Source organism: Crassostrea angulata, chromosome 7, assembly GCF_025612915.1.
Source record: "Crassostrea angulata isolate pt1a10 chromosome 7, ASM2561291v2, whole genome shotgun sequence".
Lineage (NCBI taxonomy): Eukaryota > Metazoa > Mollusca > Bivalvia > Ostreida > Ostreidae > Magallana > Magallana angulata.
This window is the reverse complement of record NC_069117.1, coordinates 51,274,030-51,395,925: the sequence shown is the minus strand read 5'-3', so window position 1 is coordinate 51,395,925 and position 121,896 is coordinate 51,274,030. Positions and strand designations below refer to the sequence as shown.

Genomic DNA, 121,896 nt, shown 5'->3' with positions numbered 1-121,896 from the left:
GAAAGAATCTACGGAGATTTTGCATTGCAACATACATGAAAAGTACCCGGATGATAACGTTGCGAGATATGCCGAGTGACTTCCGAATGGAGGAAAGATATCGACTTTTCTTATAATAAATCTCCGTAAGAAATCTGTTTTCGTTCCTGATTTTTCCAAATGAAAAATGATAACGTGTCAATGAAGATATCTTGGATAGTTTATTTTCCATAAATTTCGATTGTACTTCTTTCACATGTGTGTGGGTGTTTTACTTTTTTTTTTTTTTATCAAAATCGTCTAAATGTGACAGAAACAACAGTTACTTGGGACAGACAGTGAGGATTTTTTTCATTTTGATATGAGAATAGGTCTACGACTGACTCTCAAATTTTGGTTGATCATTAGAAATGCATTCATAAAGCATTGTAAACAATAAAAATAGAAAATAAAATTTGATCAAAATCGTGACCATGCCCCTTTAAGATCAAGTCATCAACTGACTTCATTAAAATGTTGCTGACTTCATAACTTGAAAAGGTTTCAGGAATTAACCAACCATAGAACAACATTGTTTAGAATCGCTAATTTTCCACTTAGTCCATCAATCTATTACAGGAAGCAACAACAACACGAGGTTTACTCTTAAATAGAGACCGAACCAAGGTCGTTTGTCATGGCATTTATATGCAAGTAAACCCATTTAAAATTTCTTTGAAAAAGCAATCCATATGACGAAGCATGTCCCATTAGTTGTTATATTGATCGGAATATAAAGACTTCAAAGTCTGGCTAAAACATGTTTATTTACTTGAAATCTACAGGAACATTTACATTTTCAACCTTCAAGCTCTACAGTGGGTTAATCTGAAAGAGAGTTCATAAGTTTGATAAAACATTTGTAAGTTAACATACGTGTACATTTTAAATCAATTTTCACTTGCATTTTTAAAAGATTCGGTATATATTTTCAATGCTAGAATTATAAATTTAAGAAGCTATACCAAACTATACATTAATAAACAAAAATCCAAATATTTAAGATATGAAATTTTAAAACTTTCCTTTATCTTAATAAATACAGAGCTCTTCGTCTAAAGAAGATTAATAAAGTCTAGAACGATCATCCAGCCTCCTTAAGTGTGCATAACACAGACTTACCAATCAAAGCCATGGTAGCCAGGTTGTGGTGGAGACCCGTGTGGGGGTACCCGGGGTGGATGTAGGCCAACTGTAGTCCCCCGAATGACGGGCCTGGCCGGAACAGGGAGTAGTAGGAGGGAATCCGTCCAGGCGATCCTCCCGAAACGGTCGAGAGACTGCCGCCGTGGTTGACCGGGACAGAGGCAGGGGCGCCCGGAGATCCACCCCCGGAGACGACAACGGGAACTGGAGCTGCCCCACCGGACAGGGAAAGCCTGGCCTTCAGTTTGATTGCATCAGATACTGAGCCATCTGACAGAAGTAGATGATATACGATATAGTCATAGCAAATCCAGACTCTCTCTCTCTCTCTCTCTCTCTCTCTCTCTCTCTCTCTCTCTCTCTCTCTCTCTCTCTCTGGTTTTTACCTGCCATTTTATAGAGCTGTTCTGCTGGGATCCCGGGTACACCTTCGAATGCACGCTGTTCAAACGGGGACAGGGAGAAGAAATCGCTCCCCAACAGACAGGCGACGCCTACAATAAACACACAAGGATTTAATTTTGTCCTGGGGTCTTGTCTACCTCTTCATTTAACTTGCACTCCTTTTGTTTAAATCCGAAAATTTTCGACAAACAAAAATAAAATCGTAAACGGATACATTGCAGATACGCATATGACAAAGAAGAGTTTTCAGATCAAGGTCTTAGAGGAATATTCTTATGAATAAGTAAATATAACTTTTTCATAAATAAGTTAATATATAATATAGACAACTCACTTGCAGCATTTAGTATTAGTACTATGGCTCTCCACATTATTTTGAGGTCTTCTCACCAGTGCTGGATGGCCAGTTAGAACGATTTTTCAATAACTATGTTATTTTTGAAATTAGAAAAACAGGAAGAAATGTCTTTTTTGATAAATCGAGTCATAAAACGAACAACCCTCAAAGTCCTGAACAAGTGATACTTGTCATAACGATCGCTTTAGATCACCCGCCTCATTTCTCCCAGATGATGTGACAACAAATTATTCATTAACTTATAACTCCTTGGGGTCTTTCGGACGGACTTTCAAACAATTCGTGATTTGTCAACACTGAACTTACGTGTAATATGACATATAATTCAAAGCCAATCATCAAAAACGGAAAAATTACACGAATGTAATACACAATATTAAAAATGGTTGGAATTTTACCAGAAAGGGGGAGGGCCATTCCACTAAGTTGTCTCAGTATATTGAGAGAATCTTCTTGAAACGGAATAGAGGGTGCATGTCATTTGTCCAATTTTACTGTGTATCATTCTATAATTTTTTGTGTGTGATAGATTTGCTTTCCTTGATATTTCTGGACAGCATATATTTTTTTTATCAGAAAGTTAAGACCCGATCATTTAATGAAATAGTTATGGTATAAAATATAAAAAAAGACAAAACGTTTAGCCTCGATACTTCGAACTAATATGAGCCTATATATAAAAATACACACGTTTTATAATGGAATAAGCTACCCAATAGGCAGAAACAACGACGAAAATGTACACGACCTCGTTTTGACAAGATTTATACCCCCTCCCCTTTTATACATCAATTTAAGAAGAAAGTCAAGAGTGAAATTTGCAACAACAAAAAAGTGTAAAAATGATTTTGATTTCAAAAAGGTTGTTTATCTAGTTTTTTAGGGAAAAAATAATTAAATGTTCATTGATTTATTTTTAGATTTTTTGGAATTTTTGTAAATTGTATTGAGAATTAAAATAGCCAAACAAATGGATGCAAAAACCCATACTTGTACTTTGTTAGGACTTTGTGTATCACCATTGTTCACTTCAATAAAAGTGGGAAAAAAACCCACTTTAAAATTCAAAGTGTTTAAGGATTTACTTATATCACCTAAAACATTATTAATTACATAAATTACATACATTTAAGCCGGAAATATTAACAGTTTTCACAAAATCTGGAAACTTCTTGAATCTAAAATACTGTGTCAATCAAGTAGCAATGACTGAAAAATTGGCCAGCTTTTATTTTTATTGAGGACACAATACAATTTTTTTTGTAAAATATGAAATGATCACGTATAACTACATGTGTCGAAGGCGGATAGGACCGAGTAATCGGGACCCAAAATTTGGATACGTGTAACTTTTAAACATTTTAGTTTTTTTCTAAACATAATATTCATCCTTTTCTACTGACTTTTTATTTTCAGAACAGTCTTGTCAACATTTAGTTATATTTTTCACTTCCCAAGAGAATATTATAGAAAGAAGAGAGATTCTTCGTATTCTGTTCATCATATACACAGGATGACCTATGATTTCAAGTGGTAAATTGTGTCTGTTGCAAACAAAGTTATAGAGTAAATAAAACATTAAAGTTATTTTTATGACAAATTATACTTATGAAAAAATAGAACAAAGTTGAAATCCAGAGAAAAGAAGACAGAATTACTGTTTTAAGAAATAAATTGTCTAAATAAGTAGCATAATAAAGTGTAGAACACGTCGTTACATAAATAGTCTACTGGTGCAAAAAATAAAGTTATTTAACGATGTTTTTCTTATTTAGATTTAATTGAGATTTTATGCTTCAAGCACTCATTAACAGTAATTAATGCTCATACATCTGGGAACGGCTTTCGTTCGTTATTATACAACCGGAGGAGTAGCATCCTGAGCTTTACAAGTTTGGTTTATTGCCTGATGAACGTCATTAATAATTTCATTAGAACGCAATAATGTGTTCTGTTAAGATGTGCTTTAGTAAAACACAATGTTTTTGGAAAACTTGTCATAAGATTTGAATTACTTCTTTTTATATGACAATCTCATATTCTCCTATTTTCTACTTCTTACATTTTGTTTTGGTAATAAACTGATAAAGTTCTGGTTTATGCATAGATGGAAAGCAACTCAAGAGTATAGAAAGTTAATACATGTAAGTTTCGCATGTAATTTAACAGTTCAATGTTTATTTAATCTTGTAATGACCGTCAGATGTGTTCTTTTTGAATGCTGTTATTGTTTGTTTTTGTGATTGTCTTTTTTTTTAGGGGGGGGGGGTGTTTTGTTTGTTTGGTTGTGTTTTATATGCGGATCATGTAGAGCGGAGCGGATCAGAAACCCTTGACTTGAGAAGATGTATGCGGATATGCAACTGGTTTTAAAGGGGCATGGTCACGATTTTGGTCAAAAATTAATTTTTCGATTTTGATGTTTACAATGCTTCAGTAAGTCATTTTTAATAGGCAACCAAAATTTGAGTGTCATTTGATGAGTTATTAGCGAGTTACAGAGCTTACAATTCTTCGCTATGTAAACAAAGCGTTTGTTTACATTTCGAATGTTGAAGTGAAAATTCCAGTTTTGGACCTAAAATAAATGTGTTAATCGTTAGGAACCGTTTATTTATGCTTTAAATGAATAATAAGATAGACGAACAAGCTTTAAAAAGATTTTTTACTGGTATATTGAACCTATGTAAACAAAAACAGGGCACGAGCCTTGTTTACATGACGAAGAATTGTGAGCCCTGTATCTTGCTTAAAACTCAACGACTGGCACCCAAATTTCATTTAATCATTAGAAATGCATTCCTAAAGCATTGCAAATAATAAAAACAGAAAAATAAAATTTGACCAAAATCGTGACCATGCCCCTTTAATATTAGATTGAACTCTTTTTGGTATTCAAATAAAATCCTGAAATATTCTGAATTTTTTCCCAACAGGATATGACTCAACATAGGCAATAATCCACGCATTAATTTCAGACTTAAGTGTTAATATTACTTTTAAATTTCAGATTAAAGCTGCGGCCTTTAAATAATTTTCCGTTGCGGACATAGGCTTGGTCCTTGGCATTTCGCGCCCAGTCTCCATTTGAGAATGGTCTGATTAAGAGATCCACATCTAAAATGATCGTTCGTATTAACGTAGTAATGATATTAAAAATGTGAAGAAAAAAAGAAACGATTTCTTTTTCTTCATCTGTTATGATATGCATGTAAATAATTTTCTCTGTATATGAAAACAATATTTTACGTTTAGTTGCTTTTCTTAAACACTTATGCATGTGTATATTTAGTGTTTGTAAATCTGACTTGTTTGATTTTTTTTTTTAGGGAATGGAAAATTGAGATAGCAGGTTGAATTATACATAACAAGGATTGTACAAAGGAAAGAAAAAATAAAAAAAACAAAACAAAAAACAACTTGTTTAGCTTGTTGAACCTAAAACATTTATGACTGTCCTTCAGTTAAAACCGCAACATGTTTAGTGCTGATGTCTTTTGAGCTTACAATTGCACCACTAAATACGTGTGATAATTATGAGGACAAAAATAGTAATATTATCATTAAGCAATTTCAAAACATGTACTTTAAATACACAAAATGTTATTGTCATTACTATTTATTACTCAAATGCTCAGGTACATGTACTATCAAAAAGAATTCAGACACCTGCTAATATATGTCATAATGGTGTAAATGTGGGTAAAAATAGATCCATCACTTTGTTAATTGAACACAGGGCATGTCTCCAAACATTAATCTGTGCTAATTAAACTCGGCATGGCGTGCTTAATCAGGGATTGCATCAGTTTTAGCTTGTAAGTGATTATTCACAATTAAAATTTTCACGACTTTCGACAAGAAATTTTAAGTTTTATTTTACTCCGTGATTTACAGTAATTGAGTGACAACGCCATTATCACGAATTCCTCGCGATCGTGAAACTGTACGTTTGTGTCATTTTTGTGAGCGCCTAAATTAGCGAATACAATAAAAACACATATATCTGTCAAAAGAAAGTTTGAAGAGAAAATGAAGTCGTTTAAATTTAATTTTGTATTAGTCCATTCTGACCGTTTGATATGACATTTTATTTGAACTTAAATTACCTGATACACGTGCACCCTTCATACCTGTGACCCCGTGGTTGTGACAGAGTAACGTCATACAAGATCTCTATAGACGTACGGTATATTCCGGGTAGACCCTTGTTCATTAATTGATATCGTAAAAAGCAGTGAACAATACAAATGGCCATGGCGTATAAAGGTCAGGCAATCATTATGCTAATCTGATCATTAATATTTAAAAATAACTTCTCTAATATATTATTTTCTAGAAATATCATCCCATTTACAGAGGGACTAAATACACCTCCAACAGTTGTTTTCACCTGCATACATTAAAGCAATGATCCCACAATTTTTGCTTACTAGACTCACTTCTCTTGAAACAGACCCCACACCCATGTACCAAAGTTCAAAGTTTGTCTATATCATGTGTATATTAAGCGTCTCCCTCAGAAGTTGCATGCTTTACAGGAGCAGAAACAAATCAATTTCATAAAGCTGCAATAAGAATGGGATTAAAAAGATATCCTTGATCCAACAAACATGCCTCCTACGTTTCAGTAATAAATTTCACGTTTGTCAATGAACATGGTGTTATAAACTGCAAATGCCCAGCTTACAAATTCCAGGATGCACGTTAGCACATGATGGATAAGATGCTAGCAGACTAATTGGAGATCTATTAAGAAATGAATAGCAATATTAAAAGGTTCATCACGAAATGAAGCTGGTTGGTCACGTGATCAAATTTTCTCTAAACCCCAAAACCCCAAATAGCACTATATTCATTTTTTTTTTTAAAAAGGATTGTTTGCTTATGCGTACAGTGTATACTCTATTATGATTCGAAAAAAGAACTAAAGAATCTAGGAAAAATAAATACTTAGTAATGTAATCTTCACTAGACTTGGACATAATATTCTATTCGGATTGAAATTTATTCAGATGTAACATTAATAACACCCGTGCTCCTCTCTGGGGAGATGACTCCAATAGTTTTGAAGAATAGTGCATAAGAGTGTCCATAAGAAATCTCATCGTTTCTGATTTATCTTTAATCAGAAAGTATTCCTAATATCGTATTTCTATATGTATATCTACTTTACTTGTTACAAAGATTAACATGTTTTTGAAATGGTATCATTGTACATATCCTTAAAGAGGCATGGTCACGATTTTGGTCAAATTCTATTTTCTGTTTTTATTATACTATGCTTTAGGAATGTATTTCTAATGATCATATGAGTCAGTTATAGAACTATAAGCAAGATAAATGGCATACGATTCTTCGTCATGTAACAAGGAGGTTCGTGCCCTGTTTTTGTTAACATATGTTCAATTTACCAGTAAAAATCTTATTCAAGCTGTTTGGATATCTTCTTATTAATTTTAAGCACTAATAAACAGTTCTTAAAGTTTAACACATTCATTTTAGTTTTAAACTCAAATTTTCACTTCAACATTCAAATTTAAACAAGAGTTTTGTTTAAATAACAAAGAATAGTAAACTCAGTAACTCGCTTATAACTCAACGAAAGACCCTCAAATTTTGATTGTCTTTTAAAAATGCCTTACTGAAGCATTGTAAACATCAAATTCGGAAAAATTATTTTTGACCAAAATCGTGACCATGCCCCTTTAACAATTAAATATTGTTTTGTTATAACTACATCGTGGACAGTGTTTTAAGTTTTTAAAAGGTAAACGTGCACTGTCCTCTTGTCAACAAGACCCTACAATGAAATATGTTCAAACCAAAATAAAAGGATCTTTTCTTGGTTTAAGGTTTATGGTTTAAGGTTAATGTTGTTGCACAATGGCGACGAACGACGCTGGATCTTTCTTTTGTGGAAATAAATTGTATGAGAACTGGAACTAAGATCCCAAAAGTGAAAGTTCTACATGAGACATCAACATCATAGACAGTTAATTCGATGAAGACACCGAGCGAGTTCTAAAGACCTTTGCATGCGATTGTTCAATTCCTGTAAAAAGTTCTAGAAAAGACATGAAACAAACGAGCAAACAACGTTTAAATACTCTTATCTTACTGAACTACATAAAGTTTTTGAAGTGTCTACACCTACTTGTATGGGTTTTGACGTTTAATTGATTTGTGCACTCACGCCATTTCATTTTGCAACGTCTGTACTTAAGTCTCCAGTACTGTAGTTATCAGTATCTACTGGTTTCTGTAGTACAATAATTCGAATGATAAGAAAACCATATTTACAAACCTTTACAACCATCACAACGACAACGACAAAATTTAATGGAAAAGTGTAAAACTATTTATGAAAATATAAATATAGAACCCGAAAAGCAAAAGAAAAAAATTTTCTTGAAATGAAATATAAAATATTATTTCAGTGATACAAATTATTAAATATATGTAAATTAAACGCTGTCTAACAGGGTCATAATTTATCAGATGACGTCATAGCGATCACCACAACTGAAATCAGATGACAGGGTCATAATGAGAAAGAAATTAGAACAATTAAACATAGATGCATTTGACTGTTTGTTTCAGCAATTAATCGCGCCGCCATCACGTTTATGTTAATGACCTGTTCATCTTTTTAACGGAGCGCTGTGCCGTTCGTTGACAAGTGGTATTGTAGGGTAGGAAGAGAAAAGATCACATTACTTTGTGTCACGGGGACCTAACGAATTTTGAAATCATGAAGAGGATATTTTGTTTTCTAGCTTTAATCCATGTAACATGTAAGTTTTTTTTACTTATTTATTTTTCATTATCAAATGATATTTGAAAAGTTATAAATTTAACAAATGTATTTTATTGCCAATTTTTAAAATCATTTTGAAGAGACATTGTTTGACGTTTCATTTCATTGCTTTAAAGTGCTTAAATATTGATGTTCAGAAGATATTAGTTAAAATTTATTGTCATAATCATTTTATTTTTCTAACAGTACAAACCAATCATGACTGTATGTCAAGCAACAATTTGAATGCAAACAGAATTTGCCACACAAAAAATCAACTTAGTTATAAAAAATTCTACATTTTTCTATCTAAAGAGTCATTTTAAAGAAACAATAAGGATCGATTACCCCCAGTGTTTGAGAAAAGCAATATATCATATATATAATTATTTTCAAAAAATAGATCTATATGATAACGATTAGAACTTCAATTTCCTTAAAAGCAAAAAATAATTTTTCTCTTTTTTCCAAATTAACCAAGCAGAAACTTTGAAACAATAAGGATATACTGCGTTGTTTTCATGATAACACTAAAGGGAAAATTCATTTAATGTATCCCTGCAAACGCTTAAATCTGCTTCATTAAATATAGCGTAAACTCATTAGAAGTCTGTGATGTGACATAAGGAAATCCAACAATGTAGACTAGAATTAATGGCTATGTCATAACAAACTCTCTTTTTCTGTAAGGAGAGAACAAAAGTGAACAGTAAATTTAACTCATTAAATTTGAATTAATGCAGAACTTCCAGATCATCACTGCGCGCCAAATTGTCAAATCAAACGTGATTTAGAGAGAGCTAACGATAGCCATTAACATATATAGCAAATCTGATGCTCATTACCACTACTGAAATGTAAATTTTGCGATTCGGCGATTATATGAAAAAGTAATTAGTGCTCTGCTTTTTTTTGCTATTATCAAAATCTCTCATTTTGAAAAAAAAATTTAATTGGCACCTTGCAATCTGTATATAGGCATTTGATATGAAAATTCAAGCGCCTCGCCGATAAGAACGACCATGGTCACAAGTCGCCTTTGCGTCGCGCGCACGCTCTGAATCCTTTCTTGTGACATTTCCGATATCTTTTTCAGATATAAATTGCCAGAGTCTTAGTCATATGCCAGATCAAATTAATTTAAAACGTGGAAAACACGACCATCGAACACATTCTAACCTCGGATTAGGGCCCACTTTTAGTATGAAAGACATCATAAGCAACAGAGGATCAAATGTATATTTTCCATCCACAAACAACAAATCCAAAACAAGTGATCCACAAAGACAAGAGCAAATGACCTCTTATTCTCAACAATTTTCAGGTGCACAAGGACAAGGTGTAAGACAAAAGCTTCAGCAGGCTCCAGCTGCTACATTTGTTGGCTTCAAACATAAGGCTAAAGAGGTTGCTTCACCTCCCGTTGGTAAGTCAAGAATTGTTCAGGAAAGCGCGCATAGCACCACTCCTGAGTCATCTCTCAAAACTAAAATTGTAAAAGCTATTCAAGTTGGTGAACTTTCTCCAAACGCAGCTCCAGCTCCTAGCAAACCTGAGCCAAGTCAAGAAATCTCTGGGGTAGCGCCAACAGTCAATAACCCGCCACCAGTACCAGTGCAAAAAGCTGCTCCTGCAGCTGCCCCTTCCCCGTCTCAGCCTGAAACCCTTATCAACGCCCAGCCAATGGTTCCTGCAGCCCCGAATACCAACGGCCAAGCAGCCAATAGTGCCGCAACATCAGGGGCAGGAACTCTGGCCAAAGCTGATTTCTCTCAATGGTTTGGTAACAATGTTCCTGAGCAGTTCTCACAAATGACCCCTGAACAAATGTACATGATGTCAGAACAGGGCGCAGCGGCGATGCTGGCCCAGGGATTACTCGGGGCTGCTGCATTCGGTCAGAATCTGCCGCCACCCCAACCAGCAGCCGCCGCCGCAAACAATCTCGTCGCTAACAATCCAAACGCTCCCACCAATCCTGCGGTTCCTAGCAGCGCCAATTCCTGGATGTCTGGTAACGCAATGACCGCCATGGATCCTCTCAGTCAGTTGAAGCAGATGAGAAACCAAATGGTTCAACTTAGAGTCAACCAGAAAATTGCAGAAGCCATGAACCCTCGTGAAGCAGGCATAGGTAAAACCCATCAACTGATAGAGTTAGAATTTTGCACATACGTTTGTCTACTAGTATTATGAAACAATGCTATGGACTTCTAAACTGATATTTGCGTTTAATTACTTTTAGATGTTAACCCCCTCCAAAAACCAATCGTTTGTAAGGGCATTGTGCCGCCAGCACCAGGGAATGAAACAGTACAACAAATGTTGGCCGACGGAGGCAAAGCCTCAATGGTAGCAATGACTTTAGGATTAGGTAAGTTTTCACAGTACTCAAAGCAGAGCTAAAGTGAAGAAAATTTTTGACGAATATACAATCGCAGTTCTTACATTGCAATTTTATTTGAAAAAATTAAACACTTATTAATTAAATTAGTTCCAATTTGAATTATTTAACTATTTGATTCGTTGTGTATTCCAGAGTTGTCGGTGATGGAGGGCGCCGTTCTGTGCCACAACAAACTAGCCGAGTTCCAGGCGTGCGACATCACCCCTAGCCGTCTGAAGCGACCCTGCCAGCCTAATATTCCCAACGCCTGCCCCGTCGGTCAGGTCTGTAACCTCTACTCAGGAGAGTTCAGCGCCATGTGCTGTCCGAAAACAGTCAGGGAGGCTGTCATGTTGGGTAAGGATGCTCACATTTAAAATTTGGATTCAATAAAACATTGGAGGTTTCATTATCTCCAGTTATAGACCACATATCATAAAGTTAAAACATCGTTATGTGTTTTTCAAAAATTAAACATTTCTCATTCTTCTTTTAGATATGATGGCTTAAGAAAACACAGTTCAATTGAGACTTTCGTGATTTCAAGACTTTGATTCTGCCGTGAGCGGACATCCCTTGCGTATACCGAAGCTATGCGTGATGCTTCCGGGCCAAACCCCTGTATAGTTATAGTATAATGCATGATGTGTTCCTGTGTTACTTGAGAAATGACAATTGATGTGAAAACCAGGAAATTATTTATACCTTTACATGTTTCACTTGTTTTTATACTGCGAATATCAGTTTTAAAGACATCGATTACTAATGTGTGCATCTTTGTTGTTGTTTCTAATTCATATCACTCCAGTTTATATGTTTTAATGAATTAATAAAAGAGTAAACATTGATTATTAGGTAAAAGTATTAATTTTCTGTATTTAGAACATATGGACCCCTCATTACTAACGCTCATTTTACAATTTAATATCAGATGCACTTTGATTAATAAATAAGCAATACACATGGTTCCGTTAGCATGGAAACATAGGCTAAAGATTATAATTTCTTATCTAATGTGAGGACAAATTATAAGAGATCACAACAGTTTGATCTACTCACAATAAAATTTGCAGAACCTTTAATAAAAAAGGTGAGTAATGACTGTTCTATGTCCTACTTTGGTTACAAAATGATTTTTCAAAGCCAATTACTGAGTATTCAGATTTTTTACTTAAACGATTTTTTTTCGTTCATTTTAATAGTTCTGCAACAACAAAAAATGAATATTCAAAATAAAGTTCGTGGTTAAGGTAACAAAACAAGGGGGGGGGGGGGGGGCAGAACAATGACTCGACGCAATTTTTGTTCTACGATAATGCCTCAAATTGTTTTGTATAGAAGATTTACAGCAGATCTAGACTGAAAAATGACAATTCAAGTATAAATAGCATTTTGTAACCGTTTTCATATCTCAATCAATTCGAGAAATATTAAATTAATTGAAAATTAAATATTTGTTTCCTTCTCTGTTGTTTTTATTTTCATTCAACTTTTGTATAACAGCTCAAAGATTTTCACTATTTCATTCATCGAATATGGATAGTTTTTTATCAACGTGATTTAGCTTTTAACATTTTTTCCCTCAACCTAGGTTGGATGACCTTGAATGATTAAATGAACAAGAGTTGTCGTAAAAATAATTTGTTTCGCTTCTTTAATCTTTGTATTTCACGAAAAGTTTTCTATTTTTGTCATTTTGGCGCCAGTGACATTGGAGCATTTTGTTGTATCATCCAGCGTATTGCAGGAATTTATGGTAATAGTATGCATATATAATTATGTTTCTTGTTAAAATTCAGCTTTAAGGGAATAAAACTTGTTAATTTGAAATATACACATTACAAGATAAGACAAGTAGTCTACGGAAGTGAATTTTTGAAAAGGTAAGGACGTCACATCATCCGGAGTCAAATTATGGCTGTTCTGTAACACCAGCTGAACAACGAAAGTAAACAAACTGCAAAAAAGTTTATATATTTCCACAAGCCAAAGTTAGATGTAAAATAGAGATTGATACAATTTTGTGTACTGGTTTAGTTTTGGTATTTTATTTTTGTGACCGGGGTTTTTGTTTTGTAAGAGTTGGATGGGAGATTCTTTTTCGTATGTATTACTGTGTGTATACAAAACCATGTGGTAGATTATTGGGTTTGGGGAATGCGAATTGTCGTCCATGCATAATATTTTCCCTGCCTTGCTTGTCAATGTTGTTTTACATCCTTTCAGACCATATCTTCCATGCAAAGACTTTAAAAAACTTTGAAAAAAGTTTTTAAAAAAATCGACATCGACCAAATCTTATTACCTGTAAAGTTTGTCAATCTGCTTCTTGGCTGTTCATAAGTATATGGTATCTAATCTAACAATTCCAGGGGCGGATCAACGAGGGCTGGATCGTCAAAAGCCATTTCCAGACTATAATGATATCATTTATACACAGAGTTCTGTAAATATAGGGAAATATTCAAATTTCGAAGCTGAAGTATTTGGTTTTTATATCACAGAGTAATAGTTTATGGCCAAAAATATCATCTCTAAAAGTCAAAGGCATATCTGAAGGGCAATTTGTAGACAGACAGCCTCCTAAATTGGATTAAATATGGAGCCTCACTAATGGATTTTAAATTGTAATTTATTGTCATTTGAAGCATGCACCAGGTAACTTAATTTTACTTTTATTTAAAAAATGGATATGAAACAAAAATTCATCATTACATAATTATAATGGATAATAAACCATCCGAGATATATCGAAGATATACATGTATGTGTACACGTAACTAATGGTGCGTGCTTTGTGTCTCTGGATTGCGAAACATAAATTGCTATCTTGCAGCAATAAACTTTTCCCGTTTGTACTTTAAGAATAACTTTTTTTAAAGATTCAAATTGGTGTTTTGGTATTTAAGGTGTGATTTTTTGCTGTCAAATCGTCCTTTAGATAAAATATTTATCTCATCTTTTCATTCTACATGTCGTAAATTTTGCTAGTTACAAATTAATCTTTTTACAAAGTAATGTATTTTAGATCAACAAATGCATAATGCATTATTTATAAATTGCAATACGTACTGAAAATATTTGTCAGACAAGCTCTATCGTCATCAAACCAAGCTCATAAATATGGTAGTCAACCACACAAAGCCGTTTAAGTGTTAGATGAAAATTAGTACATTATTTACCGCATAAATTTCATAAACCAACGAACTATAATAACAATTGTGTGGTGTGTAGTTCTTATAAAACATTTACATGTACATTTATAATCATGTTCAAGGAATATGAAATGGTAATTCGGTGATTTTTATTATAGCAATAAGTATAAATTTTTACTTATTTACGTGCATTTTGAAGGAACATTTAACATCTCCTCAGTTTGGAATTCAGTTACTAGTTAGAGGATTGTACAAAGACCTTTACTTTGGTTTTGGAAGCAATAATTGATTAGTACTTAAACGCTACATGGTTGCAGCTTTTTTTTTTAATGAAAAGGGGAAATGGGCGTGGTGGTAAACCTACGGCTAATACAAATACAGTACATGCAGGGAGAGTGGATGATTAACAGTTGGCCCTCTATTATGCCAAGTTTACTTTCACTAGTTACAATTTAAAGTTAAAACCACCAGTCTGTTAAATTGAATGAATTTTACTTGAATACTAAAGTCAACAATTCTTCTTAATTTGCAGGAACAAACCTTCAATTGAGCTCGATTTAGGACTGAGCGTGCCCTATGCAACGATGAAAAATGGTTGTTCTTAAAATCTATCTCCCATCTTGAGAAATTATCTAGATCCGCGCCATTATCCGTGTCAATGACTCAATGCTATGCAAACTGCTACAAAATACATGAGATGCGGACGACAACTCTATGAGGCAAAAGCGTTAGGGTTATTGCCCGGGCCGTCTATTAATTTCAACGAAATGCATGCATGGAGATTAATCTATGCTTTACCACTTGTCTGTCCATAGTGATTCAACAGTTGGCTGAATTCAAAAAGCATTTCTACGTTGTCAACCAAGAGAGTGTCGCCAATCAGTTATATTTCTACAGTTCTTCTGTTTGACTTACACTCAAATATCTATTCAACGTCGATGAAATATTTGTTTTGAATTGAAGTGGTTCAGAATTCACGTGGTATTTGTACAGTGTTGTCTGTTTTTGACAGAATAGAAACTTAAAACAAATAAATATGCAATTGTTGTAGGACGTTAAATCTGTTCGGTCGTCACTTCTGATATTTGTTTTGATTGTTGTCAATTTGGTGTTATTTTGTTGTTATTTTTGAGTAAAGTAATGATTATTGTACAAACGTATATTATGAATATTTAAACGTGTTTTTGGGTTAGACATATATAAGCACCTGATGCCAGGGCCGGAGAGCTTTCTCATGAATCGATCTACCTGAGGAAACAGGACGAACGCCGCATCACCGGCCTTTGATTCCTTTATGGCAGGTTTAAGTCTCCCAAATGATTAATCCTAATTAATGAATAATTGATACCTGACAAGCTGGGGAAGTCAGGTATGGTCAATCGACTTATTCATCAGATTCTTCAATATCCAATATCAATCGTGCAAGCTTCTCGACACTCGATCAAAATCCAGATAACTGCTTCTTATATTGATTTAAAATCATGAAAACCCAGTAAATAGTTTAATTTTTACATTTGCATGAAGACATTGGAAACAATCTTTAAAACATCTTAACGATTTATATCTGCATGTTGCCCACATTTTGTTTGCAGCAGCGATAGAACATCAGTTTTAAGTAAGAATTGTTTTAAAAATTGATTATGGGTTTAGTGTTGGAGCTTCAGTCTTTACAAGGCCACAAACTGAAATACAATCCGCGGCATGTACACGGGTCAACCACCTGTCTACAGCCTCTGAAGATTCCCGCTGCACCTGAAGCGGCACTCGTAACATAGGTCGATAGATTTAAAAGCGTTCAAAGTCGTGGAAACGATTTATATATACGTAATAAGCACCCTTGAACGATTTTCAGGATATATTTGTAGCTCTTCAAATGTAATTGAAATACAGCCCCCCTTTTTCGACAATTCAGCATTTGTAGGATTTTCACCAAGAGACCAGTATGTCCACCTTCCTTAATTCATTCCCATTACCAAGTGGTCCTATCTGAGTCCTTAAGCTGTCATCTTTCGGAATGAATGAGGACACCGCCTTTAGCAAGTGCCCCAATTGGCACAGAGATTGGTTCTCTGTTGTGAGAACAACGACAGCCTTTCCGTCATTTTGACAACACCGGCTTCTTGTTGCACACTAACCGGAAAAGGACAAGGTGATCATGAGACACCCAATAAGGAGACCTCCAAAACTTATAGATTGTAATTACATTATTAATTAAATCTTAATAGATGGTTTCTTAATCAGGGCTGCTACAAAGCTATATAAACACTTATAGAGGCATTGTGCTACTACATGTATTACATTCTGCTGTTTTTGAACCAATTGCAAGTATGCGATTTGTACGATTTGTTCCCTTGAGTTCGATGCAGTATTGAAAGTAAGTTTTTATTAGGTCGCTTTTTTTTCTTCGAGTGAAAACTGTTTTTCCATCCATATCCACAACATGATAGTAAAACTGAGGACTCGGTGGTTGAAGCGGACCAGAATCAAAATGAGGACCAATTGAATGAGTCCTCCTCCTCCTGAATGTGTAAATTCAGACCTTCAGACATTTTAGACATTTCTATACATTCACTGAAAACGAATGCTAGTTATTATACTCATGCCCATAGTACTGTAGTGTAAACGCATTGTATTATTGTATGTGTATATTGTTATGCATGACCTCTGACCCTGGTCCACCCCAGCCTTACCTGGTCCAACCTACTGGAGCTCCAGTTCCGATTCTGCTGTATACCACACTACACCTGTTTACCTTGTTTTCCTTGTATATTGTGATTATTGTCTGTTGTCTGTCGCATATTGTCAGGTAAGACACCAGATATTTGTACTATATGTTTTGTAGTTTCTCGGCTACACAACAGTATTGATAATTGTATTTTGTCAGTTCCGGTTTAACCTTATACAAGTTTGGCTCCGGCAATTGTTGCGACGTTGGCTCGTGACTCTTGTGGTCTCTCGAAACGATGACGTCAGTCGTAAACAAAATCCATGCATTAATTAAAGTTTTAATGTACATGTATCCAATATGGATAACAGAGTTCTTACTGGTTCATAGGTCTAATGTACTCAGTTATTCTGTGATAATATTGTGTTGTTATTGTTTTTCTGTTGTTATTGTTGTTGTTTTTATTCTTTGTTTTTGTTTTGTACCGATTACTTACATGTACCGATGTTCGTTATAGAAAGGTGTGCGCTTTATGTGTTACGGTGTTCATGCTATTCAAAATATCGAACATTATTAAAAGTAACAAAAATAATTGATGAATAATTCATACACTTATCAGAAAATAAAATTTCATACTTTCACAAAAAAAACTTTAAAAGGTTTGATAAAGAAGGATTTTGAGTCCATTCTTTAACATTAAAAAAAATATATTCTTTGACCAAAAAGGGCTTTAGGCACATTCATACACTATTTAACTAGTGTGAGGAAAGACTCGATCATTCAAAAATGTATTTCAATGAAAGGAATATGATTTGAAGAGAAAAATTCAGTTGAATGTTTCTTTGATCAAAAACAGCTTTAGGCTCATTCATACACTATTTAACTGGTACTAGGAAGTGATCTCAAGCTTAAGACTCGATCATTCAAAATTTCAACGAAAGGGAGATGTTATGTTTTGAGGAGAAAAATTCAGCTGAACGTTTAGATTTAATGAAATTGTTTCCTGAAGTACTTTCAAAATTACATCATTACATTACAGAATTTATTTTATTATTTTTTACAAAATAAAACATTTGCCCACGTGATGCATCACTCTTTAAAGTACAACCATCAATTTTTTTTAACCGATAAGGTTCGCGTGGTTGACATTTCCATTTCTTGTGTTAATCATGAAACTACAGCCTCCAGTCGCTGCTTAATGTTTCAATATTCAAGCAAAATTCAAGTAAAACTACAATTTATAGGTATTTGACTGATTATTTTATTCAGAGTTAATATAAATACCGTGAAAAAACTTCATGTGCCTTAAGTAATTGGCTCAGCAGGAGTGAAATATTTGCATAAACTGTTGCCAACGGTTCATCCAGGCATTCTACGGATAAAACACGGTGTAAAATGATGTTGGAGAGTATTCAGATTGCTGGGGGTTTTAGTGTTTAAGTACAGTGCAACTATGATAAAGCCAGTTTATATTTATAATGTTTAATCTTAATATCTTGCATAAACTTCATTTTAAATACTTGTATGCATAAAGGACCAGAACATCCGCTAAAACATATTTATCCCGACTTCAATCATGCCGATGCATCTTAATGTTTATACCTTAAAAATACATAGATGGAAAGTTTTGGCAATGTTGACAAAATATTAAATTTCATCGGCTTATATTTACTGGTAAACGACATATGGCTCCTCCTCATCAATAAATGTAACATGAAGGCATATTGATTTCTTGATTTGACTTCTTTTTTCTTGACATCAAAATACACTGATCCTCTGTTTCGATGATATTGCTATTTTTTAAAAGTTCATTATTTTCTTGAGTAATCAAATATTATATTATAATTAAGATTACAATAAGTATTACAATAAGTATAAGTCCATGTAATTACATTGCTTGCTGTCTGATGTTCTAAATGTGCACAAGTGTCAAATTTACACAAGTGTCAAATTTACACGTGTCTATATTTGTTTTACACAAGTGTCAAATTTACACATGTCTATATTTGTTTCGGGAATTGTATGAAAAATATTTTTACTTTTGTCCTAGCGGCTTATCAACTAGAATATTGATGTGCGAGTCCTGCAGAGAAACCCACCCACAGGACGATCTCTATTGTCCTTCACAAAATCAAAACGTTGGTCATATTGACCATTTGATAAGAAAAAGAAATGAATTTGTTATATGCAGTAGTTTATGTACAAGAGCATAATGACGTCATAAAGGCCGTAAAGAAGAAATGGAAAAATGGAAATGGGCTAGAAACTTTGTACACACATTTACATGTTAACATATACACACAGTACGACGTAGCAACCCCCCCCCCCCCCCCAATTCATTATCCCATGAATTGTAGATTTGTTGGGGTGACTTTTAATAAAAACAGTTTAAAAAGTGTTTTTTATATATCATTTTATAAGTAAACATGTTAGTACATTGTTCTTAATTCTTATATGTCTGTAAACTCATCAATAATGACTTCAGATTGAGTGGCAATTAAAACCTCCTGTTTGGTTTTCTAATTACTCCTAAGATTTAAAAGGGAAGGTAGTTGCTGATATGCATATACACCGGACGGTGCTTCGACCATCGACATTATAGGTGTATAACCCTGTAACTGAATTTTTCATCGATCTTTACGGTATGAAGTCTCTTTAAACTCCCCCAATAGAACGCCTTGCCGATCCACTGTTTGAACGTCGTGGCGAAATACAGGCTCTTGAAACCCGTGACTTTAAAATCGGTCCCTTTTCTGAAGGAATAAACACTGAACGGTACGTAATTTATCCATACAATCTTAATTTGCATTTGGTAGAAATTTCTTTGACAATTTCGAGAGAATATACCTTTCATTTGATTTTTGCTTTCTTGTATTGGTATGAACCGTTAAGTAAACCTTTGTTTTTGGTCATTTTCCTCAACAGGAAACTTTTTTATATTTTTAAACGTAAAAAAATGTCGTATCACGTTATGAATACGCATCGCAAGGGTTTTCGTCTTTATAACACTGTAATAATAGCACGAGTAAAGTTTAAGACATTTTGACTATCATTTATTATTTTTCATCATTTGATGAATGGTCTCAAATGGAACGGTATTCAGAAAATAATAATGTTAACGTTTGAATGTGTGTTTTTGACTTCTTGGGCGATCGGGTAAACATTACATTAGCTAGCATGTGACGTTGAAGATAAATAATTGCTTTTCCTTTAAATTCCAAGTTTTGATTTAAAGTTAAACCTTTAACTAGGTTTAATTTGATCGCTAGATGATAGGTTATTCGACAAACAATGTTCTAGAGAAAATCGTGTGTTAACTGAATGGGTTGAAAACAAAGAAGAAAAAAGGCTTTGAGAACAACAAAATGGTACCAACCCCTTCATGGTTATCTTTGGTCTCAAATTTCAAATATGCACGTACTACCTTTGAATAGAACAAATACTCTTAAGATCTCTCCGTTTCATATTAGCGAACATAGAATTTTTTTTAACTTCCTTTAAACCAGCAACAAAAATAACGCGAAAAGTGATGAGATTTCCCTTTAACATGTACCGAGTGAATTTGTACATGGTTCAGCGGTGAAATTGAATTGTGGCCATACTGTTCCGGGCTATGATCGATATTTTACTCTTAAGCCATTTTTCCAGTCTTCATATTCATGAAATCAATATTAGAGAATTGATTATGACTCTGTTACAATATCCGGAATTAATAAAGAAGGTCCTTTATTGATGCATGTATGGAATTTGTTTTTATAGGTTAAAAACTCTCATGAATTTTCTATGTAGCAATAATTTAAAAACTGAATATTTTGTTTTCATTTCAGTAAAATTACGCGCTCCTATCTCTTTTTATATATTTTTCTGAAATGTCAACATTTAACAGTTTATTTTACTTTTAAAATCAAACTTTAAGCAGCGTTAAACAATGAAAATATTGCCCTGTTTTTATTTCAGGAACTAAACAGCCATTGTTTTTTAGGAAACCGAATCAATGCTTTTTGTTATGGTTATGAAACGCCTAGCTGCGGGTATGTAGCTCCCGGTCTGAAAAAATTCGGATTGACGACCTGGGCTGCATTTTACAAAAGAACTTACGACAAAGTCGTAATTCTTTTCAGTCTCATGGAACGGTCTTTAATGAACAAAATTTATATCAAACCATTTATTTACAACTATTTTGATTTTCATACTTGTATTTTACAGATATTACAATAAAACATTGATTAGTTTGTGTTTAAAAAACATTCATTAATTTGTCGTAAGTCGTAAGTTCTTTTGTGAAACGCAGCCCTGGCTCTCCGGTCTGTCAATATATTTTTTCCCGGAGAGCTACAGTTCTGCAGCTATTCAATTTACTATTGAAATCGGACGTTCATCCGAATTTTCTTCAGACCGGGAGCTACAGGCCTGCAGCTATGAAACCCGAATAGATTGCAACTACCCCCTCCCCCCCCCCCCCCCTCATTTGCAGCTTATATCACCTGGATTCTCGCCGTTTCATACCTTAATCGGGTTCTAGGTGTCGTATACGTATACTTAATTATCACAATATGTACACTGAGGGTACTTAATAGTACCAACATATTGAATATTGAGAATATTGAATTAATTATAAATTATTATGTTAGCCATGTAGTTCATGTTTACTGTATAGAATTACCTGGATAGCAATATCACCCTGTGTAAAAGGATATCTTAACAGTACAAGGAGTCAAAAAACCGACAGAAAATAGATTTATGGTTTATAGGCAGCCTTTCAGCTGTACAGTACTTGCAATCAAGCTTGCACACACTTTGGAACTCATCTTCTCTGTTTTATTTCATTTATGTGGATGTTTATTTATTTTAGAGGTAATCGTGTTGAAAAAAATGGACACCTGAACGTGATATGTTGTTTATTTTACTTTCTAGAATACACATTAAACATTTGCACTGACTATCCAATAAATCATGTACATGGGGAAAAAAATGTCTGAAATTCATTGCGAAAAGACCAAAGTTAGCTATCGCAATTAGAAGCTTTTAAAACTTGCTTGTGAAATTCAATCTTTTTGTCGACCCATAATTATCATTTTAAATCCTGTCTACTGGTGTTATGTTCTTAAATTTCGTTTTTGTAAAAAGATAATGTTTAAAATTTTCAGCATATTTCCAATTATTTTTTTAAGTCCAAAACATGTGAAAGTTAAATAAATCTTCATTGCATACCCTTGAATGAAACTATTATACAAAATGTGTTAATCGAGGGACTTTTAACATTCTACTGAAGGATTCTTATTTATATATATTTCTAAAACTTTTGTCTAATTTTTGGGTCGCAGGGAAGTTCAAATGAATAGAATTGGCCTTCCGAAGAAAACGTCAGCGTTAGAGGAATATTATTTTACTTCGTGTATTGAAAGTGAGAAGTGGGCAAACATTGAAATAGGATTGCGAAGTTGGAATGGGTTTTAATCGTGCGCCATAAACATAGACAACTGAATGCCGTGTTTTAAGTTAGAGTCGAGGATCCCCTTACACACCGTTCTATTTGTTCCAGATCGGGGTCCTGGTGTTTGATCTAATCTTTAAAGCAGTTGAGAATCCTCAAATGTTGAGGTATTGGTCACCGAATGTGCATTTGTCCCTGATTTATAACTCTAAAGTATCAATTGGCCGATTAATTCGTGTGGAATTCAGATTGCAACTTGGTGTGCTGCAAGTTATACCTGTCATGTTTAAAAAATTATGAGGATAAAGAAGGGGCGGAGAAAGCGAATCGACAAAGTCCCCTTTTAATCTTTAAAATTATACTTAACATGATCTAATTAGATAAGCTTACTAAAAACAAAGCTTACTTGTTCGTTGATTAATATTTCTTTGTTTTCGTTTGAAAATCTGGCGTCATTGTGATCATGAACATTCTTGACGAATAAAATTATCACTGAATAGGATATTAATTCTGCATTTGGTGATTTGATGAAAAAAATATTTTATGTTTATTTCGAGATACATGTATCTGTGCTACATGTACCTTCGAATTCAACATACTGGAACGATTTAATTATTCGACTTTTCTTCTATCGTGGCAAGTGAAATTCATTTCACATTTTTGTTCCGGTTTAATCATATAAAACAAAAACCTTAAATAGAGTTTCGGATAAATTAAAACAAAAAGTTTTGAAAACGTGCTTTTGTATTTTTTTTTCATTACAAAGAAACTAACCATGGTTTCTCCAATTATCAAAGATATGTTGTAGAATAACGTTCTTTCTAAGATAAAGTCGCGAGGCATTAAATAGTCGTTTCTTATCCAAGTAAATTACTATGATGACCCCCCCCCCCCCTTTGTTCTGTCTTAACCCCACCATAACACGACTAAGTCGTCTTACATTATAACAATATCGGCAAGCCGGGACGATTATGTTGATATTCAACTAAATTTTATAGTCATGCAAATCATTTATTTTGACATGAAACTTAGTTTTATGGACAAAATTAATGTGCATGACAGCATGTCATTATAGACAATAAACGCGTGACCCGGATAATGTTAAAAAAATGAAAAAATGAATATAAGAAAAATCAATCAACGATTATCAACAAAAATTTTGCCATTTGAAAACTATTTTTGTTTAATTTGATAATTTTTATATACATCTTTGGCTATCCTGAAGTACAGTAAAAAAAAAATTCGTTTATATATTAAAAAATGATATTAGATTAATGATAAAAGGTTGAAAAAGATCGAATTTAGATCCGTTTATTACATGCAGTTTGATTGGGTAACATTATACTCATGTGCATTGCTAATGAGATATATCCTGTGTTATTTGAATTCATTTCTCATTTTCTTTAAATAGGGTGCGCTGACACGACAAAGAAGAAAGCCATGGGTTGTTTAGTAGGGTTAGGGAGGATATTGATAGTCATTATCAACATCATATTTCTGGTAAGTTTTTTTTTAGAGAGAGAGAAAGAGAGAGAGAGGGGGTAGTTCTGTAAGATGTTCATTAACCTGGCCCCATTCTTACTTTCAAAGAAATTCTTATGCGTCAATAATGAGAGTGCTTGTAACTCAACCTATGGTATTAATTCAAACTAGACTTTCTCAATCTATAGTCTTGTTTATCATTCATTGTGTGATTTATTATAATTAGTTCATCGCTATTTAGAAAAATACTGGAAGATTGTCCTGGGTTCTATAGTATTTGATTGCCAGTAATGATGACACCCCCCCCCCTTTTTTTTTTTACCAAAACAGTACGTCACTGAGTTCATATGTATACAATGTGCAGTTGTATATACATGTCATACCGCTCATCGGAGAGTTTTGACACCGCGGTTTCTTGTACCTTGAAAACCGATTACTTATGACAATTTCTAACGTTTATTCTTACCAAACTGACTACAAGTCCAAAAAAAGGATATTGGTCGATTTTGGTGTTCAGTATTGTAGCACTTTATTAAAATTTTTTTAAAAAAACCCTGCATGAAACATGTCTTATTGAACTTGGATACAAAAGCATAATGAATTTTACTCAATATATAAGCAGTTTTAATTAAGATTTTGACGTGACACCAGCTGTGAGCCAATGTTCAAAATTAAAAGTTTCCTGTGTAAGCGCTAGAACACTTATCCCAGTCACACATCTCCGTGCGTGTACACAAAGGCGATTGTTCTGCTTACAGCATAAATACTCTTACCAGAATATTGTTGCGAGTAATTTTGTTTTCTTTATGATACACAATACAACTTTCTGAGTGGTTATCACCCCCAACTTTTTAAAAAATTACAGTAATTAACATGGAACTGCAGATTTTATTATCATGTCCTTATTTAGAAGCTTTTTTTAGTACCAAATTAGTGTAAATAAACGTGCATACGTATGTACGCAAAAACATTAAACCATACCAAAAATACTTTACATTTATCACGTTAAGAATATTATTGCTGAAGAACCAACTGTTTGAATCAGTAATCACATGAAGATACCTTCCAGTGTGTCACACGAAGAACACACTGTATAATGCGAAAGATGACCAATTGTTATGCCTTTCCAGATACTTGGTTTAGTGTTCTTTGCCCTGGGACTCGTCTGTCTCGTGGGAGAGTCTATGCTGAAACCTTACTACCAGAGTGTACTGGATACACTCAAAGCTCAGCTCGAGTCCAACAACTTTGGTACCATTGACCTCTCGTCCTTCAACATCAGCGCCCTGATCGGGGGCCTGGGCTACTTCTTCGTGGGTCTGGGCCTCTTCCTGCTGATCATCACCATTCTGGGTTGTTGCGGGGCCTGTTGTAAGGTCAAGTACATGCTGATCACGTATGCTGTCATCGTCATCGTCATTCTCGCCGGAGAAATCGTCTTCATGGGGATTCTGTATGGGTCACCAGACACGGTATGAACAACTGAGAAATTTTATTTGATTTAGTTTAAAATACTGGACGCTCAACAATCCACCTTGAAAAATTAAATTATGAGTTTTAGCTATATATGTATATATGTAGTAAAGGGAAAAAATTGAAAACTTTTTTAGGTTAAATTTTGAATATTTCCTTATATCTTTTTTCAGATGTTTGTGTTAGGGATATTAATTAAGTATAAAAATGGCCACGGCTATTAACCTTTCTTAAAGCTCACAATACCATCGGTCGATTATAAGGAGTTTAACGAAAAACAAACTTTCACCAACTAGCTATTAACGAGACGGTTTGATAAAAATTGCATTACCAAATATACATTGTCTTGTCTACAGATAAAGGACGAGATGAAGGGCCCTCTAAAGGCATCTATTCAAAGTGATTACATGGGATTTAATGGCACCAACATTGTTAGTCTAGGCTGGAATTTCGCTCACAGACAGGTAAAAATCAAAACGCACACACACAGGTAAAAAATTAAAACGAACATAAACAGGGTAAACTCAAAACACACACAGACAGGTAAAAAGCAAAACGCAGACAGACAAGTAAAAAAATCAAAACACACAAAGACAGATAAAATATCAAACGCATGCAGACAAGTAAGAATCAAATGCACACAGGTAAAAATCAATCGCACGCAGACAGGTAAAAGTCTAAATGCAGATAAACAATTAAGGTAAACTCAAAACGCACGCAGACAGGTAAAAAAAAAACCCACACACAGACAGGTAAAAAAATATAAAAGCGTACATAGACATGTAAAAATCAAATGCACACACACATAAAACTCAGAACGCACACAGACAGGCAAAAATCATAACGCACACAGACAGGCAAAAATCAAAACGCACACAGACAGGCAAAATCATAACGCACACAGGCAGGCAAAAATCATAACGCACACAGACAGGCAGCGTACATAGACATGTAAAAATAAAACGCACACACACATAAAACTCAGAACGCACACAGACAGGCAAAAATCATAACGCACACAGACAGGCAAAAATCAAAACGCACACAGACAGGCAAAATCATAACGCACACAGGCAGGCAAAAATCATAACGCACACAGACAGGCAAAATCATAACGCACACAGACAGGCAAAATCATAACGCACACAGACAGGCAAGAATCATAACGCACACAGACAGGCAAAATCATAACGCACACAGGCAGGCAAAAATCATAACGCACACAGACAGGCAAAAATCATAACGCACACAGACAGGCAAAATCATAACGCACACAGACAGGCAAAAATCATAACGCACACAGACATAAAACTCAGAACGCACACAGACAGGCAAAATCATAACGCACACAGACAGGCAAAAATCATAACGCACACAGACATAAAAATCATAACGCACACAGACAGGCAAAATCATAACGCACACAGACAGGCAAAAATCATAACGCACACAGACATAAAAATCATAACGCACACAGACAGGCAAAATCATAACGCACACAGACAGGCAAAAATCATAACGCACACAGAAAAAAAAACCACGGCTCGTTGTTCAGCGAGGAGATTAGACCAAAACAAAAAATACAAACAAATGAACTACCTTAAAACTTTTTCTGCGTTTGCATATAAATGACATTTCAAGATGAATGATATCATAAAAATGACTTAAGATTAGTACAATGTACAAAGAACGATGTGTGAAATATAAATATTAAGCATAGTTACTTATGATAATCATCACTTTAGTTATCTATTTCGCTAAAATTCTATGATACAATCAACGGTAAATATGAAAATATAACTTTTTGTTCAATTCTTTGTTCAATACTGCCTATTAGTATAAATACTTTTTTGGGAGTTGATTTTAATCAACTCTCCTATGCAGTTACTCTGACAAACCGAAAGTGAAACAGTGTTTGGACCAAAGCACAAATCATCGCCGCTGACAAAAATTAGTTCTTTTATATTTATAAATACCTTGAAAAAAGTCAGATTTTAAATGGTACGAACAATTTAGATATTTTTTGTAGTTGTATGTATTCTTACGCTAGTGTTCATTATAGTCACGTTCAACTCGACGCTCGGCTGTCTCAGTAAATCTCCGACGAGCATAGAGTCTATCTTGCTTGTCGGAGATTAACGGCGAGAGCCGAGCGTTTGGTTGAACGAGACGAGAGTTTAACATTGCTTGGATCCATAAATTTTCTAGAAATATTTCTATCACTAATACATAGTTTGATTGAATTTATTCTATCTTTAAATATTACTTAACATGATTCATACGGGGTTTTATCAACATTCTTGTGTCGAAAAAGTCCGAAAATTCATATTATAAAAATGTGCATAATTCAAATACAGATTAGAAACTACCTGTACTTGTCATGCAAAATAACATATCTTTGATTTTAAAATGAATAACCATCGATGAAATCAACTCCCGTCAGTTCTTCGGTACTTTGATTTCAAACCGATCTGTCAAATTCATATCTATTAATGAATTTTATTACGATCGAAACAATGTGCTGAATTACCAGTTCGTATTGGGGTACTTTTTCCTTCAAATCTGAATGTTTCATTAGCGTCCGTACAGAATTGACAAATAATAAAAAATATACCACCTAACGAAAATACATGGTCAGTCACCTGAAGTTTTTAAAATCTTTCTAAGGTCGCCGCAGTGCAAATAGACGAGCTATTGAACCTTTGAAGAGAAACATAGGTAAACAGAAATAAAATACAGGTGCTTGAAAATGAATATCAATTCAAATATTTATTCTCTAGACGAGTTTAGCATACGATGATTTCGTTCAAACTTGTTTGAAGGCAATTTCTTGGCCTATTACCCCCATCCCCCAAAAAGATCAATTTTGGTACTGCAGGTCATGGGTGGTGAAAATTAGAATAGTTAAAATTATCACCTTCTCATCATGTCTCAACTCACCCTCTTTTATAACACGCACTGTGTTTTACTATCATACATATATACTATTAAATTGTTACTTAATATTGCTGCAGGGAAAAAAACCAATTCATGAACCGAAAACCTATCGCTTTGAAATCCTCCTTTACTCGAAAGTTAACACATTTAGACATTTCTTTTTTGCTTTTACTTATGGTTTTATCATTATTTGCTTGGTAGTTTTCGTGCTGTGGAGTAGACAGTTACAACGATTTCACGGGCGGAGTCAAATGGAACACAAACTACGGTGGCGGGCTGAAGGCCCCGATCACGTGCTGTATCACAATACCTGACTCAGGCACGCCTACCTGTGCCGAGACACCCTCTGACATATACACAAAGGTAAGGTTTATGTCTTATACAGTATCGTATCTCAAAGGTTTAACTGCATCCGCTGATAAAGAACTGTACACCCCTTGTAACGGCACAGCAGAAAAATCTCGCATATCCAGACTACCTATGTACGTATAAAGATTATTTCATTAATGTTTTAACACCCCCCCCCCCCCCCCCCCCGATTACGGTATCTTATTCGTCACTGTTATTATTACAAGGACAGGTTCTTAGGTTTTATCGCAGTAAGATATTCTTCTTTTGAACTAATGGGTCGATGATTATAAAAAATTCTTTGAATATTTTAATTAATCATTTAAAACATTGATCTCTGTTTCATTTGCGCTAAACGGGCATGTAATTTTTTTTCTTTGCAATGATGTTTTTGATGAATTTTCCTTTTTGTTACATGAGTGTTTTGATGAATATATTTAATGTATTTTCTGGTGGATTTATTACAGGGTTGCTATGATAAATTCTTTATTGATGCTTAGGAGTACTCTGATGGTTTCTATAGAGGTTATACGGAGCATAGAGTGTAGATAAATTTCTCTATTTAATTAAAAAGGGGTTCTATGTTGAATTTATAGTGGTACACTGATACTTATATTGTTATACGTGATTTCTGGTGAGTCTCGATATATGATGTTATACACGTGTTTTATGGCTATTTCTATTCGGTACTGTAGGGTTGTTTTGATTACTGTCTTTATATGTTGTGATAGGGGTGCTTTGATGGCTTTCTCTATTAGATGTAATAATGAATTTCTCTATTTTATTTCAGATTATAGAGGCGCTTAAATGTATTTTTCTTATGTTGTAGCGATGTCTTCATAACTTTCTTTCTTTGATATCATAGACTTGTTTCATATACCTCCTCTTTTTGTTGGTGATGGGATTCTTTGATAGGTTTCTCTATACAATGTTGTAGGGGTTCTCTGATTAATTTCTCTATACAATGTTGTAGGGGTTCTATGAAAGATTTCTCTATACAATGTTGTAGGGGTTCTATGATAGCTTTCTCTATTCAATGTTGTAGGGGTTCTATGATAGATTTCTCTATACAATGTTGTAGGGGTTCTATGATAGATTTCTCTATTCAATGTTGTAGGGGTTCTATGATAGATTTCTCTATTCAATGTTGTAGGGGTTCTCTGATTAATTTCTCTATACAGTGTTGTAGGGGTTCTATGATAGCTTTCTCTATTCAATGTTGTAGGGGTTCTATGATAGATTTCTCTATTCAATGTTGTAGGGGTTCTATGATAGATTTCTCTATTCAATGTTGTAGGGGTTCTCTGATTAATTTCTCTATACAATGTTGTAGGGGTTCTATGATAGATTTCTCTATTCAATGTTGGATAGCTCTCTCTATTCAATGTTGTAGGGGTTCTATGATAGATTTCTCTATTCAATGTTGTAAGGGTTCTCTGATTAATTTCTCTATACAATGTTGTAGGGGTTCTATGATAGATTTCTCTATTCAATGTTGTAGGGGTTCTCTGATTAATTTCTCTATACAATGTTGTAGGGGTTCTATGATAGATTTCTCTATTCAATGTTGTAGGGGTTCTATGATAGCTTTCTCTATTCAATGTTGTAGGGGTTCTATGATATATTTCTCTATTCAATGTTGTAGGGGTTCTATGATAGCTTTCTCTATTCAATTTTGAAGGGGTTCTATGATAGATTTCTCAATTCAATGTTGTAGGGGTTCTATGAAAGCTTTCTCTATTCAATGTTGTAGGTATTCTCTGATTAATTTCTCTATACAATGTTGAAGGGGTTCTATGATAGATTTCTCTATACAATGTTGTAGGGTTCTCTGATCTGATAAATTTCTCTATACATTGTAGTAGGGGTTCTCTGATAGCTTTCTCTATTCAATATTGTAGTGGTTCTATGATAAATTTCTCTATACATTGTTGTAGGGGTTCTCTGATCTGATAATTTTCTCTATACATTGTTGTAGGGGTTCTCTGATAAATTTCTCTATACATTGTTGCAGGGGGTATCTGATAACTTTCTCTACCCTATGCTGTAGGGATTCTCTAATGAATTTCTCTGTACTATATTGTGCTCTGATTGTATGATGTTGTAGGGGTGCTCTGATTTTTTTACAGGATGTGGTACGGTTGCTATGATCATTCTTTTTTATATGACGTTGTAGGGCTGCTCTTTTACATGATGTTGTATGAGCGCTCAAATTATTTTTTAACATGATGTTGAAGGGGTGCTCTTATTATTTTTTTACATGATGTTGTAGGGGGGCTCTTATTATTTTTTACATGATGTTGTAGAGGTATTCTGATATTTTTACATGATGTTGAAGGGGTGCTCTTATTATTTTTTACATGATGTTGTATTGGGGCTCTTATTATTTTTTTACATGATGTTGTAGGGGTGCTCTGATTATTTTTTACATGATGTTGTAGAGGTATTCTGATATTTTTACATGATGTTGGAGGAGGGCTCTTATAATCTTTTATATGACGGTGTAGGGGTGCTTTGACGACTTTCTATTTTCAATGCTGTAGGGGTGCATTGATGAATTTCTGTTTTCAATGTTGTAGGGGTGCTTTGATGAAGTCTACAACATGTTGCTGGGTAACGTGTCCCTGGTGGCTGGCTCCATCGCTGGATGCGGTTGCTTTCAGGTAATCACCTTCTCTCCCCCCTCCTTCGACTTTTTCAAATGTTTTAACATAATCATTTAAACTATGTAAGAGTTACTGTCATAATAGTTTTGAAAGGCTGTCTTATACTCAGCTCGCTAAATTTCAAAATGCTAGCGCTCTAGAAGTGTTATCTTGCTTAAGACGTTATCTTTTGCTTATAATTTATTGCATCTATTTATAAATCTAAAGCCAAAAAAAATTACTATATGTATTTAAGTTATTTTTATAAATTAAAGCATTTTTAACGAAGCTGTTATACTTTAAAATATAAAAAAGCGGAATTTTGTGCAAAACTTTTAAATTTGAGGACTACAGGGCCCAAATAACGAATTTCAAACATGTAGTGTTGATGGTAACCAAATGACCTCAGAAACAAAGATAATAATTATAACCATCATCCATGAGAGACACCGCCAGACTTATCCATATTTTCTAACATCAATCCGAGTCTATGATACATGTATACAATAAATAATACCCGAATTCAAGAGTTATTGAACCTTGCTCAGGAGTGAATGACTTATTAAAACGATTCATTCAACATATTAAATAACTGGGGTTTCTTTTGCAGCTTGTTTTGATCATCTTTGCATTGATAATTTTCTGCGACGCCCGACAATCATCAAAAGTCAATCCGAAACAGTAGTAAGTATATGCGTTTGATACAGGTTTTAATAAATCTTGATTGTCACCTTGAAGAAAGAAATTAGGAAATGAAGCAATAGTAATTCGTTATTTAAAAAATACAAAGGGGAGGGGGGGGGTGGTTGACAGAAAGCAATTTAACAATTGAACGTGAAAAAGGTGTAGACTCTTTTCTTACTATAAGTTTATGGTTGTTCTTTGAACTTGACTGAAAAGTAGACCAACGAATTCAGGAGTCTGTAAGAAGTTGCTTTATATTGAAAACGCAGCATTTTAAACAAACCTGCACATTTACATGTTGTGTATTCAAAACCAACGGAAAACTCTATAAAGAAGTCAGCTAGAAGCATTGAATTCTTGTGAATTTCCCCGATCACGAACAATGGTCACGTTTGTTCGGTAAACAATAACTCAAGTAATACTGAACTTGGCTCTTGTTTGAGGGAGAACTTGATAGGCTTCCAATCGATCAGAAATATCTAACTGTTTGAACAAAGTCGTGTAAAATTTAGACGGTAATTCTAATGTGGCTGTTAAAATTTTATGATTTTTCCCTGAAATTTGAAGTAAGAAAATCTATACTATTATCTCGACACTCATCAAGATAATAGCATATACAAGATCAATTGCATCTCATTAAAACGCATCAAATTTATTTAAGGTACTAGTCTCCGCCTAGAAAGCAAGATGACTCTTACAATTAAAATATGCTGAAATCGTGCTCAATTACTCACAATGCGGGTACTAAAAAATTTTATCACAGAGAGTGTTACCTCAAATTGCTACAATTCATGTATCCTCGATATTTCCAGTGAGCGGAACGGGTAAGGCGTGAACATCATGGACATTTAGGGTCTTACATACTTAAGTCTGAGAACTCTGTCAAAATATCTTTTTTATATTAAAAATAGATGGTGATTTTCTCTTCTTTTGCTTTTTGGTTTTGAATAAAGACTTTCTGCATAATTTATTTTTTTATAGACTCTTGTTGGTAACGGCCCTTTCGAAATTATGAACTCTCATTCTCTCTCTCTCTCTCTCTCTCTCTCTCTCTCTCTCTCTCTCTCTCTGTTTACTTTTCAATTTTATCGGCACTTTTCTTATCTTATAAAAAAATCTTTGCTTACATATCAAAAAATCTTGAAAAATTATAAACATAAAAAAGCACATTACGTGATGAAATTCTCCCTCGAAAAATTGTTCCGCATTCGACGGTCGCAAATATAATATGCTTGTAGATTTAACAACACCAAACTTTCGTATGCGTATCAATTTTACAGCTGTATACTCTATAGTTATTAATTTACAAGATCTAATCAGATATATGCTTTCACCCCTTCTTTGTCGGGTGTTAAAAACTATCATATTAACGATTGATTTTGACCAAACACAATTTTTGAATTCAGGTTAACTTTTAGAGGCATTATCCATTGTTAAAAGTTTGGATAACTGGAGAGCCATGTTTGATCTTAAAGAATCTGTCATATTCATTGCACAAAATAAGAATTTATTTTGGATTTAGTACACATTCTGTCAAAGAGAAACAAATTTGTTTTGTTAATTGTTTTTTTTTCGAGGGTGAACTAACTTTAGACTTAAAAAAAGCTTCCTTTTTATTTCCCTATCTTTCTTTAGAGATTTTGAATAGTCTTCTTTATTCTTCGTTATTACTGCAAGTATTTGAAATATGTAAAAACTTTTAACAATGCTGGCGTGTGCCAAGGTTATGAACTTTGAACTGTTCTATTTCTTTTGCAAAGAGATGATATTTCACAACTTGTATTCTAATAACTTCTCAGTTATTAAAACCAGAAGACACAGCTTTAAAATACAGAAAAGTTTGTTCTATTTTTAAAAGAAGACACTGGATTTTTTCTAGATTTTTAGATGGGTTTTAATTTTTATCACTGCTAAATAATTATAATCAAAATTGCCCAATTTTCAAGAACGAATCATGTTTCAGTTCCCTAATTCATAAAAATCATAAGATTTTCTGATAAACGCATTAGGGGTATTTGACTTTGCAACCACTAAGTTTACTGGAATACGGTATTATAAAATTGGTTCTAACTAATTCTGTTGTTTGTATTTTACAGGACTTTCAACAATCCCCCGCCACCAACTCCCTCAGCACCATCCTAAAACATACGCAACTTTATAAACACAAAACGCAAAACTCACAGGATGCAACTCAGCGCGTTTAGTCAACAGAATGTTAACTGAAAGGACTGGAATGGTTACTGAATAACACAACAACAGTCAGCTTTCAGTCACATTTCTGTCATATTTCAGTTGACTAAATTGTAGAGTTTCATCATGTGACTGGAATATACTAGTCACGAAGTAACCACAATAAACAAGACAGTTTCCGTCCATTTATTTATTATTAAAGTAAAAAAAAAATTCAACGATTTGGATAACCATACAGAGGGAATTTATTTTCAGGAAAACTATAGAGAATTACAGAGACTTCTGTGTTTGTTTGTGACTGTACTGTTATTATACTATTTTGATATATATTTGCCAGTCATTTATCGTCTGCTGAGCAGAAATTGTTGTATCCTGTTGAATTATTATGTTTGCATCTTTTGACCATTATCTTGTATTTATTTTTGGTAACATGAATAATGAGGGTCCAATGATCTGAAAATGTTAATCTGTTTATGCAATAAATTGTTTTTTTTACAGTCTGGCTTCTGTTAGTGTCGTAGCAAAGATAATGCTGTGCATCTGCCTGGAGCAGAGATCACATCTAAATGTCAGTTGAAAAAAATGTATGTAGCCTTAGTTTCTGTTTGTTGCTTTTCGATATTTTAAATACCAAATGCCCTGGAGTTTTCAGAGAACAATTACCACTACGTCTAAAATTAATGTATTTGATATCTGACCTTCAAATATCACCCAAATCCAATTATTACTAGATGATTTTGGTCTCGACATTTTATTGAAAAAACAATTATAAAGTATTGTAATAAATTTAAATTACTGAGAACTTTACACCATTTTCTACGTCTCTAATAGTGTATTATTAACCACATTTAGAGGACTATTTGTATATTTTCAATATGATTTTGAGACCGAGGAGTGTTTTCTAAAGTAGTTTGGACGACCCTGAGCAAATGGTTAATGCTAAACAGGTTCAATTTCGGGGTGACGTGCAATTATTTGACCAAAAATTACAAACTACTCCTAATTTGATGCTAACGAAGCAGAGTGCGGTACAAATTGATGTTACTTTAAATTAAAATAATAAAATTTAATATGACTAAGCATAATGACATCAAATCTTTTCCGGTTGAAAGAAACGAACAATAATTCAATTTAACAGTGTCATTCCTATGTATAAGTTGTTGAATAAAACATCCCTTGGCTAGCGAAGACGGTTGGAATGTATTTTCGCCAATATCGTACGATTTTCTATTTTAAAAATGCCTACGTGAACAGATACTTTATTTCTGTAAATACACGTATTGGTAATTCAAATTGCATGCAAACAAATCAAACTCTTAAATTTTAAAATAACTCCAATATGATTCATAACCTAAATATCAGCGAAGATACTGCAGTTGATAGTTTTCAAAAGATCCGGAATCTTTCATTGTACGCCACACTGCCTTACTAGATAAATCGTTTTTACATCGCTTCTAATCAAGCGATTAGCATCAAATTATTCAAAGCGCGGGACATCTGATACAGTATTAAAATGGACGACCCAAGCAGTATTTAGAATGGAAAAAAATCAAACATAAATGATTTTTTTTAATGAATAGTAATAATGTTTGAATATTCATTTATCCAAATCGATCAGAATACATTCCAAATATGCTGACTACAAAGAGAGCGTTTTTTTTATTCATCCCTTAGTTGCTACATGTATAATGACAACCACTCAACTACCACAAATCATTAATAATAATTAAGTCAGCATAATGAAGAGCTATATCAACCAGAAGTTAATCCATTACGACTCCTTTCTGATTCATCGAATTTTGGCGATTGTGCATATCTGAAGACGAATTCGATTAAAGTTTCACAATCTCATTGACATGCAAAGTATTGAGAGCTGATTGTTTCAAATTCAATTTAAGAAGTTGATCTTGGCCTTCTGACATCTTTGTTAAGCTAGCGGATAAATTCAACAAATTCACCGATAGTGTTTCTGTTTCTGATACAATACTAGACGACGTATTAGCTAGGTCAGCGAAGACAATAGCATTCAAATACATCTCCGCTTCAACGTTCTATTTAGCGAAGACACTTTTTTCGAAATAGTTCCGCTTACGTGACGTCAGGTCCGGAACAAAAGGAATATGACTGTTTTTCTAGATGAACCTGTCCGTTTAATTTTCGTAAATATTACATACCTTTCTGATTTGTCTGACGACAAAGCTCTGTTTGCCTGGTTGACCTTTCTACACTGGTATATATGTTTTCAGCTTTATTGAATTCATTCACTGTCACTTCAGATTCTCATTTCGTAAACAAACGCCACCTCTTTCATCAACGAGGGGGGTGGGGGTGGGGTTGCCAAACTCGAAGTTCTCTTCTGAAGAGTCAAAGTTTTCCGATAAATATGCTACCGATTGGTGCAAGGTGCCTCGATTTCTCGACCACTCCTGCGTTTTCCTCCATCATGAATGTGACATTTTGAATCGTTCAAATTTTGGAATGAAGAGGATTCGTCTGCATGAAAAAATGACAATAAGAAACCGTCAACCATCTCTAAAATCCATAAAACAAAATACAAATTCAGAGCAGACCTAAAAAAGATAGAGGTAGGATCAGGTGCCTGGAAAAAGTGAGCATCCTCTGCTCACGGGTCACACCCGTTTTGCTCTTTGTCGTAATCGGGGTGGGGGGGGGGCGGAAAAGTCCGTAGACAATTAGGTGATTAATAATAGACTAACAATTAGTTTGAAAAACGTCAGTCAGCATGCGACCCAGTGGAAGATTGTATTTGCTAACAATGTCGTTGTATCGACCATAGAACTTACGAATAGATGACTTCAAACGAGACTGTTGATAGTCCTGTTTTATCAACTTTTTTGTCAGTAGCTTGCCTCGACTTAGAAAATGTTCATACGAAGAGCATGCCCTTGCGAATCGAATTAACCGAGAGACAAAAACACAATATGCAGGGTATATTGCTACATAAATAAGGAAAGTTGACGATAGAAAAATTGAAGTCATCGCGTTTATCATAAAGTATTGTTGTTAGATTACCATCAATGTCCATTTCCAGTAAAATATCCAAATATGAAACACATGTCTGCAGACAGATGACGCAAATTCTGTGGTATCTTTTATTTCAAGTTCAATGGGATATTGAGTCGACGTAAGATGGAAATAACAATTGTTAATTAATAATACGTCGTCGATATACCTGAATGTTAACTTGAAGGCCACAGCGAGTGATTTATTTTTTTCACGTACAAGTTTTTGAATAAATTCTGCTTCATAAGAATACAAAAATAGGTCTGCTAACAATGGGGCACAATTAGTACCCATGGGAATTCCAACAGATTGATGGAAGACTTGATTTCCAAAACCTTAATAGATGCTGTCTATCAGAAACTCAATCATCTTTTTAATGTCAACTTCAGTGCAATTGTGTGTGCAATCAGAATGGTTTTTAACAAAATAAATTTTTAGATTTCCAATGACAAGGTAAGCATTTTTACAACTTCTATTTTTATTGAAGAAACAACGGTATGATATGAAAAACGGGATAACGGGATGATATGGAAAAGCCTTGATTTTAATTTGTTATGGGGAATGGTTGTATAAAGCGTTGAAAAATCGTACGTTTTGCTGCTATTGATTTTGGTAAGATTTTGTGACCTCAAAGTTTCTAATAATTCTTCAGAGTTTTTTAGTACACACATTTGATTCACACCACTTCTGGGGTATATTGTTTTGCAGTACTCTTGAAGTTCTTCACTACAGTAAGAATTTTCGTAAGGAGTAAAGAGAGAGGTTTGGTAGAACATTTACATGAAACTGCTATATATCTCTATTTGTAAGGACTTTTGTGAAGGTTTGGAATCCAGTACAAATACGGTAAATCAAATTCTTTTTTGTTTTTTGGGGATATTAAAGATATCCATAATCTATTTATGATTTTGAAGTATTTCCTGTTTGGAAAGGTTGCTATGGGTGTAAATAGGATTACCATGTGTAGATTCGAAATCAAGTTCTTTGAAAATGCAATTAATATAATGTGCCTTACAAACAAAGACAATGTTGTTACTTGCCTTATCAGCAGGGACCAGTACATACTGATCGTGCAATCTATCTAGTTCTTTTTTAACTTCTGCTTTATTGAAAACAGAAGGATAGATGGTTTTCATTTGACCTCTCAGTCAGTCGTTTAATACAAGATATTAATATACATCTGATGCTTTTAACCCACTCTGACAAAGTATCAAGGTCTTCTTGTTCAGATTTTGCCCATCGCTTGGTGTAATGTTCAACAGAATTCATGATGTGTATAAAATTACGACGCCATGTGAAGAATCTAGGTTCCGTAAATTTTGGTCCTTTCATAATAAGTGATCTTAGGTCTTCGTTGTTAACTAAATTAACATCACTAGTAATGACGTGTCCGGCAGGATTATAGCTGTTGAGTGAAGAAGAACATGAGCACGTTGGAGGAATATCTTTCAGATGTTCGATATTAAGGTTTTGTAGAGTTTGATTGTAATTCAAGAGTTTGGAAATAATGGTTGTAGTATAATTGTAGGAAATACAAGGGGTTGACTTTATCTTCAAATATGGCGGAATGCAGGACTGAACTTTTTTGTGATTAAGAATATTGCTAATATTAACGGCATCGATTCCCTTGTTGGCATACTGCAGTTTGAAAAAATAAAGTGGTGCATAAATTTTGGGTTTTATCTGTACAGTTATTGTTTGAATCATTCAAATTGTCCACTATAAAAGTTCTGATTCTATTTTCGATGCTTCGAAATTGAGTTGACTTCTCTGGTTTTGATATGCTTGAACAATAAGATAGAATGGACCCTTCAACGTTTTCTTTGATTTTAGGTTCAGTGAAGGGATCATTTTTTAAATCGGTCAGATGGTCCAATACTAGTATGCATGATCCCAATTCGATGTTGTGTTTAGAATTTCAGTTGTTTCTTTTTCTTTATGCGACGACAAAGTCCTCTATTAAGATCTGGTTTCTAAAATAAAGCTTGCTTCGTTAATGATTAATATACACTTCTACGAAAATAAAGACTGAATTTTTTTTTCTAATTAAGTTTAAAATAATATACCTTTTGGTTGCTTCTTCCGTTTACGTCTATTGGTACAGCTTTTAAAGATTTTGTTCCTAATTTTCTTACGCAGACATAAAAAAAGAACAAAATTCCAAGAAATATAATTCCTGCAATAATGCATCCGATTATCATGCCGATGTCGGTAGATTCTTAATATGTTGATTAAATTTGTCTCGAACGCTTCGTGAAATAAAACAAGTAAAAATCATTTTTAGGTTAAGGGTATCATTTTTCATGTAAGTTTTTATTCTATAATTGACATTCAAGAACAAGTGGCCGCCATACATGTAATTACGACGAAGCACTAAAAAGAAACAAAACGCTTATTAAACGCTGATTAATGTTCAACGTTCAAGCCATCTACTCTGAAACTGATTTTTTTTCTGCCATCATTTTTATGAGAGTAGCATTCCGTTGGTGAATATCACTGGGGCCTCGTTTCCGTTTGCCTGCTTGTCACTAGAATTCTGACCTTTTGCACAACTTCCGGCATTGTCACTTAAGTAAACAAGGTTATTTGTACCCACCTAAAAATAAAAATAAAACCTTATTAATAGTTACTTTGATAAATAATTTAAACGTATTCACAGATTCGGTCTTTGTAGGCAAAGTATTGACTGCAATGATAGTCATTTTTCACGACTACAATAGTTTTAAATGTGTAAAGTTATTTCAAATCCAAATGAAGTCATTATATTTACACAAAAACTTTTCAAATCTTTTCAAATCAGGATTTAGAACTTTAGATGCATTTGATGCTCTGTTGATCGCTTCCTGTGACTTGAGTATCCCGCACAGATACGTAATACCGGTCGTCATCTTCATGGACACTACAAAAAACAAAGTAAAGGTACTAATTACAGCGAGAAAAATAATAAATTGTGAATTTTGATGCTTTTTGTCGACCAATAAATATATTATCATTTTAAATCGGATATCCAGTCTACTAGTTTTAGCTTCTTAAATGCCGTTCTAGAAAAAGGATAGTGTATTATTCAGCATATTTCCAATTTTTTAAAGTGAAAAATCTGAGAGATCTGAATAAATCTTCATTGCATACCCTTGAATGAAACTATTATACAAAATGTGTTAATAGAGGACCGATGGTTAAAGACTTTTAACATTCTGCTGAAGGATTCTTATTTTTATATATTTCTAAAACTTTTGAATAGGATTGGGCCACAGGGAAGTTCAAATAAATAGAAAAGGGCTTAAGTAGAAAACGGTAATGTAAGATGAATATATTTTTCACTTTGTATATTTAAATGTGGCTAATCATTTAAAAAGGATTGTGAACCTGGAATGCGTTTAATTGTACGTTATTAACACAGACATCTTTCACTGCCAGGTTTAAAGTTAAAGTCGAGGATTCACTTAAAAACCGTTCCTTTTGTTCCAGATTGGGGTCCTGATGTTTGAGCATGGCTTTAAATAAGTTGGGAGTCATCAACTGTTAAGGGATTGGTCACAGAATGTGCATCAAAGTAAATTTTGTCCCTGATTTACAGCTCAAAAGTTTCAATTGACCTTCTGAATTCTTCTGAAATTCAGATTGCAACTTGGTGTGTCGTAAGTTATATACACTAAGTTAAACCATGTTAACTAAAATTATACCATAAAAAGGGGCAAAGGAAATGAATCGATGAAGTCCCTTCTTAATTGCTAAAATTTTACTTTGGTTAATCCAAAGATCTTTGTCTTTTCTCTTTGTTTTCATTTGAAAATCTGACGTCCCTGCAAACATAAGAATTCTTGACAAACAAAATCATCACTGAATGAGATAGCTGATTTAAAGTAAAAATTATATTCATTTTCATTTCTAGATACATGTATCTGTACTACATGTACCTTCAATTTTAACCTGCTTGAGTGGTTTCATAATTCGGCTTTTCTTCTATCAATTGCAAATGATACTCATTTCACATTTTTGTTCCAATGTATTTATCTTAAACAAAAACTTCAATTTTGGTTTTGGTTAAATTCAAACAAAAAATCTTGAAAATGTGCTTTTATCTATTCTATTGTTGAATGTATGAATTTTTCATTTACAAAGAAACTGTTTCCCCCATTATCAAAGAAATATAGAACGTATTTTTTTCTCAAAGATTAAATCATGAGGTATCAAATATTTTTTTCATATCCAATTTAATTATTATTAATAAATATTACAATTGTTACTAAATAACTACTTCAAATAAACCTATTAATAATTGTACATCACGTGACACCCAACGTAAGTATGCGCATTATTTCAATCCATGACCTGGATACAGCATACTAAGTAGATCTTTTTAGATGGCGGGCGGACGAGGGTGATCATCTGGTTTCCGACGATCATGTTGATATTCAAATATTCAATTAAATTTTGTTGTCATGCAAATCATTTGTTTTGACATTGCGATTAGTTTTGTGGACAAATGAATTGCATGATTGCATGTCAGTATTGACAAGGAGCACGTGACCCTACCACAAACCCATTCAAAGCAAAAAATAGAAAAAAGAAGAAAAAATAAATTAACTTTATCAACTGAGGATATTAGTTTAATTTTTGCAAATTGAAATTCAATCCTAAAAGTGTTACTCCTACCTATATAAGGATCTCGTATCTCAACGCTGCAAGTGAATTTCATCGGTTGAAAATAAACTTTTTGTACAAAATCGAGAATGAAATTTTTCTGAAGTTGGTGTTTAAACATAAAAAACGTAGATGTTTTTGTATAAAAACAATTTAAGCCAGGTCGTTCAACGCAATATCAACGCAATTTAAACGATCTGTCAAAATCACAAATCTACAGTATTTTTAATTTCCTAATCGTCAATTTATCTTAACTTTTTATTGAATTATGAGCGTTTGAACAGGGTATATCAAACAATACACGTCAGCTTTAACAGTAAGAAAGTTTCACTAATTGAAATTTGATGAGTTTATTATCTTATTCAATATAGGTAAAAGTATTAATTTAAAATGAGCTCTAACGATGGCACAATATATCCATTTACATTTTCTATATTCGTGTGGAACTAACAGTGTGTAAACGTCATTGTTAAACTGGACTTTTTTCATTGAAAATTTTGTCTGTTTTATCTTGTTTCATATCAGACGTTCACTGGTGCATAACTCTACATTTTAATAATAATATTTATTTCCCCACCACCTCTATTAGGATCTCGTTTTTGAAAATATCAATGATATGACACCTCTAGACTATAATTTTTTCTGTGCATCCTCGCTATTTTGTATAGTCAGCACCTCTATGAGAACCTCGTTCTGCGCATGTTTGCTACTTAGTATAGCTTGCATCTCTATAGGGACCCTGATACTATTATTATCAATGATTAAAGGTCTTTGTACTATAAATATCGATGATAAACGTCCCCATTACGGATTTCCATATAGTCAATACCTCAATGCAACCCTATAACACCTCAATGAGGCTCCTAATAGTTACGTCAACATCCCAACCTCTTACTCTTTAAAGCTATATAGGAAGCACCCACGCGTATTGCTTATGAGATACATGTATATCCTGTGTTATTTGATGTCTTTTCCCATTTTTCTCTTTAAAAGGTTGCACTGACAAGACGTAGAAGAGAACCATGGGTTTGTTAACAGGGTTAGGGAGGATATTGATAGTCATTATCAACATTATATTTTTGGTAAGTTTTGAAGTTGAGAGAGAGAGAGAGAGAGAGAGAGAGAGAGAGAGTTTCACTGGATGATCGTCATCCTCAACTTATTCAGACTTTTAAAAAAAAGTAAGCGTTAATAAAGAGAATCCTTGTAACTCAACCTATAATAATAATATAAACTAGACTACCTCATTACTGTACTCTTGATTATGGTTTATTTTCATTAGTTTATCAATATTTTTAATATACTGAAAGATTAACCTGATTTATACAATTTTTGAATGCAAAAAAATGATGAATACTTTTTTTTTTTATCATAACCGTAAATTACCGAGCATATGTTTAAGTTACATAACTATGATACCTCTTATTGATGAGTTTTGACACCAGTAACCCTGAGAATATCATTAAAGATGGCAGCTTAATGATTATTTTTCTAAATATGCAGTCAGTTTTCATTCTGTGCCAGTAGATGTGTTTTAAACATTATATACTGTCTAGTACATTAACACTAAATGACCATTTTGGCAATACTCTGCATTCAGAACCCCTACCACTTTACACTATATGAGTTTTTTGGCCCCGTCCTCCATTCAAATCCCTTCATTGGGAGAAATGAAATTTGAAATTTTGATAAATTGGTCTACAAAATTGTAAATTAAGTTTTTCTTACAGGTGTACGGGAGTAGAAAAAGTTCAAAACATTATATGCATTAACACTATCTGTTTTTGCCTTGCAATATAGTCAAAATTCATACTACAGGGGACATAACATTTACAATTTTAGTAGAGGACTTCCTGTTTAACATAATTATGAAATCAGCTTTTCTTACAGACATGTGAGAGTAGAGAAAGAGATTTCAAAACATAAAATGCATTAACACTATATGGCCATATCCCACCCCATGGCCTCAGGGACCATGGATTTCATATGCATTCATTTTTATCTCTCTTGTGTGGGAGTAGAAAAAGATTTTTGTGATTTTAGCTTTTTTGCATATTTGGCCCCGCCTGTAACGCCCCGGGGGTGGTAGAGCCACGAATATAACAATTTGGATTTCTCTTACCATAAAGATACTTCAAACAAAAAATGGTAAACATTGGCCTTGTAATTTTCAAAGAGAAGTGTAAAATGTAAGATTGTTTACGTACGACGGACGACGCACACAGCTTGACGCACAACGACGGACGAAGACCAATTGCAATAGGTCCCTTGAGTGACTCAGGTGACCTGAAAAAGGATATTGGTTGATTTAGTGTTAAGCATTTCAGCGGTTCATGTCACCACAAAAACGCATAAAACATGTCTTATGAAACTTGGATACAAATGCATAATGAATTTTACTCTATGTATAAACAGTTTTAATTAAGATTTTGACGTGACACCCTCTGTGATCCAATGTTCAAAATTAAATGTTTCCGATATACAGTGCTAAGATCTACGCTAAAACACCCTCTTTCTTTGAAACATCTCCGTACGTGTACACAAAGGTATTTGTTCTACATTCAGCATATGTATACTCTTACAAGACTATTGTTGCAATTGATTTTCTTGTCATACATTCAATACAACTTTATGAGTGGTTATTATCCCCAACTTTAAAAAAAAACATGCAACTATAAACATGGAACTGCAGATTTTATTATCATGTCCTCATTTAGAAGCTTTATATACGAAATTAGTGTAAATAAACGTGTGTATGTACGCAGAAACACTAAAACATATATAACATGTAATAACGTTACAAAAAATATTGTAGAACAATCAACTGTTTGAGTTAGTTTTATCCCCAGGAGACTTCAGGTATGTCTAAAAAAGAACACAATGTAATGCAAATGATGACAAATTAAACCCCATTGCCATACCTTTCCAGATACTTGGTTTTGTATTCTTTGCCCTGGGAATCGTGTGTCTCGTGGGAGACTCTATGCTGAAACCTTACTACCAGAGTGCACTGGATATACTCAAAGCTCAGCTCGAGGCCAACAACTTTGGTACCATTGACCTCTCGTCCTTCAACATCAGCGCCCTGATCGGGGGCCTGGGCTACTTCTTCGTGGGTCTGGGCCTCTTCCTACTGATCATCACCATTCTGGGTTGTTGCGGGGCCTGTTGTAAGGTCAAGTTTATGCTGATCACGTATGCTGTCATCGTCATCGTTATTCTCACCGGAGAAATCATCTTCTTGGGGATCCTGTATGGGTCACCAGACACGGTATGAACAACTGAGAATTTTTTTTTTATCTTAGTTTACACAACAAGTGACCCATCACATCTACTTTTATTAACAAGAGTTTTGAAAAACTATGAGTATTAGCCCTATTAATGTATGTAATTTAAAAAAATTGAACATTTCCTTATATCTTTATACAAATCAGGGAGATTAATTTAGTATAAAAATGGCCATGACCATTCGTCTTTCTTAACGCTTACAACCAGCTTCAACGTGTCATAAAACAATCGGTCGATTATAGAGAGTTTAATGAGAAACTCAAAAACTTTTACGACCTAGCTATTTTAAAACAAGGCGATTTGATAAAAATTGCATTACCAAACTTACCTTTTTCTCGTCTACAGATAAAAGACGATATGAAGAGCCCTCTAAAGGCATCCATTAAAAGTGATTACATGGGATTTAATGGCACCAACATTGTCAGTCTAGGCTGGAATTTTGCACACAGACAGGTAAAAATCAAAACAGGGCTCATGGTTCAATGAGGAGACCCGACCAAAACAAAACAAAAACAACAAATTAACCATCTTTAAACTTATTTGGTGTTTGTATATTTTCATGCTGCATAGTATTTCAAGATGTATAGTGTTATAGAAATTATTTTAAAATAGCACTATAAAAAGAATAGAAGGTGTTAAAGTGTGAATACATGTGTTAAAGATTGTCTCAGGGATAAGGCATTCATCTTTTTAGTTATTATCTATTACGCCGAAAATTTATGATATAAATTACGATAAACATAATAAATGAATGTAATTTTTGTTCACTGCATATTGGTATTAAACAATGAACAATAATATTATACTTTTTTTCAAATTGTTCTGTCATTATATTTATTTTAAATTTTCTTTTGATTACGATCAAAACATTGTAAAGAAGTACCAATTCATATTCGAATACTCTTTCCTTCCGATCTAAAAATTTCAAAAGCCTCTCTGCCTGCAGAATTGACAAATATTGAAATAAAGCTTGTCAACTGAAGTTTTTTTTTTAAATATCATCCTTCTAATGTCGCCACAGACGAGCAAACAGAGGAGCTATTGTGTATCTGGAGAAAAATATACATTGTAGGTAGAAAGAGAAATAAAATATTAAGTGAACATCAATTCAAATATTTATTCTCCAGTCATGTTTAGTAAACGATGTGTCCGATCAAACCTGTTGACGGTAACTCCTTGGCATATACCCCCACCTAAAAAAGGATTTTTTTTTCTGGTATTGCAGGTCATTTACAATGGAAATCAGATTATGTAAAGTAATTGCCTTCTCACACATCTTAACTCATAAACATTTATTTAAAATAACATACAGTTTCGTTCCTACATATAATGTATACATATGTCTATAGGAAAAAACAAGTGAGCCAAAAACCTATGCTTAGAAATCATCCTTGACAACAATTTTAACACATTGAAACTTTTCTTTTTGCTTGATAGTTTTCGTGCTGTGGGGTAGACAGTTACAACGATTTCACGGGCGGAGTCAAATGGAACACAAACTACGGTGGCGGGCTGAAGGCCCCGATCACGTGCTGTGTCACAATACCTGACTCGACCACGCCTACCTGTGCCGTGACACCCTCTGACATATACACAAAGGTAAGGTTTATGATTAAGACATGATAATTCTCCTTTAAATCCATTTATTATTTTCCAAATGTTAGCTGAATACTATATTACTAGTAAATAACAACACACGTTGTGGAATTAGCAACGACACGCTGCAGCTATTTAAGATTTTGCATATTTGAAGTACAAATACATAATTATGACATACAGTTAGATCACATAATTTTTTTTATTTTAATAAAAAAATTCTTAACATTTTAACTTTCCGCTGTACGTGTCGTCCTAAACTGGTATTTAAAGGGGCATGGTCACGATTTCGGTCAAAAATCATTTTTTCGATTTTAATGTTTACAATGCTTCAGCAAGGCATTTTTAATAGGCAACAAAAATTTGAGTGTCATTTGATGACTTATAAGTTTATTTATGCTTAAAATAAATAATTAGATAGACAAACCAGCTTTAAAAAGATTTTTAATGGTATATTAAACCTATGTAAACAAAAACAGGGCACGAGCCTTGTTTACATGACGAAGAATTGTAAGCCCTGTATCTTGCTTAAAACTCAACGACTTGCACCCAAATTTTGTTTGATCATTAGAAATGCATTCCTAGAGCATTGCAAATAATAAAAACAGAGAAATAAAATTTGACCAAAATCGTGACCATGCTCCTTTAACACCTAAGCAATTCTTTAATAGCCTTGCTAATAAACCGGTTCTTAAGAACCACGTGACACAAACGGGTATTCGAATAAAAAACCTTATATTTCTGGTCAATAATTCATTATTACACCAAGTGGAAATTGATTTGTCTAATTCTCCCTCACATGAAAGAAATCATATTTTTACAAAGATTCAATTGCATCCGCATAAAATACATAGAAACAGAGATACAGAAAAGTACACCGTTTTTAATGAATCGACACACTTGAAAAATTAAAATGGAAATTTTTTTTAGCAACTTAGCTAAACCAAACCATTTATGAATGTATCTATTTACATACAGACATATACAATAATATTTAGCATGTAGAAAACATACGTGACGAAGCGGCTTTCCGTCAAAAACGCTAGATAGAATACACAGCTAATATACATGTTGTATAGTACCCTAAACAAGTAGAAGTATATTTTGCTGAAGTCCATTGAATTTATTTAATAGGGTTGTTTTGATGAAGTAATTCTACTGTATTTAGGGTACTAGCCGCGGGGATGATGAGATTTTATGAACCAATCTTTGTTTACGGGGTGGTTTTTTTCTCTGTCTTATCATTACAGGCGAATGTACCCATTCGTACCTCGACGACTTACTTTAATTTATATTAAAATGTGTGATGATTAATTTCTTTGTTTAATGTTAAACGGATGCTAAGACCATTTTTACTATTCAATATTAAGGGTGCTTTGAATAAATTCATTTCTCTTTTCTTTTTTGCTTTTTTTGATTTTTTAAGTAATCAGGTGAATTCCTCTAATTGAAGTTCTGATCTGACCCATGTTTCTATTTAATGTTATAAGGGTTCTTTGATGACTTCCTTTGACTGACGTTGTAGGGGTGTTTTGATGACCTTTTCAATCGTGTTCTGACGATTTTCTTTTTTTTATGTTAATGGAAGGGGTGCTCTTATTCTTTGTTTAATAGCGAACTACATAGAAGCTTTTAGTAGGCGGTAACTCCAAAAAAGTTTCAACATAATGTTTTGACTGATCTTTGTCCAATCAGATCGTAGTAGAGCAGATTGAAGACATTGCCGCTCGTGACTTGAATGAGAGAAAGAAGAAAGAAAGAAAGCTAATGGAGATGAAGAAATCATTATTAGTTTAAAATGGCAAATATTACATTAAATGGTGTAACTTTGAAGCGTTTTAAATTAAGATCATCGTATTTTTCTCCTTCGCGCAGTATCTACAAATAGAGATGACGTAACAACCAAAACTTTCATAGAGATATGTATACGGGCAATAAATATTTTGAAATGGAAACGAATGGTCATTTATGAATTAAGATATGGTAAAACGGACAGGCAACCCAGGTGGAAGCTTTGTGGAAAAAGCCCCCAAAATAACGGATAAAGGTAAAGAATGTTTCACACTGAGTAATCATGAAGAAATTTTATAAATCGAATTTACGTATTATTTCAACGTGTCTTCCAGCATAATTACGACCTATGTTTAATTCGGGGAAGATTAATCGGCATACGTTGATAAGATTACTATCGGCAATACTTGTTATGAAAAGCAGTTTCTTCTTAAATTAAATATACGTACAATCTTCGGTGTTTTAATTACTTTATCCCATTATCTACATGTATACTGTAGATTGGCAAATAATCACGAGGGTTTTAATTTCACTATGCGATCTAACATTTTCCCGCGAAATTAAACCCATAGTGAATTCTATCATTAGATTTCCAAAACGTTTTAATGCTTATATTCTGATCAATTGATTTTTAAGCAGCATGAAATTAAAACTATCACGATTAGTACTTTAATAGAAATCGTGAAATTTTAACACCGTGGAATTAAAACGACTTACAGAATATAGACATCGCTGTTCTCCAGTGAAGGAATTTCAAACTGACATAAATTTATAGGATATACTGGACCTTGATTTACTTTATAACTATTGATAGATATTTTGCTTAATCATCTTTGCCATTTCTAATTACTCCATTAAAAACTCTCTCCTCCCTCTCTCTTATTTTCAAGTCAAGAGTGGTTATGCCTAAACTCCACCTTCTACGATCTGATTGGACAAGGGTCAGTCAAAATACTACGTTGAAACTTTTCTTGAGTTGACGCCTATTACAAGCTTCTACCTAGTTCGCTATATTTTATGTAGTAGGGATGCTCCGATGAGTCCTCTCTATTTGATGTTGTAGGGAAGCTTTGATGACTTTCTGTTTTCAATGTTGTAGGGGTGCTTTGATGAAGTCTACAACATGCTGTTGGGTGACGTGTCCCTGGTGGTTGGCACCATCGCTGGATGCGGTTGCTTTCAGGTAATCACCTCCTCCCTCCCCACCCCGAATTTTCAAAATGTATTTCAAATATAATCATTTTTACACGTTATTTTTTAAACGTTATAAGATTAATACCAAGCTTAGTTGTACTTGAAAAAAGCGGAAAATAGTGGAAAACTTTAAGAGGTGGATAAGAGGCGAACCTACAAACTTCAAACATTAAAGGCTGATGGTCTCTGATATCGGATCGACTGACAACAGAAACAAAGTTTATAATTATAACCATTACCCAATAGAGACACCACCAGACTTATCCATATTTTCTAACATAAAAGCTAAAAATTTATTATATGAATACATGATACCCGAATTCAAAAGTTCTTGAACCTTGCTGAGGAATGAACAACCTTATGATTGTACATCCAACGTATCGAATGCTAAAGTAACAGGTTTTTTTTTCCTTTTGCAGCTTGTTTTGATCATCTTTGCATTGATAATTTTCTGCGACGCTCGACAATCATCAAAAGTCGATCCAGAAGCGTAGTAAGTAGATGTCTTTGATACAAATTTCAATTTTAAAAATAATCATTTTGCATTGGAAAAGGATTGTCGATATGCAGCAATAATTCGTGTTATTCAAATATAAAAAGGGATGGATTAATGCATTTCAACAATTGTAGGTGACATATTAAATACCTTTTTCATTCATAAGTCTTCGATTGTTCTGTGAATTTGAATGGAAAGTAGACCAACGGATTCAGGAGTCTCTAGGAGGCTTCTATTGAAAAAGTAGTGTTTTCAACCAATCTGCATATTCACGTGTTATGTATTCAGGACCAACGGGAAACTCTATAGAGAAGTCAGCTACAGGTATTGAATTCTTAAGGAACTCACCAAATACGAACACTGGTGAGTGGGGTGGGGACGTTTGTTTGGTAAACAATAACTCATGTAACACTGAACTCGGCTTTTTGTTTGAGGAAGAACTTGATTCTAATCGATCAGAAAGATAATTAAAACTGTTAGAACATAATCGTGTAAAATTCAGACGGTAATTCTAACGTGGTTATTAATTTTTTATGACTTTTTCCCGAGATTTGAAGTCAGGAAATCTATACTATTATTTCGACACTCATCAAGGTAATATCGTACACAAGATCAGTTGCATCTCATTAAAAACGCAAAAAATTTATTGAAGGTACTATGTTCATCCTGAAAAGCAAGATGACTCTTACAACTAAATTATGCTGAAATCGTGTTCATTTACTCAGAAATCGGGTACTTGAAATTTTACCACAAAGGGTGCTACCTCAAAGTTACAATTATGGATGTTAGGCGTTTATATGGTAATTTAAGACACAGAACTGCAAAATTGAATATATATATATATATATATATATATATATATATATATATATATATATATATATATATATATATATATATATATATATATATATATATCTCATACGTGTGGTGTATATTACCCGTGTGATAAACCTTTGCTATATCACACGGGTGATGCTATATCAAATACTTCAGGTCAGAACTACGTTTGACACAGCCCCTCGCTTCAAAGCTTCAGTGACCAATTTTCGAAGATTTGCTAGTACTTTCAACATAACTATATCTACTACAAAAATTAATATAAAATTGATTTTACCAAAGATTTAAATTACAAATATGAAGGAAAACACATAACTGCGTGGCACAGGCGTCGGAACGGGGGGGGGGGGGAGGTTAGCCCCCCCCCCCCCACACACACACCTTTTTTGCAAAGTTATTCATAACCGTAACCACAAGACCCTTTTTCTTGTTTGTCAAGATTTTTGATAGATTTAGCCTACTTCCAACTTTCAATTTGCTTTGTGAAGTTTATAAAACTACAAATTAAGTTAACTATCAAGGGGTTCATCCTGACGACGCGATGAAAACAGAGCGTTCTGGTTGTGTTTATATACAAGAACTTACCGAAATAATGTTTCATGAGACTTTTATTCCACCACCAGTAAGCATCCTTATTCACTATTTTCAATTTTGAATCATAAGGCTAGCCTAGTGTTTGTTTTATTAAACATCCTGCATCAACAACTGTTCCTCGTTCGAGTCAATTCAAACTAACGAGCATTCGCAACTTTGTGTATGTCAACAAACTTGATTATTCCAGTCTTCTAATCGGAATTTACATTTAATCAAGTGAATAAGCTCTAAAAAAAATTATCTTAAGCTCAAAAATAATTTTAAGGTTTATTTCAGTGAAACTTTACATTAAATCAGTTCGATTTATCTCAGGGATGACGTACTAAATTGTATTGCGCAAGGTCACAATAGCCGCATAACACAACGTTGCATCATCGTTTTTAATCTTTGAAAACAAAAACCAAGTTGGGTCACACAAGGGACTGTCACAAAAGCTTCATGATATAAATCAAATTGTATGAGATAAATAGAACATCTATAATTGTGTGATTTTATATTTGGTTTATCCAACTCGTTGAAATGTCATTTCAACTCGTTGGGTAAAGCATATATAAAATCACACAATATAGATATCCTATATATATATATATATATATATATATATATATATATATATATATATGCATGCGCGGATCTAGGGGGGGGGGGCGGGGGGGTCCCGACCCCCCCTGGAAAATGAAAATTTAATAAATTTACATAGTAAAATTATCGCGAAAATATGCCTCGGACCCCCCCTGGCAAACACAATTATCCTTCGGACCCCCCCTGGAAAAATTTTCTGGATCCGCGCATGATATATATATATATATATTTCCAGTAAGCGGAACGGGTAAGGCGTGTTAAAATCTTTTTTATGAAAACTAGAGAATGGTTTTCTCCTCGTTTATTATTGGTTTTGAATTTTGACTTCCTGTATCATTTTTTTTTATTTTCCTGTTTTATATGTACTTTACTTTTATCTAGTTAATAAAAAGATGCTGGCGTATAAATACCAAGAAACCCTGACATACATGTATTATGAACATAAAAGACACAACTTGTGATGATGATATTCTTCTTTCAAAAACTTTCTTCGTATTAGTAATTAATGCTTGTAGTTTAAACAAAACTTTCGTATCCGTATCAATTTTACAACTGTATAATAAATAATTTACCAGATCTAATCAGATATTTGTTTTCATCCCTACTCTGTCGGGCATTAAAATTATCATAATAGCAATTGATTATGACCAAACAATTTTTAGAGGAAATTTTAGAAACATACTCCATTGTTGAAAGTTTGGAGAACCGGGAACCCATGGTATTTTTTGTGAAAATAATACACTGGTCTTTTTTGGACGGGTTTTAATATTGGTCTGTTAAATTGATCACTGTCAAATAAGTATAATTAAAATCGCCAAATTTTCAAGAGCAAATTATTTTTCAAAGTACCGAGTCCCTAAATTCATATAAATAATAAAATTTACTGGTACGCATAACAGGTGTTTTCATTTGGCACTGCTTAATCTAGCTATTGGGAATACGGTTTAAGCTAAATTGATTCTAACTGATACTATTTTTTGTATTTTACAGAACCTTCAACAATCCCCCGCCACCAACTCCTTCAGCACCAGCCTAAAACATACGCAACTTTATAAACGCAAAACTCACAGGATGCATCTCAGCGCATTTAGTCAACCTAATGTTTACTGGAATGGTTACTGAATACTAACACATCAGTCAGCTTTTAGTCAACATTCAGTCACATTTCAGTCATATTTTAGTAGACTGGATTGCAGAGTTTCACCATGTGACTAGGAAATACAAGTCACGATATAACCACAATTACGAAGTCAGTTTCCGTCCATTTAATTGTAATTAACAATTTGGATATACATGTAATCATGCAGATGAAATTTATTTTCAAGGATCATAGACTACTATGCTTGCTTGTGACTGTACTGTTTAGATATAGATTTGCCAGTCATTTATCGTCTGCTGAGCAGAACTTGTTGTCTCCTGTTAAAGTATTATGTTTGTATCTTAGACTATTACTTTTATTTATTTTTGGTTACATGAATAATGAGGATCTTATGATCTGAAAATGTTAATCTGTGTATGCAATAAATTGTTTTGTTTTTTCGGGGTTTTTTTTAACAACCTGGCATCTGTGAATGTCATTGCAAAAATAATGCCGAAAATAATTCTGGCGAATAATCAGAGAGTACATTTAAATGTCAATAGAAAACAAAATAGACATTGTTAGTTTCTGTTGCATTCCGATACCTATACCCTGGAGTTATTAGAGAAATAATATCATTACTTCTTAATGCATTTAAGATTTCACCTTCAAATATCACTCTAAGATAATTAGTAACATTTTAGTAAATTCAATTATTACTAGATTTTTTTGGTCTCCAAGTCGACGATTTATTGAATAAAGAAAATGATTTGAAATAAATTTTAAATACTGAAAACTTTGCATAATTTTCTACGTCTCTAATAACGTATTTTTTATCACACTGAGAGGACCCAGGCTATTTGGATATTTCCTGTATGATTTTGAGACCGAGGGATATTTTCTCAAGTAGTTTTGACGACAGTGAGGGTTTGCCTATTCTACTCAAACCAAATGATAAATGCTAACCATATACAATTTTGTGTAACGTACATTTTCCGACTACAATTTACAAACTATTCCTAATTTGATGCTTACGAAACAGAGTGTTGTATAACTAGATATGACTATAAGAATAATTAATTACGGTATGATTTCCAGTTTTTTCCGTTTGATAGAAACGACCGATTACTCAATTTGACAGTTTTACTCTTGATTTGTGCTAAAACACGTATTCAAAATGCATGAAAAAAATTAAACTGTTGAATTTCAAAATAAAGTCAATATGATATGATTCATATCATTATTATGTCCAATCTTAGCGAAAATACTGCAGTTAATTATTTTTGCCAGATTAAGTCCCTTTAAATGTTCGCCACACTGCCTTACTATATATATTAATCGTTTTGAAATCGCTTCTAATCAAGCGCGCGGGACATCTGATATTCAGAATGACTGAACGGACCAAGGAAAGAAAAAAGTCGCACATAAATTTTTTTTCAATGAATAATAATAATAATGAACAAATCAAATAATTTTTTTTAATCAAAGTGATTAAAATACCGTCTAAACCTGCAGAGAGCAGAGTTGGGATTTTAAATTCCTTAGTTACCTTAATGACAACCATCACGAGTCATCAAGTCACATTTATGAAGAGCTATATCCACCGGAACTTCATTTTAGGCGCCTTTGGCTCATTGTCATGATTTTGAATTTTTTGTTTGCGTACGGTATTTCTAAATCTTGAAATGTTAGTGATCGAACGGGTAAGTACGGGTTCCACAGAACCACTCAAAATGCCCGGTTTATTTATTGACACCGATTCGTGAATAGGGAAAGCAGAAACTTTGGCAGCTGACCTTGGTCTCTTTGCTATTCTTGCCGTGTGTCTGGTAGAGGTTATGGGTCCTTGAAGTATTTCTTCTGTTACATTTGTGGGTGAGGACCTCGTTGCATTCACCCTGTTACATGTTCTCGATAACATTTCCGTTGAGAGACTCGATCTTTGCTCATCAGTTAACGAAAACTCGTATTCCTCCGTTACTACTCCTTCCTGGTTCATCGAATTTTGGCGATTGTGCAATTTTATTGATGAATTCGATTTAAGGTACTCTTTTTCATTCAGATGCGCAGTATTGTGTGGTAAATTCGAGTTATGAAGTTTATCATGGTCATCTGACATTGTTGTTAAGCTAGCAGATGAATTCGACAAATTAACTGATAAAACGGTCTTATCTTCGAACTTGTCTGTCTCTGAAAAGGTACTAGACGTATTATCTACTGCTAGGTCAGTTGAGACGGTAGCATTCAAATACATCTCCGCCTCAACATTCTGTTTGGCAAACACACTTTTTTCGAAATAGTCCCGCTCACGTGACGTCATGTCCGGAATAAAAGACATACGAGAATCTTGAAATAACTGTTTTTCTAGATGAACCTGTCTGTTTATTCTTCGTAATTCTTCCATATCTTCCTCAGTTGTCTGGCGACAAAGTTCTGATAAATTTCGGCTGTTTGACCTTTCTACACTGGTACATGTATATCTGTTTTCTGCTTTATTGAATTCATTCACTGTCACTACAGATTCGAACTCATTTCGAAAACAAACGTCACCTCTTTCATCAACTGGGGGTTTACCAAACTCGAAGTTCTCTTCTGAAGAGTCAAAATTTTCCGATAAAGATGCTTCTGATTGGTGCAAGGTGCCTTCGATTTCTCGATCAGTTCTGTTTTTCCTCCGTCATGAATGTCACGTTTTGAATCGTCCAAAGTTTTGAATGAAAAGGATTCGTCTGCATTTTTTCTGTCTTGGTTTTTATCTTTACAGTCGTGGCTTAAATCATTCAAATTGCCCACTATGAAGGTTTTGGTTTTATTTTCGATGCTTCGAAATTGAGTTGACTTCTCTGGTTTAGATTTGCTTGAACATTCGGATAGAAGGGATCCTTCAACGTTTTCTTTGATTTTAGGTTCAGTTGAGGAAATGTGTTTTGCATCGTTCAGGTTGTCCAATACTAGTATACAGGATCTTTCTTCGTTGTTGTTGTTGTTGTTGTTTTGGAATTCATTTGTATCTTTATGCGATGACAAAGTCTTTTGCTGGGAACTAGTTTCTAAAATTAATAAGCCTTTCTATTGCTAAATATGAATATACATTACAGTGCATAAATGATGATGAATTTCATTGGTGGATTCAGTTTAAAAAACTTTACCTTTTTGTTTCTTCTTCCGTTTCCATTTATTACAACAGTATTTAAAGATTTTCTTCCTAGTTTTCTTACGCAAACAAAGAACTAATATTATCAATATTGCAAGGAATACAACTCCTGCAATAACGCATCCAATTATCATACCAATATCGATAGATCCTTCTTCTGTTGAACTTACAACTGTCTCGAATGCTTTGTGATGAAAAACAAGAAAAAATAAGGTTTTCAGGGAAGGGGTTATCATATTTCATGTCTTATATCTATGATTGACATTCAAGAACGAGTTGCCAGCATACTTACGACAGAGCACTGAAAAGAAATACAACATTTATTAGATTAATTTTAAACGTTCAAATTATCTTCACTGAAACTGATTTTATTTTCTGCCAACATTTTTTATAAGAGCATACCGTTGGCGAACATCACTAAAGCCTCACTTCCAGGTGATTGCTTGGCCCTAGGATCCTGACCTTTTGCACAACTTCCGGTATTGTCACTTATGTAAACCAGGTTATTAAGTTTTGCAGCCGCCTAAAAATAAAACGTAATTAGTAGTTAACTTTGATAATCATTGTCACATTCATAGAGATCGGTCTTTATATTACTGCTATAAATTTTTCACTTTTTTCTTTTCATTAAACGCAACACTTACTAATGACAATAAATAAAATAGTTTCAAATGCATAGATGTTATATCCAAAAGAATTATCTACTTTTATACAAAGACTGTCTTTCGGTGGCTCTAATGGAGTCGGGATTCATAACTTACGAGACATTTGATGCGCTGTTGACTACTTCCTGAAACTTGGGGGTCCAGCACAGATACATAGTATGTGTCGCCATCTTGAACGTAAGTAATACAATGGAGCTCGTGAACCACTGCAACACAAAGTTTAAATGGTACTACATACATGTACTGTGTGATACATTCATCGTTAATTATATATTTTCTAAGCATTTGGTGTCAAAACATGACCACCGAGAACCGGTATTTTTATTCCATCGTCAACAAATGAAGATAAGACCATGATATATCATTCTGCAAGTAACATTTTTTTTTACACTTTATTATTACTACTTGTTGAAATTTTACAACTCACAAACTTGCCCGGTGCTTGTAGAACACTCCGTCCGGTTCATCGTCGTTCTGTTAGAACACATATCTAGTATGACGTCAGATTCGCAAGTCTGACCGGTCTTCACGTATGCCGAGTTATACAGAACAGCTAATAACGGCTCAGGGAAATACTGCCTGATACTCGTACTGGAGACGTTATCTACGATGATACAGAAAACGTGTCATTATAATTGGGAATGTCATTTGAATAAGCCTTATTTGTATCAAAACAATGCGTTATTTGTATTGAAATAATGCGTTATATCGGGAAGTTCTTGTAAAAGACAAACATTTGTCATCTTATTTTCTGACTATTAAGCAGAAAAGTATAAAACAACTGTAATCGTTTGTGTTAATTGGTTGTGCAATAAAATGCCATCGGCCATTCTTTCATAGCATGGAAGACTATGAAGTTACTTCCAAATAAGTAGGTTCAATAGCCCTGTACCTGCTTTCACGAGGACGTGGAACTCCTCGGCGCCAGGTGGACTGACAATGTTACAGTCCCCGGATATTGTCGCGTTCCTTTTGATGCTTATGACAGATACCCGCTCGCCACCCGCATTGGCCTGCTCGTCTAGGAAACGTAATCAATAACGTACTAAGTCACCAACTGTCTAATTTTGTATCTTATAAAATTGCGTTCCTAAAGACTAAGATTCTAGACAACGTTCCGATTGAATTACCTGCCATTATAGTGTACCTGTAGGACACGTCAGTAACCTTGGTTACCTTCAAACACAGGTACGCCCGATGTAAGGAAGTAAACACAACTACCTCCTGGTCGCTTCTGTTTGAAATATATGTTTCATAGATTTAAGGTTAAATGTGTCTTAGTTACGACAGATGACTCAATCTCTTGTCTTGGTTACGAAAGACAACCCAATTTCAATTCTCTTTTTCTGTCGATTTATGCCAAAATTACAAATGTAAGCTGCTTTTTGGTATAAGATATTCAACTTTTTCAAAGGGCAAATTTTCATAGAGTACTTAGCATTGAGAAACTAACTTACTTCAATAAATAAGTATCTTCTGATTGTTCCACACATGTCCATGACGTCACAGTTGAGGTGTAAGCGGTTACTGACCAACCAGACAGCACAGCGGAAGTCGCCTGATCCAGAGTTACTTCCGTGTTGCGGCTGTCGTACCAAAGTCCGTCCCACTCTGCAGGAAATGTACATGATCCTACTGGAATCAGAGAGAGAGGGGCAAATGTAAACCTTAATTGAGGCATATACACGCAGTGACATATTTGTGAAGTACAATATATGAAATATGTAATTAATCAAATAACCTCAAATCCATGTATACTCACCGACTTCACTAGTAAAATACAGGTTATACACAAACACTATAGTAAGGAGTACATTCATTATCAATTTGTTTATATCTGTTCAGCGCTTGGTTCTCCATTACTTTAAAACCGAATTCGGTTGATTAAGGAACGTCAACACTCATTGTTTCCATTTAATAAACAGTGCACATGTTAACTTTGTGTGACTGTCTTCGGTCAAATGATAGCCAGTTTTTATTGAAAATACATGAAGCGAATTTCCAATCGATCCACATTCAATTGTTTTTCAATTCCATTATAATGTTTTCTTTCTTACGTTTTGTGTACTTACCCAAAAAATTCAACCATGATAAGGCCCTTGTAAGTTCATAATTATGCGTACTAAGATGACGAAGCGTTGACTAGAACGAATGTCAAAACCATGCAAAACTTTAATTCAGACCTTTCGGTGGTTTTGGACACTTTTAAAATATAATTGTGGGATAAAGTTTTATCGTTTATTTCAACACATTATGTAGGTGTCGCGTACTTTCTAATTTTAACTTAAATAAGTAAAACAAAGTGACATATTATAACCATTTTAACAAGACCTTGGACTTTCGGTTGGAATTAGCTATCTATTTCTTGCGACAAAACAAGATAAAGATGACGCGGTTTCAAGCCAAATATGCACCGATTGCGTAGTCTTTAGCTCAAAAGCCAGACAAATCTTGTTGATTTCAAAAATCCATGGCTGAGTGGTTAGCAATGAAATAGACAGGCCTATGTCACATTGCTGTTTGACACAACAGTTACTAACCAAAGTCCGAACTCTTGTTAAAATGGTTCTAGTTGACCTTGACCTCTTCATATTAGTTATTATTGTGCTGATCACGGTTCCAGTGGAAGACAATCATGATTATTATACTTCCATGTTAAATACTGAAAGTTGATTGGTTTAGACGCAGTTGATAATCCGTTCTATTACCCTCAGCGTTAGCAACACACTTGGCAACGGGTAACACAACGAATTGTTACATGCGCGTAAATAATGCGCGTACGGTTCGAAGTACAATTCACGTCATTTCTATATAAAAGCAGTAAAAATTTCTCTTAAATTAAGGCATTCAGTATAATAAAATAAATAATGCCTGTTTTGGAGGATAACAGTTGAAATTGACACCCCTCAAAAACCATAGTCAACCTCCGTTTCGCGTCGGTTGACAATGGTTTTCTCGGGGTGTCAATTTCAACTGTCACCTTCCCAAAAAGGCACTATTTATATGACATAAGCGGAACTAGATTTTTTATTTGTGAAGGAGTTGTAGGTCACTGGTGGGAGGGGGGGGATCAAATAGATAATTTTGTTTGACGGGGAGGATCCTACTTTCGGTAATTTTACTCTGCGAAACAGTATGTTTGAATTCTCAGCAAGGTAAGGGGGTCCTGACTATCCGTCTTTAATTATATCGAATTCCTCTCCTGGCCGTTTCGTGAACTCTTTTATTTAAAAAAATCACAATTCGCAGGAAATTGAAGATAAATCCCTCTCTGATTTTGACAGCTTTCGACTCCTTACTGACTCTATGGTCCCGTTCTAATAATTCACGTAAACCAAATATTTCATAAATACTTTATTAAGAAAATACATGAATATTTTATTTTCGACTAAAATCACTGACAGCACATTACCCAGACCGACAACAATTACACTTTCAAGTGTGAAAATATAAGATAAGACATTTATGACTCTTTGTTCACCCATGTTCAAAACACCAAAAAATGCCACCCGATAAATTTCAGCAGAACATTCATACAACAACAAAGAATATGGCACATCTGCCTATACAGAAGATTCTATCTTATCATAATTATGTTCCTAAATTTCTACTAATAATCATACATAAACGATACCCCTTCTTTTTCATCTCATAATTCAAATTATAAGCATTGTTAGCAAGACATGACATTTTGAAGATTACTTTTTACTTGTACAAATCAGCTTCGGTTGTGTACTGGTCAAATTAAAATACTTGATTTCAAACATATCCATGGAAACAAAGCAACACATCCTTTTTAATCATCATTTTCTAATGATTTTCCTAACATCATTGCTGTTTGAGCAGTAAACAGCTATAAACCATTGCTCCTTCGTGCATTGATTTAAACAGAATCTATATCAAAAAGAATCTTTCTAAAAGAATATATATTCTTATGTACAATAATAATTATACATTCATTGTAAAAACAGTCAGAAAATGATTTTTTTTTGCCTTAGGACATAATAATTTGGCAACACTTAATACTGAAACAGCCAATTTATCTGCAAGACACTTCAAAGTACATGTATAATGCTACGTCATTCATCTGTCAACAATACACACTGTAGACAAAATAGTTCAGTTTTCTGAAAAGGTGTCTAGAGAAAAGGAAACAAATGATGTGACCTGCGAGGTGTTCGGTCAGGTAAGACCTGACAACTAATGGCCTCTGTCACACAACTGTGATTTATATTGTCACTGAAGGACAGAAGACGCAGAAAATCTCTGTTCTCTGAAAACAATTACAGTACAAGGAAAATACAGCCTACAGTTAGATCCTCCATGAGCAAACAAGTCAACAAAAACAAAAATTTGTTTCACTAAAAAATCCCATGATCCATTCTTTTTATACACTTCTTCAATATACTGCATCACACTTCACTTTAAAATTATGCAGCAATAACAACACAATAATAACCCAATTGAGGTACATGTACATGTATTAAATTGATTTTTTAAGACATTGGTATTTTCACAATATACAAGTATTGGTAAATATGACAACCTGACTAGGCTGAGGTGTAATAACAAATATTCATGGACTTTGGTACTTTCTACAATAGTTACCTTTTTATAATATTGTGTTAAGGAATGATTAAGGCTGCTCTAAGACTTTGGTACTTTGACAGGCACCCTATGCCAAGCATTACTCAGCACACCTCTCAAATTCCAGATCCCCTCCACGTTATCAGGCTGTACGTTGTAGGCGGTGTCTGCTGCCTTACAGACAATCTCAACCTCACCCTTGTGATCCTTGGGGAGGGGAATCGTTCCCTCCCAGAACGTCCAGGCATAGGTCTTGTACAGGGGTTGTTCAGTGGGAGATAACTCTGCCGAGTGCCAGGTTTTCCCTCCATCGGCTGACAGGTCGACTCTGACGATGCCTCGCCCACCTCCGCTCCAGGCGTAACCTTTGACCGTCACCTCCTCGTCATCCTCTAGAACAGAGCCAGCTTCGGGCTCACAGATAACGGACTGGACAGGGAGTTCATAAATAGGAGGGACAGAGCTGTAATAAATGCAAAGACTTAGATTGTAGACAATTTTGTTGCTATTGAAATAAATGCATGCCTCTTTGTGAATTTGATTAGCAGATAACTTACGTGAAATCTACATTATGCCAATCAATCGAGGAATGAAATCCTTTGTAATCTTTTTGCTGCCAATGGCAGGTACTCTCTTTATCGCTCAAGGTAATTTTGTTCAGCCATTTGACCTAAAACATAGCATGTTATATGCAAAATACATGTAAATACACCAAAATAAAAAAAAACACAAAATTTAATCTTTAATCATAAGATTTGAACATAACATAAATACAGTATTAATATTATCAATACAATGAAGCATATTGCCTTACCTGCCGCGCTCCTACAACACCAGGAATGATAACCCTAACAGGATAACCATGATCTTGTGGGATGTCCTTACCATTCATCTCATAAGCTAGGATAATGTCTTTCTTCAACAATCTAGCCATTTCAATAGGAATGGATGCCCCATAATTATGTCCAGTGGGATCAGCATCAGCACCATCAAATATGATGTGCTTAGCGTCCACTGTTTCAATATCAATGCCTGTCCTTTTCAAGACATCATCCAAACAAGCACCTGCCCAGCTAGCATTACTGATGGCAGCAGCTCCCCAGTTGAGACCTTTAACCGGTTTGATAGTCACCATTTCACTCCTTCGATTGCCTGCACATTGAACTATGGAGACTACAGACTTCTTGTTGAATTTTCTCTTCAAGTCTTCTAAACTGAGGTTTACTTGTTTCGTAGAGCCAACTTTGGTAACTGTCAGCTGGTATTTCTTTGGATCTATGACTGGGACAGGAAGGTGGTTTCTTACAAAGAACAAATCATTGGGTGTCAGGTAGCTGTGCCTGAGAAGTGAGAGAGGAGGTTCAGCATTGAATGGCTTACTGGAGCTAGGCTTGAGTGCAATATGTCGTTTTGGGTCATTGGCATATGGATCACTGCTATCCTTTTGCTCGTCTTTTGATTTTTCAGTAATGTTGCCAATTCTTAACTCCTCAAGCATCTCATAAATCTCTTCCTGCTTATGGGCTGCATACATTTCCCAGTAAGGTTCAATAGAAGAACCTGCAGCCAGTAAAATTCTGGACCCTCCTGGATGATTAGACACATAGTCTGTGATGTCATATACTCCATTTTTGTATGTAACCTATAAAAGATATTGATATCTCTGTATAGGGGGTCTCCAAAATACTTCATAGTTTATCATTCTGTTATCTTTCAAGACCTTACCCATATTCTATTTTCCTTCTTGTTGTGTTTAGCGACCTCCTCTAGAGAGTAGGTAGGGAGCCCTTTCTTTAGGCTTCCAGCGGATTCTGATTGGGCTGCATGTACAATATTTCTTTTTCTGTTCAACAGCCATATTACACTCCCTAAAGCAAATCAACAATTCTTAAGTCTAGGGTTCATTTCATGATTAATTTTAAAGCATATATTACAAAACAAGGGGTATTCTCTACAAACAAAACTATGGTGGCATACCTCTGCCCCTTGTTCACATGAAACATACATGTATTTATGTCAACAAGCAACTTAGTTATGTTGACATGCAACCATAAGTTGCAATGCAACATATTAATCTGGCATGTGAACATAACTAAGTAGCATGTCAATATATTTATCTTGCATGTCAACTAAGTTGCATGTTGACATAAATAAGTAGCATATGAACATAAATAAATTGCATGTTGACATAAATAGGTAGCATCTAGCATCTTCAATGTCACATGTGGGCGATATTTGATTTTTTGAGATCTTTTATATTTGATAGAAAAATAACTTGCACACAAGGGGCAGAGATATGCACCTACTGTAAGTACAAAGTAGGTCAACTGGGGTCATTAAATGATAAACACACCTGTTTACATCTAAGCGATACCCAGAGCTTGCATCAAATCTACACGATACTGACTGGATAAAAAGTAATATACCTGTTATTCCTAATGCAAAACAAAGCTTTGTGGTCACCGCATATCCAGTGCTGTCGAATTCTCTCTCGTTGTTCGAATGTTGTTGATCGTTGTTTTTCGAGGATAAAGTTTTTTGGGCCGACTCTGTCGACAAAGAGCGATTAAACAGATTCACTTGACACAGAATTCGAGATCGGCATTGCGACCTGTTTAATTTTTTACCAAATTCTTTCCATGACAAACCACTACTACATAGCCTTGCTGTTTTGTACATCGCTCACTATCTACGCTACTGACGTCGGTCTCATGAGCCGAGCCCGATCACTATATTTAATGTCAACGATTTCCGAACCCAACTCAATTTCAATTAAATGTTTTAAAGCACGGACGTCACGTTTAAAGGGTATATATTGTATCCATGTCACGTTCTCGTATTTCAAAAAAAAATAACCGACTTACATATTGCACTGACATTGCCCATAATGAAATATTGTCATGATAGACATATACACGTACCTTTTTATATAGTGGGCAGACAGCAGCAACTATTCTTTTAGCACCAGCACCAGAAATTTAGTGATTGTATCAAGAATTATTTAAAGTAGACATACAAATATACCAAATGATATCTTAAGATTAATAATCATTTTCTCGTTTAAAATAATCACATTTTAAAATAATATAATTGATACAAACATATACTTTGTAAAATAATTATAATGTACAATTATTTCTGATTTAGTTTTTGATTATATGAAAAAAAAATAATTCTAACATCGGCCATAGATAAGAATATCATAATGTTTATGTACATTAACATATAATTATCTATTTGATATCTATTATCTACTATCTTTTACATGTAACTTGAAATATCCATTTTTTACGATGTCTTTAAAATCTACTTTGATTTTTAAAGTACTATACTCCTCCGGAGAAGAAACTGTACATAAATCAATCAACTGCAAAAGTATAACAAAATACCGGTATTAAGATAAGAGGTTCATGGACCACTAACCCATTTGATTAACAGACCTCGAGTTTTCAGTATCCATTACACTTTTCTTATATATAGCCTCATCTGGGGAAAAAAGGAGAAAGCAAGAAACCTAATAAAAAGAATTTTTATATTTCATATATTTTCAGCGGGCACTATGCCACTACAATCCATCAGTATTGTCCTTCTGGCATATTTTAAATTTTGCAATAAAATTTGCCTTATGACTACAAAAAAGTACCCACAATTCATGTTTTTACTGCTAAAATTAAAATATGTTGGAAGGACAGTGTATTAGAAAGGGGGGATAATCACCGGACCTCACAGATCCCTTCGGCGACGAAACTTTGACCCAGGGATCAATTTGAGTTTGAAATGATAAGTTAACTGACCAAGACAAAATTTTGGATATTTTTGATTATTAGGATAGAAGCGATGAATTGGGAACCCTCTTATTTCCCGACTTTCAGAAATCGGTCGACCATGCTACATGGGAGTTTCTGCTTCCGTCAAAGAGAAAATTTAATTTCGGCGACAATTTTGTTAAATGGATCAAAATTTTGCATACAAATCCATATTCTATGTAGAAACCCATATTTCTTTATAAAAAAAAAACTATTGTAAGATATCTAGAAAATGTTATATGTATAAACAAAAAAAGGTGTTTAATAGACAAGGGTGTCCTGTCTCAGCTATTTTATTTCTCTTTCTAAATGTGATGGAAATTTTATCTACAAAAATAAATAACTCTGATAGTGTAAAACGATTTTAAAAGCAATACATTAAATGAAATCAAACGCAATATGCAGATGATAGTACTTTCCCTGTCAAGGACATAGAATCACTTGAACTTGTCGTTAAAATCGTTGAAAATTTGGGTCTTGTACTCTGTATATCAAGAACAAAGTTTGAATTTACCAAAGACGGTGTATTCCATTTGGGTGATAATCAAACATACTATGTAAGGAGAGACAACTCTGAAAGGCGTAAACAATAAAATGTCTTGGTTTATACGTAGCTACAGGTTTGTAGCTCCCGGTCTGAACAAATTCGGATAAACGACCTGGGAGCTACAGAGCCACCCATTGCAAGAATTGAGTACTAGTATTTAGGTCATCCATGCGAATTTTTCAGATCGGGGGCTACAATTTGTACAGACCTGCAGCTAACAGAAAGTCATGAAAAAACTGGTTATTTAATCATAAGGACTTGATTCCTGGCGTAGTAGAATTTAACTCTTTCTTGAAAATTCCAGCTTATGAATTCTCTTTTAATCTCTAAAATCTTGAACACGACTACTTTTTTAGAACACTCTGAACAATCTTTCATAAACATTGTTTTATAATATAATAATTTTCTCCTTTATTTGGGGAAATTGTGAGTAAATCAAGCGTAATGTTCATCTTAATTAGAAAAATAAACATTGGTTTACAGACTTTGAATCAAAACTCAAAACTATTAATAAAAGCTTCATTGGTGTCGAAAATTATATAAAATAAAAGTACTTTAAAACGCTTGTGTAGATAAACACGATATCAATATTCCATTTTTGATAACTTCAAATATTTCAAAATACGAAGAATTTAAATGAAACTCCCTCCCTGTGCTCTATAAAGAGGTTCTTGGGGCCTTTAACGAATGCAAAGATAAGTCATTAACCCTGGTTTTGCTAATCAAAATACATGTATTTGGTTTAAAAAAAAACATCTGTTTTAAGGGTAAATCACTATTTTTTCAAGTCGTACTAAAGGTGGCTAATTATAAGTAAAAGACCATATTTAATGAGGATGGCTTTAAAACAATAAATGATAACAGGGATACTTGGCATCCACTAACAAATTTTTTAGGCGATTACAAAATAGTTAGAATTGCAAAAGATGCACCATTCGAGGATAGATTTCACAAACCCACCTGCTAAGTTGCATTTATATTTTGAAGGAAAGCTAGAAGTTACTTAAAATAAAAAGCGTAAATTTTCTATATTTAAAAAAAAAGAAATCTCAAAAACCTATTATGGAAAAAACCTGGTGCAAGAATTCCAAATAGAAAAGTACTGATTTAATGTAGTTTACAAGATCAAGGTTCAGTCTTTATTTGATAAATCTGCTCAGTTTAACAATCAATTACTTCATAACCCGTTGACCACAAATCTTTCGGTAAGTAAATGGGATAAATACATATATAGCAATTGTAATTATTACAACATGCCAGAAAATATAAAGCATTTGATCTTTGAATGAGATTTGATAATGTCACTTTGATCGAAAAATTTCACTGGCACTAGAAATTAATGTCACATAAAAAATTATTGTTTTTGGCTTTATTTTTATCAGCAACAAATACATTTTTATCTAAGATAATACTTTGTCATTTACAGCTTGTAAAATTTATAAATATGAAATGAAATGAACTTGTTTCATATGAATGTATGCACTTTTTTTATTTTACAAAATGCGCAAATACAATTGTATCTCTCTGTGAATATTTAGTCAAAATATATAAAGAACTATATATGATAAGAGTTAAATTTGGCCCCCATAATTCGCCATTTTTTAAGTGTTTCGGGTACAATAAAATGTTAGCTAATTTTTTAGAAGAGTTGATATAAAATGTATTTTTCATCTATTTATTTGATTTATTTGCACTCACTGGCAGTATATGACGTCAGAAGTGAAGCCATTTCTATAATTCAATCAAAATCAGCCAAAAATTTACATTTTTCTTATCTATTTACGAATGGGAAATATAGAGCGCATGCTTGAACAAGGAACATTTTTTTGTCACTTATTGGTCTTGGCTAGATACATCTCTGATTAAAATATTTTATTTGTTCAGGAATGCGCTCTATGTTTTCGGAAGGAAAAACTGCTTGAAAACAAGATGTTTTACGCTAAAAATGCAAAAATGGCTTTACAATGTCATATTTCTAAATTGTGGGCACTTGAACCAAAATGAATATTATGTAAACACATCACATACATATCTGTACTAAGAAAACAAAGAATGATAGTAAAATGATGATGTTCATTTTAGGGGGCCATTTTAAGCCCTTATCATATATAGTCCTTTAAACTTTAGAACTTTCAAAAAGTTGTCATGTGATAAACGATAAATGAAAGAATAGATTTTGTTATGGAAAGTGACAACCATCAACCGACAACCTGTCTTTAGTCGAGAGTAGATTACTTTAAAAGGACTAGATGGCCGTGGCCATTTTTAGACCATATGAACCTCCTAAAAGAGAAGAGCTATGTATAAAGATACAGGACAACAGTCAAACTTTAAAATTAAAATTCTTGGATTTTTTTCCTTGCTTATTAATAGCTTGTAGCTAAACAAATCATTTTCAAAATTATTGGGTAGATCTGATGGTTGATTTTGTTGACCACCCAGCGTCCTAATGGAAAATGTCGACTGTCAATCGTCGACCTGTCCCCGGTCAAAATTAGAGCGTAAATGTGGAACAATGTATAGATATCTCCATACAATATTTTCAAAAGTACTACTATGTCCATATATTGGATCGAGCCGCCATTTTTAGCGCTCGCTTCTACCAGACGATTGGCTGTCTCCGTAAGATTTCGACAATCTCTGCTTGTCGGAGATTTACGGAGAGAGTCGAGGGTCTGGTTGAACAAGACTGCAGAATAGGGGACGGGTTTTGATTCCTGTCCGTAGGATTTGGCTGCAGAGTTTTGAAATAGAATAAAACTAATTAGCAATTTTTTATGATACTTTTTTCTGCGCCTTCTGAAACCGAAAATTACAACAATCAGGTTAATGTCAAAGCATACCGCGAATTTGATGTCGAAAAAGGAAAAAAAAAACAATGAAATAAAAAAAAGGATATACTTACGTTACAGAAAATCAAAACGTCCAACTGTTTGAGTTTTATATTTCTGTCATTAAAATGTAACGTTGACGATGGTTCCTATGAGGTTCGCGTATCTCGTGAGAAGATGTACATTTTGTATAAGTGAATCAAAAGCAAGAGGAATACATTTTTTCCCATGGTTAATTTGTGGTTTTTAAATCAGCATGCGACAAATCCTGTTGGAAATAGCTGTGTTACAATTTTGTTGAAACCTTCCACACATAATGAATCCCCCCTACCGGACAAACTTTTCTCAATCCAAATCCTTCTTCATCACAGTTTCCACAGATATTACCATCTAAAATGTTTGGCACAATTATCCAATGAACCGGTTTATTTTTAACCCATAACATCAGTCACAGTCAGTATTTTTTATTTTTTCAGATTAGACCATAGACATGATTATGTAAGAAGAGCGCTGTAAGAAAGTAAATGAGTGTAAACTGTCATTGCAGCAAAAGGTGCATAAATTAGAGGAATGCTTAAACCAGAATGATTTATCTATTAATACAGTGTTACAATATTGTGTCGAAACTTTTGTGAATGAATTAACTTTTTGATGTCTGACTTTCATAAGCTGTACAGTCTCCGTCATGTCAATAAGAGTAATAGACAAATACTACGTACATGTAGTGGGTAATGCTGAACCTATAAACAAGACCGAGCATGGATTACTAAAAATAAGCGTTTATATTATATACTATATACTTCGTAAAGCGCTATCTAGCTGAAATACCGAAAGTAAATCTGTAGAAAATCATGATTTTTTTAAAAAGTCAATTAAAAGGCACTACAAAATATTTATATATTTCGTAAAGCGCTATCTAGCTGAAATACCGAAAGTAAATCTGTAGAAAATCATGATTTTTTTAAAAAGTCAATTAAAAGGCACTACAAAATATTTGAACGGAAAAACCTAAGAACATATCTGAATGAAAAAGGTTATTTGTTAAAAACTATGTAAGGAAATCTAATTCATTCTAGGTTTTTTTTCGAAATTCAGTAGGAAAAAAGTTAACAAAGTAAATGTCTCACTTGAGGTCACATTTCAAATCCCTTGCTGATATTGATCACCCTTCCTTTGGTTATGGTTTTGTCGAAGATGAAAAAAATGAATCTTAGATCTAATTTTACTACGCCCTGGTCCCTTTTTGACACCTATGTAGGAAGCATTGCTTAATATATACGGTTTGGAAGTCTGGGGCTTTCATTCTGCCCAAAGTATATTTTAAAAATCATCTTATTTATTGTTAAAACATACTTAATGTTAAAAGGCCACAATTGAGATGATATGATAAAAAAAAATTATTAATATAAACATCTAATCCAACAAATATAATTGATAAGAAGAACCATAAATTGGTCTCTTCGGTGTGTTCCCGTTTTGCACACATTTGATAATTGGGTATAGAACAATAGGTGTGAATTCTGATTTATTCTGTTGCGATAGCAATTATAGTCTGCTTTCGGTCAAAGATTTTACCTGGATTTTAACTTGTGTTTTATCATTCATTCATCAGCGCCATGAAACAAGAAGAATATAGATATTTTGTTGGTTTTTAGTCTAATAACTATTGCGATTTTTTCATTTGATAAAATAAAGTTCAAATTAATATTTTTAGTCTTAAATTTCTGCTCACTGATAAGAAAAATAAGGATGAGATGATTTGACTTTTACATTTTTGCCCATTTACTTTAAATATAAAACTCGATGAATTGAGGAATAATTGATGGTCCCAAGCCGATTGGAAGCTGATTCAGTGGATAATTATATGATAAAGGGGAAAACTACATAGACAGTCATATGGGATACTCCGTGTCTCTTTTTACCACTCACATTATAGCTGCAAAATATGTAAAACGCATGTTTATAATTGGTTGTTTGGTATCAACAGAAAGATTATTATGAAACGAAACAGACCTTTATCACAAAATATTTTAATCTTCGAAGAAGCAGCCTTGACAGTAGATCTTATGATCGACATCACCGCTTTAGTATACTGTGGGTCACTTTTCTGGTTTTTCAAATCAGTATCTCAATAAATTCCGACAAAAATAATAATTTAAATATTGATTCGATATACCTCAAACTGCAGGAGGTTGAAAATGTATGAATTAGGTCTACATTTGATAGGTTTTGTGAAAAAATATTTTCAGTTTTTGAAGCATATAAAATTGCCTATTTAATTATCATCATATCATCAAACAGTCTGTCTATTTTCTTCGATTATTCAAGCCACAGCATATATGAAAAATATTTAGCAGCGTTTTCACTAGACACATTTCCTCCATTTATGTAAGCAAAAGCAATAAATAAATATTAATATATGATATTTTCTCTTCAAACTTGTAGCATGTACATGTACTTCCTAAAGGCGGGAAATTAAACAAAAAGCACTAACGTTACATACGCAACATTTTTGCAATAATCAGTTTTATTTAAAGAAATAAATAAAATTGTTTAGACCAAATCGATGTTTAAAATTAAATTCAAGAACATGGATGTCAATTATTATGTAAATGTGCTTTTATGCAAGTTATATTGTAACATAGAATAAATGTAAATATCAGTTGCGAGTAGACATGTCTTATTTATTTCATTGTCAATTGCCCTTACAGGAACTATGATATAGACTATAGCAATTAAGTAATTATCTCACCTGGTCAAATTCCCGTTTCGCACACATTTTTTCGATACCTAATTTTCAAATGTGTGCAAAACAAACCGGATAACCGTTTGCTTAAGTACTTCTATTCAAAACAATGATTTGGTCTACAAATTCAAAGAAGGTCAAGTTTAAGCGGCTTGAAATACCAGAGACACCCTTTCGATGGAACAGAGTGTACAATGTAACATGATCAAAAAGGCCGAGAAAAGAAAACTCTTATTTTTATTCGAAGCCCAAACACTGCTGCGTAAGAAAAAAAATGTTTTGAATTTTTTTTTCCACTTTATAACGAGTAATCGACTAAAAAAATTTAGTCGATGATAGGTGTGACCGAGCGATAGTCGAGTACTCGAGTACTCGTTGACATTCTTAGAAAAAAACTGATTTCAAAAAACCTTTTTTTTAAACTTAATTTTCAACAACAAATTCAAATTTTAGCTTAATTTGTTTTTTTCTTTCGACTAAGCGAATTTTTCGATCGCTTACGCAATCCATTATACACTTTATTTTATATTGGCGCCGTATTCGTTGGGGCATACTAGAAGTGTTCTAAGCCGTATAGTTCCGAGAGGACGGGGTAAAATTATTGTAAAGGAAGTTCGTTAGTTTTGTTTTAATCGATTTATTTCGGAAGCACAGGCAAGAATTTAATGATATTTCATTAAATATAACTTGAAGTGTCCACGAAGTTATGCCGCTATAATCTTTCAATATATTAGAAAGGGGAGATAATCACCGGACCTCACCGATAAGAAGCAGGTGCCCGGAAGACAAGGCAGAACGGCCTGTCGATGAATTAACCCCTCGGCGACGAAACTTTGACCCAGGAATTAACATACATCAATAAAGTAAGAATGAGAATTTTAAATTTTTCTTAAATAATGATGCTTCATTTTAATCAAATAAAATTAATTGAATTTGAAATCTGCGCTCTAAATCAAATTATTGACAAAAGAAATGATTAAATTTAGCATTAATCAAATAGTATCAAGCTTATGATTTTGTCATGTTGTAAATTTTGAATTTACTGGGTGGGTGTAAATACAAAATTTACAACATGACAGTTGTCATGTTGTAAATTTTGTATTTACACCCACCCAGTAAATTCAAAATTTACAACATGACAATTTGTTTAATAATGTAAAACGGTTTTAGAATTTGATTGCTTGATCTTTATTGGTAGAACAAAAAATGACGCTGCAGATATCTGTCTTCCTCTTTTTCTTGACACTTAAAACAATAAATGGACAATATGTTGACGGAAGGGGAACTGGAAATGGGTTCCAGGAAAACCAATTCAGCGGTTCAGAACTTGGCAACTCAGGAAATGTCCCTCCAGCAAGTCTTGGATTCCCAGAGAGTGATAGGGGATTATTCAGTTCTACTAACAACGTTGCGAATTTAGACAATGGTGGGAGGGGTTTTACTGGTAGCGCCAATGGCTTCGGCGGTGGAGCTGGTACGGTTGATACAATTAGAAATGGGAAAGGAAGCTACTTCAATAATAACGGGATGAACAATAATTTTTCCGGGGGCCGAGGTTCATTCAATTCCAATGGAAAAGGTGGAAGCAGTAGTCCATTCTCTGCTAATGGTAATGGCGGTTCGGGTGATTTTAATGGCGGTTCAGGTGGTTTTGATGGCGGTCAAAGTCCATTTTCCACCGGAATTGGTAATAATAATGGCGGATCAGGGAGTGGTGCCGGGAGTCCATTCAGTAACGCGGGTAATGGTGGAGGGTTTGGCAAAGGGCCCTTTAATACAGCAGGAAATGGAGGAGGATCTGGTCTTTCCGGTTTAAATGGTGGTTCCGGTCCTTTTTCGGCTGGAAATGGTGTGGACGGGGGAATGAATTCGGGAGGAGGTGCAGGTTCCTTTAGCAATAATGGTATTGGAGGGGGTATGGGCAAGGGACCCTTTAACACAGCCGGAAATGGAGGAGGCTCCGGTTTAAATGGTGGTTCTGGTCCTTTTTCTATCGGAAGTGGAAACAGCGGGGGTGCGAGTTCGGGAAGTGGAAGTGCAGGCCCATTTAGTAACGCTGGCAGCGGTGGAGGGATGGGCAAGGGACCATTCAACACAGCGGGAAACGCGGGGGGTTCCGGACCTTTTAATGCTAACGGTGGGAAAATGTCGAGTCCGTTTAACACCGCTAGTAACGCAGGGTCAAACCAATCTCCTTTTAAAACCACAGATTCGAAATTAGGTAAAGCAATAACAATGACGTTTCACCATACCGACATGTACATAAAATTATAGCAATTATTTTGTTATCACAAGAAATCATAGATAAACTTATTTCAATTCAAACTTGTAGACGGAAAAAATCCTTTTGACGCGTCGAAGTTTCAGGGGGTCGACTTCGGAAGTATGGGTGGGGCTATGGCAACAAACAATGGTAATACAATATTCAAGTTACAACCTAATTCATAGTATCCTTGTACATTTATCTTTAAGGGGGTAAGGGACATCTGTCGATATAAATGTGGATAAAAGTACATATGCGTTATAATTAAAATGTATAATATTTGACCAAAAATATGTTTTAAATATTTTTTGAAAGGTGAAAATTAAAAAACAGCCTCAGCAGGATTCGAACTCTTGACTTAGAGATTCGTAATTAACGCTCTAACCAATTTCGCTTCGCTTTTAGTTAACAATTTTAAAAAAATATTATAAGATTATTCTTGATTTTATTGTTTATTTCGACAGGAAGTACGACATGATATGGAGATGTCCCATACCACCTTAAATTCAGTTCATAAAAAATATTTTCGATGGCTAACCCCACTAGCAATCTGCAAACACGTTATACAAAGCTCTGTAGTCATATTTATATACAGTTGCAAATGTTAATTTGCGATGGTATAGCATTTTACATGCCCTTTCTATTAAAAAAAAAACGTTATAAACTACTTTGGATTTAAACCTTGCATTCTTTTTTAATAACTACAACGATGGTATCTTCTCCAGCCGTAGGTAACCCAATTGGCTCGAACTCCCTGGCCCAGTCCCCTGTTGGCCCGGGGGGACTCGCTGGGTCAGCGTTTACCACTGACACTGGAACAGACGGGGGCCCTGGTGGATTAGCCGGAGGGTCGTTCTATGCCGGAACTGATTCTTCAAGACCAGGGGGATTTGGAGGTAACCATTGGTATATTATTGCTAGAAATTTGAGGCCTTTTGGGCTTTTGAAATCTTTTCTCACGTCTATTGCTAGTGCCAGTAATTAAAAGTATCTTTAATGTTTTGGAAGGTGGAAGTTTCCCAACAGATAATTCTCAGGAAGCTATGTTTGTCAACACCGACACAAGCTTAGGAGAGGTACGTGTGAAACCATGGTAACGGTTACAGTATGATGATAATCAAAGTCAACGTACTACGGCTATCTTTGTGTTTTATGGTTTTTGAAGGATGGGGCAAATTGATGAAAATCAGAATAGACTATCATTAGATATTTAAACCGGAGCCAGTGTATTATTTTGTGTGTGGGTTTTTTTTTTTTATCTATTCGTCATTCCTTTTCTGTTTGACTTTCAGAGACAGCCATCGCGATTTGATACAGCGAAATACGAACAGATGTTGTCACAGATGTACAACCCAAAAAATTACGACAATCAACTCGTGGATAAACCGTTTGGTGGTCATGAATACGCTGGTTCCCCTCAAGTCACTAACACGGGGTCCTATGGATCATCCTATAGCACCGGTGTTAACGGCCAGGCGAGCCATAGCTCCGCCGGTAAGTGAACCACAATTAGGATAGTCATAGTTAAACCGGTAAGTCAACACTGACCATTTCATCGGTAAATTATATCAACGACTAGGCTGTTTAGAATCCGCAAGTATGTCAAACACCACTAGGCTCGTAATTTTACCGGTAAGTTAACAGTGAATGTTCTGCCGGTAATTCAAGAACGCGGTTATTCCACTTGTGAGAAAACAACGGTCAGGTCAGCCAGAGTTTCATCAATTACTGCAATATTCAACAACGACCGTTTCAAAACAATCTGAATTGTCGTTACCATGCACTAGTAAGCAGAGTTTTTTGGGTTTTTTTTTTTTAGAGTAAAACATTATTAAGCTTTCATCATCCTGACAATCAAAAGAATCAAAATGATTATTTTTGCGATCAAAATAAAATACCGACCGATAGGTCACATTTCTGGTTGTTTTGATAATCTTTCTAAAGGTCTAAGCGCTACATAATCCCATCAAAACAGTAACAACGCAGCCTATTTTGAAGGTTCTCTGTCTGGCGGAAAGCAGACGGATGAGCCAGGTCCGTTCGATACCAGACCATTCAAGCACGTACAAGGTCCGTTCAGTTCTCATACCGGAAATCAATACAAAGGCTCCAACTACCAAGTGGATGCAGCCTCCTCGCTCGGTGGACACAACTTTGCAGCTGTAGGATACTCAGGTAAATGACCGATCTCATCAGCATGTCAGGGTTCACGTTTACATATGGGTCTATATGCTGCTTTGCTAAAGAGACATATTTGTCGGTTGGATACATAAATATCCAAGCATTTACTATTGCATCTCTTATAGTTACTAGAGGGTCTTAATAATACTTTTTATATGTTACTTCCGGACAGGACTTTTGATATTGTGTTACTTTTAAGGAGGATCGTACGGTGTGGATTCCAGCGGATATTCTTCTGGATCAGCGCAATACAACGCCGGAAATGCGGCCGCATACGTCAGCGGGAACAACGCAGCTGGCGGAAGTTCCACTGGATATGAAACCCCATTTGATCGTCACGTGGATAATTATAATGATCTTATATCTAATCCATTTAACTCTATTAATGTATGTTTATTTTATAGAACTGCTTACGATCTAATTTGAAATGATTAAATATGCTTTCAGAACTAAAATAACAAAGTTATATCTTTTTATAATTTTTTAGATGAATTCGAATCCGAACCAATACAGCAAAGGATCATACGGTTCGATGTTTAAATCCAACAATAACTATGGAGGAATGTCGGAGACAAATCCTGGCGGAAATCCTTTCCGCCAAGGTGGCAACAAGGCCGGGGTGTCCATGGCATTTAACAACAAAGTATACAACGGTAAATTCAGACATAAGCTGTTAACTTACTGTAAACCAATTACCATAGGCATTATATTGGATTCCCGGATTAATGGTTGAAAATCGATCCATGGCCGTTGTCCTTAATTAGGATGTTATCATTTTTATTGCTTTTAACAAAAAAGCAGTTATTTGCTAAAATGTGTATATCACTAGTGTACTTGCACGCGTACAGTATAGAATTAATAGTGCTTGGATTATAATATAAAATGTGTGCTCATTTGCAATTGTAATTTCGTGACACCACCACCCCCCCCCCCCTTTTGAAATATTTTTCTGTGTTTGTCTACAATTGAACCCCCTTAAAAAATAATATGAAGCCTATCTTGATGTTTATATATTATATCAAAGTTGTTAAATCAATAACTTTTTTATTTTGTTTGTCTGGTTTTCTTTTATACAGGTTGAAAAGGAATTTGAGACCCGTGGCGAATATCCACCTGTTCTTAGTATCATGTTTTTCTACACTGATTATGTCAATAAAACAATATACACACTAACAAATATTGTTTTGTTTCCCCTTGAAATAAATGTTATTCACAAATTTGATTATAGATTTCTAGCGAAACATAAGTGTACATACGCTTCGATCATTGCAAAAGTATTGGAGACTATCTACTTCGTTTTTCAGGAGTACTTTATAATGCCAGACGCCAGAAATAAAAGAAAAAATTAACGTAAAATAGTGATTTTTAATTTATAAACAACTTCGATTTCCTATAATCTAAGTTATCTTTCTTGGTGTTAATGTACCCTTTTGCATTCGTGACATCGAGCTGCTGATTTGCGGTCAGCAGGCACGTAGCATCGTTTTTGAAAGTTGGGGGGGGGGGGGGGGGACTCGTCCAAAAAAATTTGACAAGCAAAAAAAAAGGAAAATTTAAACTTTTCCAAAATCTTCAAAATCTGATGCTACGTGCTTGGTCCGTACATGCGTTCTTTAACAAATCTTCAGAATTTCCACGCCAATAAAACATTGTTTGAAAGATCGCATCTTTTAAGTATGGAAATACACTCTTACAAATATGTAATATATAGTGCCATTTAGGTAAACTTGATAAATATTACAGAATGATTCCATTTTCCTTTCAAGACTTTTGTCACGATCATCAAAGAGACACTAAGCATGCTGCTAATTAATATATATCTTAAAGATGGATTTTCAAAACTTGCTCGATCTGTAAGAGGCACGGGTGAGTGAGTTAAATAATGATAACTTTTATTCTCTTCCATTATCAAATTCACAATAATTTAGAGAATTGTTACAATATAATTTATCTTAACAGCAATATGAATATGATGGTATACATATAAAATGGAATGAACATGTACTATATCATCATCATTTTTATCACCAGCTCAAACAGTGTCCACAAATGTGTATATTACACAACATGCTTAATAAATTCTAAATTTTCATAATAATCAGTCTGAAAGTCCAGCCGCTGAAGGTACTCATCCCGAGTTCTGTTAAAATGGAGCTCCTCCATACACTGTAGGGCGTAGGTCTGATAGTACAGGTAGAACTTGTTGGCGAAGAACTCTGGTCTCCTCGCCAGCAGCGGGAGGTCCCCGATCCCGAATATACAGATCTGTCTCACACGTCGGCCGTAGCATGGCCAGTTGAAGACCCCCGTGCCCCAGTTCTTGAATCGGGTTAGGAACGGCTTCTCCTCGCGGTCCGTCTCCGGCTCCCCTAAAAGTCAAACACCCGGATGTTAATTAATCAGATACTTTCATTCTCCGTTTTGTACATTATTTTTTGTGTTGGCATAAAACTTTGATCGTTGGTCTCACAGTGATATGGGTTTGCCATGATTCCAAAGATTGGGTTCATTCAGAGTGGGTATATGGGTATATGAGACATATAAATTATACTTGTTTACAATCTGTAGTTATTTTACCCTCAATATAATTAATTGCATTTTAATTATAAATAATGACTTATGTGGCTTTTCATATCGATCAAGTTTTCGGCTTTGGATTGTGATATTTCTTCAAAAGGTACTTGACATTTAAGAATCAAATATAACTTTACGTTTTAGATAAATTGAATGTTTGGCCATAACAAGGTGCATAACAAATGAGCGACACATAACGGGCGTGTCTTATAGCATGACTGAAAAACGGTATTGGCTGCGCCGCGTAGCAAAACATTGCATGTGCTACATCAGAAAATAGTGGATTTAAAATGTTGTTTTAAAAAGTGTAGAAATTGGAAATATAAATATAAGTAATAAGGAATCATTCTTTGAATATTATGAGGTGATAATTTCGGTCGGAGCGTGGCCAAATCTATCATAAAGCCCTTCGGGCTTTATTGGATTTAACCACGCGCCGACTAGACTTATCACCTCATAATACTCAAAGAATGATTCCTTATTACTTATATTTATAAGCAAACCCCGCTTAATTGTGCCCCAATTATACATCATTTGTATTTATTGGACTGTATAGAACAAACATAGTGTTATCACAGGCAAAGACACTGAAAAATGTAAATGCATGCATACTGTGATATGATTTTGTATTAAATTACTATGGAAAATGTTGTTTGGTTCCCGTTCAAAATAGAAAAAAACAACATTGAGATGAAACAAAGCATTAAGTGTCTACCTTTAGATATGTATAACATTTAACCTGAGTATGCTTTCTTACGATTCAGTGACAATGAACCTGTCCATTAAAAATTTTATTGTACAATATGAAACAAATTTCAAATATTCTCAGCAAAAGTTCTGCTGTTTAGATCTCATTCTTTACCCTTGTAAGTTCCAGGAATCCGTAGATGAGGATTATGGTTCAAAGAAGCGAAGAACGTCTCGTCTGGTACCGCCACTTTTCGGCTCCAGTTTAAGAAGTCCTTCGCCACCGGGTTATTGATGACGTAGTCCACAAAGTCCCTGTTTGCGGTGATGTGGACAGATCCCTTCACAGGGTGGATCTGATGAGGCGGAGGTCCGGCTGCCAGCCACCGGACTTTGTTTGCACTGAAACAGACAGACTGAGATGTAATTCAAGTTAGGACGTGAGTAGGACGTTGGACGTAGGTTATGGTATCCCGTTAGGTGTGACTGATCCTTTAATGTTTGTCTCACCCGAGTCACAACAGGCTCCGGGGCAATAAAACTAAGATGAGCTCACTGTTGATCTCAGTCTCACTTTTTCACTATATATACTAGTATTCTTTTTGTGAAGTTGAGATTGAGGTTTAAAGTAAGTTCGTCTTAGTTTTAAAGCCCCGGGGCCAGGACCTTAACCGACCAACAAACGATTATGTAGACTTTTTCTGACGTAACCGATATAACCGTACTGCTGGTTTCGTGTCATGTTCACCGTTTTTATTTGGAAAGTGAACTCACCCGTTTTAGTCGGTATGATAGACGGACTGCGAAATCTTGGACAGGGTCAGGAACTACTTTCCTCAACGGGCAACAAGCAGATTTAATGGGATTTTTCATTCTTATTTTATCCGTTGAACGTCAGTTGATGTAATTCAGTGATATGTAATTTGATTAATATTCAAACTGCTTGCTTACTAGAATGTCTCCTTGAGTATTAAAGTTATAAGAATACCTTATCAGGTTTTCATGCTGGGTGGAGGTGTCTAAAAAAAGACCCATTCAATTTTTTTTTGTGGTTTATTTCAGTAAGATAACTTTTAAAATTATTTCGTGGGTAACTACTGAAATATTAGTATCACTTCTGCACTTTTAAAGTGCAACCCAGTTAGAAAGTTTCCTCTACATGTACATGTACGATACATCATTAAATAGAAGTGTGCAGATGTCTTGGTAATTTCCTTACAGACCCTCAGTATACTATGGACCACTCGAAATTCTCCTGTCGTTGATGTTAAGCATGTATGATACTAGTGATGTTCGTTTTGTTTGTTTGTTGTTGTTTTTTTTTTGGGGGGGGGGGGGGGGTTGAATGTAGTTTTTTGCTGTATGTTTTTCTTTCGGTTTTCGCCAGCTAGCGTTAGTCTGTAAGGGAGATGTAACTTAAGCATCTGAACTGCTGGCTTACTATAATGTCTCTGAGTATCAAAGATACCAATATGTTTGACGCAATTTACGAGTACGGGTATTTTACTTCACTTATTTGACCACATTGGATGTTCTTGACAGAATTGTTTTTTACAAGTAGAAATGAACGTTAAGAAAAGACATTTTTCAGGTGAGCGTTTATATAGGTAACGCAATTTATTCTCGGACTGTTCTGTGATAATGAATGAATTTTCAATCAAAACCCAAGTGGTCTCCTTCAGTTAGAAATGCAAAAAAGTACGGAGCAGCTTCAAAAATTAATCATTTATTAATGAAATTGATAATGATTTCAACTGAAAATTTTCAAGAGAAAAAAACCCATTTCTTATATTTTGAATACCATTTCCAAAGTATTAAAAATTTAAATAGAAGCTGTCGAGTTGCAAGATAAAGGGTTCGCAATTCTCTGTTTGGTATACAAGATTAGTGCCAAGTATTTGTTTACATAACCTTTTTAATAGTCAAAGATTCACATTTAAACCATTTCTTCTATATAAAAAATATTTTGAGCAAAATCCAAGTTTTTCAAGTTTGTAAGATTTTGGCTTCAAATTTGAAATTCACGTTGCAGTAACTTATTTGTAAACCTAAACAGGGTACGTGTTTTGAACAGGGTACGTGTTTTGTTTACATAGCAAGGAATTGCGATCTTTGTATCTCGCTAGCAACTAGACAACCGACATTCAGTTTCGCTTAAGCTTTATAAATGATTAAGTTTATCACTATAAACACGAAAAATAAAATAGTAAACTTGTTATTGATACCAACTAAAATTAAGACACTGTCCCGTTCAAACGATTTGTTGTTATGATCAAGCGGTCGGGAGTCATTGAGAGATGTTTCATGCAGTTTGTCAGAAGGTTCTCTTTAGATCTAATATAGCTTATCGTACGAAATAAAGTTCCAACACTGCAAAAAAAAAAACAAAAAAACAAAAAAACGAATGAATACAGCATAAATAAAGCTTTATATTACTTCTTTTTTTAACCTAATACCATATTTTGTGTACCACTAAACTGCTAAAAATCATGTTCATCTGCTTTTCTTGAAAAAATTGTTTTACTATCAGGTAGTATATGAGATTTTGTTCGGTTGTCACATAGTTAGACCACCAACAAGTCTCAATACACTTTCAGGGTATATATTACAGATTTATATGAATGCATTCCTCTTGATGCTTTTAAATCCGTTGAAAAATAAAAACGGTTAAACTGAAAGGTCAAGCCATTTATTATCTGAACAAATGTTAACATTTTGGTTTATTGCAATTGAATAATTTGAAGAAAAGTAAACCTACACTCGCTTGGTTTCAATGGCAAGAGCAATATACTGATGACATATTGAAAAAAGTCTTGAAAAAATCCCTCTAAAATGAATTACCAGTATACATGTAATACACGGATATAATTATACGAAATTTGTCAATTTTAAGGATCTCAATGGTTGTGTGACTGGAACTCAGCCATGATGTGATGATTAATTAATTCCTAGAACTACTTACTCAAACTGACACTCTTTCTTACCGTTGAACAGTTCCTTCTAAATCATTTGCACCGTTATAAATTTTCAATATCTTCACAAGCTCGTAATTAGTCCGAAGAGGAAATTCCTGGCCAGTCAGATTAATAAAATACTTCCACTTTTTGTATTTAAGTAGGTCCTTCATACAAACTAATTCTTGCGTCAGAACACTGACGTATCCCCAGTGCACAGCTATTCTCGTGGAAGCCAGGAATACGTTTGGGAAGCATTGGGCAATGCTCTCAAACTCTTTGAAGACGACGCTCGTCGTTTTCTTGTCCACGTGAACACAATAGATATTCTGCGGCCGGTAGATCGCTCTGAGTAGGATTTCAAACTGTTCCGGGCTCTTATAGACCATGATGCCATAGGCCAGGGGAAAGTTATTTTCCTCCTCGGTCAAGGGGTCCATTATGTATCCCCGGGAATGTACAAAAGCAGAACAATTTCTTGTCTGACTTGCAAATGTCTTTCCCGGATCAGACTTCGGAAACGATTTGCTCAATCGTTTTGCTTTTGCAACTTCGTTTGTGTCGCCTTCAAAAAGAAGTCGACACTTGACGTTTTCTAGGTTGTGTCTCTGCTTACCCAGAAAACTGAACTGTTGTGGTTGGGTAACGTTTCTTTCTGAAGACCTATAAAGCGGAGAGTAGGAGACGAGTGTCGCATTTTTTGGAGCACTGGCACCGAATTTCACCCTTTGGGCCATTAACATGGCTCTCTGCAAGGCTTTCCTGCCTTCATAGTCCTGTATTATATCTTTGATTAACGATGATATATTATCGATTTCAAGAATAATATCAGAATCAATTCGATTTTTGAAAGCCCCATGTAAAGTCAAAGTCGAATTTTTGTTGTATTTCAAGTCCTTGGCCAGAAACTGGTACGGTTCCTGTGTCTTCGCGGCTTGGGTTGCATCATTTGATATCCACACGTGGATTCCAAGCAACAGCGTGACGAGAATAAAACAAATTGCAAAGAGTTTCCTTAACGTTTTCGAAGATGTCCGCATGTTACGAACAGATCTACTTTGTCCACAATTTTGACAATCAAGCTACAGTAACCTGAAAATGAAAGGATGATCACATTTTAAGAGAGGTGATTAGGTACGTCCATATCTGACACAGAGACTCCGGGTATACTGAAATATAACAGGATTTTGGTAAAATCAAAGTGGTGGGTAAGATTATGACCGTAAATAAACTGCAAGGTGTGTTTCTGATAACGAGGAACCCGCGCTGTTTACCGGGTACCCTATCCCTTGTGTTCCTCAGAGTGCATGGAATTTTATCAGACTTCGGCAAGTCCCTCTATGTTTGCAACGTAGTTTGAAAGAAATTAATGTTTCTGCTATACGGATTTCATTTGGTGCAAGACTATTGATTATGAATTTTTGTATATATGGCGGTGAAATGGTTGTTATAAGATGTGCTTATCGGGGTTTCATGCTTGGTGGAGGTGTCTAAAAATAGATCCATTCTATTCTTTTTAGTTTATTTCAGGAAGATAACTTTTAAAATTGTTTCGTGGGTAACTACTGAAATATTACTATCAATGCTGCACTTTTAAAATAGATTAAAATAAAATATTTATTATAAATGAGTTCATTAAGTAGCTTCTACATGTATGTAAAGACTAGTACAGATGTCTTCTTTTTTTCCTTATAGACCCTAAGTATACCTTGGACTTTTCGAAATCTTCCTTCTGTTGTTGCAAAGCGAGTAAACGCAGAGGTTTTTTTTAAAGTTTTGTCGTTGTTTTTATTGTAAGTTGAATGCATACTAAAAGTCTTGTATTGGTGGTGTCATCGACAGTTGAATCATTTTGTTGGTTTTGTTTTTTGTTATTTGGGGGGGGGGGGGGGTGATTTTTTAAATTTTTCTTTGCAAAGCAATTTCAATGTTTAAAATATTCTGACTGTGAAACACACTGCGATTTCCTATGCAGATTATTATAATGATCAGTCTATATCTTTCATACGCGGATCCAGATTTTATTTTTTTTTGGGGGGGGGGGGGGTCCGAGAAATAATTTTGTTTTCCAGGGGATCCGAGGCATATTTTCGGGAATTTTACTATGTATGTCATAATGTGAATTTAATAAATTGGAATTTTCCAGGAGGAAAGGGGGTCTGGACAACCCCCGATCCCTTCTAGATCCTATTTTGTTTTAATGTGTTTGTTGGTTTATTGTTTTTGATTGGTTTATTTTGCAAAGCAGTATTATTGTTTAAAAACATTTTGACTGTGAAACACTGCGATTTAGATTGCAGTGTCTAGATTTGTATTGTAAATACGTGTGTATTGTAAAAAGTGTTGTTAGTTGTTGCTGGTGTTCCTTGTTGTGGTTGTTTTAGTGTTTTAGTTGTTGTTAGCGTTCCTTGTTGTGGTTATTTTAAGTGTCATTAGTTGTTGTAAATGTTCCTTGTTGTGGTTGTTATTAGTGTTGTTAATTGTTGCTACTGTTTCTTGTTGTGGTTGTTATTAGTGTTGTTGGTTGTTGCTAGTGTTTCTTGTTGTGGTTGTTATTAGTGTTGTTGGTTGTTGTCAGTGTTCCTTGTTGGGATTTTTATAAGTGTTGTTAGTTGTTGTCAGTGTTCCTTGTTGTGGTTGTTATTAGTGTCGTTATAAGTTGTCAGTGTTTCTTGTTGTGGTTGTTTTTAGTGTTGTTAGTTGTTGTCAGTGTTCCTTGTTGTGGTTGTTATTAGTGTTGTTATTAGTTGTCAGTGTTCCTTGTTGTGGTTGTTATTAGTGTTGTTAGTTGTTGTCAGTGTTCCTTGTTGTGGTTGTTATTAGTGTTGTTGGTTGTTGCTAGTGTTCCTTGTTGTGGTTGTTATTAGTGTCGTTATAAGTTGTCAGTGTTCCTTGTTGTGGTTGTTGTTAGTGTTGTTAGTTGTTGTCAGTGTTCCTTGTTGTGGTTGTTATTAGTGTTGTTAGTTGTTGTTGTTAGTGTTCCTTGTTGTGGTTGTTATTAGTGTTGTTTATTGTTGCTTCTGTTCCTTGTTGGGAATATTGGTACATGTAGTGTTTTAGTTGTCATTGTTTGTAATGTTATTGGTTGTACATGTAGTTACTAAGAGTGTTATTGGTGTTATTTGTTGTACTGATGTTAATTTGTTGGTTATTGTAACCAGAGAGACATAAATAACATAAATGTTTCTTAAGAAAATTGAATATCTGAATTAAGCTGATAGTATGTAGATATAAATATACGTAGTTTTATACGTATCCGGTAGATAATTTCAAAGCGAAAAAATATTCATTGGTGTATACTAGTATATTTGAAACTGTTTGAATGTAATAATCTTTATAATCAAAGAATCATTTGTATGGTCTTGTTGGCATTCGCTGGATTTTTATGTAGCAGCGAACTCATAAATATCAAGAGTTCTGATATTCAATTTTTCCCTGATCATGTTGAAATATCTACAGAGAGGGTACTAGAGTTGTTATAGCAAAAACATTTTCAAACCTGTGTCCTGTTTCTAATTTTGAATTGTATTTTCGTTAAATAAACATATACTAACTTGAACATATGTGTATATGGAATGCCAAGTTATACACTTTTATCTGGTTTCAAAAATTAATAATGACTTCAACATTTTGACACATTTCGAAGATTTAGACAAAAATGGTGAAAAATTGCACCTTTTCTCATAGGTTTTTTGAAGGGGAAAATGTGTCCGCAGCCGTCGCACACAACTTGAACATGTGTGTATATGAAATGCCAAGTTATACACTTTTATCTGGTTTCAAAAATTAATTATGACTTCAACATTTTGACACATTTCGAAGATTTAGTCAAAAATGGTGAAAAATTGCACCTTTTCTCATAGTTTTTTGAAGGGTAAAATGTGTCCGCAGCCGTCGCTTTTATGTGTTTTTACATGATAAAGTTATAATGTGAGTTTCATCATGGGCGATGGCTGCGGACATAGTTTTCTATTCAAAAAACCACCGAGTAATTGGTGTCTTCTGGTCAGTTTTATAAAAATTACGGGAAAATGCACTGTTTGTGACGTCATAATTACCCTTGTGAAAGTCTTATCAGGTAACTTTTTATAGATTTTTAGTTTATGGGTATGTTTATGTAAATAAATGTTACATTTCCATTTTTGGTGATATTTTTAAAAATCACTCTAAAACAGGGCAAAATATGACCGAAACTATACCTAGTTCTTTGTATTTTGTTCTATTTCGAAATCGGGAAGTGGTTACAGGTTGTGTAATCGTGAAACGCCCCTGTCTTACACCAGGGTTCGTGAATTATTTATAATGACGTCATGACGTCAGGCATATCTAAGGTTTGAAAGTTGTACTCCGAAGCAGTACAGACAATGGGAGCAAGCAATATCAAGATTTTTTCACAAAAAAAGATTAACCGATGCATGTTTAATGTGTCAGCATTTACGTTCACAATTGGTAAGAATGTTATATGGGATGTAATAACATCAGTGAGCAAGAGTTTTCAAGCAAAAGGGCTGTTCACCATGCATATGTGTAATCCTGATTGAAAAAAAAATTAGCCATATTTGAACGGTGGAAAAGGGGGGGGGGGGTGGTCATCGCAACAACTTGTTTTAATCATTGTCTATTACGATACAATGTAAGTAATAATTGGTGTTGGATTATCATTATTACCAAAGAATCATCAGTTTGGATTTAAACAAATATATATATACATATAGCCGGAATGTTTACTGGAGGAACTAAATCGACAAAGTGGGGTGTGACCCGATTTTTGATCAATTGGGCGATTTCATTCATCTTGAAAAGGGCACAAAACTCGTGTGTCTTACTAAATGTACATTAATACTACATTAAACAATTGCTAGTCAAGTGTGTTAATTCGATAGATTCCTTCCAAAACATTCGATCCAAAGTATAATATGCATGTAGTTGTTACAAAAAAAATCATTTGACCCCCTCCCCATGGATCTATGCCAATGGATTATGGAGGGTAATCGTGTTCAAAAATCCAGACCTGTAAACTTGTAAATCCTAGTATGCAATCGTGTTGGTGTGTAAGCCTGAGTATGAGTGAGCATAATTTTGATCGTATAGCCTATAAAACTCGGGGATAAACACTTTACAGTTGATCATGCGGGCCGTCAATCTATTTTTTTCCTACAGATGCTTAATTGCAGCTGTAAAATGCTGTTTGTTATTTATATGGAACCTGCCACTATAATACACATTTTCCATCTGTAGTCATAGCACGACTGACGTGTTACAAATCGACAAATGTAAAGTCTACATGTCTATCGAATTTTGACATGACCATATATGGAAACAGTGACATTAACGATAGAAAAGGCTAGCTGCAGTATTATTTTTCGGAAAAATAAATTATGAGCTTGGTGTACATTTTATTAATATCTCACTCCTCATGTTTTGATTTCATTGCGCAGATGATCATTATATTTAAAATGAATATGATTTTATTTATTTAATCAGCACAGATAGATTATTATTTCATAATAACACAACATTCATAAAGAAAATCCATTTGAATTCAAGAAACAAACAAGTTTTTTGGGGAACTATTTTTTCGTGCGGAAGGTTTTTTAGACGAAAATGACAGAAACAAGCAATTTTATGAATTTTCAATATACTTTTCTTTTTATTATAATTTATTCGTTATTCACATTTTTAACATTTGATAGGTTTGTAACATATTTTATAGGTTCTGTGTGACATGTACAAAATCAAATCTTGAGAATGTGATAGCCATTTAGCATAAAATCATGCATATATATATAGAACATGTCTGAATTTTTTTAAGCCAAATTTTGCGAGAATTTTACCTTTGAAGCCCTATATCTAAAATTTGACATCACTGACCCCCATGTTATATTATGTCAAAATGATACTGAATACATATTTAGGCAAACTGGATTAATCTTATAAAATTCTTGATATTCAAGAAGTTTTCATTTCAAATCAAATTGTAACTATTAGAGAAATTGTCTATTTTAAGTGCAAAAAGGTCACACAAAAATTTATGCAGCTTTGTACAAATTTTTTTCGTAATCCTTCTATTCAGTGTGACCATTGTGCATAATTAAAAACAATATTTGAAGAAATAAGTTTGCTTAATCAAAAATACTGACAACAAATCCTAATCAGGATGAAATTGCATTTTAGGTGCAAAGGGACAAATTAAATGGGCCATAACTCAGAGGGATGGATACTGATCCCCCATTATCTTTGTATTGTTTAAGTTTGTTTTGTCTAAAGATTTCAATGATATACTTCTCAAGAAAATCTTGATACAACAACATTGAGGAGTGGGATACCTTAAGAGAATGTATAAAACATGCGAGTGAAGAATTCGATGGGCTTCAGATATCTTATTAGAATTGGAATAAATTACATATATTCAATTCAATTCAATTAAATGGTTTATTGACATCACCATGTTGGCATACAGTCAAAATAAAATCAAATGACAGACAAAAGAAAATTATAACATAAAGGCTACAGCATGCAAGACAGTTTTATACAATACTTTATAGTCATTTATCTAAATAGATACATAGACATTTTGTAGATATAATGACTTTGTTTGAATATGCATGATTGTATATAGTTACACACGCTTTTTTATATGAATACAAGCAAATAGTTGTTAAAGCATAAAGCTCGGCTGAATTAAGAAAATATCTCCAAAAGCTTCCTGATCGCTACCTCAAAGTTGGGACAAAAACCCCTCCCCCTCCCCCGCCAAAAAGAACAAGGAACGTTATTGGCCGAAATATGCCGTGTTTCAAAATAATATGCACACCACCAAACATTTTAAAAAGCCTTGAATTTATCAAATCCAATGGTATATGAGACTTAAACATATATACATGTATCACGAAATTTTTGCTGAAAACTGTTCCATTTTTAGCATGACGTTGAAATTTTAAACGCGACGTCATGCATATTTACGGGAGAAGTAAGAAGTACCTGTGTTGTAAAAACATACCGGCATCTCTGCATGTGTGAACCGCAGATAACAAGTTTAAATTTGCATGCATTTCATTTCAATTTCAATGAACTTTTGAAATTATAAGTGTTTAAATACAAAATTGTATATATTGACTTACATGTATATACTTCTGATGCATTATGCCACATCTTTTCTAATCAAGAAAATTTCTGTTGATTTGAGACACTATTCCAAGGTGTAGTGAGTCAGTCACATGTAAATACAAGTACCTTACGGCTTCCATTGGTTATTCACTAAAGTACAGGAAGAAATTTCTTAACCTTTCATAATCTTTCTGATAACAAGTCTTAATTTTAAATGCATGAACAATGAATTCGAAGAAGGTAGGGGATAAGGGGTGGGGGGGGGGGGTCTTCTACTCTTTGCAAGTTTGATAAGCATTAATTTCTATTAATTAATTTAATATTTAAAAATATCATTGGATGAAAAAGAAATGGGAATGATTGGACTGAACTTGAAAGATGTTAAAAACAAATTGGATCTGTTCATGTTTCACAATATTGTTCGCACCCAAATCTACACCCAGAGAGAGAGAGAGAGAGAGAGAGAGAGAGAGAGAGAGAGAGAGAGAGAGAGAGAGAGAGAGAGAGAGAGAGAGAGAGAGAGAGAGAGAGAGGTTTACACGTGTACACTGCTTAAACAACGTAGTATATTTAAACAATAAAATAATAAAATGCTTTCTTTGGGGATTCATTCTGGATATGAAGGTAGCGACATTGCAGAAAAAATACATAACCCGCGTTTGCGGGTTAAGTAATTTTTTCCTTCATAACCCGCATGAATCATCAAAGAAAGCATTTTATTGTTTATATTAACATCTCTCTTTTAACTTATTAAAAAATTGATTATGAAAAATAAGTAGAAATCACTAAATTACTGGTAATGTACATAAGTACGTTAGCTAGAAGAAACAGCCAAATCGTCTCCTGTGAGACTTTGAGTCTGACATCAGCATTTTTACTTCGTGCAGTCCGTGATATTTTGTAGGTCGCTGAAGGTTTAGATCAATCGATAAACAGGGCGTGTCAATTTCAGACCTGTCAATATCTTCTCAGTTTCAGCCGCTGTAGATGTAGATTTCGACCAATCGATAAACGGGGCATGTATATTTCAGTCTGGCTGTTTCAATAGAGCTATGAATTAACTATAAGTTTTCGTAAGAAATAGAGGGAAATCGGAATAATACTTGGTAGATGTAAATATAAACAAATCAACTTTCACACATAGAGTGTGTAACAATCATATTATACATTAAAAACATTCTAAAATACTTTATTGTCAAACATATTTCTATTTTCTTCGGACTTGAAAAACTTTATCACGGAAAGAGCACGTGGTGCAGCTAGCGGGCTGATTTGATTGACAGGTGTAGTACGTGGACTAAAACTGCTTTGTTGGATTCTATTACAATGTGCATTACTTTAAACGATAACATATTAGTGATTACTTTAAACGATAACATATTAGTGATTACTTTAAACGATAACATATTAGTGAATTACAAACGAAATATCTCTCTCTCTCTCTCTCTCTCTCTCTCTCTCTCTCTCTCTCTCTCTCTCTCTCTCAGTTTCTTCAAATAAATGATGTCTGAACAAAATATTTAAAGTGTCTGATAAAGATGAAGTCAAAAAGTTTAACTCAAGATCGCGGAAGAAACTTTATCTAAATGTTTAAATTGTCTGATAAAGATGAAGTCGAAAATTTTAAGACAACGATCATGGAAGGAACTCTATCTAAGTGTTTAAAATGTCTGATAAAGATTGAGTCAAAAACCTTAAGACAAGATCATGGAAGGAACTTTATCTAAACGTTTAAAGTGTCTTATAAAGATTAAGTCAAAAACTTTCAGACAAAATCACGGAAGGAACTTTATATACCGATCCACCGATTCCTTCTATAAAAATGAATATACCATATGCACAGTGTAGGAACGGAAATGTACAGTTATGGGCAACGCTGTTTGTCGAAGCAAATAAACAAATAGAAGTAGCTCTGCGAACAGTCGAAGATTTTAATCAAACGTATGGTGGCATAGATCTGTCACCACTTGTCAGATAGTTATATCGACTTGTCAGATGATTATGTCGACTTGTCAGATATTTATGTCAACTTGTCAGATCTTTATGTTGACTTGTCAGAAAATAACCATATTGACTAGAAACTCAATAATTTTTTTTGTTAAAGCGTGTTAGTGCCACTAACTGCCATTAAGTTGTCATCATAATATCTGACAAGTCGACATAAAGATCTGACAAGTTAACATAAGTATCTGACAGAAAAAATAGCATGGGCACTAATTTTAGGAAAATTATCATTCATATTATAAGTCGACTTGTCAGATAATGATGTTGACTTGTCAGATGTTATGTCGTCTTGCCAAATAATTATGTCGACTTGTCAAATAATTATGTCGACTTGTCAAATAATTATGTCGACTTAAAAGATGCTAATGTCGACTTGTCAGATCCTTATGACGACTTGCCAGAAAATATTATTTCAACTTGATGGCACAAATTGGGCGTGGAAAGGTTATAGTGTTAAATTTTTAAACACGTGGATAAGTGACAAGTCGACTTAAGAAATGACAAGTCTACATAATTATCTGACAAGTCGACATCAAGATCTGACAAGTCGACATAATTATCTGACAAGTGGTGGCAGATCTATGCCACCATACAAACGAATTGATGAATGGATGTAAAAAATGCGAAAGAAATGATAAACACTTCTCTAGAAATTTTGATTCGATTTCTTACTGAATGTTTGCACTGCTTGATCCAATAAAAATATTTTCCGAAGAGATATTTAAAGATTTTAAGATTGAAATGACCAGCATAAAGATTAACTTATGGAGAAGGCTTACATAGGCATTGCCTGCTGCCTAATCAATTTATGTAAATGTATTTTTGCATAATAAAATATGTTCAAATCAAATCAAAGATTAACTTATTCTAGTTAACAACCGTATAAAAATCGCGATACTGTCCCTCCAGATATTAGTTATTTACGTATTTCCGTCTACAATGTACATTGTACAATCAAAATACTGTTTGCAGCGCTTCTATTTATTAACTGAAATTTTACGATTCGCGGTCACATTAAAGATCCCTTTTTCAACGTCTTCCGCAAATTATATTTTTGTATATTTTTAATATGTTATTAAGACTGTATTGTAGTATAACTTAAAGCAGAAAAACCTTTTGTAGCAATTTTCTTGAGGTCATTTTGTATATTGACTAGACTATATCTCGCTTCGACAAACATTACTACCCAAATCTGTACACTTACGTTCTTACAATGTGACATGTGCATGTACATCACAAACATGTATTATAGGAAAAAAAAATTTTAAATAACACAAAATATAAAACTATATATTTTTTTTTGAGAAAGTACAATTGCTTTCTTCAGTCCTTAGATTTGATTTCGTTGAATAGAGTTCGTGAGAAAATATTACGGGAGACAATATATGTTCTACCGTTATAATTCTACGCGCTATTTAAATTGATCAGACTACTGCGTATACAATCTTATATTATAGTTACAATGTGACTTAAACATGATTTAAACAAAAAAGAATTTATTAGTGTTTTGATTAAGCCTTTCAATATGTCGGCGATAATTTTGGTCTTAACCTCAACAGAAATCCAGCGGAACAATCGTATAGGTCTAAGCGTTGTTTGTCTTGTAATTTGTTGTTGTTGTTGTTGTTTTTTTTTTTTTCTATTTTCCCCCTTTAGTTTCTCTTTAGTTAATTAATACATAGTTAAGTTTGTTTAAAATAACAAAATAAAACAAAAAAATATTGTTCTTGAATCGATCCTCCACTTTTTACATATATATGTATACACCGGGTGTTACACGTTGTTGAACCCGGCCTGTCACTGTCACACCGTGCGTGTTCGTAAGCTGTACTGTATCAGTGGAACAATATTTAGGGCTAACAGAATAAATTATCAATTTTAAATACACTCTACTAATCAGCTTCTCACTCAGCGTCGATAGCGTTGTTGGCGTCGATAACAATAGATAAAACCGTTATTGACGTAGGTAAGATATCATCTTTCGTATTCATTTTCTAAAAAAAATCACATTGTTCACATGTGACAACCAACACCATTTTAATTGTATGAATAAATGATGAAATGATGAGCCGGCACGTAAATTTTAAAAGTGGTTGTCGCATGTGAGAGTGTCTAATTTTAACGAAAACTACTCATAAAACATCATATTGTAACGCATTTAAACGAGCATTCCATGTTTAGCGCACATTAGTGACGTCATAATGAAAAATGACGTCATTTTAGTGCCTGTAGGATTTCGCTAATAACATAATTATATAGTACAATGCACAACTTCAATAACGCAGACAAAGACGTTGAAAGTATCGTAAATTTTGCGGCCAAATAATGCCAATACCGTATCTTGTTCGTACACGGGGTCGCCAGTTGGTCAATTTAATAACTAAGTTGCAAAGTTATAAGAAAAACAAACTAAAGACTTTGATTATAATACTAGACGCTTTTTTATATGAATACAAGCAAATAGTTGTTAAAGTATAAAGCTCGACAGAGTTAAAAAAAATGTCTCCAAAAGCTTCCTGATCGCTACCTCAAAGTTGGGACAAAAACCTCTCCCCCTCCCCCGCCAAAAATTACACGGGTCGGTCAATTTAATAACTAAGTTGCAAAGTTATAAGAAAAACAAACTAAAGACATTGGTTTTGAGATTTTGATTAAAACTAGACGTTGATCCGTGCGTGCACGGGTTGACATTGCATATGATATCGGACATTTACGAAATAGATACATCGACATAGGGTATTGTTGACATCTACAAAACCAAGCTTCAAGCCTACAATAATGCAATTAATTTCACTACACTCTGCTTAGTTAGAATAATTTAACTGTGTGTCAGGACAGGCTCTAACCACAGTTTAAATCAAAGTACTGAGAGTACTGAAAGACGGGGTCTTGAAAGTTTGAATTTGTAATTGTCCTGGATTTCCTCGAATATGCTTCCAAAATTTATGAGTTTGAATTATTTGTTACAATCTATGTTAATTCGGCTTTTTTGCAATTGTCTAATACTTTATCTAAATTTTACTCTATCCCGGCCTTCATAATTGTAGAAAATTGACACAACGGTATATTATATAAAATAAGACCCAAGGAAAAATTTTAAAAACTACAAACCGGGAAAACCAAACAACTATATCAAAGTAGATAATTTTAATCATTAAATTTATTCAATTTTGTGATCCATGGGAAAATCCACAAGTCGGACGGTATCTGTAATAAAAGTTTTATGAAAACCCCGAAAACTCTAAAACTGCTGAATTAACAAACAAAGTGAACATTTGTATACCGATAACAAACACAGGCACCTGACGTTAGAAATATTTTTTTTACAATAAGATTCCAAGAACTTTGACAATAAAAAGATTTGCCACGGTCGCCATTTTGATTTTTAAGACCGACTTATCTGACACGATTTTCTTCATTTGCGGTTCATGCAAAATTAATAGGTAAAAATAAATCCGTTCGCCACTTGCTACTTTTTTGTGTAAACTCGTGCATCACCTACACGAAATACGATAGAACCGTTCCTTTTATTAAAAATCAGACTCCGAAAATCAGAGACATAAATAACAGAGATTGTCAACTCCGCCATTAGCGTGTAAATGTTACGGGACCAACCTTACTTTAAGAACTACAAGTGCAACAGCAATTTTGTATAAGTCATTAAGTTTGAACCTGATAGTAAACATGAACATGAACCTGTAAATATCTAAAGCATGTTTTATTTATGAAATATTTACAAAAAAAATTTATTTAGTTTTTAAATTACTTTTTTTTAAACTTAGTGACTTTTCACAAAGTAATGGTAATGCATTACTTTACTCATGTATTAAATGGTAATGTAATGCATTACTTCAAGAAAATTAAGTAATGGTAATGGTAATTTAATGCCCTAATTCATGAAGTAATGGTAATGTAATGCATTATTTTACAATGTAATTCATCCCAAGCCTGATTCCAACTAAGCCGGAAAACATGAACATTAACATTTAACTTGGTTCTTCAATCGATAAGATATATGATGTATAAGTCTTCCAAAATGTATAATCTATTATAGATTTTGCTTACAATGCATTGTTTAAAATTTAAGTTCAGTTTAATCAACTAAAGAGCCAACGAACGAGAAGGCAAATTCAGACTTGTTTTTATTTTCTTTGTACAAAATTCCTTTAGAGACGAACAGCAGTCATACCGCAAGTAGACTGGAAGCCAATGAAACATCTATTTAATTTGTAAAACATCTGTGTATAACCCGTCCCGATTTTAACTTCGGCTTGCGCATGAGTTTGGTAGTATTAAGGTGAAAGATTGTCAAAATAAAATTCACAACTTTTCAAAAATGGCACATTGCGTTTGGGAACTTTAATTTCGATTCCACCATCAACCTCTTCTATTGATTAATGAGCTCGTACACCAACTGAATCGTCAACGGCGCTGTGCATTCAGTTACGTAACTCATTCCACATTTGAACCCGAGCAAGAATATTTTGATCACTAAAACTATTTGTTTATTTTCTAAATAGAATTTTGTTTATACACAGAGGACTTAAAAAGATTTAATGCGTGTTTTTATAATACATATTTACTGAAATGCATGAAAACTTTCTGCACTATTTTCTTACGTGTAGACTCAATTCATGTGTTCTCCGCGTGCCTTCCGGTTTGAGACTTCGGCTGACAGTAAACGTGACCCCGTCTAAAAATGCCTCCCATTATACCCGTAATTAATGTAGCAAGAAATAGCAGAATCGCTCCGAAACGATTTTGGAGAAAATTAATGAAGCTTCATTCAAAATAACAGTTAAATTATTCATAACAAGCCATTTTTAGGCTGTAAATATCTTTATTTAATTCATATTTATGAAAAATTCGACACATTTTCACCAACGTATTTTACTCGCATCGAATTTACACACCATGTCGACATTCAGAACACTCGGGACTTTCCATATTAAATGCACTGACCTAGAGTTATCTCCCGTATTTCCTTTGATGAACATAATATATATGACAAATTTTCAATGAAAATTTACACATATTGGAAATATCATTTCCGAGTTTATGCATGCAAATGTGATATTGTGGAAACATGAACTAAAGAGCCTCCCGTGATTTAACGTGAATGTAATGCGCATTCCAGATTTCTTTAAGGAATTTTCGTTGATTATTAATTATTGAAGCTTGATTGAGAATATATAAAAACAAATTGGTACCAATGATGTTTAAAAAATATAAAAACAAAAGAGAGTACTCTTTCGATTTCTCGGTATTAAAGCCCAAAAATTCGAGTCTATTATTTTAATATAGTAGTATAGATAGTATTTGGACGAGACTATTCTCTTTTGAGAAGTGGACATGCATGGCCTACATCCACTTCTCTTCGCAAGCCCTCATATTTTGATTCTGGAAATCGTCATATAATAGGTCAGGGAAACTGGAGTCGAAACATGGGTCGAAGCGTAAACCGTCTTTGGTTCCGACACGTTTTCCAGAATCAAAATATGAGGGTTTTCAAACTCTGTGTCTTGCTTATAACTCAATATTTGACTTTCAAATTTTGATAAAGCATCAAAAGTACCCATATTAACCAGTCTATGCATTAAAACTGGAAAAATAAACTTAGAAATGTTCGGCTCAAATCGTGTCCAAGTACCTTTAAAAGCTTATCGCAACCGGTTAGCTGAATATGTTTATTTTTCGTCCATTCCGTTGTAACGACGAAAATGACCCCCGTATAATATTGACTGGGGGTCATTTTTCTACGTAGAAAAATGACCCACTCCTTTGTAGAATACTTGGATTACATCATAGGAATTATGGCCTATTGGTTATTATTCTCCGCAAGGGATGTAGAAAAATGACCTCGTAGAATATCGACTATATATTATTTTTATTATTGTATTTAAGGTGGAAAAAGGGGTGGTGCTGGGCGGGGGGGGGGGGGGGGGGGGGCATTGCCTGTTTGATACTAGATTGATACTAGATTGTTCGAATAACTAGCTTGAGTACGCTTTTCCGATCACCTGTTATTGCTTATCATCATTATCTTAGTTTGTCATTTAATTTTTCAAATTAAAAAATGAAAGATATAGTCATGTTTTGTTAATTAAAATACATTAAATGAAAAATGTTTTTCTCACATTAAATCTTGGCAACAGAAGAAAAAAGACGTACCATAAATAATAACTGAATTTTAAAGGGGCATGGTCGCGATTTTGGTCAAATTTTATTTTCCTATTTTTATTATTAACAATGATTATGAATGCATTACTAAGGATCAAGTGAAATTTGGGTGGCCATCGATGAGTTTTAAGCGAGATACAGGACTCGCAATTCTTCGTCATGTAAACAAGGCTCGTGCCCTGTTTTTGTTTACATAGGTTCAATATAACTAGTAAAAAATCTTTTTCAAGATGATTTGTCAAAATTCTTATTCATTTTAAGCATAAATAAACAGTTCCTAACGATTAACACTTTCATTTTAGGTCTAAAACTGGAATTTTCACTTCAACATTCAAAATGTAAACAAAAGCTTTGTTTACATAGCGAGGAATTGTAAGCTCTGTAACTCGCTTATAACTCAACAAATGTCACTCAAATTTTGGTTGCCTATTAAAAATGACTTACTGAAGCATTATAAACATTAAAATCGAAAAAATAGATTTATTCACCATGTATCTGAAATGGGCACATCTCATCACACGCGTGAATCCAGAAAATTTTATCCGGGGTAGGGGAGGGGGGATCCGAAGGATAAATGTATTTTCCAGGGGGGGGGGGGGGGGGTCTAGGTCTATTATCGGTCAATTTGATAAGTACATGTAAATTTAAACAAGAGGCCCATGGGCCACATCGCTCACCTGAGGAACAATAGGTATGATAAAGTCAGCTTAATGGAGTCATAATACAAACAATCTGGACAATGTACAATAATACATGTAGATCCTGTCTAAATAAAATCCATTTTTCCCCTTTGGAACTCGAGAGCCCTGATTGCTGCCAATATTTACAAGAGCAGACTTTAATCACCGCTCCTGCACGTATATAGGGACTCAAAGTTACACAGGCAGGGATGACCGCACACCTAGGCAACTCACAGGTACCAACGTTAACGCAAGCAGAGATAACGCAAGCAGGGATGACCGCACACTTGCGCTAGAAAGGCCAGAACACCAAAAGGGATGTCCATACACTAGTGCTCCGCCGCAACCACCACCAAGACAAGCAGGTATGACCGCACACTTGTATTAATGCGATACAGGGCAGGAAGGACCGCATACTCTGTATCGTAGATTAGAAAAATACGAAGATTAGATTGAGCAGGGATGTCCACACCCTCAATCTCTCCGTACCTGTTCAAATTTAACCCCAAACAGTCGCTCATCGCAATGCAATATACACTGTCCCTATATATGTGCCGGCCTAAAATAATTCATAGTATCTAAAAATTGGAAATCAAAAATAAACAAACTAATCCGGCCTAACCCAAAACTACTTATGCAGAACAACTTATATACATTGAATATTTATTATTGTATAAAAATAATCATCACAATAATTGGTTAACAGTGGATGCATTAATTAAAATAATCAAGAATCAATAAATCAAGGGCAATTACTCAAAAACAGTAATACAAAAAGATTCTAATGAAAAAATAGCTGCCAGCTTCAATTTTATAGTCATATCACATGTTCAGTATTGCAGTTCTCAAAAAGATCCTTTACAATTGTTTATATATGGGATATTTAGCTACATCAAACTCTGAACCTTCTTGTGAGGCCGAAGAATTGTCCTGGAACCAAAGTCTTAACAATTATAAAGAATCATCTTGCTGATTAGTTTCTGAGAAGAAGATTTTTAAAGATTTACTCTATATAATCCTATGTAAAACTTTAACACCCCCCCCCCCCCATGTGGCCTCACCCTACCCCCAAAGGGTCATGATTTTCACAACTTTGAATCTACACTACCTGAGGATACTTTCCACAAGTTTCAGCTTTCCTGGCTGATTAGTTTCTGAGAAGAAGATTTTTAAATATTTACTCTATATATTCCTATGTAAAACTTCGACCCCCCCCCCCCATTGTGCCCCACCCTACCCCCAAAGGGTCATGATTTTCACAACTATGAATCTACACTACCTGAGGATGCTTCCACACAAGTTTCAGCTTTCCTGGCTGATTAGTTTCTGAGAAGAAGATCTTTAAAGATTTACTCTATATATTCCTATGTAAAACTTCGACCCCCCCCCCCCCCCCATTGTGCTCCACCCTACCCCCAGGGATCATGATTTTCACAACTTTGAATCTACACTACCTGATGATACTTCCCACAAGTTTCAGCTTTCCTGGCTGATTAATTTCTGAGAAGAAGATGTTTAAAGATTTACTCTATATATTCCTATGTAAAATTTTATCACCCCCCCCCCCCAATTGTGGCTCACCCTACCCCCAGGGATCATGATTTGCACAACTATGAATCTACACTACCTGAGGATGCTTCCACACAAGTTTCAGCTTTCCTGGCTGATTAGTTTCAGAGAAGAAGATTTTTAAAGATTTACTCTATATATTCCTATGTAAAACTTCGACCCCCCATTGTGGCCCCACCCTACCCCCAGGGGTCATGATTTTCACAACTTTGAATCTACACTACCTGAGGATGCTTCCACACAAGTTTCAGCTTTTCTGGCTGTTTAGTTTCTGAGAAGAAGATTTTTAAAGATTTACTCTATATAATCCTATGTAAAAATTCGACCCCCCATTGTGGCCCCACCCTACCCCGGGGGTCATGAATTTCACAACTTTGAATCTACATTATCTGAGGATGCTTCCACACAAGTTTCAGCTTTCCTGGCTGTTTAGTTTCTGAGAAGAAGATTTTTAAAGATTTACTCTATATATTCCTATGTAAAACTTCGACCCCCAATTGTGGCCCCACCCTACCCCGGGGGTCATGAATTTCACAACTTTGAATCTACACTACCTGAGGATGCTTCCACACAAGTTTCAGCTTTCCTGGCTTTCTGGTTCTTGAGAAGAAGATTTTTGAAAATTTCTCGAAATTTTTCATTAATTTCTAATTATCTCCCCTTGAAAACAGGTGTGGCCCTTAATTTTCACAACTTTGAATCCCCTTTGCCTAAGGATGATTTGTGCCAAGTTTGGTTGAAATTGGCCTAGTAGTTCTTGAGAAGATGTTGAAAATGTGAAAAGTTTACGGACAGACGGACGGACAGACGGACGGACAGACGGACGGACGGACGGACGACAGACAAAATGTGATCAGAAGAGCTCACTTGAGCTTTCAGCTCAGGTGAGCTAAAAAGTTTGAATTCCCCCACTTCTTAAATCCGGCATTGCATGCATCATCCCGTTTTGATATTTCTAAGAACAATTATTTTTTTGTTACAACACGTTTAATAAGAAGAATATATGTTAAACAAAAACAATGCTTGATATAATATAATATAATAATACAATATAAACGTCACAAATTCCAAACCTTCGAATTTAAAATTGAAGAAAAGAAACAGAATACTTTATAGATGATTCTGTGTGAGTTTGAAATCGATCTCTATTGTAATCAAAATTAAAATGTACTTGCAAACTTCGGTGTATAAAAGCGATATCAAATCGTAAAGTAACAATGACACATGTACATGTAGCAATGGCTTTGACTCCAATTGAATACAACCGCGGTACTTACATGTATAAACGACATTTAAACCTAGCAATTAATATCGGCATATTCTGACTTAACATTAAACTCTCTTTTGATTTAGCACAAACATGTAAGTGTCCCAGGCATTTATACTCGTTCTAGAATCTAGAAAATCTAGGATCTTGAAAAAAAATCAGCGGTTATCTTATTGATATTCTCGAAAAAGTTATCTCTTAACTGAGTGTTAATAAAGTATATCATCCATTGAGATTTGTTTGTTGATAAGTAATAAATGAAGTCATCATCAATGTGTTGCAAACTGCATACAGAAATTCGGGAAGGGAAGTCCTTTTACATAATTATACTTTCATGTTAAATACTGAAATCTGATTGGTTTAGACGCAGTTGATAATCCGTTCTATTACCCTCAGCGTTAGCAACACACTTAGCAACGGGTAACACAACGAATTGTTACATGCGCGTAAATTATGCGCGTACGGTTCGCCGTAGAATTCGCGTCATTTCTATATAAAAGCAGTGAAAATTTCTCTAAAATTAAGACATTCCAAATGACATTATATAAATAGTGCCTGTTTGGCAGGATAACAGTTGAAATTGACACCCCTCGAAAACCATGGTCAACCTCCACTTCGCATCTTTTGTGTTTTGTTCAGTTGCCAGGGGTTCAGCTAAATAAAACTGATATTAATTTTTTTTTAATCTGCTTTATTCGTCGTCTATTTGTCTATGAAATCATTCTATAATAGTGGTGGCTATTCAGCAGAACGAGCAGACGCGAGCCGTCTTTAGTTATGTAAAAAGGGAGGTCAAGCGAGCGTATCACCATGCATGTACCATTAGGGGGAGACACAACCCTAAAATGGCTTAGCGAAGACGCACCATAAGCATTGTTGAACAAAAATGTCGCTTTGTTCAAACTTATATTATATACTATATATGTAACAGGGTGAAACGGGAGGCGCATCCATCTTTTATATGCTTTCGCTGCCCCCTCCCCCTTGCTACACGTATCACCACTGATTTCTATGATTTTTATGTTTGTTTTTAAGCGCGGTCAAAATTTGATGAGGTCAGTTTTCAACGTGGGGGGGGGGGGGGGGGGGTCTGGAATGGTTTTCTACTGCAGAAAAAGGTCCCTACTTGTCATAGAATACTGACCCTGGGTCAGTTTTCTCCGTAGATATTTTTTTTTTAATTTGCAATTTATAAATTTTTCACATAGACATTCATACACACACTCATACAATCTCAACAAGAATATACAATAAATAGCTTGAGGAATATAGTTGATACAACGTACAGAAAAGAAAGTATACGAGTCTACTCTTGAAAAATATTTCTCCACAAACTCCATCTTTTGTCAAATATTTTCATTTCAGAATTTTCATAAGATATACATTTTTCAATTTCATATTTCACTTTTAAGTAACATAATAAACCAGATAAACATGGAAATTTGTTTTGTTTAGAACAATAAAAAATGAATAGTTTTCCATATAAAATAAGGAAATTCACAACCATGTTTGTATCTAGAAGAGGACAATTTCCAAAAATGACATTTGATATATTGAAACCAACTCTTTCTGAAGTAGTATTATGAATGTGAATACTAAACTGATTCCACATAGCTAATGAATGGGAACAACTAACAAAAATATGTTCAATAGTTTCAGTAGAATTCCCACAGAATGTGCAATCATCGTTATCAGTAGCTTTAATCTTCTTCAGATAATTTTTAACTGGGAGAATTCTGTGTAAAATCCTATACTGGAACCATTGAGCAGCAGAATCTTTGGTCACATTAAAACATATTTTGAATACATCTTTGGTGGTTTTTTCTAAATAACCATTAAGTGACATTTCAGAGTTCCATCTGACAACAGAAGCTGGAGTTTTGTCTTTAGTGTTAATATTTTTATAAATAATATTGGTACATTTTTTATAAAAGAACAATGGCTCATAATACAATGGTATAATTGGACCAATAGTATAACAATTCATTTCTTTGGTGAAACTAAAAAGTCTTAAAAACTTTGCAATGGCACTTATAATGCTATTATATTGCATTGTACATACAAGACTAATGTTAAATTTGTTTTCAAACATCTCTTTTGGTAGAAGAGTTCCATTATCATCTAAGAAATCATTAACAGTTTTTACACCCTTTTCATACCAGTATTTTATAAACAAACTTTTCTTACCAACCATTATCTTAGAATTGTACCATACAGGAGATGAAGTAACCTTGTAAGAATTTTGCAAGTTACCAATATATGATACCAGTACATACAACCATGATTTTAAAACATCAACCCAAAAGTTGTTGGTTGTCTTATCTAAAAGTTTCTTAATAAAATCATCACCAAAATCCAGAATCTCCGAGGATATTTGACCCCTGTTTTCGTCGTTACACCGGCGATTACGGCATGCCTTGTCCCACAGCAAGGCAGTTGCCATATAAGGTCATGTCAAAATTCGACAAACATGTAGACTTTACATTTGTCAATTTGTACTATTGTCGAGCCCGAAGATACGAATGCATAAACTACGGATTGAAAGTGTGCAAAGTTGAAGGTTTAATCAACTAATGAAAACAATAAAGTTGCATAATGTGCATCACACCAAGAAACTGAGTCATATCTTACATGTGTTTATGCCCGAGTTTTATAGGTAACACCATCAGATTTACACACATTCATACTCAGTCTCACAAAACAACATGACTGTATGGAACGCCTCAACTGCCTCATGTAGGTAATCTTCATAATATGATGATACTTTAACATTACATGATGGTACTTCAACATTACATACTGATATTTCAACATTACATGATGGTACTTTAACATTACGTGCTGATACTTCAACATTACATGATGGTACTTTAACATTACATGCTGATATTTCAACATTACAGGCTGATACTTTAACATTACATGATGGTACTTTAACATTACGTGCTGATAGTTCAACATTACATGCTGATACTTCATTATATGATGGTACTTCACTATGCGGTGGTTCTAAAAATAGGGAAGTTTTAACATTGGACTGTTTCTCTGTTTCAGGGATTGATCATATAGGACTAAGGTCCACTGAGACTAGTTTGGATCATGTCAAAAAGCTGGAACTACGAATAATAAAAAACAGGATTCTGCTTGAAAAATATATATTATAGAAAAACTGTAGAAACTTGCTTAAACTATTCTCTCTTTTTTTTTGATTATATTGACTTGTGAACAAATATTTTGATACATGTACCCCCTTTTCTATTGTATTTTTTTATCTTTTATATCTCCCTTTTTCTCTTTTCATTTACTGCTATTTTTTTATCTATATATTTTTTTTTGCAAGAAAACACGTTTTCACACTACACGGATACTCTATTTCCTTTTGATTAATAAGATATTACAATATGTAGAATCTTGAAATGTATGAAATATGTCTGAAATATGTGTGTATGTGGATTTATGTGTAAACAAAAAAAAAGAAAAGCTGGAACTGAAGAAGTACACAATACACTACAGCTCATGAGAGAGGATTTCTACTGAATAAAAATATTGTCGAAACATGCGATTTGTTTTGGTGCAATGTATTTCGGCAAACGACAACAACACATGCAACTTATAAGATCATGCAAAGGATAAAGCATTGCATTGCTGTTGAATCTGATTTTAGCAGTAACTGTACTGTTGAACAAATCAGTGCTTTCATTGCCCACTCTTTCACGTGGATCTCCAGGAAGAACCCATTAATCCCCATAAGTCCAATCTACATGTAACATGAATGACAGAAGTATTTATTTAGGTGCTTTTTAAAAAAAAAATTAGCTGTTCGCTCTGACTAAGCGCCAAAAGATTGGGTTCTGAATGCACATTTTTAGACCAAAATTCCCTGAAGGACTTTTGGTACCCCCTGATTTTTATGCGCTGAGCCCCAATGAACTCACAATGCAGCCATTTTTTAAAATTTGAAATGACCCATTTAAAAGACAACACTTAATCAAATAGTAGCATTTGTTGAGTATCTCGATCTAAACAAGTTTTAGCGGACCTTAGTCCAATCTGATCAATCTCTGAAACAGAGAAACAGCCCAGTGTTAAAAACTTTACAGGCATCCACGTGTTCTGAGTTTGAGCGTATTTCGTTCCCTAGGCGACGCTGCCCTAACCCTATTTCTAGAACTACCGCATAGTGAAGTACCATCATATAATGAAGTATCAGCATGTAATGTTAAAGTATCAGTATGTAATGTTGAAGTATCAGCATGTAATGTTAAAGTACCATCATGTAATGTTAAAGTACCATCATGTAATATTAAAGTATCATCATGTAATGTTAAAGTACCATCATATTATGAAGATTATCTACATAAGGCAGTTGAGGCGTTCCATATGACTGCATATTCGAATTTACAAGTTTTTACATGTCTGGATTTTTGAACACGATTATTACCCTCCATAATGGATGAGTTCATCGAAACCATCGGATCGAGATTCCAGCCGTTGCGTGAATGTTAAAGCAGGACTTCGCGTCAAAGTGTCTCATTTATAGTTATAGTCGCCGAGTCCAAATTGGGATCACAGAAGAATACTCCAGAGCACACCGTGTGTACACATCACAGCCACGTAGCACCGGGGGATGGGGAGTGGGGGCGGGGCTGCTTCCATTGAATAAATTTGTTTAGTCAGGCAAGCTTTTTGCAAAGCTATTACTTGTCGAAGCATTTAAAGGAATTATAGATAACATTAAAGTTTATGTTAATCATAAAAGCATTTGGTCGCCATATTAGTTTCCATCGCTCCTCTACTGCCACTGGGGTATATACTGTGGTTTCATTTATATTCAAGGGTATCATTTTTCGTGGTTAAAGTGAAAAACAAAGCTTCAAGGATACTTAAATTCGTGGCCAATGATCCTAACAATACAAACTGTTAGTAGAAATTGCACTTCAATAAACATTTATTTTCATGGATAAACTTAACAACGAAATCCACGAAAATTGGTATTCAACGAATATTGGTGAAACCACAGTATACCGGTTGAGAAAATTACGGTCGGTTGCTTTCCATTCGAGGCATTCAAGTTACACGGACTTTCAAATGCATAAACTACACATTGTAGTAAAATGTGGTAATAAAGAATAAAGAAAACAACAATCAATGAAATACAAAATAGATTTATTCTTTGAAAGGATGTCCAAAGTATCCGTATTATTTTGCACAGATAGTGCTGCCTTACGCATGCACATCGAACACGTATGTCGTTCATACAGAGTGCATAATGTCTGCATCTTCTTGAAAACCCAGGCGACACTTCATCCAACACCCCTGCGAATGTGTTCGGAATGTTTTCTTTATCGTTGCTAAGTATGTAATAAATCCAGAGGTGCTCGAATGAAAGTTCACGAGATTTCACTGAGATTTGTTCAGTTCCTGTGAAATTTCGAGCGGAGGTGTAAGTGTTTGGATAATATTCTCAAAATACTTAAGTACTGGTCGTTTTTCATATCATATCCTACTTGGATTTATGTTAAAGCATGACAACCTTTTAAGATGTATGTCTTATTTCACCATCTAGAGGTTATTTACATTAAACGAAAATATTCAGAAAAGAGTTATCGTTCGTGTTCAACCATGTGTAGAGTGGTTGAAAATATAAACATTGGGTTGCTAAATAAAATTATAGCCATGTTTGATGCTTGTGGTGTGCAATACCATGTTTTTAGAAAAATAATGGGTGTCTGTTTTGCATAAAAACTTAGTATATCGAGCCATTTTCAAGGAACATTCTGCATAAAATAGTATATTCTGTTTCACTATTGATGCTATTACTAGGTCAGGCGCGGATCGAAAATTAATTCTCAGTGGGGGATCTCTACAAGCATGTTAATTGTTGCAACAGCAGACAAAAACTAATTTTTTGTATTGTCGCATTTATTTCTAGAACACATTTTATTCACCAATTAATGAAGATAAAGTTAAGAATCAATAAACCTCTAGATTTTATATTTGACTATAAGTACCTAGATTCTATGAAATAGACTATCAAAACGAAGCATGATTTTTACTGCGAAACTGAAAGGGTCAAATAAAATCACGTGGTCTAAAATTTAAATGACAATAACATTCGCAGGGGTGTCCAACACAGTAGCTAAATGATAGCAAATCCAAGAAAGTAACAACGTTTCCATCCGTTCCTGCAAAAACGCCCCGTTTCTAAATCCATGCGATAATTGACATTGCTTGATCTGCCACAGCATGTGGTTTGTGCATGTGCAATGTTATAACATACACAGGAAAACAGTCTACAATTATCGAGAAATTTTTGAAGTATCTGCGCCTGGATCCAGTCTCTCTTGTTTTGTCGTTTATTGGATATATCTTGCTAGTGCAGAGGATGTCATAATTATTTAGTTCAAAACGCGTTTTTACTAGTCTTTTCGTCCAAAGTAACGTGTTCGGGTGTATGAAATTCCTGAATACGGTGAAGCATGAATATTGCTCTCGGTCTTATAAAGGGCACCCCTGCGAATGTTTTTGTCATTTAAATTTTAGACCACGTGGTTTTATTTGACCCTTTCAGATTCGCAGTAAAAATATAGTCTATTTCATAGAATCTAGGTATTTGTAATCAAATATAAAATCTAGAAGTTTATTGATTTTAAACTTTATCTTCATTAATTGGTGGATAAAATGTGTTCTAAAAATAGATGTGACAATACAAAAAATAGTTTTTGTCTGCTTTTGCAACAATTAAAATGCTTAGTAGAGACCCCCCCCCCTCCTGAGTCTGACCTAGTAATAGCATCAATAGTGCAACAGACTATACTATTTTATGCAGAATGTTCCTTAAAAATGGCTCGATATTATTCAAAACAGACAGCCATTATTTTTTTCTTAAAAACATGGCATTGCACACCACAAGCCAATCAAACTTCTCAGGCCTTTCCGGCAAGCTCGGAAAAACACCTCGAATGTATTACCTTGGCGTCCATGACAACCCCCCTTTTCTTAAAACTTGATATAAATACAACACATTTTACGATTTGTTGAAATGTGAGCTATACTTCATTAGAGTTAACTATATACCCTAAAATAGAACACAGAAGAGACATACATGTATAAGGCTGTCTAACCGATAGTTATTTTAATGGGAAGCGACTCCATTTTGTATAAAATTCTAACATCCGGTGATGTTATTACATTTGAGGTGTTTTTCCGAGCTTGCCGGAGAGGCCAGAAGAGTTGCGATTGACCACAAGCATCAAACGCGGCCATGATTACCGTCTTCCTTGGAAGACGTTATAAAGAGTTGAAATAATTTACAGTCTCCGGGTTGTGCGCTTCCTTTCCTTTGTGATTGGTAGAAAATACATGATGTGAAAATTTACATTTATTTCATTGGTTGAAATACTGTGCAGCGCAAGGGAGATAATTTTCTGATGATCTTTTTCATGTACGACTTAACAAATTTCGTAGATTTCAAATCTTAAAAAGTGAGAAAACGAAAAAGCAATACAAAATTGCTATGAATGAAATTCAGCCTTTGGTTTTCAGGTCCAACTAGTTGAAAGTAATATTCTATAATATCTATTGAAATTATTTGTTTTTGTATTTGTATTTGTTTTTCTTTTAGCATTGTTTATTCAAATATTTATACAAAATAAAAAAAAAATGATGCGGTATGTCTAATATCGGTAAAGTTATTTGCACATTAGATAGATAAATGCAGTGGGATAACTTTGATTTTATCTGAAAAATAATACGAGTCCACGACCCTACCTAAGATCTCTTTTACCCTATAGTCGATCACAACTACAAGCTCGGGTAAGCAGTTCTCAATTTTAGACACGAAGGCTTAAACGACACATGACATAAAATGTTTCACTCGCCATGCTATGTAGAGGAAGGTGACATATTATATAAAAAGAATTAAACTGTCTTTGATAACTAATTGCTGTTTAGGGTTTGTTCTAAAGACGGTAAGCTTTTTTTAAAAAGCTAAACTTGTTTTATTAAGCAACCAAATGAAATGTTTATATTTTCAACAACTCTACACGTGGTTGAACACGAACGATAACTCTTTTCTGAATATTATCGTTTGATATAAATAACCGCTGTATGGTGAAATAAGACATACATCTTAAAAGATTTCATGTTTTAACATAAATCCAAGTAGGATATGATATGAAAAACGACCAGTACTTAAGTATTTTGAGAATATTATCCGAACACTTATACTTCCGCTCGAAATTTCACAGGAACTGAACAAATCTCGGTGAAGTCTCAAGTTTCATTCGAGCACCTCTGGATCTATTACATACTTAGCAACAATAAAGAAAACATTACGAACACATTCGAAGGGGTGAAGGGGGTGTGTAATGATGAGCAGAACAATAGAAATCGACAACTAATATGGCGGTAGTCGGAGAAAAAAGGGAAATAATGCGTATTTATGAATGAATGTCAGCTTTAAGGTAGTCCATCCACAACTATCATATTTCATATTTAATAGATTGCAAGTTTGATCACTAAAATCTTAGTGTGATTTTAAGGAGTTTATTAAATAATAAAGTTTCACCTTTGAAATATTTAAAAAAAAAAATAATTTTAATGAATTTATCATATGTTGAAGTTGAACTATGGGAAAAATGCATTTTTGAATTTTCTTTAGTACAAGTATTTTCCTCACACTTTTCTTGGTAAAAAGTTGCAAAAGCTTTCTCCGTCTTCGAATATGCTAAAATAATTCATAGTTTACCATACATATTTTCAGAAAATGATTTTTCCAAATTTTTCTAAAGGGCAGACAACTCTTTAAAAAAAATTTTACGTGCAAAAAGTTCATTCAATTGACTACATACATACACCCAAGTTTGGTTTATGTCAGTCTAATAATAGCTTTAAAATACGTATTTGATGTAGTATAGATCAATCAAAATTGTTAAATTCACCTTAGTTATGGATGGACTACCTTAAGTTTATATTCAAAAGACATGGACGTTGGAGTTCGGAATCTGCTAAATTTGGGTATCTCCATGATCCGCTTAGTGAACGTTTGAGTGTTTCCAAAAAACTTGGTTTATATTAGTTCTAATCATGTTGTTTATTAATTGTATTGTATCTTTTTGTGTTAATTTTTCTTAATATATTAAGTTGGATTACGTTATTATATACTATATTAGTAGCATTAGTTCCCCGTTCTTTATATTTACATTGCTGCAGCGTGTCGTTGCTAATTCCACACAGTGTGTTGTTATTTACTAGTATTATAGTATTCAGCTTTCATTTGGAGAGTAATGAATGGATTTAAAGGAGAAATAAATGTAAACCTTGGTTATTTTAATAATAAACAACAAGGCTTATGTGGTTCGTGGTAATTCAATCAATAGGTAATATAGATGTTATCGATCAATAAATAAATGGCCCTGTAAAATATTTAAGCATTGAATCATTATTTTTTGAAAGATATAGTCTCATAACTGCAGCGGTGTGTGCATACAAATTGAGTAACGCGCGTTATGAAAATTTTTATGCACACACCGCTGCAGTTATGAAATTATATCTTTCAAAAAATAATGATTTAATGCTTATATTTACATTTTTTTAACTTCTTGCCTTGTCTGTTAATGCGATTTATACGTCAAAATTTCTGTTTTATCCTAAGGGTAAGTTCAAATTAATAGAAGAGCTACTCTAACAGCCACAAGCACTTTGATTCTCGCTTGTGACGTTTGCATTTTACAGCGTTCAATGTTTGTGACGTCACAATAAAACTAGTCATTCTAACCTTTGAGTACCTTGTGTGTGTTACGGTCTTATAACTGCAGCATCTTTTCACACACTTTACATGCAAAAAATATTTAGAACGTAAATATTTTAACATTGAATCATTATTTTTTGAAAGATATAGTGTAATAACTGCAGCGGTGCAGCGTTTTGACACATCGCTGCAGTTATAACAATATATCTTTCAAAAAATAATGATTTAATGCTTATATTAACATTTTTTTAACTCCTTGCATTGTCTGCAAATGTGATTTATAGGTCAAAATTTCTATTTTATCCTAAGGATAGGTTCAAATTAATTCAACGTTTGTGACATAATAAAAATCGTCATTTTAACCTTTGAGTACCTTGTGTGTGTTACGGTCTTATAACTGCAGTATCTTTTCACACACTTTAATACATGCAAAAAATATTTGTAATGTAAATATCAGGCTTTGGACTGTCCATGTGTTGATTTCACTTTCAAAAAATTCTGTAATGTCATTGGTCAGTGCCTTCCTGGGTTCTGTGTTTGGTATGCAAATTAGCATTCACATCAATGAAATGCATAGTGGTTTTACTAACAGCATGCCAGTTTGCTTGTCGCATGTGTCTGGCCGTGCTAAAAAAAATTATGCTGATCATCATATTACTCGCTGATTGGTTGTTCTCTCTCAAAACTGTGTTTGTTCAAAAGAAGTGAAGTAGTAAAGCTTAGCAATGTTTAGATCTTATTAGATTTTTTATTTAAAAAATCAAGGAAAATAGGTTAGTTTGTTTTTACAATATTATAACTTTAATACATAGTATGTGAAACTTTTTTCAGAACAATCAAAAAATCAAATTCACATGTTTTACAATTTTACAAATTCACATGTTTTAAATACTAGTAATCAATTCAAGGGAGGAGAGAACGTAGAGGAGAGGAGAGGATCGTAGACCATTGGCTAGCAAAGATGGGAAAGCAGCCATGATACTCAAACTTGTACCAGTGTACTAAAAAAATTAATGCTGGTATTTATTTTGTGTGAACTGTAATTCAGAAAACAAGATTTGGTGCACTTGCGAAGTTAGCGTTACGTGAATTGTACTTTATTTCAACGTGAAACAACACAATGTCGATCGTCGGGATTGTCGCAAAACTTCCATAGAATTCCTTTAATGGTGGAAATTCAAAGATCGGTGGGCAAGAATTTTTGGCAAATACTAGTATGATGAAAACATTAGTAATGTAATCATATAAAATGAACTTTTGTTAAAGTAAATCAATAGACTGAATAATGGTATAAATTAAATCTTTCATACGTTTTTTGTGCACAAAATAACGAAGTTGTGCGTGTACAGAACAGCAGAACTCGCGACTGTCAACTCGATATACCAGCAATATAGTACAATATATTTTGTTCTGTAAAATATGATATCATTTCAAATAAATAAGACATCATAATTGAAATGTACATGAATCACTATTATTAAATATACCTCTCAATGGTAGTTTTACATTGTTTTTCTACAGTTAAAAAATAAATAAACAAATCCATGTTTTGATTTTGGGGTTTCATGCAACAAAACAAAGTTGTATGATTTCATTGCAAATTAATCATATATAATTATATATAAACATGTACATGTATTTGCAATTTTGATAGTTTGTTTCTTTATATGAGGACACACTGTCACCTATTCTGTTTTCACTATTTTTTTCTGTGCATCTTTTCAAATACTGGTACCATGAAAGTTTTTAATTTAATACCCAGCATTACTGCGAGGCATGATTAGTTGAATGAAGTTTACAATCGTATGAATGGCCATACACCAGACAAAAATGTGATCAGAAAATACAGTGAGTTACAAATTAATAAATTATCAATGAACTCGGCATTTCTTTAGTGTTTTTATTCAAGGCATTTTAGATATTACATAAATGCTAAATGGTAAAAATAATCACAAAAGTATAAGTCAATGCCATGGCAAATCCGCAACCACTTATGATATCAATAAATCATATATAGTGTGTATATACATAAATACCAGTATACACTGACTAGTTCTTTGCTATGGTACACTGAAAATAGATGCAATGTTACTAATCCAATGCAAAGGGTTTGTCCAAACTGGTTAAAATATTGTATCAGGATATGCAACCTTACAAAACAAAATGAGGTACATTTGCTTAAGAAATGTCATTTTGAATGACAACAAAAGAAATGAAAACTATTATTTCCATGTCATTTTTTGTAATGTGCTTCCTATTATGCAAAACTTACATCAATGTCTTTGAAGACTGTCTAGTACTGCAAGCAAGTTACAAACTTTTATCATCCTACTTTACAAAAGACTAGCACTGTTCAAATTCTAACAATATATGTAATCATGTGTGTGATGGTTCAGATTTATCTTAATATATGTAGAGAAAATAAGAATCTCCATTCTTTGCATTATTGGAATAAAGGTAATGTGTATTGGCAATCACATCAAAACCAAAACATCAGTATAGACACTGACAAACGGACAGCCAACATATACAGAAAGACACCACACAGAGAGCACACGGACACCAGGCATACAGACAGTACATAGACAAGGCACGGACACAAACAGCACACAGACACAGCAAACAACACACAGAGAGCACACAGACACCAGCCAGACAGACAGTACATAGACAAGGCACAGACACAAACAGCACACAGACACAAGCAGACAGTGCACAGACACAGCAAAAGCCAGCAATGAGCACATACATGGATAGCACATTGACAGCATCCTGTCAGCACACAGCACATATATGACTTACAGTCAGACAGTATACAGTCAGATAGCACACTGACAAACAGCAAAGTCAGGTACAGTCAAAGTCAGCACACATGCAGTGCACAAAGAGCGCACAGTCAGACAGCACACTGACAAACGGCATACTGTCAGAAAGCACATGACAAAAATTTAAAGAGCGCAAATAACAAACTGAAAAAAAAAAATTCGGCTCACACCCAAACACATTGAATTACATTCAGTGTACAAATGAAATATTACTTGCATTGAAACTACTTTGGAGATTTATTAAGGATACTATTATAAAAAGGTATCAAAATAAAGATATAAAGTCCAATAAATAAAAAGCTGCTAATGATGTACATCAGAGAGATATGACACTAGTCCGTGTATCCATCCGGCCAGTTAACCAGAAGTTGAACCAGTTATGAATAATGCCTTGGTTATACACATTCTTTGTCGCACAAAGACCATGTCTGAGCATGTTTCTCTTGGATGCTATGTGGAACTCTTGAGAGGTCAGGTTCTGGCTAATCAACAGGAACTGGAATAGCAGACCGAACAGCATGCACGTGGCAGCCAGGAAAGCATAGCAGGAAGCCACAAAGCTTGCCGAAGTCCTGTGTGAAACCATCAAACAAATGAGTGTCACGTTCAAATAGTGTAATATTATCATACTCGTATATAGTTACAAATCAAATATCTGGCTCAGGGGTCATAAAAATAATACAAGCTAACATTTGATCCTAATCTCACTTTTGCAAAAGGAACATATTGAGAAAATTAAAATCATGTACATTGTTCTAATCAAATGGAGCTTACCAAATTTTATGGCCCCACAGCTGGATCATAAAAATCAAAAGTTTTACATTCATTTATAACTGAAAGACATGATTTTAATCATTTATAAAATTCACTAGGCTTTTGCATTAATTTCACATTAATCAACAGCTAATTAACAGTTTGGATTGTTTTAAAGACTTACTGTAAATCAATGTAGAGAAATCGGCAGTCATTGGGCAGTAGGAACCAATCAAGGTACATCTTAGGAGTGCAGAGGGTCGTCATGGAGAGATGGGCTCCATAGTAACCACAAAACACAAACAGGATCATGGAGAGAATGAAGCTGCGGTGGTTGTCTGCTCCTATACAGGCATCAATCCTGGAAAACAAACTTCTACTTCTACAAACAGTCAAAGAGACACTTTTGATGAATATCATTGTTTACCATCTTTGATATAGAGGTACAGAATCCCCAGTCTTTACATCATATCCATTGAAGTTTGTAAGTATAGGGTATTTGACTACATCAGACTTTATTTTTTAAAAACAAGACACACCACCACTGTAACTGAGCTCTTTAATACATGTATACAATTATTGCTTGCTTTTTTTTTCCCTTAGGAACAATACCATGATTTGGCAACTGTAATAAAGTTGATTCAGTTTTGTATATACTGGTGTTTATATTTGTGTTCCTCTTTAATTTTGTTATGAATGGGTTACCGTATGTGAGTGACGAGTGTCGGGCGAGTGTGCTATTTTTAGATCGAGTATTTAAAGTGACCGGTTTGGGTGTAGTGGTTAGTAGAGGGTCCGGTAACGACATCAGCCGGGTGCCACGTTTTGCAGCTCCTGTTTCAAGATATGGTGAATATCTCAAGTTAGCTTAATACTAAGGAGAAATGGGTAGCCATTGAAATTTTGGATTCTGTTAGGCGGGCACATGTTTTCCTAGCCGGTAAGGTTGTTTTGTTGTTATTTTGTACATTTCGCTGGTAATTTAGTTCTTAGTGTAATTGGTAGTATGTTTGTATGTTTATCGGGACTTTATTAGTCACAGTATGTTTTTTTCAGTGCGTAAGGGTGTTTGATACAATTACCTGAAATACAGACTGGTGTGCTAGACGGAAATTTTCCTATGGAAGGTCGTGGGGACAATTGACGAAGGTCGGGGACGCATTCTATGCTGAGTGGGGCGTGGCTTTCTATCCGGGCAGTGTCGTAGACTGGAAGCGAGAGACCTGCGAGTCCGGGGCTTTCGGTTAGGATAGCGACAAGAGGGACAGGAAATTTGACGAGGGCAGGAGCGTCTCGAGTGCATAGTGACCTTGAGTTCATTTTCAGAGAGGTTTTAAGTGTTATAAAGCGACTGTTATTACAGGCTAATTTTCATATACATGCTTTTGAGCTTAAATTTGAAGTAATTGTAAATTCACGGTATTTTGAATTATTGAACTTTAATATTTTTTTGAGTAAATTTTTCAACAAGAGTTTTATTGGTTGAAATAACTTCTAAACAACATTTTGTAGTTTACCGTACTTCCATTTTATATCTGATACAGTGTGATTTAATCTTGAATTTAGTTGATAGAATCAGATATTTGTTCATTTGTTTAATTGAATTATTATTCTTTTTTTTTGTTATGTTCGAATGAGAGTGGTGTGAAAGGGGGAGTGAGAATAATGATTTGTTTTGTTTATTAATTTTTTTTCAAATTAAACTTGTTTATTTTCTTTACAAAATCTTATTGTTCATTCAGCTGACAAAATCCAAAAAGAACTCATTACAGCAACCTTCAAGGAATAATAATTGTAACATTTTTGGAGCTTCCCAATCCATTTCCTTAGCCCAGTGTAGAAAAAAATATATTGGCCATATATTTACATGGAGCTAAATATTACCAGTACATTTTATCATTTCTATAATATAGAATATCAACTAATCATAGAGAAAGGACTTTTCAAAATTACACAAAAAATAACATTAGAATAGACTAAAAACTGATGACAATAAGCAGATATACAGGTGTCACACATATTATATTAACCAGACCTAGACCACCGGGATTCTTAATCTTCTTATATATTTATGAATATAACACTTAATACACACATTAATAATTATTTAGAGACGAACATGCTTTACACACATTTATTTACAATGACAGATCTAAGCATTGGAATTCCTCACTTCTATTTATAGATATGACACTTACCACACACAATGATGATCACGGACAGACACACAGGCTTTACACACGTTACAATGACCGGACCTTGGAGGTTTTTTCAGGCTACAATTATGGCACCATGTGACCAGTTTTCCATCTGCAAATATTTATAATTCTACAATGATGTAACAAAAAACAGAACCCTTAAAGTATGGTATGTTAGACAAAATGTGTCAATATGTTTCAAATACTCTTTGCTTAAAATCTTAGACATAAGTTTTAATGTTTGTGAAACATAGTTTTTTACCCGAGTTGAAAAAATATAGAGGCAGAATTGGTGCATTAGTTTTGACAGTGGACAGTACTCTTGTGACATAACTGTAGAAGATGTAAATTACCTATATCTAACACTGGGTAAAAATATGTGTTACTGCCCATCTTGTGGCATTTATTTAAAAAAATATGTACAAGTGATTTCCCTTTGAATGAACTGTGTGGTTAGCATGCCATAATAGATGTATTAGTCAATCTTTGCATTGATCAACATAGATTGATTCCAGCTTATTCTAACTAAAATTTAAAATGAAAGTGTTAATTCACACACCTGATATTGGCCTGGAGTCGACCCATTTGACATCAGACTCTGACAAATCCTCCACTGTCATTTCCTCCAAACTGACCTTGACATTTTCGTCAGTGTATACAACTCTTCGGTCCGACTGATTTGGCTTTTCAAAGTTTTTCTGCCTCTTCGAGGACTTTAAGTACGGCACATTCAATTTAGTTCTTACAAAATTATAAAACATGAGAAACATAGCAGTTAAAAGCAGCAAGTGTTCCCACAGAAGGATTTCACGGAAACCAACCACACACGATTCAAACACCACAAAGATGGTCACTACCGACATCAGTCCCCAGGAGTAGAAGAACAGAGTTCTTTCTCGTTTCGTGTTCCTCTTCCACAGTCGGTAAAACCACAACAGAAATACAGGCATGATAGATAACATAAGAACAGTCATTACTGGACCCAGAGTGGCAAGGAACAGACAGGTCGGAATGGTGATTACAGGAACGACGACGTCCAGTCGTAGCTTCACAGCCCCCTGTCCCAGAATTCCCGGTAATCGGCAGCGATCCTCTAGGGTTTTGAAGAGTCTTTCCATGGTCTCTTGGGGAACACTCTGACAAGTTATACACCTGGGAAATAGCAAACCATGATCAGCTACAGAAATTTTTGAAAACATTTATCTGAACTAATTTCATCTTGGGAAACCAAGGGTTTATTATCTTTGTTCTACTTTACAATGGAAGTGAAACTCTTGGCTTATGAAGAATTTTTTTTTGGAAAAAAATTGCAAAACGTTTGAAATAAATTTCAATCAGAAATACTTGTAATGAGGACATTTTGTTAACCAAAGTTGAGATAAACAGAGTGCTTTGGTTTTAAACAATGTTTCCTAGTCTACAGTATTACAGAAATTATTTTCCAAAATAGTGTTTTTAAAAATAAATTCAAGAATAACTGATTAATTTTAAGGGATCTAAATAATAAAATAGTAATGTACAAATTACATGTATTATTAATTACAAATAAATACATCAAGTCAACTGGCTCGTGACAGAAATCTGTAAAGAACATTTTTACACAAGTACATCGCTAATTCTAAAATATAACCCACAAATACTGCTGTTGAAAAAACACAAATAGGAAATATTTTCACTCTTCAAAGGAGTACAGGTAGACTAAAACTCAATAAACAACAAAAACTGATGCAATATTCTAATGAATAGTTTTATCAGCAGGTGCCCACCTTTCTGCAGCTTGGTCAAGAGCCTCACAATCACAACAGCAGGCCAAGATGTGGCTCCTATCTCCTTGGTTGTTCTCATACTCGCAACAACACAGGCCCTCTGTGCTAGAGTTATGTCCCTTCATTAATCACATCTTCTTATGCCTACAAAAAAAACAATTAATGAACTTACTCAACTTCATACAATTTTGCCATAGACTATGGAAAAATAGTCTAATGTTGAGTTAGAGCAGTAAAGTGTTATTTGACAGTGCATGGGTAAAATCTTGCCAATTGATATTTGGCCAATAGTTTTGTGAACCTTATGAACATTACAGAATAACTGAAAACTGCATATGGACTTTAGTTTTGTTTGAAGTTACCAAGTAGGGTAAAAAACAGTGTAAATGGGGATTCTGTTCACCACTTCAGTTCTTGTATCACTGTAATTTACCACCAAAACTTACCTCAAAAATCAGTAATCAGTGTTAAGCCTACTTAAGACAAGAAAGAAATACCATTTGCTATAGCAGGTTTTTTTTCTTCTTTAAAATTGTTTCCCCCTTCCCAATAACAAATGAAAATGTAGCCTTGGAGCACTTACGTCAGAAAACAGACCAAAATTTTATTAAATGCGTTTTATTTATAATTTTCAATAAGACCTCTCAAGGGGACATACATTTATATAGAGGGATGGATATAAATGCATCGCATTTCAAAATGAAGCATGGAAGGTGCAAAAATCAAAGTGACTAGGGACAGTGCTCTAGATAAACGGTGGACAACATTTACATCCTGTTATATTAGGCAACTTTGGCCCTCAAAACTCAGAAATCAGAATTTTTCATCACAACCAGCACATTCTATGTAACTTACTAGAATCATGTATAATTGGTGGGTTAGCTGCAACATTACAAAGACCACATGACTAAACTATGACGGATGTAAATCTGACTCGGAGTCAATGATCACCAACACACCTGGGTGTATTCTATCTATCTCCTCTTTTGAAGAGTTCCAAAATCGGTTGTCTTTCTTGACGCAATCGTCGAGCGGGGTGATCACCGGTGTAACTGATTTGTTCTTAAGTTTTGATGTTTTATCCTGTAGAAATATTCGATGTAAATATAGATTGGCATCCACTATCTATACACCTAAATTTGAGTGTATTTACCGGACAGAAAGTATAACGTTACACGAATAGCGCTGAAAAAAGTTGATATTTTTTTGGGCAAAGATTGCTACTTTCTTACCAGTCCTTATTACAACCAAAGAATGAACTTACTTACTTCATATGGACATCTCTCTCTCTCTCTCTCTCTCTCTCTCTCTCTCTCTCTCTCGCTCTCTCTCTCTGTTATATATGTCTCTGAAAAACAGGCACGTAGCATCAGGGGGGGCCAGGGGGGCCTGGCCCCCCCCACTTTTTCTCGCAGCAGCAAATTTTTTAAAATTTACATATAAAAAAATGAATTATAATGGAGTTGGCCCCCCCACTTTTTTGGAAGTTAGTGAAAAATTGGTATGAAAATTTGGAAATGAGTAGTCAAATTGAAGTAACCGCCCCCCCCCCCCCCCCCCCCCCCCACGGATTAGGAATTTCATGATTTGGAGGGAAAAAATTTTGGTAGGGAAGAATTTTTTATTTTTATTTTTTATTTTTGAGCTGAGTCTACCCCCCCCCCCCCCCCCCACGGATTAGGATTTTGAAGATTTTTGGAAAACTTTAAATTTCCCTTTTTTTTGCTTGTCAAGATTTTTTGGATGGGTCTGGCCCCCCCACTTTCAAAAACGATGCTACGTGCCTGAAAAAAACTTCAGATTAAACGTTTCCCCCTTTTTAACCTTGAACAAACATCCATGAAATTGTCTCAAGCCACGGTCCCAGTGTCCGTCAAGCTCTCTTGGAGAGAATCTGGAGTGGACAGGTGGTTTTTAAGTCACTCTCTCCAATCAACTAGTAATCAGTGGTTTTACGAAATTGGCAGTATCAACTATTTTCTTATTTTGTTAGATTTGGTCCATTGTTGATAGAGATTTGTTTATTTTAATTATTTGCAAGGAAGTTTATAATACATATCTAGAAAGTAGTATACATACATGGCAAAAATTTTGTAAAAGAGTTACATATAATTACATTTTGTCTATAAATTTTTATAACTAAATTATACCTGAATTATATCTCGATCTTGATCTATCCCAACTAATTTTAGATTAAAGTATCAACCCCCAAACAGTTCATATCAGTTCGTGCAGATATGCAACTTAAAGACCTGACTCAAGACTATATTATTTCATAAATTTAAATTGTTTATATCTCAAGATAGACCTTTATTAAACTATTAGACATTACCGAACATTCCTTAAACTTTACGCTTTGCAGAAAAAATATATCAGGCACGAAGCATCGTTTTTTTTTTTTAAAGGGGGGGGGGGCAAACTCATCCACAATATCTTGACAAGCAAAAATAAAAAACCGAACAAACCAACTTCTCAAAAATCATGAAAATCCTAATCCGTTGAGCTGGGGGGGGGGGGGGGGGGGCAGAGCACACCGTACCTCTAATTTCATATAACATCAATTTCACTGTTAATTTCCTTCCTTCCAATTCGATTTGGGGAAGGGAAGACGGCAGTTCCATCTTAATTTTACTTTTTATATGCAAATTTTAAAAAAAAATGAATGCTGCGAGAAAAAGTAGGGGGACTGCCCCCCCCCCCTCCCCGATGCTGTATAAATACGTCCCTGGTATCTCTAAAAACATTAAAGCGGACTAGACTCAATAGTTCAAACACAAGTTTACCTTTTACCTTTAACCCCACACCCCAGATCTTTGGACTGTGTTTGAAACAATATTTTCAGAGTCTATAAGTTACTCGAGCAAGCTATTACTGAACCTAGATGGAAAAAAAAAGAACAAGTTCTATTCCGACAAGCATACAACAGAATAAGAACCACCATATTAGAATGCATGACAATCCGCTCCCATCCTTTGCGCACCAAGGTATATTCACCTGCATGCCAAATCGCAGCCCCTCCAGATTACAAAATCAGTATCTCCCGTCAAGTGTCGTGCCACATTGACCACATTGACAAGCTATTAACAGAAAAAGATGGAACGGGAATTAGTTTTGTCTTCTGTGCAAGCAATGTTACAGATTTATTTGAATAATTATTTTATGTAACCCGTACAATGTTTATAATTAAAGTAATGCACATGCTAGGAAACTTGTAAATTTTCCTTGGAATTACTATAGATATAATATTCTACAGATTATCATTGAGAATTTAATTTATTTAGGAATGAAACAGACATAAAAAAAAAATAGCTTGTGAATTTGTAAAAACTTTGATATTGAAATTTTCAAATCAAGTACTGAAAAAAAGTTTCACATACTATTTATTATTATAATTTTGTTAAAACAAACATTTCCTTGATCTTTTTAAAAGCAAACCAAGGTTTTTCGAATTTTATTTAAATAAAAAATCTACTAAGATCTAAACATTGCTAAACTTCACAATTTCACGTCTTTTGAACAAACACAATTTTGAGAGAGAACCGCGAATTA

At 34.2% G+C, this 121,896-nt stretch overlaps 8 protein-coding genes and 1 pseudogene across 16 annotated transcripts; 4 read left to right on the top strand and 5 right to left on the bottom strand.

Moving 5' to 3' along the window:
- Window positions 1-765: 765 nt before the first annotated feature.
- LOC128157067 (uncharacterized) lies at window positions 766-2,042 on the bottom strand. The gene is made up of 4 exons (XM_052819422.1): window positions 1,904-2,042; window positions 1,551-1,658; window positions 1,141-1,434; window positions 766-846 (listed from the first exon to the last, which is right to left on the bottom strand). The coding sequence occupies exons 1-4, from the start codon at window positions 1,938-1,940 to the stop codon at window positions 842-844; spliced, it is 444 nt and encodes a 147-aa protein (XP_052675382.1). The 5' UTR covers window positions 1,941-2,042; the 3' UTR covers window positions 766-841.
- A 6,547-nt stretch (window positions 2,043-8,589) lies between these two features.
- On the top strand, window positions 8,590-11,961 carry LOC128155658 (uncharacterized). Of its 4 annotated transcripts, none has more exons than XM_052817471.1 (6): window positions 8,590-8,724; window positions 9,823-10,152; window positions 10,261-10,860; window positions 10,972-11,100; window positions 11,266-11,469; window positions 11,609-11,961. In XM_052817471.1, exons 1-6 carry the CDS (start codon window positions 8,682-8,684, stop codon window positions 11,620-11,622), a joined length of 1,320 nt encoding a protein of 439 aa, XP_052673431.1. In that variant the 5' UTR covers window positions 8,590-8,681; the 3' UTR covers window positions 11,623-11,961. The 4 variants fall into 4 exon arrangements, with proteins under 4 accessions (XP_052673431.1, XP_052673430.1, XP_052673434.1 ...); XM_052817474.1 differs by having other exon boundaries at window positions 8,597-8,724; window positions 10,051-10,152; XM_052817470.1 differs by having other exon boundaries at window positions 9,823-10,860.
- Window positions 11,962-19,550: 7,589 nt separating this feature from the next.
- Window positions 19,551-34,622, top strand: LOC128155890 (tetraspanin-1-like). 2 transcript variants are annotated; one of them, XM_052817774.1, is made up of 9 exons: window positions 19,551-19,707; window positions 23,778-23,866; window positions 24,979-25,320; window positions 25,678-25,785; window positions 28,460-28,621; window positions 31,186-31,269; window positions 31,862-31,935; window positions 32,748-32,759; window positions 34,032-34,622. In XM_052817774.1, exons 2-9 carry the CDS (start codon window positions 23,807-23,809, stop codon window positions 34,075-34,077), a joined length of 888 nt encoding a protein of 295 aa, XP_052673734.1. In that variant the 5' UTR covers window positions 19,551-19,707; window positions 23,778-23,806; the 3' UTR covers window positions 34,078-34,622. The 2 variants fall into 2 exon arrangements, with proteins under 2 accessions (XP_052673734.1, XP_052673735.1); XM_052817775.1 differs by lacking the exon at window positions 32,748-32,759.
- Window positions 34,573-53,714, top strand: LOC128155891 (tetraspanin-1-like). 3 transcript variants are annotated; one of them, XM_052817776.1, is made up of 8 exons: window positions 34,573-34,709; window positions 42,787-42,875; window positions 44,723-45,064; window positions 45,427-45,534; window positions 46,519-46,680; window positions 49,568-49,651; window positions 50,082-50,155; window positions 53,165-53,714. In XM_052817776.1, coding segments are annotated over exons 2-8 (831 nt in total). In that variant the 5' UTR covers window positions 34,573-34,709; window positions 42,787-42,815; the 3' UTR covers window positions 53,166-53,714. The 3 variants fall into 3 exon arrangements, with proteins under 3 accessions (XP_052673736.1, XP_052673738.1, XP_052673737.1); XM_052817777.1 differs by lacking the exon at window positions 34,573-34,709 and adding an exon at window positions 39,969-40,068; XM_052817778.1 differs by lacking the exon at window positions 53,165-53,714 and having other exon boundaries at window positions 50,082-50,156.
- Window positions 53,715-54,711: 997 nt separating this feature from the next.
- Window positions 54,712-59,590, bottom strand: LOC128155521 (uncharacterized; annotated as a pseudogene).
- An 820-nt stretch (window positions 59,591-60,410) lies between these two features.
- LOC128155520 (sulfite oxidase-like) lies at window positions 60,411-64,388 on the bottom strand. The gene is made up of 5 exons (XM_052817274.1): window positions 64,085-64,388; window positions 63,384-63,526; window positions 62,473-63,300; window positions 62,216-62,328; window positions 60,411-62,121 (listed from the first exon to the last, which is right to left on the bottom strand). The coding sequence occupies exons 1-5, from the start codon at window positions 64,335-64,337 to the stop codon at window positions 61,719-61,721; spliced, it is 1,740 nt and encodes a 579-aa protein (XP_052673234.1). The 5' UTR covers window positions 64,338-64,388; the 3' UTR covers window positions 60,411-61,718.
- A 7,975-nt stretch (window positions 64,389-72,363) lies between these two features.
- LOC128155917 (uncharacterized) lies at window positions 72,364-77,209 on the top strand. Of its 2 annotated transcripts, XM_052817802.1 has the most exons (10): window positions 72,364-72,451; window positions 72,787-73,809; window positions 73,921-74,001; window positions 74,577-74,747; window positions 74,860-74,927; window positions 75,144-75,345; window positions 75,850-76,026; window positions 76,232-76,419; window positions 76,520-76,685; window positions 77,109-77,209. In XM_052817802.1, the coding sequence occupies exons 2-10, from the start codon at window positions 72,795-72,797 to the stop codon at window positions 77,111-77,113; spliced, it is 2,073 nt and encodes a 690-aa protein (XP_052673762.1). In that variant the 5' UTR covers window positions 72,364-72,451; window positions 72,787-72,794; the 3' UTR covers window positions 77,114-77,209. The 2 variants fall into 2 exon arrangements, with proteins under 2 accessions (XP_052673762.1, XP_052673763.1); XM_052817803.1 differs by lacking the exon at window positions 73,921-74,001.
- Window positions 77,210-77,903: 694 nt separating this feature from the next.
- Window positions 77,904-89,469, bottom strand: LOC128157006 (beta-1,3-galactosyl-O-glycosyl-glycoprotein beta-1,6-N-acetylglucosaminyltransferase-like). Of its 2 annotated transcripts, XM_052819353.1 has the most exons (4): window positions 89,369-89,469; window positions 82,278-83,339; window positions 79,469-79,695; window positions 77,904-78,401 (listed from the first exon to the last, which is right to left on the bottom strand). In XM_052819353.1, exons 2-4 carry the CDS (start codon window positions 83,285-83,287, stop codon window positions 78,091-78,093), a joined length of 1,548 nt encoding a protein of 515 aa, XP_052675313.1. In that variant the 5' UTR covers window positions 83,288-83,339; window positions 89,369-89,469; the 3' UTR covers window positions 77,904-78,090. The 2 variants fall into 2 exon arrangements, with proteins under 2 accessions (XP_052675313.1, XP_052675312.1); XM_052819352.1 differs by lacking the exon at window positions 89,369-89,469 and having other exon boundaries at window positions 82,278-83,486.
- A 22,917-nt stretch (window positions 89,470-112,386) lies between these two features.
- LOC128156432 (palmitoyltransferase ZDHHC23-like) lies at window positions 112,387-119,355 on the bottom strand. The gene is made up of 6 exons (XM_052818580.1): window positions 119,203-119,355; window positions 118,348-118,491; window positions 117,141-117,733; window positions 116,582-116,693; window positions 114,568-114,744; window positions 112,387-114,202 (listed from the first exon to the last, which is right to left on the bottom strand). Exons 2-6 carry the CDS (start codon window positions 118,470-118,472, stop codon window positions 113,947-113,949), a joined length of 1,263 nt encoding a protein of 420 aa, XP_052674540.1. The 5' UTR covers window positions 118,473-118,491; window positions 119,203-119,355; the 3' UTR covers window positions 112,387-113,946.
- Between the last annotated feature and the right edge of the window lie 2,541 nt (window positions 119,356-121,896).

Coding starts and splice junctions, on each gene's coding strand:
- LOC128157067 (XM_052819422.1), bottom strand. CDS start 1,940: ATGTGGAGAGCCATAGTACTAATACTAAATGCTGCAA. Junction 1,659..1,903: donor ACTAATACTAAATGCTGCAA/GTGAGTTGTCTA, acceptor TGTTTATTGTAG/GCGTCGCCTGTCTGTTGGGG. Junction 1,435..1,550: donor ACAGCTCTATAAAATGGCAG/GTAAAAACCAGA, acceptor TACTTCTGTCAG/ATGGCTCAGTATCTGATGCA.
- LOC128155658 (XM_052817470.1), top strand. CDS start 8,682: ATGAAGAGGATATTTTGTTTTCTAGCTTTAATCCATGTAACAT. Junction 8,725..9,822: donor AGCTTTAATCCATGTAACAT/GTAAGTTTTTTT, acceptor TATCTTTTTCAG/ATATAAATTGCCAGAGTCTT. Junction 10,861..10,971: donor CCCTCGTGAAGCAGGCATAG/GTAAAACCCATC, acceptor AATTACTTTTAG/ATGTTAACCCCCTCCAAAAA.
- LOC128155890 (XM_052817774.1), top strand. CDS start 23,807: ATGGGTTGTTTAGTAGGGTTAGGGAGGATATTGATAGTCATTATCAAC. Junction 23,867..24,978: donor TTATCAACATCATATTTCTG/GTAAGTTTTTTT, acceptor ATGCCTTTCCAG/ATACTTGGTTTAGTGTTCTT. Junction 25,321..25,677: donor TGTATGGGTCACCAGACACG/GTATGAACAACT, acceptor TCTTGTCTACAG/ATAAAGGACGAGATGAAGGG.
- LOC128155891 (XM_052817776.1), top strand. CDS start 42,816: ATGGGTTTGTTAACAGGGTTAGGGAGGATATTGATAGTCATTATCAAC. Junction 42,876..44,722: donor TTATCAACATTATATTTTTG/GTAAGTTTTGAA, acceptor ATACCTTTCCAG/ATACTTGGTTTTGTATTCTT. Junction 45,065..45,426: donor TGTATGGGTCACCAGACACG/GTATGAACAACT, acceptor TCTCGTCTACAG/ATAAAAGACGATATGAAGAG.
- LOC128155520 (XM_052817274.1), bottom strand. CDS start 64,337: ATGTACAAAACAGCAAGGCTATGTAGTAGTGGTTTGTCATGGAAAGAA. Junction 63,527..64,084: donor TTTTGCATTAGGAATAACAG/GTATATTACTTT, acceptor GATTTGCTTTAG/GGAGTGTAATATGGCTGTTG. Junction 63,301..63,383: donor AGAAGGAAAATAGAATATGG/GTAAGGTCTTGA, acceptor TATCTTTTATAG/GTTACATACAAAAATGGAGT.
- LOC128155917 (XM_052817802.1), top strand. CDS start 72,795: ATGACGCTGCAGATATCTGTCTTCCTCTTTTTCTTGACACTTAAAACA. Junction 74,748..74,859: donor AAGACCAGGGGGATTTGGAG/GTAACCATTGGT, acceptor ATGTTTTGGAAG/GTGGAAGTTTCCCAACAGAT. Junction 76,027..76,231: donor TGCAGCTGTAGGATACTCAG/GTAAATGACCGA, acceptor GTTACTTTTAAG/GAGGATCGTACGGTGTGGAT.
- LOC128157006 (XM_052819353.1), bottom strand. CDS start 83,287: ATGCGGACATCTTCGAAAACGTTAAGGAAACTCTTTGCAATTTGTTTT. Junction 79,696..82,277: donor TTAGAAGGAACTGTTCAACG/GTAAGAAAGAGT, acceptor TGTCTGTTTCAG/TGCAAACAAAGTCCGGTGGC. Junction 78,402..79,468: donor GATTCCTGGAACTTACAAGG/GTAAAGAATGAG, acceptor TTTGACTTTTAG/GGGAGCCGGAGACGGACCGC.
- LOC128156432 (XM_052818580.1), bottom strand. CDS start 118,472: ATGAAGGGACATAACTCTAGCACAGAGGGCCTGTGTTGTTGCGAGTAT. Junction 116,694..117,140: donor CGACTCCAGGCCAATATCAG/GTGTGTGAATTA, acceptor AAATATTTGCAG/ATGGAAAACTGGTCACATGG. Junction 114,745..116,581: donor CGTGATCATCATTGTGTGTG/GTAAGTGTCATA, acceptor TTTGTTTTCCAG/GATTGATGCCTGTATAGGAG.